Source organism: Muntiacus reevesi, chromosome 5, assembly GCF_963930625.1.
Source record: "Muntiacus reevesi chromosome 5, mMunRee1.1, whole genome shotgun sequence".
NCBI lineage: Eukaryota > Metazoa > Chordata > Mammalia > Artiodactyla > Cervidae > Muntiacus > Muntiacus reevesi.
This window is the reverse complement of record NC_089253.1, coordinates 15,863,564-16,007,742: the sequence shown is the minus strand read 5'-3', so window position 1 is coordinate 16,007,742 and position 144,179 is coordinate 15,863,564.

Here is a 144,179-nt window from a genome sequence, read left to right as displayed (position 1 = left end):
ATCAAGGCCTGGGAAGAAGATTGCTGCTATTTGCTCTTCAGCTATTACTATGGTTCCTCACTCTTAGCTTTTGTACATTTTAGATCCACGTTGGTGAACCTGACCAATGAGGTCATCAGGACAAGGACCGATTACACAGTTATCCTGTTTGCATAGATGATAAAGCTGAGAGTCAAGTGTATAAAGGATGAATTAAGAAGTGAAGAGGCTGGGGTCACACCCATAAATTCCTCTCTCTTGCCCAGGCTGCCCTGTTTGAAAGCAGGTGAAATGGCATTTGGACACAAGCACAGGATTGGCGATGCCCCAAACCCAGTCCTGAATCTTGACTTCAAATCTTCTCTGGCCAGGTGTGGATTTCCACTCTCCATGATTTTCTGCTCTACCAGGCTCTCTCCATCTGTGCTCTAGTCTGCTTTATACAAGCAAATACAACAGAATTCACAGAGGGGGAACTGCTTCTTGGGGTATAAATGCCTGGTCCCCGTTAGCCACTCTGAATATGCAGAAGGCAGCCCGAAACATGGACCTCAAGAGGAAGAAGTTTGAACCCTGCCTGGGAAAGGCATAATTATTTCCAGAGAATAACTCACCTGGTGGGATCTGAGCCTTCAAGGATGTGTCTGTGTGGCAAAAAGCATTTTCCAAGTGAGAACTTGGATGTTCTAAAAAACAAAAGGGAATGATTAGGGAGGCGCTGGACCATGGGAGTGTTTTCCTTGAGCAAGTCTTTTAACCTTGCAGGGAAGCTGACCCTCTCTTGGGCACTGACAGCCTTTTTGGAACACAGGGAACAAGCTAAGTTCTTTTTAATGTATATTAAATTGAGCCTGTCAACCCTGACAGAGTCCCTTTAAGTAGACGGTCACTAAGAGGACAGCCTGCCCAGAAGACACGCTCCAGGGCTGTGTAGATTTAGACTGAACAAAATCTCCCTCTTTCGTTTCTTTCCTTTCTTCTCTCTTAAAAGTGGCCACCAGTGAGTGATCACATGGTCCAAACCCCGTGCCAAGGACTTAACATGTATTCTCTGATGTAATCCCAATAACACTCCTATGAAACAGGGTCTATTTTATTCTAATTTTACAGAAGGAAGAAGCAAGATTCAAAGAGATGCGGTGTCATGGTCAATAGCTTCTAGTAGGTTAGTTTGACTTCTGTGCACAGGACCTCTGCATCTTTAGATGTTATTAGCCTAACAAATCAAAGTCTTTTCACTAGCTATGTGTTCTTCCAGGTTTCCAAGCCCATGGGTACACATAATCTTTATGTAATTGAAAGCTTCATTGTTGTACAGCTATGGTCTGGTGTTCTTTTAAGGTTAAGCTTCGTTTTTATCAAAGTACATCTTTTTAAAAGCCACATGGTGTAAAATAGATGCCTTAGAAACACCAATCCCTCAATCATACTTGGTTGCTCCTGACATTGTTCTCCATTGTTACTAAAGCATATGTTTATATGGCTCTGTTTTTAAACTAAACTTTTCATTTTGTACTGAAGGATAGCCAATTAACAATGTTGTGGCAGTTTCAGGTGGACAGCAAAGGGACTCAGGAATACACACACAGGGATCCATCCTCATCCAAACCCCCCTCCCGCCCCAGGTGCCATGTAACCCTGAACAGGGTCCCCTGCTATACTGTAGAAATACAGAGTTTCTATACAGTAGGTCCTTGTTGGTTGTTCATGTAAAATACAGCAGTGTGCACATGTCCATCCCAAACTCCTTCACTATTCCTTCCCCTCATCCTTCCTTCTGGCATTTCTTGATTGATCAGTTCAAGTTGTTGACTTCCTTGAGTGGTAGATGAGGACGTGCTATTTCCCCTTGCTTCCCTTCCACACCACCAGCATGGTCATATGAAACACTGATCCCTAAGTCACAAGGATTTCTCTTATGCATTTGTGGATACTGTGCAGAATCAACTTAAATGCATTATATTTTGGTTTTTAAAAGAAAATGAATTGCTTTTCTTTTTTATTTCCATTCTTTCTTCTACTCCAATCTTCCCTATATGTTTCCATATCTGGGTCACTTCTCAGGAATTTTTCTATAAACTCAAACGTATCAATTCTAGCTTTTGGTTTTTCTTTTCCCTAGAGATTATCCCTCTGGAGCCATCCATCCTCCTGTTCCAGTGTGACCTGGTTGCTTTCCAGGATGGATGCACAGCTGATGCATCAGGTCTTCTTCTGATCATCATCCTGGGAAGTTCTTTTGTGTCACTTTTGTGTTGATGTCTCATTTCCTGCAGCCCCCAACTTCCTATGTTGTGATTCACTTTCAATTTACTCTCCTAAGAAAGAGTATATGAGCTATAAAGCTTCTTGAGTCTTTGATTCTCTTATTACTCAGTTAAACTTATGTGATACTTTGGCCACCTGATTCGAAGAGCTGACTCATTGGAAAAGACCCTGATGCTGGGAAAGATTGAGGGCAGGAGAAGGGGGTGACAGGATGAGATGGTTGGATGGTATCATCAACTCAATGGACAAGAATTTGAGCAAGCTCCGGGAGATGGTGAAGGACAGGAAAGCTTGAAGTGGTACCTTTCATGGGGTCACAAAGAGTTGGATACAACTGAGTGATTGAACAACAAAAAACATTATTATTTAGCTAGGTATAAATTTCTAATTTCAAATTAATATTTTTCTTTCAGGATATAGAAAGCAATTCTCCATTGTCATCCAACTTCTGGTCTTAGTATTATGAAATCTGAGAACAATTTGATTTCAAGCTCTTTGTATATGACCTTTTATTCACTCTGAAAGCTTTGGAGTATTCTTTTTATTCTTAGCGTTCAGAAATTTCATGATAATGTGATTTGATGTAGGTCTTTTTGCATGCCTTGCCCTCAGAACTTGGTGGATCCTTTCAATTAGAGACACCTGTTCTTCAGTTCTTAGAAATTTTCTTGTTTTATGTTGATTTATGGAGGAAAGATTCCCTAAAATTTGACCTAATCTGTTTTACTCTACATAGATGAATGGAAGTCAGTTAATGTTTCTGATCACTTATTATGTGTCAGTCATTGAAACAAAGAGTTTACATGTGCTATTTATTGTATCTTTATAGAAAACCTTGAAAACAGCTGTTGGCATTGCTCACTTATAGGTGAGGATTCTGTGACTTAGAGCAGTGGAACAGTTTGTGAACAGGTACCCAGCTGTTGAACATCACAAAAAGAATTCAAACCAGGTGTGGACAACTCACTTCACTAAGTGAGCAATTCTCCAACTGTGCTCCTGGGAACACCGGTGTCTCATATGTTCCTGTAGTCTAATATGTTCAGGAAATTCTGGGAGAAATGTATGACTCAGTTACAGGACTCCTCAGAGTCCTAAATATCCTCATCTCCCCTGTGACCCTCTGAGGAGGAAACTGTAATGCACCATTTCCCAAAATAGATGGATGTGGTATTGAAGCTGTGCCTTGAAGCCTAGGTAGAAATTGAGCATGAGGCATTAGACCTGGTTGCTGGCTAGTTGGCCACATGGACAATGGACTCTGTGGGCCTGCCTGTAATATCCTGTTTTCCTCGATCCTGCTCTCCCTTGGCTCGTTTCCCCAGCCACCTTGCTCACGTGGCAACAATCACAGTGCTCTCTCTTTCAGGTTCTTGATTATTCAATAACCACGTTGGCTGTTTTTCAAATCTTTGGAAGTATCTTTATTCTGTGGGACTTTCTAATACACTATTCTCTGCCTTTTCGCCTTCCTCACCTCACTCATACCTCTTCATCTTTCAGAGCTCAGCTTAAAGGCAGCCTCCTGAAGGGGAATTCTCCTAAACATTCTGATCGGGTTATGTCTCCCTACATTATATTCTCAAGTATATTGTACTTCCACAGCATATCAACTATAACATCATTTGCATACAATAAATGTGTCAATCACAATCATACACCTATATGGTTTTATTGTTTGTTCATTCACTTCCTGTCTTCTATCTGTCAATGCTAAGATCCTTCTGAAGCAGGGACTGTGTCTGTCTTGCTCATTACCATATGCCTCAAATGAGAGTAGTGCCTAATGTATGCGAGGTGCTCAGTAAACATTTGTCAAGTGATTGCATGAATGATCAAATTCATGAATGAAAAAGGCCACTTCATTTGCCATTATCATTAGTGATGGTGCTAATTAAAGAATTTTGCTTAAAAAGGTGTTTCACGTTCGAGTTTCAAAAACCCAATTCTGTGTCACAATTGGTCTGCAATGAAACAAGGAAATAATGCAAGCATAACCTTGAATGTGATGAATATTCCATGAAACAAATTCCTAATTTAAAAAAAAATTCATTTCTGTGCTGTGCATGAATTATTCTGCCAACAGGTATCTCAGCACGAGACTACCTTCACCCCCAAATACCCAGCCTCAAAAGCATATTCAAGTAGTTCTTCATGAGTCCTGCAAATCAAGCTCTCATCAGAGTCAAGAGAGCAGATGAATATTCTCTTTTAAAGAGTGAAAAGGCAAATGCTTGGAATAAAAAGAAAGAGTTGGGTAGGATATTTTTAAGGGTTTGCTTTTCCAGCTTTGACTGGCTAAGCAGGTAACCCTGACCCAGAGGGCTGAACTCGTGCCTCCATCTCCTGAGAAATTTGCAATTCACTGAGATGAAATATCCCAAGAGCTGTGCCTTCCATTTCACCACAGCGGGCTTCTGGGAAGACTAAATAGCATAATATCCCCCAGGATCTAGCACAAGGCTAGTGCCCTTACTCTTTCTTCTTCTCATCTGCCCCCCCCTGCCCTTCATTGACTGGTGAATTAGCTCTTCCTGTGGGCACCTCCACCCTAGACAGTGGACACTCTGTTCAGTTCACTTCAGTCACTCAGTTGTGTCTGACTCTTTGCGACCCCATGAATTGCAGCACGCCAGGCCTCCCTGTCCATCACCAGCTCCCAGAGTTTACTCAAACTCATGCCCATCGAGTCAGTGATGCCATCCAGCCATCTCATCCTCTGTCGTCCCCTTCTTCTCCTGCCCCCAATCCCTCTCAGCATCAGGGTCTTTTCCAATGAGTCAACTCTTCGCATGAGGTGGCCAAAGTACTGGAGTTTCAGCTTCAGCAGCAGTCCTTCCACAGAAGACCCAGGACTTATCTCCTTTAGGATAGGCTGATTGGATCTCCTTGCAGTCCAAGGGACTCTCAAGAGTCTTCTCCAACACCACAGCTCAAAAGCATTAATTCTTCGGCGCTCAGCTTTCTTCACAGTCCAACTCTCACATCCATACATGACTACTGGAAAAACCATAGCCTTGACTAGACAGACCTTTGTTGGCAAAGTCATGTCTCTGCTTTTAAATATGCTATCCAGGTTGGTCATAACTTTCCTTCCAAGAAGTAAGCGTCTTTTAATTTCATGGCTGCAATCACCATCTGCAGTGATTTTGGAGCCCCCAAAAATAAAGTCTGACATTGCTTCCACTGTTTCCCCATCTATTTGCCATGAAGTGATGGGACCAGATGCCATGATCTTAGTTTTCTGAATGTTGAGCTTTAAGCCAACTTTTTCACTCCCTTCATTCACTTTCATCAAGAGGCTTTTTAGTTCCTCTTCACTTTCTGCCATAAGGGTGGTATCATTTGCATATCTGAGGTTATTGATATTTCTCCCAGCAATCTTGATTCCAGCTTGTGCTTCTTCCAGCCCAGCGTTTCTCATGATGTACTCTGCATATAAGTTAAATAAGCAGGGTGACAATATACAGTCTTGATGCACTCTTTTTCTTATTTGGAACCAGTCTGTTGTTCCATGTCCAAAGACAGTAATAATGCCTTCTTATTCATCTTTGCACCTGCAGTCTCCCTGAAATTTCTGGCACACATGGGACATTCAATGAGTACTTACTGATGAGGAGTAAATGAGACCATCAGCCACCCTGCAAAACAAATGTAGGACCTTGAATCATCTCTCATCACACAGTGGAGGAAGCTGAGCCTTGGATAGTCCATGCATCTTACTCGGCTGAGGATCCGACTGACAATCCCCAATCTGTGCACGCTCTTAATGAAGGATGACATTCACAGTCTTGCATGACCTACGTCTGCCTATCATTCCAGATTTTTCTCCTGCTGTTCTTCATATTATTATTCTCCCTCTAGTAAAGCAGAAGAGCACGCAAATCTACTCCTATATACTGACCGATTGAATAAATGTTGGAGGAATGATTTTTTCTGTGTGGCTGGCCTTTTGTCCATTTTGTTTTCTCCATCTTGCAGGTCCTCCTTTAATTTACCTTTCAGTCCTTTCTTGAGGCATCCCCTCCTCCAGGAAGCCTTCCAGGTGTAGCTCATCCCTGCTCTGAAGTAGTTCCCCTTGCTCTAACTACTTATCATCATGCCTGCAACACTGGATGATGATTGTTCTCTGGTCTGTCCCTGTCTGGACTGTGAGCTCTGGGGCTAACAGAAGACATGATGCAGAAAGGGGCTCAAATCTTTGTGTAGAACAACTGGAAACACACTGGGAGACCCAGTCTGCCCTCCTGGTCCAGCAATCTCTCTCCCAGACACCACAAGACTCCACACATTGCATAATGAGAGCATTGGGGGAGAAAAAAGAATAGATCAAATGGCAAGCCCAGACCCAAATTGGCAGCCCTCCTCAAGACGCGGAGAGGCCGCCCAGCTGCTCTGCTTGCGAGCTAAACTCACAGTTGTGCCCTCCATGCTGAGAGAGCTGGCAGCAGCTGACCCCCCTGCTGCAAGTGAAGAAAGGAACAATTTATTACAAAGGGCCGTCCCTAAATCAATCTTTGAATCTGCTCCTTGGGCTGGGAGCAGAAGTGGCATACTGGGTGTGTCCTGTTCCTGCTATCCATACCTCTGCATACTGTCCACATTTGGCTAGAGCCTCACCAGGGCTTGAAGGAGCTGTCACTATCCATCCCTGAGAGCCGTTTTAGGAAATCAGAGATTAGAACATCTGATTCCCTTTAAGGCAGAATGGTACAGGCTTGTCCCAGGGCTGTAGCTCGGATGGCTGACATCTGGGTGACATTCACAATGCTAGCCAATGGCTTCTGATCAGTGAGGTCTTTTAGGGAAATAGATTTTCATGCTTGGTGCCTCCATGTACCTAATGATGTATCTGGCAGCCCAATCTGGGGATTTCTCCTCTTCATGCTCACTTACAACATTCTCATCCTCAGTTGGGACTCGCGGGCTGGATTGTGATTTGGTACTCTGTAGGAAGTTGGTACTCAGATGAAGTCAGCCCTGATGGGACAACATGGATTTTCTAGAATTAAGCTTGCTCTGCTTAGATCTCAAGCTGAAGGTCATAGCTCTCTATATCCTTGAGTTAAACACACAACTCTGCCCTCTGGACAGTGCTGATTGAAATAATGAACAGTAGTCAATCTACCTTTGATGTGATCGGGTGCTAAAAGGTCAGGTGGGCCAATGTGACTTACTGTCTTACGAAAGAGAACTCAGGAATCCCCAGGGAATGAGACTGTCGGTGGTGGAGCTGAAGCTGAAAGGTCAGATGCAGAGAGAGAGACCGGAGGGGTATTGATGGGTGATATGCAAGCTGAAGTCACGTGGGAGCAAAACGATGAGTGGGCAGCAGACACGTGGGCAGGGCGAGCGTGAAGGGAAGGATGGGTCAGTCATGTGCAGAAGGGAAGCATCCTGATGACAGACCACAGACCCTGTGAGGATGCCTGTTCCGTGAACCACAAGAGCCCTATTTATGCGTTTTTGCATTACACAAGCCTAAACTAAATCCTAGCCTAATTGCACAGGGTACAGGTATGATGGGGGTAAGACCCATGATCTTAAGGTGCTCACAGTCCTGTGAGGGAGAGAAACGTGTAAAGTTACAATGGTGCAGGGGACAGTGAGTAGCAAAATGCATAAACATACAAGGTGACGTGGAGACAGAGGGAAAAGTATTTCAGTTCTGGCCAGGTTAGGGGAGGGTGGGTACATATGAGGCATTTGAAATGGATTGTGTAGAAGCCAAAGAGAGAGCACTGTGTGCCTCTATAAGAAGCAGGGAACTGCACTGCTGGGACATGACTTGAATATTCATTCAAAGAAGAAAATCTAAGAGGAGGTAGTTATGATGAGAAGGTAACCAATAGGAGTCATCAAATTAGTCTCCAGAAGAACACTGTGGAGGTTCCTTAAAAAGCTAAAAAGAGAACTAACATATGTTCCAGGAATCTCACCCCTGGGTATATATCTGGAGGAAACTCTAATTCAAAAAGATATATGCACCCTGATGTTTCATAGTAACCCTATTTTCAACAGCTAAGACACAGAAGCAATTTGCATGTCCATCGACAGAAGAATGCATAAAGAAGATGTGGTTCACATATACAATAGATTTTTATTCAGCCTTAAAAGGAATGAAATAATGCCATTTGCAGCAACATAAGAGGACCTAGAGATTTTCATGCTAAGTGAAGTAAGTCAGAGAAAAAGATCATATGAATGCATTTCTATGTGGAAAAAAGAAAAACAAGATAGAAATGAACTTACAAAACAGAAACAGACTCACAGACATAGAAAACGAATTTATGGTTACCAAAAGGCAAATGAGGCAGGGATAAATTAGGAGTTTGGGATTAACATATACACACTGGTATATATAAAACAGATAACAGAAAATACCCCCAAATTGATCTTCAGAAACAAAAATCACAAACTTACAGAGATGGAAGGAAACCTGGAGATCATGTAGACAAACTGTTATTTTACCAGTGATGAAACTGAGGCCCCAAGAAGGGAAGATGCCTGGATGCTCTGTGGAGCTTTCTGGGATTGCCCAAGAAGGTGGGGGGTTTGGGGGGACTGGGACAAGATGTGTTGCCTGAGCGCTGGTGCCAGCCTCTGCCTAAAGCCAGGCAGCTGGAGTGATGCAGTGGCTTTTCCATTTCAGCCGATGTTTTCTGCGGGGAGGAAAATCCAGTTGCCTCCTCCTCAACAGAGGCATGGAGAACCCAGTGCATCAACAGGGACACAGAATGCTTTGACTCCGTGAACAAAGGCAGAAATGTGTTTGGTTCCAATGTGCACTGACAACCCGGAAGGCCCTCTTTTGTCTTCTCCAAATCTTGTCCTTCCTTCAGGATCTGGTTCAACTCCCCGCTCCCTCCAAGAAGCCTTCTATGACCACCGACCGCCTTGACATGACCACCAATTGTTCAGAGGCTTCTCTCCTAAGGTTCCCTGGACTCTGCCATGCACAGGAACCCCACCTTTCCTGTCTGTTGCTGTGTGAGTTTCTGGCCCATCTGTGAGGTCATTTCTCCAACTAGAAGCTCCTGCCCAGTGGAGGGGCTACCTCTAATACTTGTTTCTATTCTACAACACAATTCAGTGCCTAGAACAAGGAAACTGATGGATTCTTTTAGACTTGACAATGGTCTTTTCTGCTTTCTCCCTTACCCTTCCAAAGCTACTCGAACTTACTATACTACCTCGGGCTTCCCACGTGGCTCAGGGGTTAAAGAATCCGCCTGCAATGCAGGAGACACAGGAGTTGCTGGTTCGATCCCTCGGTCAGGAAGATTCCCTGGAGGAGGAAATGGCAACCAACTCCAGTATTCTTGCCTGGGAAATCCCGTGGACAGAGGAGCCTGGTAGGCTACAGTCCATAACGTTGCAAGAAATCAGGCTGAAGCCACTGAGCATATGACCTGTTTACAGGTCTGCCAGGGATTTCCCATGTTTGCTTAGCATGGAGCGATGAGTTTACCATCATTTACATTCATCTAGAGCTTCAGAGTTGACAAATACCCTGCCATACAGGTGAAGACTGAAGGTCAGGAAAGTTAAGCCAGCCTTTACATTTGGGGAGGGATGCTGATCAAAGTGACAGATGAGTTCAGAGTCACACTTGGGCTGACTAAGGGCTAATAGGAGCTTAAGGAGAACTGGTGATTTATGAATAAACACCTTCAAGGAAGTGGGAGCTTTGGAAGAAGCACAGGGTGAAGAGACCAACTTCTTCTGAGTTTTCACACATGAAAAGATCCAAGTGGACAAGATTAGGAATCTCACACCTCTGACTGCCGTGATAGTGTCACAGTTGCTCTGTGGGGGTCATACTCATGGCCCAAATACTAGACCCATTTATGTGCCTGCGCTTGGGTGATTACTTTGTTGTGACAGATGAGATGTTTATTCCTATTCTCTGACCAACTCTAAAATACTGCTTTTGCTTCTCCCCACATCATCTTCCTCTTAATTTACTGCATGTTCAGCCTCTGGCTTAGTCACATCAATCACATGACCCGTGTACTTCAAAAGAGGTCACTATGCTAATGTATTTCATTTGACCTCCAGATCCAGTTTCCACTCCCCTTTACCCTGTCTGGTCCCTTAGAGCTGCCCCCGCTCCCAAAGTCTTCATCCATAGGCTTCCTGATTCTGGTGTCTGATTGGGTTTAGCCAATGGGAGGTACTGGTAGGAGGTCAAGGATGGGAGGAGAGTGGAGGTCAGGGCATCGAGTCCCTTGGCCCCCACATTGTTGGGGCATGTGGAGCCCCCCAGGAAAGACCACAGCTTTCTATACAGGCACACTTTCTGGTTCTGGTAACTGTCCCTTTGGGTCTGGGGTGGTGACAACTCCCTGATGTTACTAGTCACGTGGTTTATATCTTCCCTTGTAGTTTCCTTAAACCCCACCCAAATCTTTGCAAACACCCCCGTTCTTAAGTTCATCAATTTTCCAATATGACTGTGTCATCTGTTTCTTGCTGGGACCTTAACTGATAGTCATCGTGAAAAAAAAAAGATAAATAGTCAGATTCATATGGATAGGAAGTAGGATGGTGGTTACCAGGAGAATGGGAGTTATTACTTAATGGCTACAAAGTTTCAGTTTGGAAAAATGGCAATGTTTTGGAGACAGATAATGGTGATAGTTGTACACCAATGTGAAAGCACGTAATGCCACTGAACTGTACATTAAAAAGAGCTAAAATAGTAAATTTCATCTTAAGTATATATTGCCACAGTAAAAAATAAACAGGGGGAATAATTTTGCTAGAGTAAAAAAAATATCATTCCCCCCCCCATTTTCAGTATTCTAGAAGAGAGATCATGCTGGGTCAGTCCTTGCATTGACTGGGAATCTTTTATTCCTGCCAAACAGTTTATGAAGCTTAGGATATTGTTTAATTTATTTGGGCAAATAGATGTGTGCTGATTTTGGTCTGGAAATAAAGATGGTTCTTTATTTGATGTCCCTAATAGTGACAGCTGGCCTCCTCTGGTCTTAGTACAAAGCCCAGCTCATCTCCATGTATATCATGGAACTTTCTGAAATTGCCACAACATGCTCTGTTGCTCTCTTCCTGACTGTGAACTCCAACAGTACTGTGCCTGCTCTGTAGAAGTTGTTTAGTCGCTCAGTCATGTCCAACTCTTTGTGACCCCATGAACTGCAGCACACCAGGTCTCCCTGTCCATCACCAACTCCTGGAGTTTACCCAAACTCATGTCCATTGAGTCAGTGATGCCATCTAACCATCTTATCCTCTGTCATTCCCTTCTCCTCCTACCTTCAATCTTTCCCAACATCAAGGTCTTTTAAAATGAATCAACTCTTCGCATCAGGTGGCCAAAATATTGGAGTTTCAGCTTCAACATCAGTCCTTCCAACGAACACTCAGGACTGATTTCCTTTTGAATTGGTCATGCTTAAATTCATGAATTTGCTTAAATTCATGTCCATTGAGTTGGCCATGAGATGGTTAGTTGGTCATTCTAACCATCTCATCCTCTGCCATTCCCTTCTCCTCCTACCTTCCATCTTTCCCAGCATCAGGGTCTTTTCAGTGAGTTGACTCTTTGCATCAAGTGGTCAAAGTATTGGAGCTTCAGCTTCAGCCGGAGTCCTTTCAATGAATATTTCAGGTTGATTTCCTTTAGGATTGACTGGCTTGATCTCTTTGCTGTGCAAGGGACTCTCAAGAGTCTTTTCCAGCACCACAATTCAAAAGCATCAATTCAGTGCTCAGCCTTCTTTATGGTCCAACTCTCACATCCATACATGACTACTGGAAAAACCATAACCTTGACTACATGGATCTTTGTCAGCAAAGTAATGTCTCTGCTTTTTAATATGCTGTCTAGGTTTGTCATAGCTTTCTTTCCAAGGAGCAAGCATCTCTTAATTTCAAGGCTGCTGTAGAAGTTAGCCTTCTATTTCACTTCTGGTTCTATGTTCTGACAGCGGTCATGGAAAGACTCAGGGATCCTTGAGGACAAGCATTATTGTTCCCACACATCTAGATGGATGCTGAAGGGTACTCCACACATGCTTGGTAAACAAGTACAAGTTTTCACACACGGAATTACACAGTTTACATAATGAAAAGTACTGCAAACCAGAGTATGTTTCTCTCTGGCTCTCATTTCCACTTGCCAGAAAACTAATTTTCTTATACACAGACCAGACTCTTGGCAGCAGTCTGGAATCCAGAAAAAAATGATTGTCTTGGGTGCTTCCCACCGCTCTCTGCTTTCATCAGTTCCCCAAAGCTTCTGAGCCAGAACTTTTGTAGAAACAGACAAAATCTTCAAGGAACCGTGAACTCCACTCCAGGAACCTCAGAGGTGGGCAGCATCAACAGAGCTTCCGTTTCACCAAAGAGGGGCCATCTGTTCCGTGGAACTGTTCTCAGATTGCTGCTGCATTCTCTCAATTTCTCTTTTTCCTCTTTTTCAAGGAAAAAGAGTAAACTACATGATCTATTTATATCATGATTCTTGTGTTGTTTTCAGCATGGCTTTTTCAGTAGGAGGAATTTGGTTTTATTCACTGTGACAAATGCTAGTAATCTCCAGTCCCATTCATGTGACTCCGCTCACATCTCCTCTGAAAGCTAAGTTGTGTCTGATTCTCTGTGACCCCATGGACGGTTGCCCACCAGGCTCCTTCGTCCATGGGATTTTCCCGGCAAGAATACTGGAGTGGGTTGCCGTCTCCTTCTCCAGGTTATCTTCCTGACCCAGGGATTAAACCTGAGTCTCCTGCATTGGTAGGCAGATTCTTTACCACTGAGCCACCGCACCTGGGCATTTTTGAGACTTGATGAGGGACCCCAGCACCCCAAAGTTTACTTTGTTCTTGTTCTCTAACAAACTGGAAAGTCCTCAAACTGGGATGTGGAGATGAATCAGGCAAGTAGTGTGTGTAAGTTCTTAGCTCTTTTATTTATTATGACCTCTGCTTTTTCAAAAAAATTGGTTTGTACAGACTCCTTCTGTATTAAATATAATAACCTACCATATGTCAAATTTATCACATTTTAGATGAGTTTTTTATTGGTCTCTTGATTTTACTCGTGGCACAAATGGAAACTTCTCATTTTTATGTAGACCTTCTATGTTAATATTTGTTCTGGCTGGGTGTTTTGTTCCATTGAATTGCCTTTTTCTGTGTTGGTACCATGTTTAATGCTAGTGAGTTAAGTGGTCATTTTCACAATATATAATTGACCTAACTTTTCAGGAAAAGCAATTTGCCAATACATGTCAAGAGCCTGAAAGCTGTGTCTACTTTTTGACCCAATATTTCCCTACCTAGGGACCTATGCTAAGGAAATAGTAAGAAATGTAAAATGTTTATGCATTAAGATGTTCATATTCAGTTCAGTACAGTTCAGTCACTCAGTCATGTCCGACTCTTTGAGACCCCATGAATCGCAGCACGCCTGGCCTCCCTGTCCATCACCAACTCCCAGAGTTTACTCAAACTCATGTCCATCGAGTCGGTGATGCCATCCAGCCATCTCATCTTCTGTCGTCCCCTTCTCCTCCTGCCCCCAATCCCTCCCAGCATCAGGGTCTTTTCCAATGAGTCAACTCTTCACATGAGGTGGCCAAAGTACTGGAGTTTCAGCTTCAGCATCAGTCCTTCCAATGAACACCCAGCAAAAGAGTCTGAAATGCAGTACTTGAATGCAATCTCAAAAATGACAGAATGATCTCTGTTCATTTCCAAGGGAAACCATTCAATATCACGGTAATCCAAGCCTATGCCCCAACCAGTAATGCTGAAGGAGCTGAAGTTTAACGGTTCTATGGAGACCTACAAGACCTTTTAGAACTAACACCCCCAAAAGATGTCCTTTTCATTAAAGGGGACTAGAATGCAAAAGTAGGAAGTCAAGAAACACCTGGGGTCACAGGCAAATTTGGCCTTGGAGTATGGAATTAAGCAGGGCAAAGGCTAATAGAGTTCTGCCAAGAGAACGCACTCGTCATAGCGAACACCCTCTTCCAACAACACAAGAGAAGACTCTACACATGGACATCACCAAATGGTTAACACCGAAATCAGATTGATTCTATTCTTTGCAGCCAAAGATGGACAAGCTTTATACAGTCAGCAAAAACAAGACCGGGAGCTCAGATGATGAACTCCTTATTGCCAAATTCAGACTTAAATTGAAGAAAGCAGGGAAAACCACTAGAACATTCAGGTATGACCTAAATCAAATCCCTTATGACTATACAGTGGAAGTGAGAACTAGATTTAAGGGACTAGATCTGATAGACAGAGTGCCTGATGATCTATGGACGGAGGTTCATGACATTGTACAGGATACAGGGATAAAGACCATCCCCATGGAAAAGAAATGCAAAAAGGCAAAATGGTTGTCTGAGGAGGCCTTACAAATAGCTGTGAAAGAATAGAAGTGAAAAGCAAAGGAGAAAGGAAAAGATATTCCCATTTGAAAGCAGAGTTCCAAAGAATAGCAAGGAGAGATAAGAAAGCCTTCCTCAGCGATCAATGCAAAGAAATAGAGGAAAACAACAGAATGGGAATGACTAGCGATCTCTTCAAGAAAATTGGAGATACCAAGGGAACACTTCATGCAAAGATGGGTTTGATAAAGGACAGAAATGTTTATATAAGTGCATTAGTATTATTTATAATAGTGAAAAATTGGATCTAAAGCCTGGAAATTAGGGCTTTTAGTAGGTTACTAGGTAGCCATCAAAATTTTAATTACAAAGACAATTTTAAGACCCAAGAAATGCTTATGATATAACTGGTGATGTGCTAGTAAAGGCTTATCCATAGGCTATCATCTGAAAAAATAAAAACAAAACAGCTCTGCTTTGTAGTGTCTGCCAACTTCCATGGTGTAAATATTCCCACCGTGGCTGATTTCATGCTACCAACGTGATGTCACTGAATTCAGAGTTGGAAAGAGATGTACTTTGGCTCTTGTGAACAAGTGAGAGCCAGCTCCAGATATTATGTTACTCGACAAAAATAGAATGCAAAGGGTGTATATAGTATGATCTCAACCACATAAGTAATCTATTTAAAAAAGAGGCTGGAAGGAGAGGAATTACCTTTGGGAACAGAATTACGAGGAATCCTTTCTGCCCTGCATCTTATCATTTCTCTGCACTTCACAGAATGTTGATACAGAGCCTAAAGGGTTATTACAATCAGAAACAAACAGTTGGTGCCTGTCCAGCTTCCCTCCTCCCCCAGCCATTCCTCATTACAGAGCTTGGCTTCTTTGGCCATTCCACTAACTTCAGGGACAGTTCTACACTGGGGCCTTTGCAGGGGTCAGTCTTAAAGACTTGTTTGATTTTCCCCAAGCCTTTTCTTTGCTTCAGAATCTCCTGTCCCTATGTCTGATTCCTTTATCATCCTCCACCAAGGAGGTGCTTTGGTGGTGCAGCAGGCAGAGGGATGAGAAACACATGCATGGGTAACCCGCAAATACAGCCGATGTTTCTGCCACGTGGCAAAATGCGCCTCTTGTCACACAAAGTGCATGGGAAACCCTCACTCTGGATGAGGGACTCATTCCACCTCATTGTCAGATGGGGAGCATGAGGCCAAGAGACTGATTTAAGGCCCCACGAAGAGCTAGTGACTGGGAACCCAGGTCTTCTGACTTCAGACAGCTGCAGTGTTCAATGAAGCAGTGCTGAAGGCAATGATCAGTGTAAAACTTCCTAGGTTAGGAACTGCTCAGAGAAGGTGGTCTCTGCATATCCCCTCGCTCTGTATTTAGACTAAGCGCCCATCATTGCTGCTACTGGGCACTCTGCCTGTGTTTGCAGGGCAGTGAGACTGTGCTGTGAAAGTGGAAGTGTTAGTCATTCAGTCGTGCCTGACTCTTTGTGACCCCACCAGGTTCCTCTGCCCATGGGATTTTCCAGGCAAGAATACTGGAGTGGGTAGGCATTCCTTTCTCCAGGAGATCTTTCCAATCCAGAGATTGAACCCAGGTCTCCTGCACTGCAGGGAGTTTCTCTACTGTCTGAGCCAGCAGGGAAGCCCGAGGCTGTGCTGGGTAGACTGCAAATCTTTCTGTTCTCCAGCAAGCAACGCCCTCCTTGGCTTTCACAAATACCTTTTGGCTGTGGTCAGCTATGCTCAGAGAAGAGGACTTGGCAAGTGCTTGGGGGCATTTTAAGAACCTGGACTTCCAGAGCTTCATTCCAATAAGCAGCAACTCTTCAGGAAGTTTGTTAAAGGTACAAGTAGGCACAAGGATGTATTGTAGATATTCCTACCTCGGGTACATCCGAAGTGGAGGTTTAGCAGTCTTTCCCCGGGGGGCAATATCGGCATTATGAAGTGGGCCCTCCATGAAGTCTTTTCCGCTTTAGAATTCTGAAATACAGTGTCTTTGCTTAAATTTTCCACCCATTTTCTTAGGACACGGCACCCCTCCCTGGCTCCGTATCTCGGAGAAGCAGACACTAGTTAGAAACCTCATCCTTGCTAGTGCACTTGTCCTGACTTGCCCTGATGTTTCTTCCTGCTCAGCTGCATCATCCTCCAATTCATCATCAAACAGACCACTTCACTCTCAGCAGCTCTGGAGTCACTCTATCTGCATCTGTGTCCCTCGGCCCGAGCCCTCCTGCCATCACAGGTTGCCTGGATACCACAGGAGCCTCCATCCTCAGTCATCCTGCATCCATTCCGTCTCTCTTTCAGGCTATTCTACCCATGAAAACTAGCCAGGGCCGTCTTTTCACAGCTCCTTCGGGTTCATGTCACTCTGACTATTACCTGTTTCTCTTAGGACAAGACCCAACCCCTCTCCATGGCAACGTGCCCAGAGGCAGCTGCCCTCCACTCCATCCCACCCTCACTGTGGCTTTCTGGGCTCTGGCTGCTCTTTCGGTTCCTTGACTGTGCGCGCTCTCTTCTACAGGGCAAGTTTGGTACATGTTGCAGCTCTTAATGCTGGTACCCTCACACCAGATAAGGCCTGTCTCCCCTCTTCTCCAGCTCAAGCAACCCTTCATCAGGAAATCTTTGCTGCCCCCACTCTCTACCCTTACCCCTTCACTGCCCAGGTCCTTTGTCACACACTTTCAGAAAATCATGCATCTTTTCTCGAGAACACTTATCTTAATTTGCAGTTGCACATTCATTGATTAAATCCATGCCTTGTCTCAACTAGGGGGACCATGATAGCAGCAGCCACATCTTTCACTGTTCATGAGTGTATCTCCAGCATCTACTACAGTTCTTGCTCGGTGCTCATTAAATGCCCTTTAAATGAATGGCTGAGTGAATGAGGTATGACTTCCCCTATGAACCCCCTCCAGTTAGGCTACCCACTCCAGTACTGGGCTTCCCTGGTAGCTTAGACAGTAAAGAATCTGCCTGTAAGGCAGGAGACCTGGGTTTGATCCTGGGTCAGGAAGATCCCCTGAAGGAGGGCATGGCAATGCAGTCCAGTATTCTTGCCTGGAGAATCCCCATGGACAGAGGAGTCTGGTGGGCTATAGTCCACGGGATTGTAAAGAGTTGGACACAACTGAGTGACTAAGCATAGCACATGAACCCTTCCAGAGCATCCCTCCTGCTTCTCTGCTCACTGGGCATGTCTTTGTATCCATCTGTCAGTTTCCCCATCTGTAAAATGGGATTAATTATACATCACAAGGTTGAAAGGCAGGTGAGTTACGATGATGGGTCTAGACACACCACAACGGCTACCACAGTGTGGGTACTCAAAAAACCCTTCTTTTCTTGACGATCAAGCTTGTTTCATTCAATCACGAGCCCTTTAAAGGTACATGCTTCACATCATTTGTCTCAATAGTCCCCTCATGGGGAGGGGCTTGCACACAGCAAGGGGGTCCCCATGAATGCTTGGATATGTTTTAACAATAGGACCGAAATATTAGCTTACATAGTCCCTGGCTGCATTTCCATGACTAAACCCTTAATTACCTCATCTTCCCATGAAGCATCTTTTCTGATCACATAACTCATGGCAGTTTCTAGCTAATTCATTTTTGATCAACTGGATTGCTCTACACTTACATTCCCGTAATGTAGCCCCTGGAGTTCCCCTCAGCTCCGGAAGGCAGCCTGGTTCATTTGAACAAATTGCTTAACATGTTAAATTAGATTCAACCGTCCTTAGGAAGAAAAATTAAAAAAGAAAAAAAAAAAAAGATGAATATCAATTGTCCTCATATCCACAATCTTCCAGAACTGCCTTATTTCACCACTGACAGCTCCCAAGGCATCTTTGCTTGGTGTCTGTGCAGGAGATTCAAGTAATTTTCAGCATCACCAGCCAGCGCTCCTTGAGAATGTAATGACGGCTGGGTACCAACCTCACAGCATTGTAGAAACGTTGCGGACCCAAGGTACTGCATGCTGCACTTGGGCTAATTCATTCACTGACTGTTAACATCATTATTTCATCCAGTCACGCTTCTCTCTTTCTCCTGGCCCTATCCATTGCACACCTGTTGAAATCCTGTTTATCCTGTAAAGCCTGACCCACGTATCCCCTTCCTCCCAGAAGCTTCTCCATGCTTTCATAAAAAACGAATCTGTCCTTTAACTGGGCTAACTCATTGTCTTGAGCACACTTCCCACACTCAACACTGTGTTTCTTCATTAAATGTTTCTCTCCCTTTTTAAGTGTGAGATACTTAAAAGGAGGGAAAGAATTGTGTCCCCGGCACCTAATAGGGTGCTTCTCACTGAATGCTTCTGAACTGAACTGATAAATTCATTCAGCCAAGTATTTATCACACCTACTACGTACAGGGTGCTAACAAGAGCTCCCAGACCCTGCCCTCTAGGTGTTTGGGATTATTTTGGAAAATGACATATACACATATATAAAACATAGTGTCATCAATGGAATCACAGAGGTGGGTGTGAAATACCATGAGAGGCTGGGGGGTGGGGATGGCTACCACATACATAATGGATAGATGCATAACCATGAGGCAGATAGTGACTGCTTAGAAGTGAGCTGCTAAGAACGTAGAGGAGGGAAAAATGAGTGTGACTGGGATGATCAAAGCAAATTTGGGCCTAATTCTTCGATATTTGGGGTATGATTTGATTCATGTAAGCAGCAGTTTCTTTCATCAGGATCAGGTTAAGATATACAACATTTACCCGCAATAAAGAGGATGAATCCAGATCTAGAAGCATGTGAAGCCTGGGACAGCTGACGGCCAGCTGGTCTTGATCTATGACTAGGGTCCTATCAGAGCTCGCCTTCTGAAGCCTGTTTGGCTGAGTTTTAGAGCTTGGACACTAAGAAATATATTACAAGTAGAGAGTTCATTCTAGATGTGAGCTTTGAGTTGGAGCCTAGTTTGGCAAGTTCCCGCAGTGTGGGAAGTCACATACTCCACTGGGTACCAGGCCAGGTGAAGATCCCCTGCCCTCGGGCGTGGCTGCAGGGCCAGCAACAAGGGGAGCGGTTCAAGCCCTGGCCTCACGCTGGGGAGCTGGCTGTGTTGGCCTTGGGCAGCCGGTGGCAGCTGGTACGCGATCCATGGCCAGGCCGAGGACTCTGAGTAGGAATCCCGCCCTGAGATGGTTGGTGAGCTTGGGAAGTGGAGTCCAGTAGCCTCTGAGAGCTTTTGAGTGCCCTCTTTGTGCAGACCACCGTGCAGAGAGGACAAAAGCCCACAGGACGCCCCCCACCCCCATGCCTGGCAAACATACACATTCACAGAAGCGCCTCCATAAAATGATGGGGTTACAACAACCGGAAGCAGCGTCACATAAAAATCAAGGTGGGAAATCAGAAGGCGTGACTCCAAAGTCTGCCAATCTGACAACACGGCAGAACCACGTGTGAGTTTCAGATGCTCCTGGGGCATCTTCAGCTGCAGGTCTGGGCTAGAGGAAGGCACAGATGCCTGTTGCCAGACCCCTTTCCTCCAGTCCGGGTCATATCTGTATTCCTCCTGACCTTGATAACGCATCACCATTATGTAGAGGAAAGGGAGTGGGGAAGATGACCCGGTCCTGTTCCTGCAAGACCTAATTCAGAGCCACTTCATCCACCCTGCCTGTGTTTCCTTTCTCCTCTGCTCCAGTCTGGCTCTTGGTAGGGCAACCAGGTGCCCATTTTCCCTGCCAGCTGCCAAGGAAGGAACTCCAACAGTCAGGGAGCTGAGCCGCACAGGGAAGACAACTGAGCTTCAGTCCAGTCATTTTTATGATCCCTTTCCACCTTTCCTTTAATGTCCTACCTTGTCACAAGAAGCCTTGTTGTGTGTGCTTGCATGGGGTGCTTCAGGGCTCCTCCTCCATACATGGAAGAGACCTCGGCCTCCCCCAGTGCCTGGACTGTGCCCTCAATGGGCTGGGTGCTGGGGTACAGGACGGCATGGAAGGAGCACCGTGGGCTACAAGGGAGCATCAGCTGCCATCTCTTCCGTGAAGCATTTACTGCCTGTTACTTTTCTATCCTCACAGCATCCTCTGGAAGACAGTATTAGCATCATCTTACTGACATGGAAGTAGAAAGGTCAAGAAATAAAGAGCGTTGCTGCGGTTTCCTCTTTACTGGGACCAGCTTGTTTGCTGCAAGGAAGATATCAAAAATACATCTTTGTGAATAAACCCATGGGTGGAACTGAAATGGATCCACAAGTTGGTGGAAAGAAAGGTGGCTTCAGGGAGAAGGCATTCTGGCTTTTCATCTATTTCTTTTTCTTAGAGACACCCAAGTTCTCTGCCCACCTGCCCCTGTCTCCCCTCGAGCTGACTGGCCAGCCCTCTCCACTCTCCCTGTCTGTACCAGACGGGCCAGAGCGGTGGTTGAGCCCTTGTTCCCTTCTCCAACTGGGCAGAACTCGGCTGCTCAGATAGCTCATTGGCTTTGAAAACAGTGATTTTCATATTTGAAATTTCATTGTTGTAAAAGTATATTTTACACACAGTCTTAAGTAGATATACGTGTGCGTATGTATGTATGCATGTTATGAGGTAAATATGTGCACGCATGCTAGGTCACTTCAGTTGTGTCCGACTCTTTGTGACCCTATGGACTGCAGCCCACCAGGCTCCTCTGTCCGTGGGATTCTCCAGGCAAGGACACTGGAATGGGTTGTCCTCCTCCAGGAGATCTTCTGACCCAGGGATCAGACCCGCATCTTTTACGTCTTCTGCATTGGCAGACAGGTTCTTTACCCCTAGCGCCACTACATACAAAAGTACTCAGCTTATAAACACACAGACACACATATAAATATAAACGTTTGTTTTAGAAGCATTGAATATTTCATCAAACAATATTATATTCAAAGTACTCTGACATTTTCCACTCTTTTTTTACATCCTATTAGAAAAAGTACTGCTCATTATCCTCCAAAATTGATTTCATAATCCACTAATGAAGAGAAACACTCACTTTAAAAAGCATAGTCCCCAAAGCTGCAGGGCCTCCGGGCTCAGTCCTGGCCCCTCTTCTGTTCTCTTTCTCACACTCTCCTTTGGTGAACTCACCCAGCTTCACGATACTGATGATACCTGAGTTCACACCAAAACCTGGACTTCCTCCTGCTCCCTCAGCCTCACACAGGTCAATGGCACTGGGATGCTCAATGGCATCTCAAACCAAACTCCTGGTCCCCTCCCAGGCCCAGGCTTCTTGTAGCCCATCCCGTCTCATGAAATCACCACTCCATTCTATAGACGCACAGGCTCACACACTTAGAGTCATCCCTGATACTATTCCATTTCCAAGCCACTTGTAGACCCTTAGCCTCAAATATGTCTAGAAATGAGCAACTCCCACCACCTCCACCACCACCTCTCTGGTTTTACCGCCATCTCCTCTCTCCTGGATCACTTTAATATTCTCTTAACAGATCTCTTGCTTTCATTTCAACCAAGTCATTCTTTAAAAATATATATCATACAAAAATGTATCAGGTCACCTCTCTGCTCAAAACCCCCCAGCAAATCCCCACTTTATGCAGCGTGAAACCCAAAGCCTACCCCCAGCCTTCGGGGTTCTCCAGGCTGGACCTGGCATCTCTCTTGCTCTCCCCTTCCCCTTTTCCTGTTCTCACTATCTGCCTGCCACGCCACTCACACTCCTCACTCAAGGTCTTGGCTCTTGCTGTTCCCATTGCCTGCACCTTTTCTTTGCCTGTTATCCGTGTGGCTCACTATGATAGTCGGGATTCTGAAAACAAAACCAGTAGGATGTTTACAGGTAGAGAAAGAGATGTATTACAAGGAATTGGCTCCCATGTTTATGGAGGCTGATGAGTCCTAAGAACTTCAGACAGCAAGAGAGCTGATGGTGTAGGGGGCCTACAGGCTCAGGACCCAGGAAGAGCTGAGGTTTCAGTTCAAGTCTGAAGACAGAAGAAAAAAAGTATGTCCCAGCTTGAAGGTTTCCAGGCAGGAAGTTTTGTCTTTACTGGAGAAAGGATCAGCCTTTTGTTCTATTCAGACCTTCAACTGATTGGGTGAGGCCGACCCACATGAGGGGAGCAATCTGCTTTACTCAATCTACTTATTTCATTGTTAAACTCATCCAAAAACACTCTCAGAAAAACAACCAGGATAAAATGTGACCAACTATTTGGGCACCCATGCCCTAATCAAGTTGACATATAAAATTAACCACCTACTCCTTCCTTCACCTTTAGGTTTTTGTTCAAATATCGCTTTATAAAACTTTCTATAACCATTTATATATAATAATACTCTTGTCCTTTCTCATGGTCCTTCAAATCCCCTTACCCTGTTTTCTCTTTGTCCAAAGCACTTATTACTAACCTGACTTATGTATTTTTTTTGTATTATAATTGTAAATTGTATTATTTTCTAACCCGAATTATAAACTCCATGAGGGTAGGGACTTTGTTTTCTTTCCAGTGCCTAGAACAATGCCTGGCATTTAATCACTGCTCAACAACTTATTGGCAAGGGACATATTAATACATCTTTGTTACCCAAACCTTTTTGACCAGAGACATTTCGACATTCACTTACATACCAAATTGCTGGCCACAGGCATTGGTTCCTGCAAAAATCCTCTGGTCAATAGTGTTAAGTAACATTTTTTGAATTAATGAATGATTCTTTAGATAGCCAATGAAGAAGTCATTCTTGGGGTTGGTACTTGCCCTGAGCCAGCCAGTAGCTACCTCTTATAAAAAACACTGCCTTTGATTCCTGACTGGGGGCAGTGGAAGGACTGAGTCGGAAGGGGCCTCTGCACATGCCAAGCTCATACATGTTGAGTTGCATATACCATAAACCTCATATTTTTCTTTGTTGGTGTGGACTGTCAATCAGTGTTTTTGTCTTTATGAAGTCACATGAAAAATAAAATTACAGAACCATAAAAAATCTTGAAGATGTTCTGCACCTTCAGAGAAGAAAAGGACTGATTCCAGCTTGTGGAACAGAGAATCTTGGTAGAGAAAGGGTACCTTAACTGAGGCCTGATGGTAGGAACCAGGACTGGAGATGACGCTGGGAAGGAAGGGCAAGTCAGCTGAAGGAGCAAGCATACGCACAGATAAAGGGGTGGAAATTACATCTCTATGCACAAAAAGAGTTAGCAGTTTCACCTAGCATCTTATTCAATTCAGTTCAGTTGCCCAGTCGTGTCCGACTCTTTGCAACCCCATGAATCGCAGCACGCCAGGCCTCCCTGTCCATCACCAACTCGCGGAGTTTACTCAAACTCATGTCCATCGAGTTGGTGATGCCATCCAGCCATCTCATCCTCCATTGTCCCCTTCTCCTCCTGCCCCCAATCCCTCCCAGCATCAGGGTCTTTTCCAATGAGTCAACTCTTCACATGAGGTGCCCAAAGTATTGGAGTTTCAGTTTCAGCATCAGTCTTTCCAATGAACACCCAGGACTGATCTCCTTTAGGATGGACTGGGTGGATCTCCTTGCAGTCCAAGGGACTCTCAAGAGTCTTATTAGTACCAGCTAAAGCCAAACCATTTTCCTGGGTGTAAGATCACTGACAAATTCATGTGAGATACAATACAAGCCCTCAGGTTTCATTTTCCTATGCAGTAGTTAAATGGTCTGCATTACCCAGATCATTGCTTCTCCTCTCCCCTCTGGTGGGCTCTGCATTAGGGAAACAAAAGCTTAGACATCCCCTAGCTGATCCTGTTTAGGACATCTTTGATATTCAACAGGTCCAAGGTGAGACTGCAATGACTGCAAGAAATGATGGGAATTTGTACTTGCAAAATGCTTGTCTCCACTTTTGGAGTGTTTAATTAGTTGATTCTCACATATTCTACTATGCAAAGGCACCCAGGTAGGCCTCACGACAGTATTAACTTTTATTATGTTTTTTTATAGATCAGGAGCAGGAGGCAGGGTGGAGAGGGTAAATACCTGACTGAACAATGTGAAGCTTGTCAGAGCCATGATTTTCCTCTCCGTGTTCAATGATTTCAGAGCTGCTCCTGATTTATTCAGACTTGCCAAAGAACTGTATTCTTCTTTATACACTGCTTTTGAAAAATCACCAACTTTTAATCATTTTAAGGACCTCTTGGAAGAAAGAAGAAAGATGGAAAGTTGTTCTTAGCTCCTAAGACTCTGACTTTCTTTATTTTTTCATTCTGTCTCTGTTTCTGTGTCTGTCCGTTTGTCTGTCTCCTTGTTTCTGCCGTCTTTGTCCATTTAGTCTCTCTGAGAGGCAACAGAGTCTACCTCGCAGGAAAGAACAAGACAGGTTGGAATTTGTGCATCACCAGCAAGTTGCTTAACCTTTCTGAATCCTGGTTTTTTTAGACACAGAATGCGAAGTTGCTTCAGGCTGGAGGAGGCAGGGTGGTGTGACAAAAAGCTAGCATTTCTTGGTTCTTATGAGGGCCCTGTCATATACCAACTCAGTGGCTCTGAGCAGGTCCTTAACTCACCCCCTCTCCCCACCCCCCACCCCCCACTGCATATCAAGTTTCTCACTTGACAGAGTAAGGACCACATGAGGCTATGGGGAGAAAAAGAAGAGGCAATAACTTAGAGCGTGGCTTTGCGCTCAGGACGCCTGAGGTTTGACTCCCACTAGATATTAGCTGTGTGGTCTTGGCTAAGTAACTTACTAACAATAGTTAATAATCATGTGCGTGTATCATATGCCAGGTACTACTCTAAACTTTTACTTGGATTATCTCAATGAGTCTCTCTAATCTGATAAGGAGGGGGTGATACTATTTTCTCTATCTTGTTTACAAGAGAATGAAGGCTCTAAGAGGCTCAGGCAATTGCTTGATGTCAAGGGCTAGGACCTGGTGGAGCAGGGAAGCCAGTCCAGCTCTTGACCAGAGGGCTATCATGATTCCAAGGCTTCATTTGGCGATTGTAAGTCCACAAGTAGAATTGTTATATGATAAGGACTAAGCAGTATTTCACGAGGTTTTGACCAGGAGTAAATGAGATGCTACTTATCAAAGACTTATCACAGTGTCTCATGTAATATAAGCCTATAATAAACATCAACACATATGTATATATAACCCTACTTTTTTAATTTTGGACTGTGACGGGGTAAACCATATACATTTATGGTATATGAATAAGTAGCAGTGACCTTTTACACACTCTCCAAGTCCCTGTCATGACGAAAATCTCTGACATTCCTTCTAGCTCTGAGATCAGACCTTCTGTGATTCATTTTCCCCAGGCTTTCTCAGCTCCAGCAGAAGTTCCCAGGTCACTTGACGCAGTGATGACAAATGGTTCCAGAGCTCTCTGGCTTCTGTATTCATTAAATGTGAGAAAACAGAGTTCCGTGAAAACACACCGCTGTGGTTTCTTTTTAAATGCTGTACTTCCACCTCAGCTTGCAGCTGCGCCACTCACAACAGCCTGCAACAGAACAGGGTTCTATTCATTCTGCACGGTGAGTCACACATCCGTTATCAAGACTGCATCTCATGTTCCCAGAAGAAAAGATGCCCCTTGAGAAGCAAGGGAGGAGAAAGGCGAGTTAAAGGTGAGTCAGTGGTTCACAGGGAGCACACGCAATGCCAACCACTGCCCACTTAGTGTTTCACTCACTGATCACTTATTAAGGCCTCCTTCAGTACTAGGCACACACACACACACACACACAAAAACAAGTCCAGTAAGTATTTCTTGCTGTCCTGAGGAGAAGGGAAAGGATTTCCTATCCATTGCTTGCTTGCATTGGGCTGGGCACTGATCTAGGAGTCTTCACTTAATCCTTACAATAATCCCTTTGAGATAGGCATGTAATTCCCATTTGGAAGATAAGGGGATTGAGGTTGAAATCATTCAAGGGATTCATCCAGGGATCATACAGCTGGGGACTGGTAAGATTGGGACTGTGGTTCTGCCACCATTTTACCATGCCTCTGCTGAGAGAGGCTCATGTCCAATGGGGGAGATAAACCCAGATGATTATCTATGGAATAATAAGGCTGTGGAAGTTTGGTCTTGCAGGATGCGTGAATCTTGTAGTGAGAGTTCCTAGCAGGTATCATGGGATTCGCCACTCCCAGTCTTAGAGAGGGGCATGATGGATCGATCGGGTTCTCTGCTCACTGGGTGTTATCTCAGTTCCTCTGTGTCCATCTCTTCTGTTCAACTGCAAAGGAAACCATGGTGTTCAGGAGGGTGGAACCACATTGAAGGCTGCCACAACTGCTGGTAGAAAAAGGGGAGGAAGCTGTGCAGCTTTGGCATGGCTGGTATATTGTAGAAGAAACTTCCAGGCTTCCTAAAGTATGCAGCTCACCACTTCGTTTCTCTGCTTCAAACTCTGCAGTAACTCCCCAGGCATAGAAAAGGGACCAAGTCCTGAGCTGGGCTGTGAGACTCCTCTGTGAGGCTCCAGCCTAGCTCTGCCCCATTCTTTACCACTTCACCACTGGCTCCCGACAACTCCAGCCACGCCACACCCCTCTTCTTCCATTTAGGACTTTTTGCCTTTGCTCAACCTAGTTTTGTTTTTTTTTTTTTTTTTTTTTTTTTTTTACCACTTATGGCTTAACTCGAAAGTCTCCTCTGCCATGAGAACATCTCAGATATTTGCAGGTGCAATGAGTCACTCCCCTGCCTGCTCTGCTTTCTCCTAGCACTTTGCCCGTGCTTCTGAAACAGCACAAGGCGCAAACTGCCATGGATGATGCCTAGCTGTGAACGCATGTTCCTTATGGAGACTTGGTTGTCTTGGTTTCCCCTCCCTAGAACCTTCGATTGCGAAATCAACCAGGAAACTGTGACGTGAATGCGGCGGGTTTTAGTGTCTGTGCAGTTGCTTGCCTGTGTGACTTCAGAGTTGCTCCCCACCACCCCACTCTGCTCTGAATTAGGGGGCCCTGATTCTTGCAAACCATACCTTCCAGGTACCTTTGCAAATCACATTTCCCAGGGTCCTTTCTCAGGTTCTGAGATCATATCATACGGGCATCAGGAAACCTAGAGGTTAATTCTGGCTGTCACTAAGCAGTTTGGGGTTATTTACATAGTTTTTGGGGGGTTTTAGATAATGACTCGTTAATGAAATGATGATGGCAAATTGATACTCTGTAAGAACTTAAGCATCCTTGCATCATTTATCCATGCATTTATCTATGTATTTATCCATCCATCCATCCATCCATCCATTCACTTAGTCATGAAACACGTATAGACCTCCTCCCTCTTCCAGGCAATGGGGACACAGAGGCAGGTACAGCATGATTTCTACACTCAGGAAGCTCAAACTGGAGCAACAGAAATACTTTTAGAAAGACAGAGATGGGAGCAGATGTGATCTTTAGGAAAAATGTGGGTCAGTCTACTGTGGGGGCCAATGGGAGCCAATTTCCTGATGGCAGAATAAAAGCAGTGGGTAAAAATCAGAGGAAGTCTGATTGCATCTCCAGAAGACAGGGCGAATTTTCCAACAATTAGGGAGGCTCCACACTGACATTATAAAGCAGTGATATCCTGTCAACAAACAGATCCAAGAAGGAGCCCTAGCAGGCCTCAGGGGAATGACCTCCTGCTTTGGGAAGATGGCCTAGATAGTCCCTAAGATGGATTTTTAATTCCCAAGATACAATGATTCTGAAAGTCCAGACTTCTAGACTCCAAACTAGTGGCTTGAAACTCTTTTGAAGCAAGCAGCATGCTTACCTTTTAAAAAATCTCCATGGAACCCCAACTTGTCAAACTAAAAAAACTGAAATGACTCTGCAGGGCCCAACTCTCTTGGTCTTCCCCGAGATCCTAGGAGAACAGGTTGAAGACCGCAGCTCTAGAGGATTCGGGTCCTTCTCTGAGCAGATCTGAGCGGTAAGGCCCTGTTGGTCCAGCACCTCATGCTTCAGGCTCTGTACCCTCAACATCTGGGCCCTCTCCCTCCCCAAAGAGCCTCTCTGACCTTGGCATCTACTCAATGCCACACAACTTGCAACATATAGACCTGACTTTGGGCCTGGTTCTGACTTTGCTCTGGTATTGGGGCTTCAGTCAGCAACTGACTTTAGTTTCCACACTCTTGGCTCCTTGTCTCCACCTGGAAATCCTGTCAAGGGGGACTTCTGCCCTCCTCCTCATCTTCTCCCTCACCATTGGCCCTTTCATTCTTGGCCCTGGGCACCTCCATCTTGGGGCGGTAACTCACATTTCCTGAGCACACTCTCTGAGCCAGCAGCAATGCCTGTGCTTGATACTCACTTCAAAACTGTGAGTCAGGCTTTAGTATCTGTACCCACATTCCAAATGGGGACACTAAGCCCCCTAGTCAGCAAGTCACGTGCTCATGCTCTCTCAACTGGCAAGATGCTGAGCTGAGAGCATCACCTGGTCTGTCTGGTCCTGGAGCCCATGTCCAGTTCACGCCGCAGGGGAACCTGTCCCTCCTGGGTCTGGGTCCTGCCTTGCTCTTTTTGGTTATCCTTGCAAGTGCCAGAACCACCCACTGCTTGAACACAAATTTCCTACCTGGTTTCCGAGTCTTGGCAGCCTCTGAATTCTGCTTTGTCTTAATCTGTTTACAGACTCTCAGATTTATTAAGCCATCACTATGTACTTAGCATGGATTTCAACACTTTATATGCATCAACATATTTAATCCCTTCAACATACATTATGAGGTAGGCATACTTCTTATATCCAATTTACAGATGAGAAAATGGAGGCCCAGTAAGGTTGAATAACACAGTCACAAACTATTACATGGTAAAGCCAATACAAACCTGGGTATCTGGCTCCAGCTCCTGAATTCCTAATAAATAAGCCCTGTATGTAGTATTTTGACTGGCCAACTATATCCTTCTTACTAGCAGTAGAGACGGTTAGACTCACTGGAATAAGGATTTAATGAAGCTTAGTGACTACCCCTCCCTAGAGGTATCAGAATGGTAACTTTTCTGCATGGCTACTTTGTCATGAGACCAGGTTTTTATTTAAGCTAATAAATCAGTAATGAGAGGGGCGCATGTGTGTGTGCACATGTGTGCTGACATGGGGAACAAAGATATCTCTGCATACATTTCTTGGTGAGATACCTTTTCCATTTCCACCCAGCTACATCAGAATATCTCATTTTGCTTCAATGAATGGTTGAAGTTCTGGGCCGACAAACAGATTTCGTCTCATGTTCCAAATTTGGTCGACTTATTGTGGCTGCTTGGAACTGTGAATTGGGAAGGATTCTGCAGTCTCATTTGGTCTCAGTAGGAAAGAGAGTCGTGATCTATTAATAATGCCTGCCATGAGCAAGGCAAGGGACGTGAAAGCGATGCATATGAGTTGTTTACCTGATATTCATGGACTGATTTCCTAACCAGGCTCTTATCTCTTTTACCTCAATAAGTGAAATGGGCAGAACTACCCTCACACTAAGATGTGACCTGTGCTTTGCTAGGATCTCCGTCTATTTCATCTTTGAACAGCCTCAATACAGAACACGTAACAGTATATGGAGAGGGGATGATGGGGAGAGGGGCTTACGGCAAGTGTTGCTTGAGTATGTTTTGTCTTGGCATTCCTTCATAATTCAAATAGAGTACAGAAGCTTCATTCGTAGCTCGGGGAATCAGAAGAGAAGATCTGTGTTTCGGTTCAGTTCTGGAGCACCGGGCTCTGATATCTTTCCCAAAAGCAGTGTCCTACATCTTACCTTGCTGAAAGTCACGGCACCGAAAACAGCAGCTCCAGGGCTCTGAGCTCAGGTTCCTCCCTCACTGTTCTCGGAACGGGTTCTGGTAGACTGTGAGATCCACAGTGTTTTTCCTGAGTCTTTCCAGAGCTCATTTTGCCTCATCTTTCAGTGTTAAACTCAGATGACTCTAAGTTAAAAAGGGTCTCCGTCCATGCCCCTTCAGAAGTCTTCCTTAGCCGTTCTCTGTTGTACGCTTCGATTCTCTTCATGTCTTGCCTCACTGGCTTGACTTGTTTTTCTCATTGATTTGTTTACTTGTTAAGTGTCTGCCCCTTCCTGTTTGCCAGGTGAGCCCGATTGTTATTTTTTTTCTTGTTCATAACTGCATCACCTACACCTCTGAAAAGTAAAATAAAATCCGAGACTGAGGCCAGAAATTCCATGCGTGGTCCTCTCTGGTTGAGTGACAGGTGTCATTTCAGGGTTTGCCGGTGGTTTGGACCACCCGGCACAGGTGAGACAATTCTCCCTTGAAGCAGCCTGGCTCTCTGAGGTTTTTTCTAGTCCAGGTGCATCTCTACCCTTGACGCTCTTTTCCCACGGTACACACCCAAGGTGCCCTTCCAGCTGGCCTGCAGCCTGGGGTTTCCATTAGATCTGTCAGAAGCTAGGGAAATCAGATTTCTGGTAGTTTCCCATCGGAGAGTGCTTTGTAGGCTTTTTGCTCACCGCCCCCTCCCCCAAGCTTCTTAGACCAAACCCAAGAGTCTCATGCTGGCTGGAAGAGTCCAGGTGCCCACCTTCTTCCAGAGCGGCCTTGTTAATACACGTCTTTGGCCATATCCCTCCCACCTCCCCTCCACAATCTCCCATGGCTCCTCAATGCGCATAGACCAAAGTATCCAGATTAAGGCATTCAAGGCCTTTCAACTCTCTGTGTTTCTCGTTTCTTCTCTTCACTGAAGTCAAGAGTGGATGTTGCTCTGTTTCCTGCACGTGCCTTGGGCACGCTCTCTCCTGCTCTGGTCCTTGCCAGTATCACTCCTTGGGCCATCTTCCTGGTCTTATCACTGGAATGAATGATGCGCCTATGGACCCCCTAGCACTCTGCATTTTTCTGCATTGCTGCACGCGGATGCATGATTTTGGAATACATTTTTACACGTTATCCCAAATAATAAACCTATATAGTAAGATTTTTACCTGTTATCCTAAATAATAAACCTGAAGATAAGTATTACCTCTATATTTTTGTATCCTTAGTACACCGAGCGGAGTGTCTAACCCAGAGGACAAAAGAATGGAATAGAATCAATCTTCAATCTTATGAAAGAAGGGGAAAAGGCTCAGAGCATAAGTGTCTTGCCCAAATTCATGCCACTGTTGCCACAGGAATCAAGATTTGAACACCAAATCTCTTATATTTAAATCACAGGTCACACACACAAAAGTCCAAAGGGACCAGGCAAATCATATAAGCACTAAAGCATGTGGGTGAGATAAAACCAGAAGTGCGGGGACCTATGTATCCAGGAGGAAGGCACCAAACTGCTCAGCTGGAAATCGTCGGGGGGCATGCAGGTCCAGTCCGTGATATGCAGGTTCCACAGAAAGTTTAAATCTGATTTGCGCGTGACATCTCATGAAAGTTTGAATGTTGCCAACTAGTGCTAATTAAAAGTAAGCATGACTCAAACATAGCTCCTCTGTGAGTCAGATGAGCCCTCAGTCTGCCAGTTGGTGACCTGTGATTTTCATCTCCATGGTCACCCTGGAGATGGTACTGTGGATCAAGTGGCTTAGATTTGCAGAGCAAGATACAGGTTCCAATTGCCTTTGTGGCTGAGTTATCTAAAGCCACTGATGCTGGGCCGATTTTGGGACCTTTGAGGTGAGTGGAAAGATATCCTTGATTCACCTGGGTGCTTTGAAGTTGTGTCAATTCCAAATGATGACTTTCCTTGTCATTAAAACTGACCAAGAACTCCAGTGATGGTCTGCAAATGGACTTTGCTATGGACAAGGCAGATCAATACAAATTATGAGAGGGGTCCCTGGTTGGATGGGCTGGCTGTTAAGCAAGATAAAATACTGAAGACCCATTGCAAAAGGGGTCTCTGAATGCCTGGCTTGTTGGAAGTGGAAGGCAATTAACCAGGTTACATACATGGGGTGGCAGTAGTGTGGAGCCTTAGAGAAAGTGATCAGCTCTGTCTTCATAGAGGCACTGAGAGTCAGCAATGGGAGTTTTGGCTATTGACGTGAGCATTCATTTATTATGACAAAATGAGCCAGTATTGACCTTGAGACCCTAATGCAGGGTATCAGCCTGTTAATAATAGGCTGTTACATGCTCTTTGCAAATGCTGGTGATGAAAGGTTGCTGTCCTTTCAATTAGAAAGGAAACAGTGTCTTTTAGATTCATAGGTTATCATGCCTACACACAAGTTGGAAATTGGGGAACAGAGGTGGACAGCAAGAAGTCAGCACAGGCACACATCTCAGTTCCACTTCTCACTGACCTTGTAATTTTGGGTGTGTTGCTGAACCCATTTTTAGTCTCAGATTAATCATTGCTAAAATAGGGGTGATAACTCTTTACTCTCAGATTATTGGGAGACGATGATTTTGTAAACATACTTTGCAACAGTGCCTGGAACAAACTGGATGCCATATCCATGTTTATTTCATGTCTTTTCCCAGTTTCCACAGAATTTTACTTGAGTCACTCTGGGGACTTGCTTGACTTTCTATCTGAATTTTATAGTCTCTTCGTTCGTGCATTTTCCTCTATTCAGTGATGACTTCTTTTGGAGCTGAGTTTTCCACTGATTCACCTGTACATCTTTCACAGGGTTTGCCCGTAGTTAGGTCTTGAATCCATGTATGTGACTTGATGGATTAATGACACAGGAATTGCAGATGCTGGTCCTGTCAGCATCTTCCCTGTCAGCCACTACTCCATATGCCTCAGGATGAGAAGATAAATCGACTGGTCCCGGGGTACTGATGCTTTCCCAGATCATCACCTGCTCCAAGTACAGACCCATGACCACTCAGCATGGAAGGAAAAGCTATAACTTCTATGACTGAGGGTGTGAAGTAGAACCTAGGGGTCTTCCTTGAATATTTGACTTCTGCGAAGGACCATGGAAGAACAGAGAGATTTTTCTAGGCAGAAAATGAGCAAAGGCATTCTAGGCAAAAGCATCAACCTGGGCAAAGTTATGAAGGTGTAAAAATATAGGAGGCGTAGCTAGAAAAAGAAGACAACTGGACTTCATGAGCACCTACTATGTGTAGGAGCTTTATATCTGTTATCACATTTCATCCTTTTACTTGTCTTGCTAGGAAAGTATAGTCCTTTCTATTTTAAGGGGGAGGGAAGAAATGGTGATCACATTTAGTACCTTGCTTGGTGAGAAAGTGGCAGGTCTGTGTGATGCTGACATTCTCACACCAGGGTGCATGGTGAAGGGCAGGGTGGATTGAAATGGGCTAAGGAGTTGAAATTTGCTGGCAACTCCCTAGTACACTTGCCTCAGCTTCAGTCCCAAGAGTCAACAGAGTGTCTGCCTCTTTGAAACTGTAGTTTCTTTCAGCTTTGAAAATTTCTAATGAGTTTGAAAAGTGATCCTCGAATATCCAGAAAGAAGTGGGATTGGGCATGTGCAGAGAGAAATTTGTCTTCAGACGCAGGGTTTGTTTCATTTTGCAAGTTGTAGCCAAGTGACTTGAGCTCTTCTCACACTTGGATTTCAGACAACTTGCTGAGATCCATATTATCTGATCTGGGGTGTTTCTGTGCAAAGTGCTTTTATTTTATCAGGTGCATTTCACTCCAGCATGGCCCAGGCTAATCGTCCCGGTAATGCCTCAGGAAATTGGGTTGACAGTTTGCAGAGGCGCCGCAGAGAGGCACCTCCACAAGAGATGTTAGTCCAGGTGCATGGGGGCTCCTGATGGAGTGTCTCTGGGGATGAATCTGGGGCCCTCCTTCTATCTGATGTAATTGTCTTTTAGATTCTGGGGGCCTCTGGGTTCTGACGGGCTGGCAGGCTGAGCTGTCATCTGTTTCCTAAGTTGAGTGCCAAGCCTCAGTTTGACTTTACTCACTGGGCGTGGAGATTTCTTTCAAAAAGGGAGTGTAAATAGATGGGTATTCAGCACACCATGTAAAGATGAAAGAGGGGCCACGTGTGCAGGAGCTTAGACTTTGAGGGTCACACCATTTGGATTTAGAATCCTTCTCCTCCCGATACTAGTTGTGTGACCGTAACAGGGAAACACAAAACCGATCCCACGTTGGATTTGTTTCTTTTTTACCTTAACCTTTGTATTCTATTGCTCTTGCTACAAGTTAAGAATGATGCCTAGTGACTTCCTGGTGGCCAGTGGTTAAGAATCTGCCTTGCAATGCAGGGGATGTGGGTTCGATCCCTCGTGGGGGAACTGAGATTCCACATGCTGCAGTGCAACTAAGCCTGCACACCCTAGAGCCTGCGAATCACGACTACAGAACCTGCACGCCACAACTACTGAGCCACTCCATGGGCTCCACACAACAAAAGACCCCAGGAGGTGCAACTAGTCAAAATAAATAAATATTAAAAGAAAGAATGTTGCCTATAGACTGAAATATACAGAATAGCCCCTTCTCAAAGCTCTGACCTTTAAAGGTATAACACTTCTCACTTCATATAGAGATAAAAAGTTGCAGAACAGAGAATAATGTTTGTCCTGTTGGAAGTTTATAGGAAGATGGTGACCTGACTTATGTGGACAGCTATAAGAACAAAGGATTTGAACCAAGAGTTTGCAATGACCAAACACATCCCCTCCCCATGTATTATAACTCGGGGAAGATGGTCTTGTGGGACTCTAGTCCACCACCATCTTAGTCTGCTGGCTTTACAAATCAAGTCACTATTCCTTGCCTCTTGATTTGTTGGCCTGTAGTGGGGTGAGCAGTATGAGCTTGGACTTGGTAATATGACAACAGGTTAAGTACATTAACCATTGCACACCTTAGTCTCTTCAACTAGAATATGGCAATAATAGTAGGTTTTCTCCTAGGATTGTTGTGAAAATTATATAAAATTGCATTGTAAAGCTCCAAGTGTCCTTCCTGGCATATACCACCCCTACTGTATTGTCCCTGATTGGGAAAGAAGTTAAATAACTTAAGTGATAAGTAATCAAAGTGTTATTTTATACCAAAACAACGACATACTTTAGGTAGTAGATATCAAAATTTGCACGACATTTTAAGATTTATAAAAGAAACCTCAAAGAAATTTTAAACTTCTAGCAGTTGCCTTGAGCTAAGCTTACAGATCTCTAGAGGGAGCCTATTTAGCTATTGTAGAGATTTGGTGGTAAACTTCAAGTACAGATCAGGTCCAGTCTTCCAACCACTGAAGGAAGAGTCTAATCACCAGCCACAGATTCTGTTTACATATTTAAGTGTTCTTTTCCTAGATGGAATGTCAAAATTACCTCTGTGAATAGTTATACAATCACTTCCTTGAATCACAGAATTACAGAGAGCTCAAAGAGAGCTTCTTTATGCCTCAGACACCTCACTCTACCAGTCATTTGCCATGAGTCCAGGATAGTTCTGAAAATAGGTTTTCCTCTTGGTAGGAAACCCAAAGGCCGTCATTCCCATAGGTGGTAATAGTTCAGGTGCAAGGTGGCTCCTGGTAGAACCTCTTTAGGGGCTAAACATAGGGTTATAGACAATGGAATCTGCAACATTCTTGATGAACATGTTGGATTTTCCATAGGATTTAGAATGAGATTTTGAGATGTTACAGAGTAGGAAGGCATCAGAGGACCTCTTGGTCATAGAGTGTTTAATAGACTGGCTAACTGTGGAGACTCAGGAATCTATGTCTGAGTTCATATTTTGGAGCCAGAAGCCTTGGCCAGTCACTCAATCCTTCTGAACCTCAAGGTAGGTTCTGACCCTCAACCGACCTCCTCTGCAAGCTAGCCCTCATATTAGTAGCTACCTTGTCTGACTGTGGTGAGGATGAGACAAGAGAAGCACAGAAAGCTCTTAGCATCGAGCTTGGTTCAGGACAAGCTCTCAACAAAAGATAACTCACACCTCCCATCACTGCAGCTACTGCAGCCAAGCTATACAAACACACACATGACTGACTGGGACCTTCCGCATCTCTAACACACAGTCTATGTTTCTTTCATGATTTGTGTTGCTTTCTCCCTTGAATCAGCAGGATTTTTATCCCTGTCATATCTCTGCTAAGTCACCTTGAGCACAGCTGACCTCAGTTTACGGTTGTGTCCTTCCAGCATTCATCTCAGGATTATGTCTTGGTTCAGATCCTCAGATAAACCTCTTTTGCTACCTACCTCCCCGACCCTCCCCAAAAAAGAACACATTGCAGTGATGTTTTCTTTCTCTGGTCACTAGTTCTCTTAGTTGGAGCCTATAGACATAACATCTGATGCAACACATTATATTGTAGTCTTTTTAACTTTGGAAAAATGCATGTTGAAATGTGAGTGAAATTGACTTCAGCTCTAAGTTTTAAAGGGGCTTCCCAGATGGCGCTAGTGGTAAAGAACCCACCTGCCAATGAAGGATACATAGGTTGGGAAAATTCCCTGGAGAAGGCAATGGCAAACCACTCCAGTAATAGTGCCTGGAGAATCCCATGGACAGAGGAACCTGGCAGGCTACAGTCCATAGGGTCGCAAAGTTTTAATGGAGTTGGATTTACTTGTATGTGGAACATTTAATCTAAATGTCTGGACATTTTATGAAGATGAAAACCACACCTTGACCTCCCGTGAATAGACAGGGTGTTATCCTCACCTCTGGGGGCTGTTTGAGTTGCATGACATGCTCCAGATCTGATCTCTGGCTGTCGTATCAGTCATCTCTCAGAAGTGTTTTGGGGACCAGCACACTGCCAGAACATCTTTTTAACCCCTTTACTATTGCAAGAGTGAGCAGTACCTGTCTTGACAGGTGAAAAGGGAGATCCTTGACTTTCTTTTCTGGCCAGAGACTCTCCATTTTTTTTTCCCCTCTTAGAACCTGGGGAAGACAGGAGGGGTTTTAACCCTGTGTTCTGTATGTAAAGCCCTTCATTTAGAGGAAAAAAAGCCTGCATCTCGATCCTTTTCTGAAATTAGAAAGTCAGTCTCGGATGGGACACATGCAGGTTGGCATTTAGGACTCAGCGATGCCTTTGATGACCCGGTATTGTGGAAAGGGCATGAATTTTAGAACTAGGCAGGTCAAGATTCAGATGCCTGCTCTGCCACTGACTAGATTAGGCAAGTCACTTCTGTAAGCTTACATTTCCTCACTTGCAAAAGATACCATCCACCTTTTAGGATTGAGAGGATTTAATGAAATCACATATTAAAATCACCTAGCACTGCTTGCTTGACTCCCGCTGAGTGCTAAATAAGAAGAGTCTTTCTTGTTTCTCTTTTTCTTTTGGAAACAAAATACTGTACCGTGTGCCAGGGTAAAGGAATTCTGGTGTGGGCTCAGCTACAACTGATGCACCTGGAAATGTGATAGCCTACCTTTCGGGATGTCAGTGTTCTCATCTTTAAAAAAGATGTTAGGATATTTGCTAGCATCCTTGATTTGACATTGACCTTCTTTAAGGACATGACCCTTCCTTTCCCCTCTGTTACCCCAGCCATATTGCAAATGTCCAAGTCGGTTTCCCCTCTGTGGCATATCATTCACAAAACCAAACCAACTCTGCTGCTTAGTTATCTCCACAGTTGAAAAAGAATATTTTAAAATAACATTGTAAAGCAATAATATTCCAATAAAAATAAGGAAGTAAAATTAAAGAAAATAAAATTGTTTAAAAAGTAGGTACAGTCTACATGATCAATGGACAAAAATAAAACTAGAGGTCATTACAGAAAAAAATAAAATGAAAAAAACTGGATCTTCTGTCCTATGCAGAACAGACTTCTGATTATACCCAGTTTCTAGCACAGAGTCTTCTGTTATTACTCTCTAGTTTTCATGATCTCAGGATATAAAATCAGTCAATCCTAAAGCAAATCAATCCTGAATATTCACTGGAAGGACTGGCTCTGAAGTTGAAGCTCCAATGCTTTGGCCACCTGATGCGAAGAGCTGACTCATTGGAAAAGACTCTGATGCTGGGAAAGACTGAGGGCAGGAGGAGAAGGGGAAGACAGAGGATGAGATGATTGGATGGCATCACTGACTCAATGGACATGAGCTTGAGCAAGCTCTGAGGGTTGGTGATGGATAGGGAGGCCTGGTGTGCTGCAGTCCATGGGGTCACAGAGCCGGACACGACTGAGCTACTGATCAATAACAACAAACCATGATCTCATGCCCTCTAATCAGAGATATGCAGTGTCCTCTTGCTTTGCACAGTCTATGTGGATGGTGTGGATACCAAGATACAGAATGTTTTAACAAGAACCCAGGGTTTGTTTTCAAAGCTGATCCGAAGTGTTGACTTGCATGATTTGCCATCCCTAGGACAGTGGGCAAGTCACCACCTCCTGAAGCCTCTGTGTCCTCACCAAGAAGATAGGGACATAGGAAGATAATAGCTTTCAGACCCATCTGTTAAGGCTGCTCAGTAGATTGTAGTAACATGGTATACATAAATGGGGTTTTATGCAGTCTTTTTATACATTGTGAATTCTCTTTACTCTTCTGAATCTCAGTTTCCTCATCTGGAAAAGGGGTTGATGAGGTCACCCTCAGGGAAGGCGGTTAATGTACCAGCTGGCACAGAGCAGACACTCAGAATAGCAGCTTTTAATTAACTGTGTGCAATCTCATGATAGCCTCTCAAGACTGAAATCACATTATAATTCCATTTACACATAGGGAAGGAAAAGTGCTGTGTTAAAGGTTATTATAATAGTGCTTATCACTACAATGATTGTTTTTTAATGTTTGGGAGCTAACCAGAGCAGTTTATACACACTCTGTTCCTCATCTTTAATAACAGTAGCATGGGACTCAACGTAGGAAGTCTGCTTATTGGCAATTGACAGTTCATGGAAACCAGTGAGAAATCAACTGAGAATCCACTTCTAAGGGATGCTGCAGGCACCCACCAAGGAGGATTCCCTTTCCAGAGTACGTGCTGCCCGGAGGGACTCCTGGCTACTCTGGAGCCCAGTCCTCATCAGTGTGGTTTCTGCTGTTTCCTCCATAAAAAGTAGTATGTGACAAGCCTGCTGGGGCAGGAAATAGTTTTGCGCTAATGAGTTTGTGCTTCACTGACGCCTTCCCATTAAAATCATGTTAACTGTGCCCCCCTGTTAATCATCCCCAAATCAGTTTATTAATTAACTCATTTTGGGAAATCGCAATTTAGCCAGAGCTCTCCAGCTCATTAGCATGTTACCAGGATAGAGAAAATAGATGTCATTGAAATCCCTCCTTACATGTTTAGCTCATCAGGGCACAGAGCCTTTGACCCTGTTGGTTTGCTCATTCATTAATTCATTGGATAAAGAATTGTCCATGAAATGGTCCCATGTGCCTGGCTCTACACTTGAGTTAGGGGTAAAAGACAGAAGGGACAGCTTCTGACTCCAGACCATCGGGAAGTTGGGGGGTGAGACTCAGAAACCAGTGTCAGGGGCCTGTCTAGGGTCCTGCAAGCTTTAGATGACCCTTTAACCAGGCACTGTCTCAGGAGCAGCCATCGCCTCTCAAAGTCACTTCCAACTCAGTGGGAACTGGTTAATGCAATTGTGTAGGCAGCTCTGAGAATATCCAAGCCAGTATTCATCTTTATAATAATGAAAATATTAGTAACAATAATCATGCAAGCTCAGTCGCTCAGTTTTGTCCAATTCTTTGCAACCTCATGGGCTGTAGTCCACCAGGCTCCTCTATCCATGGGATTTCCCAGGCAAGAATACTGGAGTGGGTTGCCATTTCCTCCTCCAGGGGATCTTCCTGACCCAGGGATCAAACCCGTGTCTCTTTGCATCTTCTGCATTGACAGGTGGATTCTTTAACACTGAAGCACTTGGGAAGCCCTTAACAATAAGAGCTAAAATTAATTGAATGATTACTGTGTACTAGGCACTGTTTTAAACATTTTCTAGGCAATCACTCAATAATAATAATTTAATAACTCACTTAATCAATAATAATAATTGAGTTAGAAAGTCATTTTGTCTTCACTAGAATCCTATAAGCTAAGTACTAGTAGTCTCCTCATTTACAGATGAGGAAACTGAGGCAGGTTGCACATACTTGAACACAGGCAGTTTGGCTCCAGAATCAGATAAGGAAGTGAGAACCAAGGCAGGAAGTGACTTGCCCCAGGTCACCTAGTGAACAGTGAGAACAGAACTTGGGCCTTCCCTATGGCCAAATTGATATGTGCCCTGCTATTTGCTTCCAAAAATTTTACCTCTGATTCAGGCCACTTCTCCTGAAGGTTCCCTGTAAAATATAATACAGATTCTGTGTCTTGAAGCTATGGTCCAGATTTCAATTTGACTCTCTCCCGAGCATTTCACACAATAATATCGACACAATTGATATTTACAGATTGTTTACATGAATGCATAAATATTTAGGGTTTAGTCATTTGCTAACACGAAGATCTGATCCTAGAGAAGCTACAATTTTCAGCTGCATAAATGTGAATTCTTTCTAAACCTCAGTTTTCTCATCTGCAAAATAAATCTGAAAATAACTTCCCAGGAGCACCGTGAGGTTAAATGAAATGAAATTGAAAGTGTCTCGTGACTAGTCCCTCACTAGGCCACTGTCAGCAGAAGTCAGCCTCCTTATTAACTTGGCTATTTTTGAGTGTCAGGATGGTCCCCACTGAATGGCCCGGGGGCAGCTGGGAGCCAGATGACCTGAAAGCTGTTGGCCTTTCCTTCTGCTCAGGGGGCACCCACAGGGCAGCTCTGGCATTAGCAAGCTTGTCTGCAGATTCTGTGATTTCTCTGGATGCCTCTGCCCACAGGAGATCCAGCCCTCAGCTGGCTGCCCACGGCCATTAGAGCACATGGGACAGAGAGGAGACAGGACAAATCTCTATTGCTCCTGGGAAAATTCTTGCTTCAAATCTTTCTGCAGGAAGAGAAGGGATGATTTGGGGGCTGGGCAAGCCTTGGTCCTGGTGAGGAGTGGGGTCACTTATACAGCCCACAGCCACTGCCTCAGCTGCCCTGTGTGCCTATTAAACAGCCATCTGAATTTTCCTTCCATGCGCCTGTGGTTGACTGTTCTGCAATCATGAAAACTATCAGTAACTGTGAAAAAACAGCACCACCAGCAACCACAGGGGAAATTGACGGTATCTGAACAGCGCTGAGATTAGGAAGGGGGATTCTGGAAGTTGACTTCCTGGGCTCATATCTCAGTCGCTTGCAAGTTCAGTGACCTTAGGTAGGTTATGGAGCTTCTCTGTGAGTTAGTTTCCTCGTCTTAAAATCGGAGTTAAAAAAGGCCCACCTCTTAGAGATGCTGCAAAGACTAAATGAGTGAGTTTGTGTAAAGAACTTTAGAGCAATGCTTGGCACTAAGAAGGAACTCAAAATACACAGTGTGAGTGACTACTGTTATTATTCTAAGTTTCCTGCTCCCACCACGGTTGGTGAGGCTGCCCAAAAACTGCACCACTAAATAGCAACAAAAATTCATAGTCAAACAGCTCTAGGGTAGACTCTGACCTTTCTTACCCTGTGTGTCCAGCCTTTGGGGCTGGGCTCTGAGAAATGGAGTGTTTTCTGTCATATCAGTAAACAAGGATTTCACAGTCATTGGTGTTTCCAGCCCTCCAAATATGAAGTCCTGAGCCCTAAGAATACTCAGTGTTAGTCATTCAATCATGTCCTACTCTTTCTGAGACCCCATGGACTGTACCCCACCAAGCTCCTCTGTCCATGGAATTTCCCAGGCAAGAATACTGGAATGTGTAGCCATTCCGTTTTCCAGGGGATCTTCCTGATCCAGGGGCCGAGCCCAGGTCTCTTGCATTTCAGGTAGATTCTTTACTATCTGAGCTACCACAGAAGCACCACTCAGGAAGGAGAAGAATACCTGCAACCTGGCAGCCATTAGCTTGCTGCCACTCCCTGCAGTGAGCACCGAGGAAGGCAGAATGTGAAAAACACAGGTTACTGCCCCCAGAGAGCTCAGCTGCCTATGAAGGGAATGATTTCAGTGAGCCCAGCCTCTTAAATCTTCCCATACATAGAAAAGAGCTAAATTCCTTAACTTGGGATATCTGGTTTTCTTTAATTCACAAAATGCCGGCTCCCAGAGCTTGCTCAAACTCATGTCCATTTGAGTTGGTGATGCCATCCTACCATCTCATCCTTTCTCATCCCCTTCTCCTCCTGCTCCCAATCTTTCCCAGCATCAGGGCCTTTTCTTTGTTTCCATATCTTGGCTGTTGTAAATAATGCTGTGACAAACATGGGGGTATGAATATCTTTTCAAATTATGTCTTTCATTTCTTTGGATAAATACCCGGAAGAAGGATTGCTGGATCATATGGTAGCTCTATTTTTAATTTTTTGAAGAACCTTCTTACTCTTATCCATAGTGGCTTCACCAAATACATTCCCACCAACAGTTGAAAGGGGTTGTCTTTCCTCCATATCCTCACCAACATTTGTCACTTCTTGCATTTATGATAATAGCCATGAAATGATAATGGCATTGCAGATCTGATTTGCATTTCTGTGATGATTATTGCTGTTAAGCATTTTTTCATTTACCTGTGGGCCATCTATATGACTTCTTCCTGTTCATATCTTCTTAATTTGGAGATTAACTCATTTGCACCTTTTTCTTTCTTAATGTAAAAATTCATGGTATAAATTCATTTCAAGGTATCTCTTTAGTGGAATGACCCCAATACTGATATCTTAGTATTTTTGCCATCATCTAGTTCTAAACATTGTCCAGTTTCCATTATGTTTCCTTCTCTGACTCATAATTTATCTAACAGTGTGTCCTAAAATGTCCTAAAGTATAGGATTTTTTTAAGCTATCTCTTTCTTTTAATTTTTAAAATTTATCTATTTTTTTTATTGAAGGATAATTGCTTTACAAAATTTTGTTGCTTTCTGTTGTGTGTTGGCTCTTCACATTAGTTGACCAAATTATTGGTGCTTCAACTTCAGCATCAGTCCTTCCAATGAATACTCAGGACTGATTGCCTTTAGGATGGACTAATTTGATCTCCTTGCAGTCCAAGGGAGTCTCTTCGCTTTCTTCCATAAGGGTAGTGTCATCTGCATATCATCATGTGAAATGCTGGGCTGGATGAAGCAGAAACTGGAATCAAGATTGCTGGGAGAAATATCAATAACCTCAGATACACAGATGACACCACCCTTATGGCAGAAAGCAAAGAAGAACTAAAGAGCCTCTTGATGAAAGTGAAAGAGGAGAGTAAAAAAGTTGGCTTAAAGCTCAACACTCAGAAAACTAAGATCATGGCATCATCCCATCCCATCACGTCATGGCAAATAGATGGGGAAACAATGGAAACTGTGACAGACCACTTTTTTTGGGCTCCAAAATCACTGCAGATGGTGACTGCAGCCATGAAATTAAAAGACACTTGCTTCTTGGAAGAAAAGCTATGGCCAACCTAGACAGCATATTAAAAAGCAGAGAAATTACTTTACCAGCAAAGGTCCATCTAGTCAAAGCTCTGGTTTTTCCAGTAGTCATGTACGGATGTGAGTTGGATCATAAAAAAAGCTGAGCACCAAAGAACTGATACTTTTTAACTGTGGTGTTGGAGAAGACTCTTGGGAGTCCCTTGGACTGCAAGGAGATCAAACCAGTCCATCCTAAAGGAAATCAGCCAGAATATTCATTGGAAGCACTGATGCTGAAGTTGAAACTAATACGAATAAATGACTCATTTGAAAAGACCCAGATGCTGGGAAAGATTGAAAGCAGGAGGAGAAGGGGATGACAGAGGATGAGATGGACAACAGAGGACCAGATAGACATGAGTTTGAGCAGCTCCAGGAGTGGGTAATGGACAGGGAAGCCTGGCATGCTGCAGTCCATGGGGTCGCACAGGGTTGGACACAACTGAATGACTGACCTGAACTAATCTGCATATCTGAGATTATTGATGTTTCTCCCAGAAATCTTGATTCCAGCTTGTGCTTCATCCAGCCCAGCATTTTGCATGATATACTCTGCTTATAAGTCAAATCAGCAGGGTAACAGTATACAACCTTGACTATACTCCTTTCCCAATTTGGAACCAGTCTGTTGTTCCACATCTGGTCCTAACTGTTGCTTCTTGACCTGCATACAGATTTCTCAGGAGGCAAGCAAGGTGGACTGGTATTCCCATCTCTTTAAGAATTTTCCACAGTTTGTCGTGATCCACACAGTCAAAAGCTTTGGTGTAGTCAATGTAGCAGAAGTAGATTTTTCTGGAATTCTCTTGCTTTTTCTATGATCCAACAGATTTTGGCAATTTGATCTCTGGTTCCTCTACCTTTTCTAAATCCATGTTAAACATCTGGAAGTTCTTGGTTCACATACTTTTGAAGCCTAGCTTGGAGAATTTTCAGCATTACTTTGCTAGTGTGTGAGATGAGCGCAATTGTGCTGTAGTTTGAGCATTCTTTGGCATTGCCTTTCTTTGGGATTGGAATGAAGACTGACCTTTCCCCAGTTCATATGACTATGTTCTAGCCAATGGGATATGGGTCAATGTTGTATCTTTCAGGTATGATGTTAAAGCCCCTGTTTAAGCCTCCAATTAATTATTTACTTCCTCATAGTAAACATGGAGCTTGTATTTTCCAGATGGTTAGCTGCTTTACTCACATCAGACGTATTAGCACTTGCAAGTAATACAGAGGAAAGCTAAGACAAACCTAGACAGCATACTAAAAAGCAGAGACATCACTTTGCTTACGAAGGTCCATCTAATCAAAGCTGTGGTTTTTTTTCCAGTAGTCAAGTATGGATGTGAGAACTGGACCACAAAGAAGGCTGAGTGCTAAAGAATTAATGTTTTTGAATTGTGGTGCTGATGAAGACCTTTGAGAGTCCCTTGGACTGTGAGGAGATCAAATCAGTCAATTCTAAAGGAAATCAACCAGGAATATTCACTGGAAGGATTGATGCTGAAGCTGAAGCTCTAATACTTTAACCACTTGATGCAAAGAGCCAGCTCACTGGAAAAACCTGATGCTGGGAAAGACGGAAGGCAGAAGGAAAAAGGAGCAGTTGAGGATGAGATTGGTTAGGTAGCATCACTGGCTCAATGGACATGAGTCTGAGCAAACTCAGGGAGATAGTGAAGGACAGGGCAGCCTGGCATGTTGCAGTCCAAGGGGTCAGAAAGAGTCGGACATGACTTAGCCATTGAATAACAACAACAATGAGCCACTGAGATTTGGGGGATGCATTTTACTGCAGCAAGACCTGACTTATTCTGACTAGTGCAGACAGTGTCTGTTGTGATCCCATTTTACAGATTATGAAATCACGTCCTAATGAAGCAGAAGAGCTAGTGATGGGTAAAGCCAGTATTCAATTCCAGGTTGGTCTGAGATTATAATGTGTACTTTCTATCGTACTGTGACTGAGAGAGATGGAGAAGGTGGTGAGATGAAAAACAGCAAAAAAGTAGAAGACATGAAGCTAGCTGTGTAACTCTTGACAGGTTTCTTGTACCGTTTGCTGGTCTAGAAAAGAGAAGTCAAACATTCTCATCATCTTTGGATGTTGACCAAGACGCTGAGTGGTGATGAAGACAACAGCATGGCACTTGAGGCCCTAGGGTCTGAGTCCTCTTGCTGATTATTCAGTTGTGGGTCCTTGGACCTTGATGGGCCTCTTTCCCTCTATGGGGCTCTTCTTTATAATCTGTGTAACAGCAATAGCCTGGACCAGATAACCAATGAGGCATATTTTAGCTATGAAATGAGACTGATCTAACTAGTAGGGCTCCTGTGAGTGTCAAATATGAGGTTACACGTGCAAGAGTTAATAAATTGCAGGCATCGTACAGAGAAGAGGGAGCACCCTGGTGAGATCCCTTCAGGAGCTGTAGAACTTCCGATTGATGCCTCATTAATAGGAATAAACAATTCCTTCTGGACTGTGTCAGACACAGATGCAGAAGTTTTGAAGGCTGCTACTAAGAAGCTGGCAGGCAACACCAGGGGTGGGGTCATATGGATTTTCCCCACCATGGATGAACAGACGGCAGCCAGGCTTACTCTAACTCAAGAGGAGCAGTGATACCTTGGCTCCTTCCTTCTCTCCCTCCCTTCCTCCTTCCTCTGCTTAAACACTGTCTTTCAGTCTAGCCTTCCTGCCACACCATTTACTGTATCTTCCTCACCATCCTCCCTGCAACCCATTTTATTTTCTTCCTGGCACTCAGGGGCCTCTACCTGGTACTGTCTCTTCTCCTACTAAGGCGTGAGCTTCACAAGAGCAGACACTTGTCTGAGCTGTTCACAGCAGCAACCTCACTTCTAGGAAAGTGTGTGGCACCTAATAAATACTGTTGAATATGGTAAAGGAACCACTGATTCATCTTATGGATGGTAACTGTCCCATTCTTGTGAAATGCATCCAGAAAGAAAGAGTTCCCTGAAAAGCAGGACTTGAAGGCACTTGCAGGATCAGCACATCACTTGTCAGAGAGCAAGCAGGGGTCTTAGGGAGAGGGGGGACTTAGAGAAGAGGGGGGACCCCCAATAGCTGGTGGCCCTAGTGGTAAAGAACCTGTCTGCCAATGCAGGTTCGATTCCTGGGTGGGGAAGATCCCCAGGAGAAGGAAATGGCAACCCACTCCGGTATTCTTGCCTGGAGAAGCCCATGGACAGAGGAGCCTGGTGGGCTACCATCCAAGGGGTCGCAAAATGTCAGACACAACTGAAGCAGCTTAACACAGCACAGGCTTGGCATTTGGGGGCCCTTCTGAAGTTGGCAGCAGACTGCTGGGACTGCAGTCCCAAAGTCAGGTACACTCTGGGACATGGATTAAGATTGAATTGCTGGAGGAAATTGTGCAGCTTGGTCCTGTCTTCACTGAAGTTCAGGTGCATCAGAGACTTCGTCTCCATAGTCAGGGCCATGAATGATTCATATTCTGGGGCCCAGTGGCCAGCAAGGAACTACCCTCAATGACAGGCAGTACTGAAGGAGTATGTGGAGCTGAGAATTTCCCTTCATTGCTGGTGTCCCCTCTCTGGCTTCCAAGTTTTCACCCTCTGTTTTAATTCTCCTTCTCTACCACCTCCTCTTACCATATAATACAATCATCTTAAACCTCCCCCTTCTCTCCATTTCTTCCAGTCCTGCTAATAATCTGCAATTAATGCCCATTTCCTCCATAAAGCCCCTGACCCTACTTAAATTTTTTTTTTCTTTCTTTTTCTGGCATTTGATGTTTTGAGGGCAGGACTTTGGTCATTCATCACTTTATTCTCAATGGCTCACACATGACTTGGAAGCAAAGAATGATAATAACAATGATGATAATAATAATAATAATAGCATCTATCATTTATTGAGCACTCACTCAAGATACTGTGGAAAGCCTTTTACATGATTCATTTCATTTACAGTCTTGAGTTGGTGAATAACCTTTCCCATTTTACAGAGGGTAAAATGTTAATTAGTTAGTAGGACTCAGAACTCAGAAGTCGTAACAGTCATCCAACTAAATATTAACTGGACTAAATTGGAGGGGAGGGGGAAGGATGAAGCAGATTGAACTCTTCCTCTGCTGTCTCTGTGTGTATTTTCTTTCTTTTTTGCCCCTAGAACATCAAGAAAAGAGAATCCTATTTCCTACAGCCTACATGCAGACATGTGCATGAAAAGGAGCTAAGCCGAAGGAGGGCACCGGGATACTCACCAAGGCTTCGGGGGCTAATGAGGATTTTCTGTGAGGTTCCCATTTCCCTTCCTGGAGAAATTTGTGACTCAGTAGCATCCACTCCTCCCTCGGATGCAGGTGGCACGTGGACTCCGACCCCATTCCCTACAGCAGTTATGGAAACCCACTCGAGTTGTAAATTAATGTGCAATCATGATTTTGGCAAGTGCTCCAAGGACACCCAAAAGGGCTTGATTAAGTGACCCTTTCCCTTGTGCCCAACCCCAGACAAATGGGACCAGCCACCTTCGATGCGCTCTGGCCTCAGATGGCACAGGGGAGGGTGTGGTGGCCTCAGGAGACCAGGGGCACTGCCATCAGAGGTGCAGCGGTGAGAATTCAGCCTAACAGGTATTTGCTAAGCTTCAGGGGAAAGTCACACCATTCAGGAACTCACAAAGTAGAGGAGAAGATAGGAAAAAGCATGACAAAACAGCAACAAACTCTACTGTAACTCAATTCAAATGCCCGAAGTCTTCCCAAGCAGAATTCATTGGAACCCTGTCAAAGATTGGGGGTTCAGCTTATGATGGAGAATGTGGAGAAAGCTGGGCCCCACATTAGGGTCCCACAGGAACCCAAGGGAAAGGACAGGGTCAAGACCCAGGATTGAGATCAGAAAGGGGCAGCTTCAGGTTCCACCCAGATAATCAATATTATAATGAATCTCCTACCTCCTATTGTATACAACAATAACATCCAGATGCATTAAAGATTTATATGAAAAAAGGGAAGGAAGTTAGAGAAATATTTGTCTAAACTTAGGAGTTATGGGGAACTTTCTCAACAAGACAGGAAATATAGAAGCCTAAAAGGAAAAGATAAATACATAAGCATTGAAAATGTGTATATGTCAAGACACCATAAAACCCACACTCCTCAAAGAAAAACCCTGAAATTTGAGTTTGGTTATATGGATGTTCACTGTAAAACGCTCTATTTGTACATGTGATATCTTTCATAGTAAAATGATTTTTAAAATGAAAAAAAACAAAAAACAAAAAAAACCTCCGAGAATTTGGAAAAATATTTGCAATGCATATGAAATAAGGTTATAGGGTTCTAGGTTAATATATCTGTAGCCAAAGTGCCCTCACAAATTGATAGAGGAAAGTCAGGCAACCTGATTTTTAAAAATGGGTACAAAATTATATGCAGACAATTAATGGAAGAGAATATCTAAGGTTAATAAGCATGTAAAAGTTGCCCAAACTGACTAGTAGTCAGAGAGCTGGAAATTAAAGCCCCAGTGACTTGCCACTTTTTACCATCTAGACTGGCAAACACAGCAGATGGCAGAAATACCTGTTTACCCAGAGGATCAGGGCAGCAGGAGGTCTCATGCATGACTGGAAGGAGTATGATTTACTGATGGTTTTGGAAAGTTACCTGGCAATATTTTTAAAAATTAATATTGCACAAACCATTTGATCCTAGATTTAGAAATTCATCTGACATCTAAAAATACTGGCATGTAAGGAATTGTTTATAACTTTTTTTTTTGTTCAGCAAATAATACGAAACATCGACCAAAGAAACCTGGAAACAATTTGAATGCCCGCTAATATGAAAGTAGTGAATAAATAGTAGTACATTTATACTATGGAATATTATGCAGTTATTATGCTCTCTGAGTTCGTTTTGTATCTCTTTGTACATTTTGACCTGGGGCACTCTCCCAAGGTACTGCTAAATGAGAAAAGCAAGAGTAATGTATATAATATAATTCTGAGGGTAGAAACGAATAACAACAACACTGTCAACATATGTATATTTTTATGGGTATGAAGAGAGGTGTGGGAAAGGAGATGGAATAGGGGACAAATACTAGATTTTCACTTACTCATTTTTCGCTGGAATACACATAAGTTGCTTTCATAATTAAAAAAAAACTGAAATACTGGGAATACAATAAGAGAACAAATGAATAAATTACAATAGCTAGCAAACAGACCCAGGGAATAGGCTAGCCACTCAGGAAGATGGTTGGAAGAGGCTGGTGGAATGCAAGCTGGGAATCTCACCCTGGGTCGGGGATTTAGCTGAAGACACTGGAAGGCCCCTCTAGCTCGAAGAAACCTTGGTTAGGTTAAAGGCAAACCAGGACGGGCTGGGCACAGCCAAGCGATGGAAGGGAGGCTTGTGATGTGGCAGAGGCCATGTCAGCTTCGGGGGTGGCGAAACTGAAGCTCCAGGCTATATAACCTTTGATAAGCAGGTGGTCTCTGGTGACCTCTAAGGGAGCAGCTTCCCAAAGTCTGTGAGAGCCCTTTGCTGGCAGGCGTGGAGGAAGGAGGAGTGTAATTCACTGAGCCAGCAAGCTCTGGGCTGCAAGGGAGGCGAGAGAAGGTAGCCAGGTGGAGGGAAGGCTTAGGCTTGGACGCATCGGTGAGCACATCTATACCAATGTGATCAGGTCACCGGCTCAGTGAGGTCTGCTGAGTGTGCACAGTGAGAGAGTGTTTGGATCTGGCTTGAGGGCGGAGCCATTGATCTCTAAAACAAGCAGGAAAGAGGCAAAAGGAAGGACTTTGTGTTAGATGGTTATCATCTCTGGAGACCCGCAGATCCTAATTCACAATACAGGATACCAGCTCTTTGGTCCTACCTGCCTAAGCCTTAGTAACACTCACTGAATGAAGATACTTAATGCTAACTCCTCCAGCTTGTCGTGGATATTTGGAAAAAAATGCACAGAATGTCCAGCCCATAGCTGGCACCAAGTGCATGACAAGGGCTCCTCCCACCTAAGAGGCATCATAGCACAGAGGGCAGAGGTGCCACTGGGAGTCAGACAGGCTGGTGCTGAGATCCAGGCTGGGACACTCACTATCTGATGGTCCCACAGATGCTAAGGGAGGCTGGCCTCCTCAACTGTGACTGGGGCTCGGCATGTAGCGCTGTTGTGAGGTTCAGAGAGAATGTTTGGCAAATACCACGCCTGGAACAAAGAAGGTAGTTACCACTCAGAAGCTGTTACTGTTTATTTTTCTCATCATTCTTCTCATGGGAGGTGAGGTCATGGGATGACAGTCTTTGCAGCCCTTTAGGAACACTTTGAGAAATTAACCAACAGTTTTCCAAGGGGCAGAGAGACCCTGTTCAATGAACATGATGTGCTCTAGCTGGACTCAGCTTCCTGGCCTTGGGAGTGGACAAGCAGACAGAAGATGAGAAGTGAGAGGAAGCAGGTGAAGGGGGAAGCTCACAGCTCCCTTTTGATCATGCCCTTCTCTTCTTTGTAACTACCCTTCTTTGTTAGCATTTCTGATGTGTAAAGATTTCTTCACATCTGAATGATAGTATATGGGATGAGCAGGAGACAGGGGTCCAGGTGGACCTGCAACTTGATCAGTTTGATGACTTGCTTGCAGGATGATAATGAGCACAGGGTTTTAGGAGCTTCAGATTCCTATGTGTAAGATGCCTAATGTTTCCCATGTTGAGATTACATAAGCATGAGCTGATATCAAGCTGGACATAGAGTAGATGTTCAGTAAGTATCTTTTGTTTCTCCTGGCTGCTGATGAAGTCTATTTATCTCTGATGCTCCACAGCCCACCAGGAGTCCTGGCCTAAAGAAAGTATACACTTACACAACAATTCACAAGCCAATGACTCCATGAGAGAGCAAATGAACTACTGGAAGTGGTGCGGACAATGTCAAAATAGACGATCCATCCCTGCAGGCATTGGTCCACAGCGTGTAATAGAGCCATGTGGTCTGGTCTCGGGAACTATGGTACCTGAGAGACTTTGCTTCCTGCTATCAAAGGCGGTGATGAATGATAGATTATTTTACAGCCGGCAGTAATTAGACAAGAGGGTCGTTGGAGTTTCTCTTTCAGCTCTCTGGGAACATTTATGGGGCTCAGAGGGCAGCCGTTTCCTGCCGCCCCTGCATCTGTGATGATGCCTATATCTGCGGGCCTCACGGGCCCTGTGCTTGGGGAGACTGGCTGTCACTGCCCACCTCAGCAGATCCCAGGCCCGCTGGGATTTGAGCAGGGTCCTGGGGCCCCAGACAAATGAGTAGGATTAATTAGCTGTGTGCTAGAGCCATCCTCTATCTGATTCTGTCTTCGAGATAACCAGACGTTTATGTTAAATGACCTTTAAGGCTCTTTCCACTTTTGAAATTCCATGTCTCCACTGATCTTTTTGAAGTAAGGATTTAGCTTGACTTGGGGTCAGGAATAGTCACAAAGGACCATGCCTGTGTAGGTTTTCTGAAAGTCCCTTCTGAAGCCCTTGGATGCTTCAGGATTCTGCGCTTATTTTAATTAGCTCAGCTGGTGATTAGGGTTACCCAGAGCAGGGGACTTCCCTGGTGGTCCAGTGGTTAAGAATCTACATTCCAGTGCAGGGGAGGCAGGCTCCATCCCTGATCGGGGAATTAAGATCCCCATGCTGCAGAGCAACTAAGCCTGGGCTTGCAACTACTAAGCCTGTGTGCTCCTGAGCCTGCGGGACCCAACTAGACAAAAGCTTGCACGCCACAACAAAGAGCCTGTGCACGCAGCTGAGACGAGATGCATCCAAAGAAATAAATAAAGAATCTGCCTGCAGTGCAGGAGACCTGGGTTTGATCCCTGTGTTGGGAAGAGCTGCTGTGGAGGGGAGCAGCTACCCACTCCAGTATTCTGGCCTGGAGAATTCCATGGACTGTATAGTCCATGCGGTCACAAAAAGTCGGACATGACTGAGCGACTTTCACTCCATAGAGCATAACTAATTCTGAAAGGAACCACAGTGGTCTTCTAGCCTAGAGCTTATACTCTGATGCATTACTGACCAAATTTGGCCATGGGAGGGTTTCCTTTGGCTGTCCTTATTCTTAACGATTTTAAAACCCCTTATTATTTTAACATACATCCTGATTTACCAATTCTTACTGCCAATCTGCTCCTCAAGGTCTTTGAATCTGTGACTCTTGAAAGTCTTTTCATTTTACACACAAGTTACTGACTCAGAAGGAGGTAGGGTAACTCACCCAAGGGCCTTCAACAAGAAGTTCAACAAGGACTTCAGACTCTTAACCCCAGGCTTTTTCCTACTTAGTGATCTCAAATATGTGTTTGATGAGGATGGGCAGGCCTTTGACATAAGGTATCCTGGAGGGTGTCTGATCAATAGAGTTTTCCTTAAAGTAGATTTTAATGGGAAGAACAGAGACTTAGAAGAAGAGACATGTCTCAGATGATACTGGCCTCAGCGTCTTCATCTAGAAAAACTGGAATGCTTCTACACTGCTCTCTAACTCAAAGAGGTATAAGAGCTTTATGTGAAACAGTGCCCAGAAAGGAACCTCTGGGTATTCAGGATTTAGGGACATTTTTTCCAGGAACTGCCTGAATATGGCCAGTGGTTGACTGGATCTTATTCTCCTAACCTCCCAAATTGTAATGATCACAGGCATTCTTGGTTTCAGGACCTGGCAAATGTGGAGAAGGTAGGGGATTTACAGGAAGATGCACATGAACACTTTGAGCTCTCTACCAAGGGAGATTTGGAATGCCAAGGCACAACTCCTTAGGCAACCTCAATACCCACGCTTCCTCCTTGTGGCACCCATGGCTGAGACATCCTCTTGCTAGGATGGATCATGGGCTTGACTCAGTTTCTCTGAATTTGCATACTGCAAAAAAGCATTCACTTTCACAGTCCTACCCTCTCTAAGATGAGAAGCATTTTCCTGAAAAGAGCCTTTGCAGATACATCACCATTCTGACAACATATTCTCTCACCCAACAGATGGGAATGATCATTTAAAAGCTCTGAGTGAAGCCTCAAGCTTCTGATTGATCTGATCATATCATCTCATCCCCATTTTAAGCTACTTGTTCTTTAAATTGCGTATAGGAATACAGTCCATGCAATATTAATCCACTAATGAATAATACACTAACAATTTGAAGCGTGCCAAGCCACCCAAGGTTTTCCATCCCCTGCATGTTTCAGCAGAGACACTTGGTATACATAGGGAATAACTGTTAGGATGATGAAAATTATAATAACAATGAAAGAAATATAGGGGAATTTTACCTGGTGGGGAAAAACATGAAAGGTAATTCTCAATTAGAAGTGAGAAATGGATGCCTGTGATCCAGGGATGGGACTCTGCTTTTGATGTGTCACAGGTGGGGGCAGTTGCCGCTGTGTGGGAGAGTATGTGTGACACAGCCTCATCTGTTTAGCGCTGTCAGAGGAGGCGGTGCTGCACAAAAATGGAATCTCTTGACATCAGAAGTAAAATGGTGAGAAGGAGTGGACAAGGACTTTTTAGGGGCAGCTGGCCCTGGATTCGAGTACTAGGTCAGCTGTAATGACTGCCCTGTGAACTCTTTCAGTCTTCTCTTTCCCACCTAGAAAACAGGATGATGACTACCTCACAGGATTAGGATGAGGAGTAAATCATCATGTGTATGATGATGTCAAGGCCGGACACCTGCCAGGTGTTTGGCAAACTCTTTCCTTTCCAAAGTCTGGTGGATGGTACCTGCAGAGGCTCCAGAAACCTTCATTCCCTTTCATTTACACCTGAAGCTTGAACTGTGAGGCAGCTGGCTGAAAAATCCAGGTTCTTCTTTTTTTTTTTCTTCTTCTTATCTGTGAGTTTGAGAGTATGTCTCAGAATTCTGGGGTTTAGGGATCTCCGATCTCTAAGTAGAGTGAGAGTTATGGACAGAGGAGCTTGGTAGGCAACAGTCCATAGGGTCACAAAGAGTCGGACACGACTGAAGCAACTTAGCATGCACGCACGAGTACATCTAAATATGGAAACAGAAGCATGGAAAGTACGCCGAATACTCTACCAAGAAGTGACCCACGTGCATTATCAACCTTTTTTGGAACCAGGAAGTAGACTAAAAAAAAATTCATTATTTGGGGGACACCATTTTAAATGGGATTTATTTTGTGAGGAGTTGTGGATTTTTTTTCTCAAAATAAGTGCATTCTTTTTTTTTTTTTTATTGAGTGTTGACAGTGGACTAGTCACCATACTATAAACACTGCAGGTGTAAACACCTAATCCAAGGAGGATGACAGAGCCTAAACTGCTGACTAGTTAAATCTAATTTAAAATGTTAGAATAGAGGGCAAGATGCTTTTGGAATGACAGGTCAATTCTGAGACCTGTGGTGAAGGACTCCTTGAAGGAAGTGGTGTTTAAAGTAAGGAAGATTGGGAAGTGCATTTGGGCTTCTGGTATACCATTAGAAGTAGGAAACGCATAGGTTCTCTAAGGATTTGGGAGAAGAGTTAAGAGCTGCAGGGTGGTGTCAGGGTAGAGAGTGTGACGTGCTGTGTGTGTGTATCTGTGTGGGGGTACTGCTTGGATACTAGAGTTATCACTGGTCTTCTATTAACACTAGTCATTGGCTGTCCAGGGTGCTGCAATACACTTTACAAAGCACTCACTCTTGTTGTGTTGTTTGAGCATCGTAACAACCCCGCAGGCTATGCAAGGCTGTCCCCATTTTCCCTTTGAAAAAACAAATTCAGGAAGGTAATGACTAGGCAGTGCTGTACATGGAATTCCATTCCATCTTCCTGGTTCAAAGGCTGTGTTTGAACTCTACTGAATTCCGAGACTGCTTTAGAGAGGACTCAAGAGTATAAAACAAGATCTTGAACCCAAGAAACTAGCTGTGACAGTAAGACTTAGATGTGAACAAAAATTTTAAGACTTTAGTCAAGATGTGATCAGTTTCGACCTAGAGGCAAGTGAGCTGCCACTATATGGCTGGGGTGAAGTCCAAAAGAGAAGACGCTTTTGGAATTAGGTCTTGAAAGAGGGTTAGGGATTTAGCAAACTTGGAAATGGAAAGGGCATAGCAGTCAAGGGGAACAACAGTCTGGGAAGCGCATACCTAATTCTGGTTAGGAAACAAGACGAAGATGGTGTGAGCAGGGAACAGTAGTAGAAGAGAATGGAAATGTCTTTTACACGGAACTCCAGGACACCAGGAATTTTGCGCCACTTCCTTTTTTAATGAAACGGGACACCTTTGTTAGTCAAAGTTTTGACCTGCTTTATTTAATCTTTTTTCCCCCCTCAACTGTCAAGAATGGTCTTAAGAACTGTCAGGAGGTTTAGAGTGACACTGTGAAAAAGCAATCAGAGTCACTGATGGGAAGGCACTCCGTCAGTCTGGGTAAGTTATATTGTAATGAGGATTAGCAGCATGGCCCAGGGCAGTAGGTCACCAAAGCAGGGAGCAGGGAATGAGCCTGACTCTCAAATACCTCTCAGAGACACTTCTGCACCAGGCAGCAGATACATAACCTAACCTTGAAACTCAGCTAGCCACATCTGAAAATGACACTGTTTAAGCCGTTAGCAGTGGAGGGAGACTTGGGGGCTATTTGACATGAACGGATCACTTTTAGACCAAACCAATTAAAATGTGGATGTGCCATTACTTATGCGTCGTGGTGCAGGTAATCCCTGGGTAGGGAAGATCCCCTGGAGAAGGAAATGGCAACCCACTCCAGTACTCTTGCCTGGAAAATTCCATGAACTAAGGAGCCTGGTGGGCTGTAGTCCATGGGGTCACAAAGCGTCAGACACGACTGAGTGACTTCACAATGTTGTTTTGCCTCTCTGGATCATAGGTTGTTGTTGTCTAGTTGCTAAATCATGTCTGATTCTTTTGCAACCCAATGGATTGTAGCCCACCAGGTTCCTCTGTCCATGGGATTTCCCAGGTGAGAATATCGGAGTAGGTTGCCACTTCCCTCCTCCAGGGGATCTTCCTGACCCAGGGATGGAACCTGTGTTTCCTCCACTGGCAGGAGCTTCCAGGGAAACCTGGATCTCAGTTTTCGCATTCATAAAATGAGGGAGCAGGACATATTCCCTAAGGCTGTCTATAGATACAATGGTTTGTGACAATGGATAATGACAATTCATCGAGGGTCACCTATGTGTGGTGAAAATTCACCTGTGTGTTCCACAGATGCTAATATGTATCAAGCAAAAGTCAAAAAGAAAGAAAGCAAAGCAAAGGAAATATCAAGGAGGAGGGGTTCTGTGGTCACACTGGGTCAAACAAAATTAGAAAGGCCTCTTTACTAAAAGCCTTCCAAAACTTATTTGTTCACATAATCATTTTCTCCCAGAGTGAGTGTACAGCGGATCATACTTGATGAAGTAATACACCAGGCTTGACCTAATGAATTCAAACCCTTGGGAAGTCTTTCTGAGGCTCAGGACCAAGGGTTGAGGCAATGGAGAAGGCCCTGAACTGGGTGTCTGAACCCCAGCGGTACCCATGTTGAAGTCTAGTTCCGTCCTTCCTATTGTGTAACCCTGGGCAAGTTATTCCCTCTCCTTCACTGTAATTGAAATAAATGGGATGAAGTGATCTCTGAGACCTCTTCTAGTTCTAATATCTTATGAATGTGTAGTTTTTTTTTGTGGTTTACTCACTCATTCTTTCATCCACTCAGCAAACATGTATAGAAGACAAGATGCAAGATCACAACTGGAAACAAAGTTCAAAAAATACATCCACATGTGTCCTGGAGGAAGCCCCAGGCCAGTGAAAGAGAGACATATGCCCAGGCAGTAAGAGTCCAGAGTGATTAGAGCTTGTGTTCAAGCTTGGCTCAGAGATGGAATCTTATCAGCCCAGGGAGGGGAAGGTTAGAAAAGGCTTATCCTCATCACTTGAAGGATAAATAGGAATTAACCTGGTGGTAAAAGGAACTCTGGATGAGGGAATACTGTGGATAAAAGGATGGAGGGAAGAACTAAGGCAATGCATTTTGGGAACAACAGCAGCAACATCATAAACAACAACAGAAGCCACAAAAACAACAATAGCAAAAGCGGGTGTGATATTTTGAGCAAATACTGTTTCAGGCCAGAGCTAAATACTTTGCATTCAGTAACCTCCAATTCCTACAATCCTACAAGTAGATATTATCCTGAGTTTACACTTAAGACAATAACAGGCAATTCATTATGCTTTGTGGGCATTTTTTCCCCCCAGTATAGTCAACTTTCAGCAAATCCCAACCACTCCATCCACTTCACCTATTACTCATGTCATTTTCAGTTCAAGCTTGATCTTTCCCTTTCATTTAAGTTGCTTTTTGGCCTCTTCTTACCAACTCTGATGAGAACACATGTGCAAACTCCTTTCAACATGAGCTTAGACAAAACATTAACATGCACAGGGGTCATGACACAGTTTTCAAACAAAAAATTAACGATTTGCAGATTTTTCAAGCAACAACACTCCCTTCATTGGGGAGGATAATTGTGATGAGGGCTTAATTAATTCAGTCATCCTCCTTGAAAGAAAGGCTTGGGCATTTTTTATATTAATACATTTGTCCATCCATCATTTATTGAAAAGCTATCCCATGCCAGATACTAAATAAGGAACTTGGGGGATCACCTTCAGTCTCTCATGATTCAGTGCAGGTGGTACTTTTTTACAGGAAGTCATTCTGGCTCTACCTTCTCAACCCCTACCCCTGTAAAAAGCCGGGTCAAGAGATTCTGAGCTCCCAAACTGTCCTGGACCTTGCTTGACCATAATTCTGCTTAATTGTCATTTGCTTATTTGTGATTTTTGGTTTGGTGTCTAGATTATACAAAGACAAGCGTGGTGTGTGTTATAACAACTGTAGTATTTCCAAACCCGACATACTGTCTGGCTGCACGGTAAGTGTTCAGCAAGAAGCAGTTGATTGAATGGATGGCCTTTCAGCTCTATAAATGCTGAGACTACACCAACCATCTTGAAACTCCCAAGGGCTCACCAATGTGCCTGAACGTAGTAGGGGCTCCTTAGATATCTGTTGAAGGAAATGTATGAATACAAAGTGAGAACTATTCTCTCTATCCTGAGGAGCTTATCTACCAGCAAGAGAGAGTCGGTGTTGCTGACCAGCATCCATTCTCTCTGTGGAGCAAGGGGATTCCATCTTTCTCTATTCATGGGCCATGCTGTTTGGATGGGGCTCCAACCTGGCTACAGAGACAAAGAGCTCAGTCCGGAAACTGACTCAGGGGTGGGCATCTGAGTTCTTGTCAGGGAGAAAATATGAGCCCTACATCTTGGTGGGGAGAATGCTGGAGGGGACCCTGGCTTGCACTACTGCTGGAAGTAAGGATGTGAGACTTGGAGCTTCTACCTACTAGGAGGGAAGCAGGTGAGGGTGGAGCCAACCCAGAGGAAGGAGACCCAATAAACTGCCCTCAGCCCAACATGGTTCCCTTTACTTCTGACAGTGGGTGAGTTAGAGCTGCCAGTCATTTGTAACACGGAGCTTCAACTGACAGAGGCACGGGCCTGTGATATTATAAAGAAGGAGGATTCTAGAGAGATGCTGAGAGGACTCAGGGCACAGAGGGATTGCTTCAGCAAAGAGCTCAGGAGCAGGTGGACATGTTGAAATCATGCCATCAACGCAAGGGATCGCTTTGACTGAGCACTCAGGTCAGACTTAGTTAGAAATGTTTGAATTAGGCCTTGAGAGATAAATACCCTTTGTTCATCATGGAGTTGAGGCAATTCCAGAAGAGGACGCAGCAGGAGCAATGTTATAAGCCCGGAGCACAGGAATAATTAGGGATAAATCTGGGTGGAGTCTGAGCTCCGTCATAGGCAGTGGCAGGGAGAAGCAACGACAGGTGGACAGGGGCTGGCTCACAAAGACCTGGAATGCCAGGCAGGCACTGCAAATGAACTCTGCAGCAAACCTTTCTCTTCCTGGGGAGTCTGGCATGGAGTGGTACTATCCCATGCAATACCCATCGCTTGTCTGCCAGGACCCACAGAGAAGCCTCTGACTCTAGTCCAGACATTGGGGAGCAGAGGCAGAGCCTGATCTGCCTCTGTTTTATGACAGGCACCTGTCCCTGTCTCTTTCTTGATGTCAAGTATAGATTTCTGACTGTCTGTTTGGTAGGACTGGGGAGGAAGAAGAAAATAGCCAGGTACTCATGAAAAAGGGGCGTGTTCTCTTGTGGCTCAGGCAGTAAAGAATCCACCTGCAATGTGGGAGACCCAGGTTCATTCTCTGGGTTGGGAAGATCCCCTGGAGAAGGAAATGGCAACCCACTCAGTATTCTTGCCTGGAGAATTCCATGGACAGAAGAGCCTGGCAGGCTACAGTCCATGGGGTCACAAAGAGTCAGACACAATTGAGTGACTCAGCACTCATCCATGAAAAGGCCCTTTTGAACGCACTGATCTCAAGATGAAAAACTGTATCCTAAAGGTACACTGCCTGACAGTGGAATGAACCAAAGGAAAGGAGGTAAGGAACGAACCAGGGAAAGAGTGCTGTGAAGATCCTCTTCGCTTATCAGGGCCCAACAGGAGGGGCGGGGCCTTGGGAAGAGATGCTCCCAAACTGGCAATCCGGGACGTCTCTAGAATTCCAGACCTATCTGAGTCGGAGGACAGGTTTCCATCTCCTGCTACTCTGCTGGCAGGACCAGAGTGGATGTTTCAGGCTATGTCTTCTGAGCTCACATTCGGTAAGAACCGAGACGAAACAAACCCTCTGTGGGAAGCCAGCCTTGTGAGTGTGCATTTGTATTGGCCCAAGTTTATAAGGATCTCAAGCTTGGTTCAGCATTCTACCCGCACCCTCTTGAAATTCATAATTCTTCTTCAATGAGAGGCCCTACATTTTCACTTTACACTGGACCTTGCAGAGTGTGTAGCTTATCTTGCTTCCATGTCTTTGAGGACAGAGGGAAAAAAATCAAAGGTCACTTCAGTTACTGATTTGGCTCCTCTCTTTTGGCCATTCTGGGTGGCAGGAACTCACTTTACCTGAGGGCTCCTCACATACATCCAGCACAGACCCAGTCCTTCCTTTTTTCTTATTCCTCCTCCCTTAGAAAATGTAACTTCCACCTCCTGAGTCTAAATCCTCCCTACCTCTCAGGAGTAGGTAGAAATGATTCCAGTATCAGGTTTTCTCTGGTTTTTCTTTCTTTTTTAAAAAATCTTTTTATTTGTATTGGGGTACAGCCAATTAACAATGTTGTAATAGTTTCAGGTGCATAGCTGAGCGACTCAGTCATACATATTATTATATGTATCCATTCTTCCCCAAACTCCCCTCCCATCCAGGCTGGTACATAACAAGCAGCATTCCCTATGCTATACAGTAGGTCCGTGTTGGTTATCCATTTTAAATATAGCAGTGTGTACATGTCCATCCCAAACTGCCTAACTATCCTTTCTTCCCACCCTTCCCTCTGGCAACCATAGATTCATTCTCTAAGTCCATGAGTCTGTTCCTGTTTTACAAATATGCAGAAACTCTGAGTTTTCTTTTATTTATTTATTTATTTATTTATTTGAGTTTTCTTTTAAATGTCTTTCCTCTTTCTCCGTCACCTTACATTGAGCTTTTATCACTTCTATTGTATTATGGTTACTTTTGCCATGTGAGATGGAGTCAGCATAAGCTTTCAGAGCAAAAGACCTGGATGCAAAATGTCACCCAAGACATCAGAAACTCTTTGGGTCTCAGCATCTTCATTGGTGGCAGAACAGTGCCTTTGTTCAGGGTAACAATAAGTAAGTGACATACAAATAGGGGGTCACAGCTCTGGTTTGCCCAGGACAGTCCAAGTCTATGTCAATCCCACAGGTAATATTTAATAGTGTCCTCTTTAGCCTCAAAGTGTCCTTATTTGTATAAAAATTCAATGGCTCCCTGGTTTCACATTAAAAGTGACCAGTGAGGCATTCTGACACGTCATATAATAGGTACTCAAGACAAATCTGCCAAGTAAGAAGCTTAAAAAACTTCCCTTTGCTGTGTGTGTTAGCATTTTTGTATCTCTACCAAAATTTACAGATTTATAATTAATGACAAACTGTGCAGAAACCCCAAAGCAAACAAAACAACAACTCAAAACACCACATGAAGGAAAAGATGGCAACAGCAGCGCTCTCATCACCCCTTTGGTTATCCGAGTATGTGATGAAGGGGCTGCTCGTCTTTTGTATCATCTCTATCTCAGTGGCCCAGGTGTTTGGCCATCAGGAGCTCAGCGGCAGGGGACCATGACTACTTTCACTTTACATTTATGCTGAATAAGGGCTTCCTTGGTGTCTCAGCAGTAAAGAACCGGCTTGCAGTACAGGAGACGTGATAGGACATGGGGGTTCCACTCCTGGGCTGGGAGGATCCCCTGGAGAAGGAGATGGCAACCTACTCCAGTATTCTTACCTGGGAAATCCCATGGACAGAGGAGCCTGGTGGGCTATAGTCCGTGGGGTCACAAGAGTCGGACATGACTTAGTGACTAAACCACCATGCATATATAACACATTTTTTTTTTTTATCCATTGATCTGTTGATGGGCGCTTACATTGTTTCTAAGTCCTGTCTGTCATGAATCATGCTGCAGAGAATATGGGAGTGCAGATACCTCTTTGAGGGTATTCATTTTATTTCCTTTGTGTATATACACACTTATATATGTATGCATATGTATCTCCAGAAGGGGGATTACTAGATCATGTGTTAGTTCTATTTTTATTTTTTTGAGGAGCCTCCACACTGTTTGGCATAGTGGCTGAAACAATTCACACTCCCACCAACAGTGTAGAAGGGTTTCCTTTTCTCTACATCCATGGTGATACTTATTACCTTTTATCTTTTGGTAATAGCCATCCTACTAGGTGTGAAGTGATATCTTATTGTGATTTTGATTTGCACTTGCCAGATGATCAGTGATGTTGAACACCTTTTCATGTACCTGTTGGCCATAGGCCTATCTTCTTTGGAAAAATGTCTATTTAGGTCCTTTGTCCACTTTTAAAATTGAGTTGCTTGGGTTGTTTGGCTTTTCTTTATTGAGTTGTAATGAGCTTGAGTTGTTTGGCTTTTCTCTATTGAGTTGTAATGAGCTCCTTGGCATTACAGGAGAAGGTTGCCATCTCCTTCTCCAGGGGATCCTCCCAACCCAGGAGTGGAACCCACGTGCCCTATCACATCTCCTGCAATGCACGCAGGTTCTTTACTGCTGAGACACCAAGGAAGCCCTTATTCAGCATAAATATAAAGTGAAGGTAGACATGGTCCCCCTGCCGCTGAGCTCCTGACAGCCAAACACCTGGGCCACTGAGACAGAGATGATACAAAAGACGAGTGGGCCCCTTCTTCACATACTCAGATAAACAGAGGGGTGATGAGAGTGCTGCTGTTGCCATTTTTCCCTTGAGTTGTAATGAGCGCCTCACCCCTCATCAGATTCATGGTTGATGGACACTTTCTCCCAATCCACAGGTTGCCTTTTCATTTTGCTGAGTGTTTTCTCTGCTGAACAGAAGCTTTTTTCATTTGACATATTATCTCTTTCATTTTTGCTTTTGTTGCCTGAGCTTTTGGTGCCATATCCAAAAAATCAGTGCCAAGGTCACTGTCAAGGGGCTTCTCTGTGTTTTCTTCTGTAAGCTTTGTGGCTCTAAGTCTCACATTTAATCCATTTCGAATTGATTTCTATGTGTGGTGTAAGATAAGGGCCCAATTTCATTCTTTTGCATGTGGATAACTGGTTTTCCCAACACCATTTATTGAAGGGCTTCCCTGGTGGCTCAGATGGTAAAGAATCTGCCTGCAATGCAGTAGACCTGGGTTCGATCCCTGGGTTGGGAAGACCCCCTGGAGGAGGGCATGGCTACCCACTCCAGTATTCTTGCCTGGAGAATCCCAAGGACAGAGGAGCCTGGCGGGCTACAGTTCACGGGGTCACAGAGAGTCGGATGGGACTGAGCAACTAAGCACAGCACATAGCACATTTACTGAAGAGCCTATCCACTCCCCATTATGTATTCTTGTTATATGTAGTATGCAAACGGACTGGAATGACTGGATTAGAAATGCAGTGGGGCTGACCTAGACTTTAACATGATCCTGAAATATCTGACAGGTATTATACTATACTCATGAATTAACAAAACAATAAACAAATCAATTAGTTTCTTATCTAGTTCATAAAGAATATCACTGGGGAAAAGATCAACTTTAAACAAAACTGCTGCTGCTAAGTCGCTTCAGTCGTGTCCGACTCTGTGCGACCCCATAGACGGCAGCCCACCAGGCTCTCTGGTCCCTGGGATTCTCCAGGCAAGAACACTGGAGTGGGTTGCCATTGTCTTCTCCGAAACAAAACTGATGGCTGTCAAAACTCATTTCCCCACAGACTAGATTAGTTGTTTCTTCTTTACACTACCTTGAAACTTCATGCTCATTTCTACCTCACCAGTGGTCACACTACTCTCTAACATTTGAGGTTATGTGTCTCTCTTTCCAACAAGACTGGAAACTTACTGAGCAAAATTCTTATTTTCACACCTATGTCCAGTTCAGTAATCACTCAGAAATCTAGGACTTATCTCACCTAGGCAAGGTGAAGCAGATCATTCATCAGAACCTTCACCCCCATTTTAATTTTAATTTTTCAACTGAAGTACAAATGATTTACAACATTGTGTTGGTTTCTAGTATATAATAAAGTGATTCAATTTTATATATATGTATATATATTCAGATATATACATATATATATACACACACACACACACACACACACGATCTTCCATATTCTTTTCCATTATGGTTTATCACAGGGTACTGAATACAGTTCCCTGTTCTATACAGTAGGACCTTGTTGTTTATCTATTTTATATATAGTAGCTTGTATCTGCTAATTCCAAACTCCTAATCACCTCTGTTTTAGAATCTGGTTTGTATTAGAAGAAACAATACAGAGCCTTATAAGTCATTGCAAAGGTCTTCACTGCATTTTATTTCGAATGAGTTGGGAGCCCTTGAGGGGTCTGGAGCAGATGAGGGACATGAGCTGTGCTTTTAAAAAGACGGATCACTGTGGCTGCTGGGTTGAGAGTAGATTGTTGGGGTGGAAGTGCAGGAGACTGGTAGGGAGGCTGTCAGTCATTTAGGTGATGCATGATGGGGACTTGAACCATGGCAGGTGTGACGGCGTGGTGAGAAATACTCAGGAGTGCTCTGTATTTTGAACACCAAGCTGAAGTGGTTGGCTATTAGAGCAAATACGGGATGTGACTGAAAGAAAGAGGAGCCAAGGATGGCTCCCGCGTCTTTGACCTGAGTTACAGAAGGGAGGAGCTGGGGAATAATAGGGATGGGAGTAGCGTCGCCTCGAGGATGGGAGAGGATTGCCTTGCTGTCACTGGGCTTGTTTCCGGCTCCGCTTTGCTGCCTTTGGGAAACCTCAGCCCTGCTGTGGCTCCTAAGGCACCAGCTTCTGACCCCTGCCTCCTTCAGTGTCCTCTATGTGCTGCTCTTTCCCTGGAATGTCCCCATGTCTGTCAAACTCAGCGGGAAGGAAAATCAGGTTCTACCCAATTAGCTCGTCTTAAGTGGATTTCACTGTGCATTTAATTAAACCTGTTATAATCTTGAAGGGTATTTTGATACATGGTACTTGATACAGAGTAATTAGACTACTGTGGGCTTGCACATAAATACCTTTGGGCTGAGGTTTTTAAGCTGTGCTGCTATAGGTTCTGATGAACTATCTTGTCAGTAACATTAGAGTCCACAAGGTTTATACTCTGCAAAGTTTGCAGCCTTCTCAGGCCTTCTGGTTGGTGGGTCAACTGCATGGCTTTGGAGATGGATTATGGGTCCTACCACCGTCCCATCCAAATGACTGTACGGGTCCTCACTGAGAATGGAAGGAGGTCAAAACTCCTTGAATACATATTCTTTTCTGCACACAATTTAGCTATATACTATATGTCCAGTACAGACTGTCTATACAACTAGGCCATGGGATACCTATATTGCATCTGCCTCTAAGCCTTTGCTTCACTGGTGTCTTCAGCTTCGGGGTTCTTTTGTCTCATATTCCGAGTTTGTCAGCATAGGCTGGGCTATGCTGCAGTAACAACTGACCCTGAAACCCCAGTGGCTTATCATATCAAAGGATTCATTTTCCCTCACTTTCTCTCTCTGGTCATTGCAGGTCAGTAGAGCTCAGTTCCATTGCCAGCAATAAGGGCAGAAGGGAAGAGAGAACACAGTAAATCACATCCTGGATCTTAAAGCTTCTGCTCAGACCTAGAACATTAACATCCACTAACATTTCCTTCCAAGAAGGCAATGGCAACCCACTCCGGTACTCTTGCCTGGAAAATCCCATGGACAGAGGAGCCTGGTAGACTGCAGTTCATGGGGTTGTGAAGAATCGGACACGACTGAGCAGCTTCCCTTTCACTTTTCACTTTCATGCACTGGAGAAGGAAATGGCAACCCACTCCAGTGTTCTTGCCTGGAGAATCCCAGGGACGGGGGAGCCTGGTGGGCTGCCATCTATGGGGTTGCACAGAGTCAGACACGACTGAAGTGACTTAACAGCAGCAACATTTCCTTGGCCAGATAAGTCACATGACCAAGTCTGCCATCAGTGGGGTAGGGAGTATAATTCTTTCCCAGACAAAGACAGTGAATGTTTGGGAACAACAATGCACTCTAGAGCTGCTTTATGGATCTGTCTAAGGTGAGCCTTCATTTTTATTTCCAAAACAGTAATCAATCTACACGATGCTCAGAGTTGTTTTTCTTTTTTCCAAGTTTGCACTTTTCCCCTTTAAGAGTCAGAGTGTGGCTGGAGGGCAGGGTGATGTCATCCCTCTTACCTATGGTGCCTAGACACACAATCCCTGTTCTATGTATTAAATCTTGCATTTCAACAAGGCACCACCCAGGAGGCAGCACTATGAGCTTGAGAAGTCTGAGAAACCTAGACCTGCTATCCTTCAAAAGACCTATAAGTCTCTTCTGTGATCATTTTATCACATTCAATCCTGTGTCAGCCTTGGGATGTTGGCACTATTTTTACTCCCATTTATACTTATAAATTGGAGAAGGCAATGGCACCCCACTCCAGTACTCTTGCCTGGAAAATCCCATGGACAGAGGAGCCTGGTAGGCTGCAGTCCATGGGGTCACTATGAGTCGGGCATGACTGAGTGACTTCACTTTCACTTTTCACTTTCATGCATTGGAGAAGGAAATGGCAACCCACTCCAGTGTTCTTGCCTGGAGAATCCCCGGGACAGGGGAGCCTGGTGGGCTGCTGTCTATGGGGTCACACAGAGTCGGACACGACTGAACCGACTTAGCAGCAGGATACTTACAAATACCTGAAAGACCAGGGAGACACAGCCATGCTCACCATCACAGTGAATTAAATTATTGCCAGTTTAGCACTGCCTTTGAATTTAGAATTATGTCTACAAATGGTTACAGTCATGACCAAAGGGATAAACCCATAACAGGAGAATGCTTTTGCTAACATATATACCCTCTGAGCTCTAGGGAGTGGGGATGGGGAGTGTCAGCCAATAACCCTATAAGATTCAGACAGATTCACTTATTTGTTTGAGTTAGCTCTGTGAGCTATTTATTTTAAATTATATAATCTCTTATTTTGCAAATACCTTTACTAGCTTTTAAAAATTTATCTTTTACACCTTTTTTCTCACATTAAAAATTGTGGTTCTGGACAACATTAGTATTAACATTATTCTATAATACCTGAAATGTATAAGATACAATATTATTCTATAATATAATAACATAGTTTAAAAAGAATCAAACTAATAGTATTACTAACAATTGGACTACCAAATGAAATTTAAAGTTTCTCTCCAGCTTTATTTTTAATTAAAATTTTTGTGTGTGAATTCTTCATTAGATTGTTTTCTTAGGGAGAGTCAGAGAGTGCAAACAGATCCTATGGGGTGAGAGTGGAGAGAAGGAAGGAAAAAGGAAAGAAGAACGGAAGGAACCAGAATGTGAGTGGAGATGTGCTTAAGAAAGTACATTTCTAAAACAGTCAGTATGTGAATTTGTTATTGAGTACTATTAATTGTTAATACACATGTTACATATTGGAGATGCAAAGATGGTAAAGAATTAGCTCTTGCCCCTGAAGAAGGCTTCCGCCTGGAAGAGGAAACCCTCGGAGGCAGGGTAGAGTCACAGCCACCCTGGGGGAGGCACCCAGCGAACACATCCGGAGCTCAGGGGAAGGAGGAAGGGAAGGAGCGTGGAGCGAAAGCTGCTGATCCCAGCAGTGTTACACTAGTCCAGGCGGCTTATTAACCAGTCTGTCAATAACGTCATGGTAAACGTTTCTAATGTTTTTTTAAAAAGGCCCCACACATTTGATGGCATTTGACTTTTCATCTGATAAAGCTATCTGCCTACGCCAAGTGGTGTCAGCTCATCACTTAACATGAGTGACCCAGTCCATTCCAAGGCCCACGAGGAGGCAGGGGACTCCTTGGTGGGAAACAGTCTGCCTCCCCAGGATGTCTCAGGGCAATCTGAGCTGTGTCCTGGGTTGTGCAAGCCACTCCCACCCAGGCCGGTCTGAATTATGTCCTGGCTGCGTGCTGTGGGTCCTACTTCTGTGCATGATGCCACAAGCTGTTCCTACTGGGCGGCCAGGGATGTGGGCCCTTGAGCCTGACAGCATATCTGGGTCCATGTCCTGCCTCTACCACTGAGCCGACAGTCCATGGTGAGCACTGGTTTTCTCATCTTTAAAATAGGAATTGTGAAAAAAAAAAAAGGAATTATGACAACCTGCTTGCCAACTTCCTATGGCTACTGTGAATCTCTTAACATTTCTCTACTATTGGCCCAGTCACCAGAAATATCTGATGCTTACTGAAAGCTTAGTTAGTGTCAAGCTCCAGGCTGGGCTCTTTCTGTGTAAGATCCTAATAAATCCTCAAAATGCCTTCCTGTTAACTGTGTCTTTGTCCCCATTGTATAGATGAGGTAATTGTAGTTAGGGTCAGTTATCTCAAGTGACTTGCCCAATATCACATAGCTATTCAGCGGTCATCGCAGAACTTGAGCCTAGATTCGTCATGCTACCAAGATAAACCTTTATGACCACATTCTACTCACAAAGTAAAGAGAGGAGTGGTGCCTAAGTCAGGCTACATAAATTACTTGGGAAAATTTCCCCACCACACACACATACACAGGGTCTTCCTTAGTGGCTCAGCGGTAAAGAATCCACCTGCAATGCAGGAGATGCAGGTTTGATCCTTGAGTCAGGAAGATCCCCTGGAGAAGGAAACAGCAACACATTCTAGTATTCTTGCTTGGGAAAATTCCATGGACAGAGAAGCCTGGCAGACTATAGTCCACCGGGTCGCAAAATAGTTGGACATTACTCAGCAACTAAATAACAATAACACATATAAACATATGCATGTACATTCTCAGATTCCATCCCAGCAGATTTTGGTTCTGTGCATCTATGGTAGGCTCTGGCAAGATATTTTTTAAACGAATGGCCCAGGTTATTTAGACCCAGATGGCACTGAAAACAACTCTTGGAACCACCATTCGACTTGAAGGCTATCTTGTTCAACTCATCTCTGATAACTGAATACGCTCTATAGCCTCAGACTGCCTAATCTCACTAGAATCTCACCATCCACCCACTGCGCCTGTGCACCTCTGTGCCCCGCACTGGTGATACAGACAGGAGGAAGATGCGGATCCCAGTCGGGAGGCACTCGTGGCTAAAGTGGTTCCTGTGTTTATTGGAACTTTATCTCCTTTCCGCTTCTGTGTAGTAGTTCTAGTATGTGTTCTGGGGGCTGAGTGAATGAGTCTCTTGTTGGTCTCCAGCCTTTCTTGGGTCCTTTCTCTTTGGGTTTAATATCCCTGAAGGAGATGATGGAAGGGAGACTGGCTTGTAAATGTGGATTTTATCTCTCAAGGCTCACTCTCTCTCTTGGGCACACCTATGCATGGGCAGCAGGTCCCCAAAATAAGCATCAGCAGCCACAGGAGGACCGTCTCAGTCCCCACCATCCACAGCTCAGGAAGGGTTTTGTTAACCTGGAGGTGAGGTGGGGAGGATGTGTGAGCTAAGTCACTTCAGTTGTGTCTGCCTCTCTGTGACCCTGTGGACTGTACCCTGCCAGGCTCCTCTGTCCATGGGATTCTCCAGGCAAGAGTACTGGAGTGGGTTGCCATGCCCTCCTCCAGGGCATCTTCCCGACCCAGGGATGGAACCTGCATCTCTTATGTCTCCTGCACTGGCAGGTTCTTTACCACTAACACCGCCTGGGAGGGAGGCGGAGCCAAACGGAAGGTTCCCTTGGGGAGTCATGGCTGAGTTCTAGGGGGCCATGAACCCTTGAAAGAGTACATATATGCCTTATGTGCATTGCCTGTGTGTGTGGGGCGGGGCGAGGGGGGAGGCGGTGGTCCCTGACGGTATTGGGTTTGCAACATGTTTGTGATTCTCAAAAGCTTGAGAACAACTGCTATCTGTCCCCTCGAAGGGGGTGAAACCTATCTTCAGAGAAGGGCTTCCACAGGGCCTCACAGTTTCCCTCGGTTTTTTGTTTGTTTGTTTGTTTTTTGCAAAGAGTCTTATCTCACTTGATCTTTGTCACCGTCCTGTGGAGTAGGTATTAGCTCCACTGAATGATTTGAGAAACTGAGGTTTCTCAGTTTCAGAAGAATTTGGCCCATGACGCTCAGCTTCCAAGTGGGACAGGCAGGGCCCACACCTCAGTCCAACTGACTCCCAGCCTGGGGCTCGGGCTTGGCCACAGCCACGGTCTCGTGCTGGCCAAGGACTGAGACCCTATTCTATGGACAAAGTCATTCCTTGCACTAGAAGTAATGAAAAGTCATTTGATCACTCTCAGGAAAAATCAGAGAGGTAACCAGTTTAAACCAGTAATGAGAACTCAATATCTCGTTTTGAGTACCTACTCTATGCCAGACACTCACAGATACTATTTCACTTAAAGCACTAATGTATACGATTTCATTTGCTTTTCATAAGAACTTTGAAAGTCTAGTTATCTGCTCTACAGATGAGGAAGATGTGTCTCAAAGACCCTGGATAAAATGGTCCAAGGGTCCAACTTTGGCATGCCAGTACTTGAACCCATGTCTATGGTAGTCTTCACAGATCACAGCTGTGTCTGTTTCTATATCTTCCCTGGAAACTCCCCACTGTGACTTATGGGATCTGTGTAGGAAGCACTTGGGTGTTGGCAAAAGCAGAGAGTTGAGGGGAGAGAATGGACAGGGAAGGCTAATAGAGCTCTCTGAACCTCAGTTTTCCTCATCTGTAAAATGGGTATAAAGCACATACTGAATGGTAACTGTGAAGACTGAGGAAGAACATGCATTGGAGAGTCTGATATGTAGTAAGGCCTCGTTGCCTTGGGTTGTTCTCACCTGCTAGGCAGGAGAACCACAGGCTGTCAGCAGTTTGGTTGTCTTTTGGGTCTCTGCTGTTAGCAATGACTTCCTGACCTCCTGTGAGAAGGAACCAGCTTTATTAGAGAGTTTCTCTTTTTCATCCTGCCAGGAGATCTGAGGAGTTAAAAACCATTTTTCACAATATGTTTTGACATTTAATTATATATTTCCTCCTCTTTAGATATAACTTCCCCTGTCATGTCTGCCACAAGCCGAGGGTTTGATGTTTGGAAGCATCACTGTTGCTCCTCCGTGATCAGTTTCCTGCCTTGAACAATTAGCAGTCTGAACATGGAAGTCCAAACATCCAGGTAACTTAATTATTTCCCCTTCTCCTCTCCTTAACCAAGAAGAACCAGCAAATGACATATTGGTTTATCTAGGATTTTAAAAATGTGATGTTAGACTGCACAGGGGAACCAATGACCCTTTTCTCAGACCACATTCAATTAATATGCAAATAAGTTAGACCTTCTGGGTCAGCATTCAAGTTTAGAATCAAAGGAGTTGGTGCAGGGTAGGGAGGAATTAAGCCCTTAGAGGAGTAGTTGAGACAAAATACAGAGTTTGGAATCAGATCACCCAGGATTTGAACACTGGCTCTCCCTTTTTACTTGCCTTGTTACCATGGTTTTGAGATTTAGCCTTTCTAAGCCTCAGTTTCATCAACCTTAGATTAGAGATGATAATTTTCTGCCCCTGTCTGACCTCACAGGATGTGATGACATTTTTGCTGCCTGTCTAGGTTCTCCCCCTAGGACAGCAGGAACTAACATTTTTGTCCTTTGCTTTCAGGGGTCATCATTTGCCTCTGGTGCAGAGGTTGTGAACTCAAAGGGCTTCAGGTACCAGATGAGCAATACAAATGAGCCAAGAGGGCCAGGGTAGCATGAGGGACAATAGGGAGTGGTGGGGACTGTGGCAAACCAGACAGTGTGGGCCCCACAGAGACAAAAGATGGCAGGAACAGCCCAGCTCCCGTGCAGCAGACCTGGGGTGTCACAACTGCTGCCTTTTAAAATTATTTACTTGGCTGCACCAGGGCTTAGTTGTGGCACGTGAACTCTAAATTGCAGCACGCAGGACCCAGTTCCCTGACCAGGGTTCAAACCCAGGCCCCCTGCTTTTGGGAGCATGGGGTCTTAGCCACTGAACCACTACGGAAGCCACAGAGTCCTGCTTTTTATATGAGCCTGCAGTCTGGATCTTCTGTAACACCTTCCTGTGTGCACTGCGCCTGGAGACAACCACTGCAGACTCTGTGCAGCTGGTGGGTGAAGCGTGCAACTTCGTCTACTACATTTGGGGAGCAGATGTTTGGCTCACTTTTGCTTAGAGTCATTGTACCTGCAGCCAGCCTCCTTCTGCACCATCTCCAAATTCCCTCTCAGCTCCACAGACCCTCACTTCCTGTCTTCCGTAACCACTGGAGAAAAAAGCAAAAAATCCTATTACTCTGTCATGCACAGCAACTTCGTTCTCTCTGGCCACCTCAAAGCAAGCTCTGGGACCTCTGTGCGTCCACGTTAGAAGTTCTACTAGCAGGCTTTCCTGAACAAAAGGGCTATGTTCTGTGAGATGAAACTGCTGGCTGACCAGGGAGGAAGGGTAGAGACTTCTGGACACAGACTCAGGACTAGAATTCTACATCCAGCTCTATCGCTAGACAGCTGGGTGGAAATGACCGTGGAACTGGTCTCAGTAGTTCCAATGTCCATGATAGGAATAATAACACACACTTCCTTAATACTTTAGGAGAGTGAAAATTTTGAAATCCAACAATAATTCAGCAACCAACAATTTCCTGAGTGTCTGCTCTAGACCAGCCCCTTTGAAAGCAGATGGAGATGCCGAAATGAATGAAACCATCACTGTTTTCAACATGTACAGAGTCTAATGGAAAAAGACACTTGCTAACAACTGCTTACTATAGAGTAAGGTGACTGGACCATGGGAGGACTGTATCAGGACATTGAGAAAGGGAGGAAAGAGCCTACAGGTCTTGGAGTAAAGATATCAGGATGTGTTACATTAAAAAAAAAACAACAACAACATTTTTCTTGGTTGGGTTGAGAGAAAACAGTTAATGTATTCTGTCAAACAGCAGTGATGTTATGGAAAGATACTGGAATTTCATTTGGTTTGTTTACAGTTTATTAATTTATTCAACACAGTTACTGAGTTCCTAGGAGTGTAAATCTCATTGTCTCACTTTAATCATGTTGCTACATCTATCCACTCTGCTCAGTGAGCTGGTGTCTGTATTCTCAGCCCCTAGTAAACACCACTGAGTATTTATTGGAAGTGAGCAAAACATATGAACCATGTTTGATGCAGTCTAAAACCTTAGAACTGGCTTCTACAAGTCTTTGCAGAGATAAATTTTTTGTGATTCTACTATTTTGGGTCTATTGCTGTCAAATGCACTGTGTTTGGGAAGATGTCTTGCTTAGAACTCTTGAGTTCCTGAAGCTTTAAGAAGAATGCTTGTCCTATGTGACTGGTTTATCATCTAGTTAATACACTTCTGCCTGGAAAAGACTTGGGGACAAGGTGGTGTGGAGAAGTGGGAGCTGCTACCAGTAGCCTTTTCTCTCCAATTTCCTTTGTCCAGTCTTGCTTCTGTGGTGAGAGGGGTGTCACTGTTCATTTTGGCTCAGAGCATTGATTGTGTTTCGATAGACAAAGGGGTATGTCTCACTGCATTCTGGAGTCAGATGGAGCTCCCAGGAAAGTAGAACAGGACTGGTACAGCTCAGGGAAGTGTAGGTAGACACTGAGGTCTGAGGAAGAGGCTAGGGAAGGTGTGAAATACCAAGGATTCAGTATGAGCCTGTGGACAACTTGAAAAATTCTTTATGCAAATGACCATGGCCTGCTGGGCATAGCTGCATGGTTCTTGTTTTGATCGCAAAGTAAAGCCTTCATCTACCTACCTACTCACCTGCCCACCGACCCGTCCACTCATCCACACAACCAGTCACTACTGGCACTTTCACAGTCATGCAGCAGCCACAGTCACAAATGTGCCTTGGAAACAAGTCAACAAAAAAGACATTTTTGATGCCCAGCTTCGTGCCTGCAGTTACATGGGCAAAAGTGACCCAGGAGATATTCCCTTTGTGGCGTTGACTACCAAGGGAAGGTGGGGCTCAGAGTCAGAAGAGCTCACTTTTCATGCACAGCTAGGATGAAGCTCCTCCCTTCATCCATGTATGGAGAAATTCACACTGCATGGTACTTGGTGTAAGTGGAAGATGTATGGGCCATGGGGTTTGAGTTCTCTTTTGTCACTCACCATGATGAATGGAGTTGGGTGATGGTAGAAAATCTAATCTCATCGCCTTTGCTCTCCTATTTATAACATTGCAGGGTCTGAGGGACAAGGTCTCAGTGCTTAACTTGAAGTGCAGATGATGGCATTAAAAATATTTATGGAAAGCACCTGGCCTAGTACACCTAGTCCAGCATCAGCCTTGTTGATAATAAGGATTATCGATACTGTGGCTCAGACCTTGTGAGGAGTTGTGTTAGGTTGTTTGGGTTTTGTAGAAAGAATCTAGGGCCTAGAGACAGGAGGCTGGAGCTCTAACCCTGCCTCTGTCACTTGTGAGCTGTGTGATGTCATGTTAATTACTCAGCATCTCTGGGCCTTGACTCTTCGTCTGATAAAAACAGAGGTTGGAGGACTTCTGTGGTGGTCCAGTGGTGAAGAATCTGCCTTGCAAGGCAGAAGACGTGGGTCCTATCCCTGGCCAGGGAACTAAGATCCCACATGCCATGGAAAAACTAGGCCTTAGGGCTGCAACTCCTGAGTCCTCTCATTCCAGGGTCCCTGCTGAGAGTCTGAGCAGCACAATGAAAATTCCTGCACGATGTGAGAAAGATCCCAGCTGGGGAGACAGACCTGACGCAGCCAGATAAATACTAAATAACTATATTTTTAAAAGAAGAGGTTGGTTCAGGCATTTCTACTCTTTCCCAACTAAGTAAATTCCTCTCAATTTTTCACTGCTAATGAAATAACTTGCTTCCCAGGTGGCACTGCTGCTATTGACTAAACATTTTTGTCCCCTCTATTCAAATGTCTTTGGAAGGTCATCTGATCGTGAAGGCAGAGCCCTCATAAATGGGTTTATACCCTTATAAAAGAGACCCCGGGGAGCTCTCTTCCCCTCTCCTTCCACAACATGAGGACTCAGCAAGAAGACAGCCATCTATGAACCAAGAAGTGGACTTGAATCTGCTGATGCCTCGATCTTGGTTGGACTTCCCAGCCTCTAGAAGTGTGAGAAAGACATGTCTGTGATTTAGAAGCTACTTGCTCTATGACGCTGTTACAGCAGGCTGAATGGATGAAGACAACTGCCCAGTCTACACCGCTAGTTCACGCACAAAGCGGAAAACGGTGACTCCACCTGGCCAGATGAATTAGAAAGAGCTGACTTCCCTCTGGGGAGACCCAGCTGCATGTCTAAGCTGCCTACGACTGGACCAGAGACTGGATTTTGAGCCCCATCGCCCCCCAGGCAGGCACTCTAGCACCCTGTGCCACTGACCCTGACCTCACCTGTGGCCCTGACCTCACCTGTGGTCCTGACCTCACCTGTGGCCCTGACCTCACCTGTGGCCCTGACCTCATCTGTGACCCTGACCTCACCTGTGGCCCTGACCTCACCTGTGGCCCTGACCTCACCTGTGGCCCTGACCTCCGCAACAGACTCTCAGCCTTCAGACACGGCTATCCATTCCGGTCCTTCCTCCACATCCTTCCAGGAGATCACTCTCAAACTGAATCTGACAGTTACACGCCTTCCTGCTCAAACCCGGACCGGCGCCTTAGGGCTGTGGGGTAAAACCAGACTGTAGACCTGGACACACGCATTCTATTAGTGGCTTCCTGAACTCGCAGTGTTTTCCCTCACTGCGGGGCCCTCTGCACATGCAGGTTCCCCTTGCTCAGAAGGCCCTCTCCAAGGGCCTCGTCTCCGTACCTACGCCGAGCTAATGCCCAGATACCCACTGAGACTGCAGCATCATCTTTGGTAATCTTTCTGGGATGCCGCAACACTCCAGATAGACTGGGGTCCCCTCACTGGGCCTTTGCATAGCCGCCCCTCTGCCAGAATGAGAACGCCAGCAGCAGCGTGCCTTCCTGAGGACTCTCCGCGTGCCTGGCACTGACGGCCTCCTGGTGATGGAGATGCGCGCATGCCCAGCTTGCAGCCGAGGAGGCTAAGGCGATGAGTGGCAGCTCTCATCTAGTTCAGGGCTCCTCAGAGTGTGGTCCTCAGTTTGCAGCATCGGCATCAGTCAGAAACTTGGGAGAAATGCAGAAACTCCAGCTGACCCCCGACCTAACTGAATCAGAAAGTCTCATGGTGGATCCAGAAACGAGTTTATATGAGTTTTAAAAGCCCTGCAAATAATTCTGAATGTATGCTAAAATTTGATTTATTGAGCACCTACTCTATGCAAGGCAGTTTGTGAAGCAATGGCCTAACATCCAGCTGGTAGTGGGTGGTGCTAACTAAGATTTAGAACCATATAACTGACAGTTGAAAAACATTAATAAGCTTGTGGTTTTAACTTCTATGCTCTGAACACCCTTGTGCTTTGCTCAGAGGCTCCTCCTGGCCACCTGACTTAAAATCACAGCTCCCCGGCCCTCCTACCATCTACTGCCAGCATGATGACCTTCTGACCCTTACTCCACAGCATTTCCCACCAGCCGGCATACCAGACTCTTTAAGTATTTATTCATTATTCTTATCTTAGCTTGAGTTGCTGCAACAAAATACCCATGACCAGATGGCTTAAACAGCAGACATTAATTTTCTTGGAATTCTGGAGGCTGGAAGTCTGAGATTAGGATGGTAGCCTGACTGGGTTCTGGGGAGAGCTCTCGTCCTGGTTTGTAGATAGCTGCCTTCTTGATGTGTCCTTAGACTGGAGGGAGGGAGGGAGAGAGACAAGGAGAGAGATGGAGAGAGACAGAGACAGAGGGAGAGAGAAAGAGACAGAGAGAACACAAGCGAGCTCTGGTATCTGTTCTTATAACAGCACGAATCCCACCGCGAGGGCTCACCTCTGGACCTTATCTAACTCTGCCTCTTGAAGACACCATGTCGAAACACCATCTGGATTAGGGTTTCAGCGTGTACATTTATGTGTGTGCTACTCACTCAGCCATGTCTGGCTCTGTGATCCCATGGACTGTAGCCCCACCAGGCTCCTCTGTCCATGGGATTCTCCAAGCAAGAATACTGGAGGGGGTTGCCATTCCTGTCTTCAGGGGATCTTCCCAACCCTGGGACTGAATCCGGGTCTCTTGCATGGCTGGCAGATTCTTTACCATCTGAACCACCTGGGAAACCCATATACATCGAGGAAGGACTCAAATACTTAGTTTGTCCCAAGTTCCTACTACCTAATTGTAAGCCCCAGCTGGGGAGGCGTTTATCTGTGTATTTCGTCTGTTAACTAGTAAATCCTCAGTGCCTAGAACATGGTCTTGCACATAACAGGTGTTCAAGAACTATCTGTGAACTGAGAGGTCACACAGGTGGTTGGTGACGCAGAGGCGAGGCTCACTCTGCTCTATTTAGTCACATCCCAGTATATTTAATCACGTCCCAGTATATTTCCTATGCGCCCTGCTCCCTGCCTCCATTTACTGTTCTCTTGCTTAGCAGCTTCCTCCTCCCTAGAAAGGTCATTTTCCAGAAGCCTTCCTTTACCAATCGTCACTAGCAGGAAGAGTTTTCTCCCCACCAGTCCTGCAGAGCAGTTACCCGAGGTATGATTTATCTCATTTACCCGGTGCTTTGTCTTAATGGTTCACCAAGTGAAGATTCTTTCAGTAATGACAGTAAATGCATTTGAAATGTAGATATCGACCCAGGCAATGCTGCATATTCAGCTCATCAAATTTTCATGTTAGAATTAAATCCTCCTCCCCCTTTTTTCTTGGTGGGAAGAGAGAAAGCAAAGTGTTGATTCCAGTTCCATCACCGTGGCACAATTTTTTTTTTTTCCCAATGAAAGGAGAACTCTTTCATCCTCTACCCCTCCCTTGGCTGCTGCCACAGAGTAGGAGATAATCACGAGAGAGAGGCAAAGAAATCAGATTCATTTGGATGTATCACGTTCTACTCACGTGCTAAACTGTACATGGGAAATGGACATGGGATGCTTGGCCCTGCCACCCCTGGGCAAAAAAATGCCACCACCATTTCATTCTCCCTCTCAAATAAAATCTTTCCAGAGCTCCCCAGCTGCCTTAGTCATTATCAGAGGTGCCTCGGCCTCTGCCACATGATTAAAGCAATCCTGGCTGTATCTCGTGTGCTTTATCTCCTCTTCAGACTTGCTTTACCCCCCACCTTCTTCAAGTAGATAACCTTGTTCTTCTCTATTATCGTCCTAGGTACTTCCTCCCAGTGTTTATCATAATCCACAACTACTTTGTTCTTTTTTTTTAACTAATTCATTTTCCTTTGGTTTGTTTGCTTTTAGGAGAGCCAAGACATATAGAAACACAGCTAGCTTCTCTTTCCTGGGGTAATACCAGCTTATTTCATATTCATTCACCCTGCTACACACAGGGGGCCTGACTTACTGCTTGCAACAACATGCTGAGATAGGATGTAGCATGGCTACTTTGTAAATGAGGCTGCGGAGGCCAGAGCAGTCAAAGGGAATGTCTTATGCAACACAGATCGTAAGCGAGGGGACCTCAACTATGATCAGGTCTCCCCAACCCCAGGACAGAGACCAGAGGCAGAGCCTGCAGGCTCTGAAGCCAGCGACAAGGATCAAATTCTAGCTCTGGCACCTACCAGCTCTAGGGCCTTGAGTGAGTTATATAAGTGCTCTGTTTTAATTTTCCCACCTGCGGAATGGGAATAACAGTCACATCTACTTCATGGGGAGGTGAAGGCTGAAGGGTTAAAAACATAAAGGAGTTTGAATAATTTCTGGCACATGAGTATGCTTCAACAGATTTTAGCTTGTGTTTCAATTTCACTATGCTGGTTATTCACAATTTCTCACATTTGAATAGGCTGTTACAAAGTCTGAATTAAGATACAGTACTCCCCCATTTTCCAGATGAGGAGAGTAAGGGCCACCGATTTCCAGCCACTTGCTCAGATGACAGAGCTAAGAAGCTGGCAGACTTCGGGCTCAGTTCTGGGTCCCTGCGTCATTCTCCGGTAGCTCCCTTTTCAGGCCCAAATTTACATGGAATCTATGTTTCCAGGTTGCATGGGTAGCCTTAAGGTGTCAAAGAAGGACCTTAGAAGGACTGAAAGCACATAAAACGCAGCAAGTCATCTCTCTGCCAAAGCAATGCAGTCAAGGGGATATCCAAGTCCGGGATTTATAAGGAGGGTCTGGTGGGCCTGCCAGAATAGAGCTTGGGGACCCCTGTAAATTTCCGCCGATGAACAAATGAGGGTCCCTCTGGCCTTGCTGGCATCTCTCCATTGTGAGCCTCCCTTTACCCTGCATGGCAGGGCTTCAGCCATGCCGGCTGCCTGCATGGGGTGACTGGAAAAATTCCTCTTCTGTCTAACACATCCAAAATTATCTCCCTAGACAGACTGCCAATTCCATCAATCAAGATATTTCTTGAGGATATAGTGCTGCTTCTCCAGCATATCGCCCCCAGGGCAGGGGAAAGTTTTCCGACTCAGTTCTGAAATCTGGCTCTCTCTGGCTTTCCTCCAACCTACCTGTCAAACAATCCGAGCAAAAGGGAAGAAGCCTCATATTTTCCCTTGGGCAGCTTCTAAGTTCCATTGACAAGTAGCCTCTATGGCATATAGTATATCATTTAACCCTATATCAACACTGCAATATAGGTGGAAGCATTTTTTTTTTTTTTTTTTGATGCATAAGGAAACAAACTCAGAAAACTTAAAGAACTTGACAGAACTTTCCTAGCTCATAGGGATGGGTGTAGAATTCAAACGCAAGCATGTGCAGCTCTGAAGTCCCTGCTATTTCCGTGACGGCAACATTTCTGAGGTCATGAGCTCAGCAGCTTGATTTTGTGTGTGACGCATACATATCCACATGGCCTTTTCTGCCTCATTGGGCTATTTAAGACAGTACCATCGGAACCCTCCTTTTGAAAACCTGAGTCTCTTTTCTTGGTAGCTAAGGGTTATGCTGACATTCTGGAAATCTGTTTTTCCCCAAATCAAGAAAGTTTGAGGGCTCAAGCTAGGTCAAGCTGGAAATCTCAACCTAGTCTGACTCCAATATGGTGGTTTGCTGTGACCATAACTCATGTCCCAGGGCCTCACCACTGACATTTCAGTACCACTCAGCCCTGAGGAGGGCGCCCAGGAGCAGTTCTTCTTGTGGCTCCTCCCTTTGGAAGACAAAACAGTCAAGAAGAAGAAGGTGTGGGTGGTCCTCTCTGCATCCAGGAGACTCCTGGAGAGTCTCCTGTGGCTTGACCCTGTGCCACCGCTGGGCTCCATATGAGAGTTTCCTGTGGATGAACAGGGTGCCCAATTGGCGGCTCACTCCCAAGACAGTATCACTTTTGTGTCTTTCTTTTATCTACAACCCAAAAGCTTTACCTCATGTTTCTGCCACATGGTGTAGATGTCCAGCTTGATAACTCCAAAGTCTTCATCCCTCCCTTCATTAGAGTTCTTTCTCTCTTCCTTCTTCCCGAGAGAAGGAAATGGCAACCCACTCCAGGATGCCTGCCTGAGAACTCCATGTACAGAAGAGCCTGGCGGGCTACAGTCCATGGGGTCATAAAGAGTCGATATGACTGGGAGACTATCACTGACTCACTCACGTTCTTCTTCTTTTTAAAATAATATATCTCCTTCCATTGTTATATTAGTCATGCAACCAAGTCCACCAAAACCTTCAAGGGGGTATGTGAGCCCGTGGTGTACACTCCTGAGTTCTCTTTCTTTCCTTCCCCTGTTCCCAGTAACAAAGCATAGACATGTGAAATCATGTAGAAGGTATGGAACAGAACCTTGCCACTTGTCTTCTCTATGCTACCCCACATAAAGCCTCACACTGATGTAAATCCTGTAAACCCAATCTTTAAAGAAGGGAAATAAACATGCATGGAGCATCAGTCATGCATCACTTTCCTGTATATGATCTTATGTATGCCTCAGAGCAACCAAGAGAGGCAGGGATGTTCATGCTCATCATATAGATGAGAAAATCGAGGCTCACAAAAGTTACATGCTCTTGAGGGTCTTCTTTCAATCATTCTTTGTTTAGCTCTGAAGGTTAGGTCTTTCTAGTATGAAGTACTGGCTAGCTAGTGCTCAAGACCTTCAGACTCTGACACATTCTGCTTTCTGGAGGAACCAGGTATTACAATATGCTGCTCTTTGTCACTTGTGGCCAGGCGGAAAATTAGAGCAAGTCATGCCAACTTTATGCCTCAGTGGTCACTCTGTAAAGCAGCTTGAAACACACACGTATCTGCAAACAAAATCTACAACAAACCATTAACTTTTTAAAAATTGTTTTAGAACCTACAATCAAAAAGTCGTTTCTTAACTGTCCCATCTACATTCAGCAATTAGGTGGCCCTGTCATTTATCTGCTTGAACATCAAGCAGATCAGCAACTATTATTTTAATTAATTAATTCAGCCCTTTATCCCCAGGGCGGGCCCTGAGAGACACCGGGCTTATTTTCACAGCGGTCCCTGATGCTCGACTGTCAAGCTACATCACAACTGGCACTCTGAGCTTCATGCGAAGCCAAGCACTTAATCTCTTTAAAGGAGATCTGTCATCACATTCTTTCACTCCAGCGCAGCCCCAGTCTATGTTGAGACATACTGTCTCATGCACCTGTCTCTCTTTTCCCATCCTTATAGCCACCATCTGGGTTTAGATGCTTCTAAAATGCTCTCTGAATCATTGCTTCTGCAAGTTATTGAGTGCCTGCTCTGGGCCACGCATCACACTGTGTGTCTCATATTCCTCTTCTCCCATCCATAGGACAACCATGCAGCCTAGTATTGGGTTGGCCAGAAGGTCCGTTTGGGGCTTTCCAGATGATTGTATGGGAAAACCCAAATGGATTTTCTGGCCAACCCAGTATTACCACCCTCGTGCATGCTGGCTAAGTCCTTTCAGTCCTTCCTGACTCTTTGTGACTATGTGGACGGTAGCCCATCAGGCTCCTCTGTCTACGGGCTTCTCTAGGCAAGAATGCTGGAGTGGGTTGCCATTTCCTCCTCCAGGGGATCTTTCCCACCCAGGGTTCATACCCTGGTCTCTTCTGTCTCCTGCATTGACAGGTTCTTTGCCACTAGTGCTACCTGTGAAGCCTTAATCATTATTCTCAGAGTCCACCAAAGGAAATGGAGTCTTAGGAAAAGGAAGTCACTTGACCAAGGTCTTTTAATTAGGAAGTCACACAGCAGGTATATGAACTGAGTTCTGTATTTACTTCAAAAATGATGTTGCTTCCACTCTCTGTATTGCCTCTAGCCCTGCCTTTAATCTCTAAGATCTGGGAATGAAAACCAGGTGCTAGCTAGGTTATCAGTTCAGTTCAGTTCAGTCACTCAGTCGTGTCCAACTCTTTGCGACCCCGTGAATCGCAGCACGCCAGGCCTCCCGGTCCATCACCAACTCCCGGAGTTTACTCAAACTCATGTCCATCGAGTCGGTGATGCCATCCAGCCATCTCATCCTCTGTCATCCCCTTCTCCTCCTGCCCCCAATCCTTCCCAGCGTCAGGGTCTTTTCCAATAAGTCAACTTTTCGCATGAGGTGGCCAAAGTACTGGAGTTTCAGCTTCAGCATCAGTCCTTCCAATGAACACCCAGGACTGATCTCCTTTAGGATGGACTGGTTGGATCTTCTTGCAGTCCAAGGGACTCTGGCTGTATCCTACATCAAAAGGTATAATATGGCCCCCCAAAAAGACATGGCAGAGAGAGGACCTAGGGTAGATAAGAAATGTCAAAAAAAGTTTTGAACAGGCTTCTGTATAACTGCCAAGTAAATTTCATCCATTGTTTCGTTTGTGGATGCTTCAGTAAATTTCACTTTGATCCTGGTTTTTATGTACAGTATATTTATTTAGTGGTGGGGTGAAACAGGTGTTCAGGGCTACCAGGAGAAGGAAAAGATAGCAGACATTTGGGGAACACTTGGTTTTGTAATACTGGCTGATTTTCTTAAAATAAATAAATAAATAATAGATGAAACAGGCGTGCTGGTCCCCAACTCCTGAGTGAGGGAGAATGGCATTTCAGGTTAGGCAGTCATTGGTGCAGGTGACCAGAGCTGTGTCAGGGTCAGGCACATCTGTTCCTCGGGGGACAATGGCTTTCAGAGGGATTCTGTCTGCATAGAAGATGCTGAGCTTATCTATCTGCTTGCCTTTCTGGCCAGCCTTCATCTCAAGTCATCCAGAGTTTCAAAAGTTCCCACTTTTACAGTTTTTCCTTTGCTCTTAAGCATTTTTTTTTTTTTAAAGGGAAGAAGATGAAAAAATATCTAGCCATTTTATAACCATTGCTTCTTAGCTGCCCTGGGGGGACCCACCTCTTACCTGAAACCTCCCGTAATTGTCTGGGGCACACTGGGCCTCCCGATGACACCTTCATTTACTGCCATTACAGTCTGGCTCCAGGGTCTTAGAGCATGGTATCTGCCCTCTCTGCCTCTTGCTGCCAGAAGGAATTGCACTTAAAAGCTCTCGCTTATGCGACTAAATTGCCTCTTTCTATTTCATCTTGCGCCCAGGTACGATGGTGGGCCAGTTAAACCTCTCATTCCTCTGGTCATGGAAGTAGTCTGAAGCATGTCTGTTGAGCATCTCCCAAAGCACTTCCTATAGCACACTTGGCCCATGATCGGGTCTTCAGAAGTGAAGTTTAGCTATTGAATATTCTTGAGAAACACGGCCCAGTATATCTGAGTCTTGGAGACCCCTAATGCATATTGGCAGATGAAAGGCACAGGGAAGTTAAAGAATCCAGTATTTTGTAAAGTGATTTGGTTAGGGAGCCCTACTACTGTTTTCATTATCCCTACACCCTTTGAGAAGTGCTACGCGAGATAATCATAACCTCTTCCCAGTGCATGGTATTTAGACTCATACTCTGTTAGAGCAGGAAGTGAGGAAGGCAGTATGATTTGAATTTACAGGTGCTGACACTGAAGGGCAGACCTGTAAGTGACTGGGAGTAGAGAAAGCAGCTGCTAGGAGGCAGATGGAATCAGGGTTTCTGACCTGTAGGCTGGGGATCCTGCTGCCAGGCTGGATGGCTTTTTTCCTGGGGCCATACCCTTGCAATAGCCGTGCCCAGAAGAGACATGCCCATTCAGAGCAAAATAAGCTTTGTTTTTCCCTCTGGTGGAAAGGAAAGTTTGCTTTATTTTGGAGGCTGGCAACCGAAGGAAAAGGGGACTTGCGTCCAAAGGCCAATTGCCCCCTGCTGATAAGGGGGCATGAGCTTTTAAAAGGGAGTTTCAGGGGTGTGCAGGCGGACGGAGGGGCCTACATGCAGAAACAGCAGTAACCTCTGACAGTCATCTTCTAATTGGTCCTGCGATGGTCTGTCATCTTGATCATATTAAGTACCGTTCATCTTCATTTCCAGGGTTGGTTTGTTCGCTAATCCTTGAGGCCAGTTCTTGGGAACTGTGGCAGCTTCTGTCACGGCTACAGACTGGTCCTCACTTGGTTAACTTCTCCACCTCGTAGGGGTTTCAGTGTAGCTCTGGAGACTGGGAATTCCAAGACAGACGAAGGTGCTGGTAGATTTGGTAAGCTCTCTAGAGTTTACTTTCTCCTTCATAGATGGCATTCTTCTTGCTTTGTCCTCACGTGGTGCAAAGGGCAAAATGAGCTTTGTAAGCTGGTTATTACAACTTCCACAATGGGGTAGGTGGGGAAAACTAAGCAAAGAAATACTTCTTTAGTGAATAGAGGGTGCTGGGTACTTTGTGCCCATTACCCCATAAATCCTTGTGATAAGCCTGAGAGGCGAGCTATTATTATCCCCATTTTACAGAGGAGCATGCTGAGGCTCAGAGAGTTTAGGTAACTTTCCCGGGGCCAGCCAAGATTTATGTTCGGGCTTAACTGCCAAAAGCACCCCCTAGTCCTCTCACCCCACTACCAGATTTTCATCAATGGTACCAGCTCCATGACCCTAGAGCCCAACAAGGAGAGCAAGATGCTCTGAGGGTTTGACCCTCTTTGTGTCTCAGCAGCTTGTTTACACAAGACTGGCCTAATCTGGAGGTTCAGAAAGAATAAGACTATTGAGAATTAGTCATTCTGCACTCAAAGGACATAAATGGGAGCGGAGGCTTAAATGATTTGACAGTGATTTGTCCCCACCCTGGAAAGTGTGCTGGGATTTTATCCCCTGCGCCAAACAAACTGTTGCGGTCTTCTTAGGGAACGGGGTGAAAATGACCGAGGTATGATCTGGGGCTCCCTGAGGCTTGGAAGTTGCTTGTATGCAAACAGTGGAGGGTGGCGCAGGAAGAAGGCCGTGCTCTGATCTGGGCTCTGCACCCAGCGCGTGTGACAGTGACAAGTCTCTACACCCACCTGGCCTCAGTGTCTCGTATATAAAATAAAGGGGTGTATTGGACTTCCCCATGGGTTCAGGGCTTGCGACTCTGCACTTCCACTGCAGAGGCCATGGGTTTGGCCCCTGGGTGGGTAAGATCCCACATGTCACAAGGAACAGTCACACCAAAAAAAGTAAAATAATTTTATTTTTTATAAAGGATATGAGAAGATGCTCAGAGGTGATAATTACTAGTATCTGGAGGCCAGAGGTTACCACTTCTCTGATCTGGATTCCACCTTCCAGCCTAGTTCGTCCTGGAAAGAGAGGTCATTTTAGGCCTACAGGATGGGAGACGTGGTGTTCTCAGCCTTCTGAAATGGAAGTGAGGCAGCGTCCCCCACCTCCACCTTACAGGGTGGGCGCTGAGAACCACAGGCCTCGGGCCACTCGGACCCAAGGACTCTGGGTGCGTCCTTCACCCGTCACTTGGTTCCCTGAGTTTGGGTTCCAGGCGGGGACCCTGAAGAGGCTTGCATTTGCTCTGTTTGGGGATGGTTGGTATGGAGGAGCAGGGCGTCAGTGTTTGGAACCGCACCTCCTCTTCCAGGCTCAGGTGAGGAGGACCCTCAGGGTGGACAGGTCCGCGGAGAGGGACACGGAAGAGGCCCTGGGGCTTGTGAGAGGGAGAGGAAGGGGACCAGCTGCTGACCTAGGCCTGGGCCAGACGCTGAGCTGAGCGGTAGACGTTTCCAGAGGCTCCCGCAACAGAAGATTGGTGCAGGCGACTTCTCAGCTCCCTCCCAGCTCACACCTTAGGTGTGACTTCGTTTCCCTGTCTTTCTCTAGCAGCCCTGCCCCAAACCAGTGCCTCAGCTGAGCTCAGACTTGAGCGTGACTCATGGAAGAGCGTCGGGGCTGCCAGGCCTCAGACAACAGATTATAATCGACTCCTTCACGGGCCCCTGTGCACGTGGGGCCTCCTCCAGGGGAAGCGCTTTGTCCCCCGGCCTGGTTTCCAGGGGCAACCAGGGCGCACAGGTGTGGCTCAGGCCCCTCAGGGACCAGCTGGCAGATGGATGCCAGACGTCATCAGGGCCTCCCGTGGCCACCGCTGCTTCACCTGACAGGAACGAAGATCTTAAGAAACCTCCCCTCCTGTGTCCCTCAACAGATGCAAAGGAGGGGGCCCTGTTATTATTTGGGAAAGAGGCACAGAGGCAGCCACGCCTAGATTGCAGAGTGTGGGTGGACGGGTGCCATCCATACTTCAGTAATACCAGCGGCAGGACCCAGCCCCAGGCCGCAACTCCACCCCTCCTTGCAAGGGGCTCAGGGTTTTCCTACCAGAGAATGTTGGTAGGTTCTTCCAGGCTGGAGGCTGGAAATGCTGTCAGCAATGCCATCAAGGTGAAGCTAAAACAAGTCATGTCCTAGGGACAGCCAGTCTGTGGGTCATGCCTGAGGTCTGCAGGCTCTGTGAAGGGAGGGACGAGGTTCACTGAGTCTCCAACCCCAGCGAGCCCTTAACAAACAGCTGCTGAATGACAGAGAGGTGGAAAAGTGTGCATCCCCGAGGGGGTCTTAGAGTGTGACTAGGGAGCCTGGGACAGCAGGCGTCCCTGGGATTTGGGTTTGGATAGAGAAAAGGGAGAATTAGGGAGGAATCGTGAGCCTCCTCCTTGGCACAGACACTGCGGTTGGCACATCACGTGAGTTACTCCTTTTCAACCCTACCCAGGAGTTCTTACACCCTCTGTGTGAGTTGAAGTTTGTGAGTCTAAGTGAATTGCCCAGAGATAAATCATTTAAGTGGCAGGAGCAGGATTCAAACCCAGGTCTTCTGATTGACCTGCCTTCATATAGTTAGGCCTTGATGTCCCCCACTTTATACAGAAGAAGACTGAGGTCTGGAGAAGCCAGCGGATGGAAGGCAGAGCAGGAATCAGAACTCAGAGCTCCGGCCTCACTCTTTCTAAGCCCTTCATGATCTGCCTGATTTTCTCTGATGACACAGGTCTCCCTTATTCCAGGTGGCACTGCACGCATTCTGAGGCTCATCCTGTCCCCAAGGGGGCCGGGACTCCCCCCATCCCACAGTCTGCTTCTTCTGTCTCGTCAGCTCACCGAGAGCCTGGGAATCCTGGGCAGTCCCTTTGGGGTGGGCAGACATCTGGCTCACAGCTGGCCCAAGTATGGCTCATGCAAGTCTACGACAGAGAATGCTGGCTTTGTGTGTGTTTGTTTTTCTTTTTGCTGTTGATAATAAAATTGGATAATGAGCCTGATGAATGAGACGCCTCCAGAGACTGGTCAGGAGTCCTGATTCTACCACTTGCTAGAGGCGCTGAGCTGTGCCCCTGGAGTGCCCTCTCTGGGTCCCCATGTTCCATGTGAAACATTGGAAGTTGTGCCAAATAATAGCCAAGATCTTTTCCTAGTGCCGACTTTCTAGAAATCTATTTAAAACAGGTCAGCACGTATACACCAAAAGAGTCAAATACTCTTCCTTATGTAGCAAATTCTAAAATGAAACAAATGCAAAATATTTTGATATTTAAATTAAACTTTGGCATTTTATGTTCCCTTTATCTTTTTATCCTCGAGTGAGTTTTTAAAAACAGTCTTTGTTTTATGAAATAAGTATATTTTCCCTTCATAAATGCACAGAATTTCAAACTCTTATTCTCATGCATTCCCCCCCCCCCAAAAATGTAATTTAAAAAGCCACAAAAATTGAGATGGCTACAGTGGGGTAAATATAAAAACTTTGTGGGGTCCCTGTTTATCTATATCTTATGATGGTTAATTTTATGTGTAAACTTGGGTGACGTTAGAGCGCAAAGTTGTTGGTCAAACACGAGTTCAGATATTGCCCTGAATATAGTATTTAGGTTATGAATAGCAGTTGTAATCAGTTGACTGTAAGTAAAGCAGATTACCCCTCCCCATGTGTGAGTGGGCCTCATTCAATCAGTTGAAGGCTTTGAGAACCAGGACTAAAGTTTCCTATAGAAGAAGGAATCTTGCCTCAAGAGTCAATGTAGAGGACTTCCCTGGTGGTGCAGTAGCTAAGAATCTGCTCGTCAATGCAGGGGACATGGGTTCAGTCCCTGGTATGGGAAGATGTCACATGCCACGGAGCAACTAAGCCCTTGTGCCACAACTACTGAGCCTGTGAGCCAGAGTCCAAGAGCAGCAACTGAGAGTTAATCCTTAGTAGGTTGATAGGGAGTCCAGGGCCCTCAAGGAGGAGAAAGGGGTCCAGGGAGAAAGGGACAAACTTTTTTTTTTTCTATATTGCTTTGTCTTAGTCACATAAGAGGTTTTTTCTTAAGCTCTAAATTGTTATGGCAACAATCTATTTTGCCTATAACTTACTTTCTTTAAGCCCAGAGCTAATGATTATACCACAAAGCAACTCATCTTGCTCAAGGGTGAGTTTTCCCTTTTCTCTGTACTAATGATTATATAGCAACAATGTTTCTTGCTTGAGGACATGTTTCTCCTTAAGAACCTTCTGACTAATCCCGGTTTCTTATGTGAGAGTAGGTCTGGTAAGACCTCTCTATTGTTAGTTCTAATTCTGTTTTCTTAAAGATGTATGTTGTGGGAGTGGGTCTGCTAAGACCTTCCTATTGTTAGCAAATAACTGAAAAAGTATATAAGGCCTTGATAAGGCTAGCCACTGGGGCACTCTCTGCTCCCTTCAGATGTCTGTGTCAGATGCTTTCTCTGTCCCCTTTTCGCCGTAATAAAACTTCTGCCACACGAAGCTCCGAGTACCTGAAGCCTCGTCTCTGGTCCCGAAGCTAAATTCCCTTCTTCAGAGATCATGAATCCGACACCATTCAGTCTAAGCTATCACAACTACTGAGCCTACGTGCTTCTACTACTGAAGCTCACGTGCTCTAGGGCCTGTGAACCGAAACTATTGAGCCTGTGGACCACAACTACTGAAGCTCTTGCACCCTAGAGCTGGAGTGCTGCAGCTACTGATGACCACGTGCCTACAGCCTTTGCTCCACAACAAGAGAAACCCCCGCAATGAGAAGCCCGCACACCACAACCAAGAGTAGCCCCCACTTACTACAACTAGAGCAAGCCTGCACAAAGCAGTGAAGACCCAGCGCAGCCAAAAAGTAAATAAATAAATAAAAATTTAAAAAATACTAAATATGTTTATATATAAAAAAGACATAACATAGAAATTGGCCTACCAGTTCTGTTTCTCTGGAAAGTGCTGACTGACATATATGTGAGATTCAAAGATTTTTTTTTCCCCACCAGAAATGTAATAAAATTCATTATTGTTATACTTTTTTTGCCCCCAGGAATGCTGTCTTCACTCTCTGACTGTGTTTCATCACCAACATGAGTTTGGGACTCACGCAACCTGAGTGGGACTCCAGTGCTACTGCTTAATAGTGTGGGGTCTGTGTGGGCAGGGTTCCCACTGAACTTCAGTCTCCTTACCTATCAAGCGGGAGCTGGGGAGCAGGGTGTGTGATGATAATAAACCCTTTGCTCAGGGGTTCCTGGGAAGGTCAGATGTGATGATGTGTTAAACCATCTGAAACAGAGCATGAACTTGATAAAGAATAAACACAGCTAATATGATGAATAAGATTGCTGACAAAGGTCTGTATAGTAAAAGCTATGGTTTTTCCAGTAGTCATATACAGATATGAGAGTTGGACCGTAAAGAAGGTTGAGCACTGAAGAACTGAAGCTTTTGAACTGTGGTGTTGGAGAAGACTCTTGAGAGTCCCTTGGACTGAAAAGAAATCAAATCAGTCAATTCTAAAGGAAATCAACCCTGAATATTCATTGGAAGGAGTGAGGCTGAAGCTCTAATACTTTGATCACCTGATGCAAAGAGCTGACTCATTGGAAAAGACCCTGATATTGGAAAAGATTGAAGGCCGGAGGAGAAGAGGGCAACAGAGGATAAGATGGTTAGATGGCATCACCAACTCAATAGACAGGAGTTTAAGCAAACTCAGGGAGATAGTGAAGGACAGGGAAGCCTGGCGTGCTGCGGTCCATGGGGTCATGAATAGTCAGATACGACTTAGCAATTGAACAGCAATAACAAATATGATGAGCATGACTATTTGTCCTTCTATCAGCATTATTAACGGGACTCAATATTTTTGGTGCACCGGCTGGCTGCCAGGTTGTATGCTTTGGAGCTGGCAGTGGGAGATGGAAATCAACATTCTTCCCCTTCAGGAGCTCAGAGTTACCTGAGAGGGGAAAGCTCCACGTGTTCCATGATCTACAGGGCAAGAGGGTATAAATCATAGCTCTCCCAAGCTTACAAGGCCCAGCCCAAATCCTTTCTCCTTCATGAAACCTTCCCAGACCCCCCCTCTTATAAATTAATCTCCCAGGTACAATGTCCCCAGGACCTTTGGCTTGTGCCTTTCCTGCAGTCCTTACCACTATTTACCTTGTGTTAGAGTGATTTATGCACAGGTCAGCCTCTTCTCCTACAATGTGAGTTTCTGGGGACAGAAATATTTATGAAGGTATTTTCCATGACTTTGACTTTTGCGTGAAGGAGCAACATAACAGCATCAATAATCTGCCTCACACTTAAAAATGATTTTGTGGCAAAATATTGAAAATGGAATATAGTTTAAATTATTTTCACAATTTTAGTTCTCATAGCCATCTTCTGTTTCTTGGTGTCCATTTTAAAGATGCTGTGCAAGAGGCAGAGAGCTTGCCATGACTTATACAAGGTCACAGAGCCAGTCAACAGCCAGGCCAAGCCCAGAACTTGGCCTGCTTGGGCTAAGATTTAACTAAGAAGACTGTGTTCATATTCCTGGTCCTATTAAATAGGTTAAATTAATCACTCTTCCAAAAATTAAATCATTCTTCCCAAGTCCATATCCCGCCATGCACAAGCAGTTTGGCATCCTAGTCATGTGAGTTCCCTCCCTGTTTAGACATAAAATGAAGCCTTATGAAGCAAACTGCATGTTTTAACTGCCTCTGCAGTCTGGCTGTGACTCCTGCCTTGATGATTTTCAGGTTGGCAGAGGCCCTTCTCTAGCAATTTCTCAACAAAACCATGTGGATTCAGAGTGATGAGAAATGGGTGTGCTTGCCCACTGATCTTTCCACTCTTCCTCCCTCAGATTTCTCAAGGCCTTGGGACAACATTGAGATATAAGCTCAATTATCTGCTCTTGACAGATGAGAACCTTGAGACTTGAAAGGGCGGAGTGAGTTACGTGCCCAAGGCCACACACAGCCACAGTTCAAATCCATGTTTCTTTTGATGCTAAAGACTTTCCATGATGCCCACACTGGATTCCTTCTCTAATTAGGAGAGACTTGGAAAACAGAGACTGAGTCTCCTATCTCTAGCTGACCAGCTTCATAAGATGCTATTCAAAGCAGTGATTTTCTGGGAGAATTAGCAAAAGCATTTGATGATGATTGTGACGCAAAGAATCACTTTTGAGATCGGTACATACTGATAGAATGTTGAATGTGATTTTTTTTTTCACTCTTCTAGTTTGGAGTTTGAACACATTAATTGGCAAAATATTCCACTGTGACTTACTATTGCACCCTTCCTTCCTGCAGTTGTATCTGACCAATGAGAACACTGAGTAAAACCCTTCACCCCCTCACCCTCATGGCTTTACTTCTGTCGTGTTTCCCACTTGGAATGTCCTTTCTCCACACTTGTAACTAGGCTTCCTTCTCCTCTTCAAGATCCTACTTGATTGGGACTTGGACTGGCTGAATTAAATTAATGCAAATTTGTACCTTGGTCAGACCTGGCTTCATGCAATAAATAGTAGAGGAAGAGTCACAGTAAAGGACAACTAATAATTGAAGGCAGAGTAGGAGTTTGGCGAGGGCCATATTCGGTTAAGAAATTTGCTCTCCCTTTGTTGGGTGGTGGGGAGCCATGGAAGAGAGGGGTGGGCCATGTGATGGGACTTATGTTTTGGGAGTGTAAGCCTGGTAGGAGAAAATAAAAGTATTTTCACTTTTACTACTCCATGAGAGACTCAGAGTTATGGTTTTTCCAGTAGTCATGTATGGATGTGAGAGTTAGGCCACAAAGAAGGCTGAGTGCCGAAGAACTGATGCTTTTGAATTGTGGTGTTGGAGAAGACTCTTGAGAGTCCCTTGGACTGGAAGGGGATCCAACCAGTCCATCCTAAAGGAAATCAGTCCTGGACATTTATTGGAAGGACTGATGCTGAAGCTGAAGCTCCAATACCGTGGCCACCTGATGAGAAGAGTCGACTCCCTGGAAGAGACCCAGTTGCTGGGAAAGACTGAAGGCAAAAGCAGAAAGGGACAGTAGAGGATGAGATGGTTGGATGGCATCACCGGCTCGATGGACAAGAGCTTGAGCAAACTCCTGGAGATAGTGAAGGACAGGAAAACCTGGTGTCCTGCAGTCCGTGGGGTCTCAAAGGGTTGGACAGGACTTAGCCGCTAAACAACAGCGACAACAATAGACACATAGACTCGTCTATTTATATGGTGATGAGGGACGGAGCCAGGGCAGTAGCCATGGACTGGAGAGGAGGGAGGGACCCAGGGATTTTAGGAAGGACAAACCAGAGTTATTCCCCCAATGGAACCTTGAAAAAAGGTGTCACGACGCAGAAGGATGTGAAATCTAGAACGAAGGAGGCTCGATTTTGAACTTCATCTCAGCCACCTGCAGGCATGTGACCTTGGCAAGTCATATGAACTCACTGAGATTCAGTTTCTTCATTTGTCAAATAGTAATATTATTGACCACTCATAGGTTTTTGTGAGAATCAACAGAAACAACAAAAACCCAGAGTTAGCCAGTCACATGGTAGGTGATCAGTTAGTGATTATCCTCCCAGGGAACAGAGGGCATCCTGCTCAGCCCTGCTCAGCCCTGGCTGAGACCTGGGCTGGAAGCATTGGTCTTCTGATTCTTGCCAGCTGTCTGACCTTGGGCAAATGACTGAAGCCGGAAGAACTAGGCAAAGTGGAGATGGCGGCTGTCACAGATCTCTTGTGATAAACTAAATTCACTTGGAGAAATGTCTGTTAAGTGATGGGCCCAGAGGAAGCCCTCAGGTAGGAGGGAGTTATTATCAGCATATTAGTGCCCCATGGGGCTTCCCTGGTGGCTCAGATGGTAAAGAATCTGCCTGAAATGCAGGAGACCCAGTTCAATCCCTGGGTCAGGAAGATCTTCTGGAGAAGGAAACTGCAACCCACTCTAGTATTCTTGCCTGGAGAATTCCATGGACAGAGAAGCCTGGTGGGCTACAGTCCATGATGTCACAAAAGTCAGACATGACTGACTAACACTTCACACTTAACTAAGTGCTCCGTGAATACCGCTGGTTAGAAAACCAGCTTCCATTCCTTCCCTCTTTCCTCTCACACGATAGAATCTATCGATGAAAATACTCTTTTCTGCAGCTTCCTTTGCAGCTAAGAGTGACCATATGACAGAATTCTGGTAAATAAGACACGAGCACATGTCTTCTAAGGGTATCTTTTGAATGGGTTTATTTCCACAATAAAAGGAGGAGAGCCAATTGGTGTGGCTCAACACCCCACTGCCCCTGATTCCTGCTTTAAATTCAAGGATGATGTCTGAGGCTGGGACCACAAACTCAAAGCCATAGAGAAAAGGCCAAGAGAATGACAAAGATGCCAGCCCATCCAGCACTGGGGAGCTGCCAGTGTGCATGGGTGCCAATGGCCATCCATTTATCCAGAGTCCTTGTCGTGTGAGAAAAATAAACCATTATGTCCAAGTCACTGAATCTGGGTTTCCTGTGTACTTGTAGCTGAAATGTTGGCCTAACTGATGTAAGAGTCAAGGGAAGACAGAAGAGAAAGTCACTAGGTGGTTTTGACCAGCAGTGCTCCAGCTCAAGGAAACTGTTACAAATTCTCCACAAAGGCTCTGTGTTTTCCTCTTTCGGTGTTTTTTCTTACAGGAATCTCCCTAGCAGGAGATATCCTGGTCTGTTCTGCCTCCCCAGCACTCATCTCTGAGTGCCTAAATCTTCCCATTGGAAGGACTGATGTTGAAGCTGAAACTCCAATACTTTGTCCACCTGATTCGAAGAGCTGACTCATTGGAAAAGACCCTGAGGCTGGGAAAGATTGAGGGCAGGAGGAGAAGGGGACGACAGAGGATGAGATGGTTGGATGGCATCACTGACTCAATGGACATGAGTTGAGTAAACTCTGGGAGTTGGTGATGGACAGGGAGGCCTGGCATGCTACAGTCCATGGGGTCACAAAGAGTCAGACATGACTGAGTGACTGAACTGAACTGAACTGAAATCTTGCCAGGCTCAGCCTAGCATCGCCTCATCCATGAGCCATCTTCACCTCTCATGTACAATGGATCTGTCTTTACATTTCTGTTTTACACACTTTGAGTTCTTATTTTTTATTTATTTCTTAAATTTTCTTATTTTTTAAATTATATTTTCAAGTACTGTGTAGTTTGTTATTAGCATTCACATCTTACCTCTTCTCACAGAAAAAATGCTCTGTTACATACATTATTTCTAAATAAGATTTCGCATGAAAGGTGTTTGGCACATCTTACAAAAAATTAGATATTATTATTTTGTACTTCCAATGTTTGGTCTATTCAGTCAACATACAGGTACCAAGAATCTACTTAGTACAACATGTACTGACAATGTATGCATACCATCAGGATTAATAGCATCTGCTCTGAGGATAAACAGATTGGGCTCTATGGGACAACTTTCTCAGTTTCTTCATCTTTCAACTAAGGATAAGTAGTAATAGAGGTATTATGAGGAATAATTGATTTAATATGTCTAAAGCATACAGAACAGTGTATAGCACTCATCAAACATTCAGGGGATATTATTATTAACCACACTGTTGATTAGTTTCAAGGGATATACCTAGCATGCTTTTTACCATATAGTATGACCTCAATAAATATTGAATGGATAACTTTTGAGTAGCAGTACATATAAAAAATTCCAAGTAAGACTAATTTAAATTCATATATAGTTAAGTATATTAACATTCATGAATAATTCACAGTAACAAATATGTGTTTTTTAATTGATTTTCTTTAGAGATTACATTGAGCATTTCACAACAGCCCTTGAAGTAATTGGAGAAGCCCTGGAAAATACCACAAAACCAGAAAGAGGAATGATTTAGGTCAACTAGGAAATTCACTCACTTCTAGACTCCGCAATTGTCTCCATGCTCCATGTTTCAGCTCAGCACCTGGGGAGGCTTCTACCACCTTCTACCACTTTCTCCAAAGTGAAAGTCAACCCTCTCCTCTCACAGGCTCACAGGAACCCCACCCCCACCCCAGGCTGAGCCCAACACCCAAGATCAGCTTTGTTTTCAACCCCTGGCTGAGTCTGGGCTCTATGGTCAGAAAGCCTGGGTTTGTCCTCCTGACCTGTTGGTGGGAGTGTGAACTGGTGCAGCCGCCATGGAAAACAGTATGGAGGTTCCTCAAAACACTACAGATAGAGTTGCCATGGGATCACTGATGGTTCAGATGATAAAGAATCTGCCTGCAATGCAGGAGACCCTGGGTTCGATTCCTGGTCGGGAAGATCCTCTAGAGAAGGGAATGGCAACCCACTCCAGTATTCGTGCCTGGAGAATTCCATGGACAGAGGAGCCTGGCAGGCCCCAGCCCATGGGGTCACAAACACTTGGACACGACTGAGCAACTAACATTTTCACTTTCACTTTATGGAGTGGCAATCCCCCTCCTGGGCATATATCCAAACAAAACTATAACTCGAAAAGATACATGCACTTCCAATGTTCACTGCTGCACTAAGCCATAAAAAAGGATGAAATAATAGCATTTGCAGCAATATGGAGGGCCCTAGAAGTGATCATACTAAATGAAGTAAGTCAGAAAAAGAAAGACAAATATTGTATATCACTTATATGTGGAATCTAAAGTATGACAAAAATTAACTTACCTATGAAATAGAAATAGACTCACAGACAGAGAACAGGTTTGTGGTTGCCAGGGTGTTTGAAGTGGGAGAAATACATTGTTAGTTTTGGGTTAATAGGTGCAAACAACTATGTCTGGAATGGATAAACAACAAGGTCCTACTGTATAGCACAGGGAATAACACCCAATATCTTGTGATAATGAAAAAGAACCCGAAAACTACATATATATACATATATATGAATCACTTTGCCGTATGGTGGAAATTAAAACAACACTGTAAATTAAGGATACTTCCATAAAACAAAGGGCTTACATGGGATTCCCCAGTAGCTCAGCAGTAAAGAATCTGCCTGCTATGCAGAAGTTGCAGGAGCCGCAGTTTCAATCCCTGGGTCGGGAAGATTCCCCTGCAAGAGGGCATGGTAACCCACTCCAGTATTCTTGCTTGGAGAATCCCATGGGCAGAGCCTGGTGGGCTATAGTCCATGGGGTTTCAGAGTCGGGCATGACTCTTTGTGACTGAGTCGTATTCCATCGAGTGGAGGCCCTACATCTTCTTTGCCCATTTATCTGTCCGTGGACATTCATTTGTGTCCATGTCTTGGCTATTATAAATAGTGCAGCAGTGAACATCAGAAGTGCATGTATCTTTTCGAATGCCCAGGAGGGGGATTGCCATCTCATAAAGTGAAACATAAAGCGACTTACATGTAGCACCCCAAAATAAATTAAAAAGAAGAATGCCTGGGCTAAGATTCTTGTCCTGCTACTTGCTAACAATCCCCCTGGGCCTTAGTCCAGCACATACACAATGGAATAGTAAGAGTATCCCTCATATTGAGTGACTGGGGAGCTGAGTTAATCCAAGTAAAGCGCTGAGCGCCATTTGGAGCATAGGCTGTGTGCTCAGTAGGTGTGACTCGTCTCGTTCTCGTCCCCCAGCAGGGCAGCCTCTCTGAGCTGCTCCCGGAGCTCCTTCCACGCTTCACAACTTGGCACCTGTTCAATCCCATACCTGTCCCCTCCCCGATTCAGCATAGGTTGATTATTCCACCTCCATCTCAAGAGAACAAGACCCTCTCCCTAGGTGTTTGCTAGCACTCACTCAAATCAAATGGTGACTAAAGAGGCATGTGCAACATCCCAGACTAGTAGCATCTGTGGGTGCTCGGGAAAGGGGTCCTTTAAGGGACTCGCTTTTAAGATTGTGCTGTTGAGAGTGACACACCATTCTTTTTTGTTGTTGTTCTTCACTGTATAAACTGCTATTGATTCATCCAGACTCATTACAAATGGCACCCTCAGAGGGTGTATGACATGGCACAATCACACATTCCCAGAGTTAATCATCTTCAGGGGGAAGCCACAAACAAACACCTGCACTCTCAACAGCCGCAGGCAATCTTAAAAATGAATCACTTAAAAAAAAAAAAAGAATCACTTGAAGGACCCCTTTCCCAAGCACCCAGGATGTTTAATACGCCTTTTTATTCACCGCTTGCGGTAAGTGAGTGCTAAGTAAAACCTGGGAAAGAGAGCCGTGTTCTCCTGAAATTGACGTAGAATATCTGATCTGTGCTGAGTTGGGGGGGGGACTGGTATCCGTGGGGTGCCCACCATGTGTTGGCCGCACAGGAGTGCTTATGCCCTCATATTTAATCTTTACTACCATCCTATGACGTAGACGGTGTTCCTCATTTTAAACAGGAGGAAACCGAGGCACAGAGACGTCATAGTACTTGCCTGCATTTACTCAGCTATATACTGACTCTAGAATTTGCATTCGGATCTTTGTGCTGACAGAGTCCTGTCCCCCTGGGTTTTGTTGAAGAGGAGGTGGCGAGGTCCGGGATTAGGGGAGAATGAACAGAGTTCGGGCAGGCAGGAAAGCCAGCCTTTTCTCCCCTCGCCAATCCTATTAAGGGCTGATTCTGACTAAAATCCTGCCAGGTGTATGTCAATAAGAGAGGAAAACATTCTTGCGAAGGCTTCTTTTATTTGCCAAGTGGGAATTATCGGGCCATGATCACCAGAAGAAGTGTTTTGTTTGGAAACCAAGAACTCTGGCCATTGTCTTCTCCTGAATTCTTATCGAATTACTCGCAGTGAGCTGGAAGGCCTGCTTTAGAGGAAGCCATTCCTACCTGGGGATCTGGATTCTGACACATGAGTTGCCAGACTTCAGGCCAGTGATAGGAGCTGACGGAACCTCAGTTGTCTTGCCTAAACATGGGATTATCAGAGATATCATCTCAGAGGGTGATAATGAGAGACTATTAAATGACTATATGATTAGGGTGCATGCATAATTGATCGTTCAAACGGCGACACTGCCTGGGGAGAGTCCTGCTGAGAATTATGCTGGGACAACAGGGGTAAACTGAGGCTGTCCTGTGCAAACTGGTCACACCAGGGGTGAGCGGTAAGAAGTGTCCAGGAGAGGGGCTGCCACTGTGTAAGTCCCCGCACATGCCCTTCCCTGACAGTATTTTAAGCACAATTCCAAAGTCAAGCTACTGTAGTGCACCATTTATCAATATTCTGACAATATTAGACTCACAGGCAGAGTTGTGAGCTCAGTCTGGCTCCTATTAGTCATCATTCAGTCATATTTCTAAGTCTGACCGACTGTGAACATGTGTAGACTCATCAGAACAACACAGAGGCTTCTCAGCGTAGTTAGAACAAGACCGTAGGAGAGAGTTTGTTCATAGGCAAGATGAAGGAAGGTGTGTGCTGTAATCTATTTAAAAACGGACGGAAGACACAGCAGCTTCAGAGCAAAAGATGGGAGAGAGGATGTAAATGCACAACGGGGAACAAGTTAGAACACCCTATTTAGTCACCTACATCTGCCAAGGAGTGAAGATGCAGGGGCCAAAATATTCCAGCAAGGAGAAGCGTCTTTAGCAACTGCTGGACAGTAAAGTGAAGTCACTCAGGTGTGTCCAACTCTTTGTGACCCCATGGACTGTAACCTACCAGGCTCCTCTGTCCATGGGATTTTCCAGGCAAGAGTACTGCAGTGGGTTACCATTGCCTTCTCCAGGCAATAACTGGTGGAAATAACAGGGGAGGAAGGCAGAAATCCTAGCATTTCATTCTTCCAGACAAGCAGGGGATACTTAGTACCTATTTGTTTCTTTCCTCTCACTTCTTTTGTGGTAAGGATTTATAAAGTAATCTGAGAAGGTGATTTACAGTTTACACCCACAGCCTAGAAGCTGATGATCACGAATGCCTGCCTGGTCATCAATTTTTCTTCCTTTTCTCCCTGCTCCCTATCCCCTCCTTTCCTCTCACAACTCTTTATTGAGCCAGGCACTGAGGATGCGGGGGTGAAGAGACAGGTTCATATTTGTTCAGGAAAGAGAGAGACTGAGCAGATACTGAACCACAACTGTAGTAAGTGCCCTGAGATCGAGTCTGCCCCTCGGCCCAGACCCTTGACCTTTGCTCTGGTTGACATGTCCCTGTATCCTCAAAGCATCTCAGGTAACAAGTCCAACACTGAGCTCATGGTCTTACTCACACATTCTTCCTGCCCCTATTGTCAGAGATGATGGGATCACTATCTCTCAAGCCCTTGTCTTTTCACTACACTACAGTGCATGGTTCACTGGGGCAGAGTCTTGGGGAGAATGTGATTTGTGTGTTTAGAGACCTACAGAGAGCTGTGGTGTTAGAGAAGACTCTTGAGAATCCCTTGGACTGCTAGGAGATCCAACCAGTCAATCCTGAAGAAAATCAGTCCTGAATATTTATTAGAAGGGCTGATGCTAAAGCTGAAGCTCCAATACTTTGGCCACCTGGTGCGAAGAACTGCCTCATTGGAAAAGACCCTGATGCTGGGAAAGATTGAGGGCAGGAGGAGAAGGGGATGACAGAGGATAAGATGGTTGGATGGCATCACTGACTCAATGGACATGAGTTTGAGCAAACTCTGGGAGATGGTGATGGACAAGGAAGCCTGGCGTGCTGCAGTCCATGGGGTTGCAAAGAGTTGGACATGACTGAGCGACTGAATAACAACAGAGAGCTCATGATAGAGCAAGTGTTGGGGGGGGTGCACATTCTGACATTAACTCTGGGGTTGTTTTACAAATGAATGTGTGTGTGGAGGGGGCAGTAGGGGGATATGGTGGCGGGAAGCGGATCTGTGAGTCAAGATAACAATCCCGGCTCTGAAGAATTTAAGTCCCTCTCCCCTTCTGCTGTGGAATTACCTTCCCCTCTTGATTTGTCATTTTCATCATCAATAGCAACAAAAACCCAAAATGCAGAACTCAAGCCTCTGTTCAACCTGCATTATCAGAGTAAGAGAGGCTCATTTGCTAAATGCCTTCTGTGACAAGAAGACAGCAGCTCTGGTTGCAATCCCCACCCCGACACTCTCCACCCCATCCCTCCTTATCTATCATCTATTTACCCATTTGAGTAATGGGAGGAAAAACCAGCTCTGTAATCAATCTCGTTTTCCCTGAGTGCTCAGAGTTAAAAATCATTTGCATTTCGACAATGGTCCAGCAGTTCCTTACCCCATCCATCAAGGTGAATGATAAATTGGCTGCCCAGTTTCCATCTGATCTTTAATTGAATAACTGCATGCTATCAACACAAATTTGCAGTTTGGCCTAGAGCTTGTTTTGGGGTGGTGGGGTGGGCTTTGCTTCTTTACTAAAGTGTTTCCAATTTTAAATTTATATTATGTCCCCATAATAGTGTGTATGTGTTTGGAGAGAAAAATGGGGGTGGTAGACAAAGAGAGGGCAGAGTGATGGGACTGGGGAAGAGGGTACATGAAGGGCTGAAGCCATGCAAACCACTAATTAAAATGGGAAAATAAAATCTTTCACTTGGGGCCACAGGCAGTGAACGTTCCTTGCAAGGAAAAAAAAAAAAGTGTAGCCCCTAATACTTAGAGATTTGCAACTGGGTAATAACTTTGTAAAATGTGATGGACAGTTACCAGATTATCTCCTTAATCACACCTTTATTTCTATTAAGCAGGGCTTATGCTCCCAGCAGGTTTCAAACATGTGTTAACACTGAACATCCCATGAAGGAATCAAAGGGCTGTAGTGACTGCAGCTTTGTAGAGGAACTCTACAAATAGAAACATCCAGAGAGGGGGGCAGAAAAACCAGTGCAGGGCAAATACAGCTTCAGTCTGCTCTGGCTTAAATAAATCTCTCTTCCCCCTACAACCACTGCAGAATGTCAGGAACTTTGGAGGGAGATGATAGAAACACAGGGGAAGGCATACAGATCAGCAATACTGCAGAAATTCTTCTTCTTTTTCTTTTTTTCCTCCATGAAATCTTAGGATTCTAAGAGTTGGTTGTTTTAAAGGACTAATTCCCATAAGACATAATTAGCATTTATATGACATTTTATTATGAGTATTCTTTTTCTTTCAATCCAAATGTGTAACAGCTCTGAATAGTTAACCTGCCAATAAACCCTCAGCAAGAGATGAAAATGATCAGAGTCCCAGTTTGTGGTTTAAAATTGAGCCCCTCATAAGGTACAAAGTGCTCTAGTAGTTACTGGAATCTCTTCCCAGGAGTTTGCACAGGAGGGAAAAAAGGGGAATAGATGCTAATGAAGGATGCAGACTAAGTACTGAATATCTATTAACTTGGCCAATCCTACCTTCTTCACTGCAGGTATTGGTATCCCATATTGGAAATGAGGAAACTGAGCTAAGGGAGATCCATTAACTTACTCATACCTACAAAATCATAGGATTTAAACTCAGATCCTCCCCCTCATTTTTCAGCTTAAGTGAAAGAAACAAAGCGCTCAGCCTCTATTTGGAGGTCTTCTCTCTGGATCCTGTTTTTAAGGATCCCTGCTTCCCCTCTGTTTTGTTTTTAAAATTCCCGTCCAATATCCAGATGTGCTCATGGTTTCCACTGACTCTTCCATATTCACTCTTTTCTACCCTGATCTGTGCCTCAGAGAACAGCCACCCTTGCTCTCTGGCACTGTGTCCAGCCCAGTGAGGACCTGGAAGCAGACTGGAAGGAGGGGCAAGATGACATTGGGGTTTGTATCCCCCAGGCTCCCTCCCTGCAAAGCTGCAGCGGTGGCCGCCCAGGTCCCGCGAGGTGGCCATCTTCACAACAACTGTCTCCAAACTGCAATCATCCAACGGTTCCCTGAGTGCCGAAGAATTTCGAATTCAAACTGTGGTGCTGGAGAAGACTCTTGAGAGTCCCTTGGACTGCAAGCAGATCCAACCAGTCCATCTTCAAGGAAATCAGCCCTGAATATTCATTGGAAGGATTAATGTTGAAACTTTAATACTTTGGCCACCTGATGTGAAGAATCGACTTATCAGAAAAGACCCTGATGCTGGAAAAGATTGAAGGCAGGAGGAGAAGGGGATGACAGAGTTTCGACATGAGTTTGAACAAATTCAAGGAGATAGTGAAGGACAGGGAAGCCTGGTGTGCTGCAGTCTACGCGGTTGCAAAGAGTCGGACACAACTTGGTGACTGAACAGCACCAATAACAGTTTCCAAATGTTTTGATCTCAGAATCCTTTTAGAAATTGTGGAAGACACCCCTCCCCAAGAGCTTTTGTTTTTCTCAAAACGTTTACTATGCTAGAAATTAAAGCTGAGAAATTCTCAAACACAAGACCTGCAAACATACATTCCAGGAGCCATCAGAGTCGCATAGATAGAAAACTCCCTTGAGTGCTCTTGATGGAACAAGAACAGAGGAGGCAAATAACTATCTCAGGATCCCTTGTGAGATGGTTTTTGATGCTGTGGATCTCTGACAGAGTCTCAGGGATCCCACAGGCTTCCAGCCTAAGAACTGCTGCACACACCGCCCCTTTAGACTCACTCCAGGATGCTTCCCCAGCCCTTGCTAGGTTTCTTGCTCTGCCTGGATGTTCATAATTCAGCTTTACGCTTCTCTCCTCCACCATTCCGTTTTGAATACAATCTCTGTTTTCTACCAGAATGCTGACTCATCACAGATTAGGGGATGATTGGAAATTTACCTTGGAAATAGGGTTGGGGCCAGAAGAGGCTCAGAAATGCCAGCAGCAAAGGAAAAAATATTCCTTCTGCCTGTGCTGACCTTTGTCCTGTGAATGTTGATTCATCTTTTAAGTGGTATTTATTAGTTCCTCACTGATGAAAGGGTGCATGTGGAATCAGACAGATGAAGACTTCTTTTTCCGGGACTCAGGCCAGAATGTAGAGATCTACTTGCTGCCAGAGATGTAGACAAGACAAACCCTCTTCAGAGGAGACTCTGGAAACTAGTTCATGAGGAAGAAATGAAGGAAAGTTTCCTCTGAAAGAAAGGAATTTCTTCCCGTCTTCTGGGCTCCCCCTGAATTTGGATCAGAACTCAGCTGTCCCATATCATTTTATCTTGTCATTTATATGACATATTTCTCTCCCCTCTTCTAGACTGCAAGCTCCTCAAGACACTTTCAGTCACCAAGGCAGATTTATCTTCAGTGTGTGATACATGTTTGTTGAAGGATGAAGTAGAGAGAGAACTCTTTTTCATAACCACCATTTTGTTGCCCATAATCAACAGGAGACAGTTCATGCTTAGCTGCAAAGACCTGTTTTTTTTTTTAAACAGTTTTCTAGAGGTATAATTGATCTGCAACAAAACTACATATATTGAAGATGTATAATTTGATGATATTAGACCTATGCCCATGATACCATTAGCACAATCAAGGAAAAAGCAAATACCACCTAAACTTTTCTTATGCTTGTGTCTCTTTATTGTTTTCTGTGGTAAGAATATGCAACATGAGATTTACCCTCCTATACGTAACAAATTTTTAAGTACAAATACTGTGTTAACTGTGGGTACCATGTTGTACAACAGGTCTCTAGAATTTGCTCATCCAGCTTAAGTGAAACTTTATACATTGTTGAACAATGACTTTCCATATCCCCTACACATAGCCCCTGACAACCACCATTCTATGCTCTGCTAGAGTTTGACTATTTTAGAAACCTCATGTAAGTGGAATAATGCAGTGTTATTTTTATAAATCACATGGGGAGTCATTCAATATGCCTGGAGAAGCAGAAAGGGAAGCCCCTGAAATGTTTATGCAGGTGTTGTGATACCTTCGGGATAAATGATTCGAAATAAAAAGCCCCAAGTTTCCATCTCAGCCCCACCACTGACTAGTGGGACTGCCTTTCACAAGTCACTTCCTTTCTCTGAGCTCCATGTCCTCAGAATAAATGGTTTGGACTAGAGGAGTGAATGCCAACCTATGCTTCCACATTTCAGGGTGCCTCTGCAAGGGATCTGGAATCCACAAGGGTACCAAACATTGCTGTATGCCTTAAAAATTAGTATCTCTGACACATATCTGAATTATGTTTTCACATATGTGCAGATGTGCTTATAATTGATGAAGTATGAGACTCTTAAGTCATTCTTGAAATTGGTATGTGTATTTTGATTTTTTTCCAATCAAAAGATAATAAAATTATTTGGTGTGTCATAACCTGACTCTAGAGAAAAGCTCTTCTTCTTGGAAAAATTGGAAATTGCTGAGCCTCAAGCCTTGGTTTTGTCTCTGAAGGCTCTAGATCTGAGGCATGAAGCAAGAATGGACAGTTTTTCTCACCTGCAGATCAGAAGGGCTTTGCTCACCATTGTTATATACACTGATGTAGGAAATGTCTGCCTAAAGCCAATGAACATGCCTTCTAGTTTTCTAGTTCATTTCCTTCTCCACAGACAGCACCCATGACATAAACACAAGCCCCATATTATGAGAAGAGCCTAAAAGTGTTTAAAGTCTGTGGTGGAAAAACATTTTTTTGAACCAGACAAAGCAATTTTTGCTCTCACCTTCACCCACTGTAATCTATAATCATCACTCAAAAGTATTTTAGAAACTTCCTTTCTCCAATGGATGAGACAGATTTGAAGGAGAACTGAAGCTACAGGACATGTTTGGGAAGCCACTAAGCAGATGAAAAGAAATTTGTTAACTTTCAGGGATATTTGTCAATACCTAAGTCAAGAAATTCATTGACAACTGAATGGGAATTGTCGACTCTTAGAACCAATGAACTAAACAATTATGCTTTAAACATTTTCAATAATATTTTTTCCTATATTTCTGCTATCAAAATAATACATATCTACTGTAAAATTTGGAAAAGATAGAAAGCCTCAAAAGAATGTCTAAACCACCATCAATCTACATGCAGCATTTTACATACTTGTATGTATCTTTATACTTAGAAATTTTTAATTGGTTCATATTATTTGTATGTTTGATAACTTGCCTTTTCTTAAAAGCTTTTATTATATATTATTAGACACATATGAAGAACTGTACGTAAGTTACATTATAAAACATGATAATAAAATGAATTATGCTTACAGATTCAAATATCACCATTATTGTTTAACCTGTCTTTATTCTTCTCCCAGTTCTCCCAACTTGGAATGCAGGTGTAAGGCTGGGAGCTAGAGCAGCCATATGGTGAGTATGAGGGAAAGGTTAAGAAAATTAATGAAAAATCTGATCTAGACAATCCTTGCACCCATCTATCTACAAATTTATGTTTATGCCATTTTAAAATCTGGTTATATGACTTGCTTAAATACTGCATGTTTGATTTTCTGTGAACGAGACTGAATGTAGTACTGATTGGGGTGGCATCTCTCATCCACTTATTCCCAAACCAGATTCTTATATCCAGCAGTATCCAAAAAGTTAGTGAAGAAGTTCCACAAATAATCTTTTAAAACATCTTACACTTGTAAAAAATTTATGTATTTATATATTTGGCCATGTCACTTGGGGGATCTTTGCTCCCTGACTAGGGGTCAAACACATGACCTCTGCATTGGAAGCATGAAGAGTCTTTAACCACTAGACCACCAGGGAAGTCCCCTCTATAAGTAGGAAGTCCCCTCTATAAGTAGGTTTATTAAATCAGGGTTCATATTTCTTAGTGAAGTTCACATGATCTGGCCACTCCCTATTTTCTTATCTTCATGAGTTAATCACACTGTCTCTCATGCATTTGGTCACCGACCTGACCCTTTACAATTTCCAAGGAAATACTAAATTCTTTGCAATTTCATGGCTTTCAAGCATTCTGTTTCATTTGCCTGGATCCCTTCTCCCCTAAGTTACTGTCCCATTCTAAATGAGCCTCACCTCTTTGTAAGCAAATCACTTTAGTCTTGGAGTCCTACTAGAGGAAACTCCTTATCAATCAAGCATAGACTAGCACAGTGCCGATTATAATCGCTCAAAAATATTTTGTTAGATGAGCAGATGAATACATTGTGTGCTAAGCGAGTGTCAAACAAAGCCTATCCTCAGTTCCTCTTTAATTTCCCAAGCCAGGTTCTTCATCTTTGAGATGGCTAAATGATCCTTCTGTTTCAGCACGGTTTGAGAAATAAATGTGATCATTGTGTTTAGGGGCTTAAATAGGTGCTTGAAATATGGCGTATTTGCCTCTGATAGGGGAGTCTTTATTCCCCAATTAACAAATTTTCCTTCCAGCTTCACACTTCAAAACTAACACTTGGTAGAATTATTATTAGTGATAATTATAATCCATTCCCATACGTGCTAAGCACTTGTTCGTACACCAGTATGTTATATATATGACCTTATTTTTATGTCATAGGCCTCTGTTATTATCCATTTGTTGCAGATGAAGAAACTGAGGGTGAGGCTAAGGACAAGCTTCTTGGGGTGCCCGGTCACTGCCTACAGACAGACGCCTACAGTCAGGCTTCATCAGAAACTAGCCAGCAGAGAGCCTGATATTTACAGGATGTGTTCCCTGCCCTTGCTTCATTTTGTTCTTTTCCTGAGAAAAAGGCAAAGCAGAATAAAATGAGCTGATACCTTTTTTTTTTTTTTTTTTAAAAGAAAAGCAAGTTCCAAAGACTGCTCTGAGGTCAATATGGATTTTCATTCCAATCTTCTCTCCTCCTAGATCCACAGACTCTGAAATGAAAATTGACACTCAAGCTGGTGACCCCAAGGCAGGATCCTCAACCAGAAAACAATGCTTGAGTCACACCTGCAGCAGCATACCTTCCAGGTCCGGAAAGCAGACTGATACGCATTAGAGATTTACCTACAAGAATTGAAAGCAAAAGGCTTTTTTTTTTTGGATATAAGGTTTACTTTATTTTTTTGTTGTTGCTGTCTTTTTTTAAAAATTATTTATCTATTTTACTTTACAACATTGTATTTGTTTTGCCATACATTGACTTGAATCTGTTTTAACCTGAGCTCCTTATGTACTGGTTGGCCAAAACGTCTGTTCAGGATTTTCCAAAGCAATTTATGGCCAACCTGATCTTTCTGGCCAACTCAACAGAAACTTACAGGTAGGAGGTGCTTAATAAATGCTGGCTGAAATGCATTTCATGGGTCTCATGATATAGTGAGATTTTATGATTTTAATATAGTTTATTCTTCATGTCACACAATTTAATATGGCAACCCATACTCTTCAAAACTTGCCCCAACCTTGCCTTCCAGCTTCTTCTCTTAATAATCCAGCCCTGGCACATAGTTCTAACCACATCTGTGTACTGTTTCCCAGATACACCCTGGTGTTTAGTTGCTGTGGTTAGCTGCTCTGCGCCTTTGTACCTGCTCTGTAGCTGCTTCCAAGAATTCCTGTACCCCAGTCTCACCTCTTTTCATAGATTTGGCCAACTCATCCAGTAGGTCTCTGTTACACAGGCTTTCCCCCATGAAGCCCATCCCAGGTAAGACAGATCCACACCTGTGAGCTTTCAAACCTTCCAGACATAATTATAGCAACATTTTCCATTTTGTGGCACAGTGTGGCTGGCAGATATTTATTAAAATGTGGACTTTAGAGTAGAAAAGATGGGGCCAGAAATTCCTACTCTACCACATTAAAGTCATGCATCCTGGTGATTTACCTAAGTGTGAGCTTCCATTTCCTCTTTGGAAATGAGGGTGCTCTGACTTGACGGTTAGGGCTGTTGTGGGAATGGGAGGATCTGGTTCACGGTCAGCAGGTGCCTCATTCTGGTTACTCAGGCTCTCAGCTCAAAGTTCTCACTTGAGAATGGCCCCTCATCTAATATCCCACTCCTCCATCCTACCCTCTTCTTTAAGTTTTGGGCTCAGGTTGTCCAATTTCAAATTCCAGCTCTACTACTTCTGAGTGTGGGTAAGTAACTTAATTCTGTTCTCTCACTTTCCTCACATGTAAACTGGGGCTAGTAATAATAATAATGGGCTCATAAGCATGTCACAGGGACCACTGAAAGCTCAGATGAGTACCTGATGATGAATACTCTAATCATTACTGTACTGTTCACTCCTATGTCCCTGGGGACACACACTAGCACCTGACTCAGGGAGGAACTCATCTTGTATTTGTTGAATGAATAAATGCACATGCTCTGGTTCTTTTCTCCTTCTATTGCCTCCTATCCTTGGTTCTTGGACTAGAATGTGGGCTCCCCTGGGGCAGGAAGAAGGTACCATTGCTATTAGGTGGTCAACCGCCAGCTCAGGGTCTGGCACCAGCAGTTAGTCAGTTTCATGGAATAGGAGGGACATTGTCTGCAGCGTATTCCCACTGCGTTCCCCTGGAAGTGAGTTCAATAGCATCAGCTGGCAGAGCAGTCAGCACTCCGCCCACCACTCAGCAACCTCTTGCCACCACTTACTCAAGCTCACTTAACAGAGGGTGACCCAGGGGTGCTAAGCTGCTTCCTCTCTGGCATGACAAGGACCCGGGCCATTGTCTCTCTTGACTGAGTACAAGACTTACGTATTCTGCTGGCAGATGCATTTAGACGATGCCCTGTTTGGCTGGCAGCAAGAGGACTCTTTTCTTTCTTTGTGGGTCTAATCCCTTGAATCAATATTTGTTCCCACCTCCCTCTGTTTACAGATGGAGACGGCTGGGCTGAAATGACATCTCCAAAGTAAGAGGACCAAAGTGGGCCACGAGGAGAGAGTCTGAGAAAGAGAAGGAAGGCTGCAACCTGAGGGCCCTTCAACAGCTCAGGGGCTCTGCTTTCCAGTAAAACTAGTCACTTCTTTGGCGAATTCCCTTAAGCTCTTTGCAAGCTTCCCAAAAGAGGTGATGCAGGAGGAGCAGAGGGGCAGCCAAGTGCAGTTCAGTCTGACCAACAAAGAGAAGTAGGCCATGGCTGACTAACAGAGAGGCATTGACGGAGACAGGCCCTGGCACCAGGAGGCCACCCGGCCTGAATATTCTTTTCTTCCCAAACAAGAGGGCCTCCCAAAGCCTGGAGTCACACTGTCCACGTCCGGGTTTGTAAAGTGCGAATTTGTCTCGCACAGAGCCCGCGGCACCATCTCTTTGGCTCACTCTCCCATCCCCTCCCTTCCTCATGACGGGACACAGCCTATTTTTGTCCATTCTCAACACCGTCATCCCTGAGTTTGCCTCCTACTGCCAGATGTAGTATCTCCACACAGCTGCCGGCAGAGTCTGACTCTGCTACCAGACAGATGCTATTCCATCACACGTGCACTCTGGATGCCAACTCTAGAGCGTTCTCCTAGTCCTCTGCTGGCTGCTCGCTTTTCAGGTCAGGTGGGAGGGGAGAGAGGGAGGGTGGGGAGAGGAGTGAAGAGAGAGGGGGCAGACTGACCGATGGAGGAAGCCAAGGCAGTATGAGACTGGAGAGCTCTGATTTTTATTTATGTAAGATTTCTTTTTTCTTGATTTGGACCATTTAAAAAGTCTTTATTGACTTTCTTACAGTATTGCTTCTTTTTTTATGTTTTGATTTTTTTTTTTTTTTTTTTTTTGCCAAGATGAATGTGGAATCTTAGCTTCCTGACGAGGGTTCAAACCCACATCTCCCGCATTGGAAGGTGAAGTCTTAACCACTGGACCATGGTGAAGGCCCCTAAATCTCTGACTTTTAAACCAGATGTGATGGAAGGTGCTTAGGAGAGGGACGTACTCTACTTTCACTTGCGTGTCCTTGAAAGTCGATATGAAACCTGAAGCAGGAGAATGTCGATCAAAAAATTCGAAGAATAAAGAACATTCTCCTAAAAGCTAAAAGTCATTAAACACTCACTCACTTCTATTACTTTTTAGACATAACAGGTGAGATATGTGTGTGTGCTCAGTCATGCCTGACTCTTTGTGACCCCATGGGCTGTAGCCCTCCAGGCTCCTATGTCCGTGGGATTTCCCAGGTAAGAATACTTCAGTGGGTTGCCATTTCCTTCTCCAGGGGATCTTCCCGACCCAGGGATGGAAGCCTTGTCTCCTGTGCCTCCTGAGTTGGCAGAAGGATGCTTTATCCCTGTGCCACCTGGAAGCCCAACTTATCTTGCCTTTGAAATATTGAGATATTGGCCATTCATTTCACATGTAACAGTTTATTTGGCTTTTTTCTTGCACAACTGAACACAAGTTGGTGTGCTTCAGCCTCAAATGGGTCCAGCTGAGGCCAGAGTTTACTTTTTGAACAGGCTTAACATATATCCCAGGGACGGGGGAGCCTGGTGGGCTGACGTCTATGGGGTTGCACAGAGTCAGACACGACTGAAGCGACTTAGCAGCAGCAGCAACAACATATATCTGCTGTCCCCAACTCAGCTGTATTAAGGTAACAAGGCCAGAGTTACTTCCTGTAACGGTCACTTAGCTATCATAGCTGTCTTCACTGTTATCTTGTCATAGACGAGGGTGGGGACGTTGCTGTGGTCTGGGGGTCAGCATCTCCACGTTCACAGTGTTTATTTCATCTAGCGAAAGACAGCAGCGCATGAAGCAGAAATGTCCTGCTTGCTAAAAAGTCAAAAGTCAAACAGTCCAGGGCCATCTGCGGTGGGTCAAAAATTGGGCTCTGTGAACAAAGGAGGGCTTGAATCCTGTTTGCTGGTTCTGAAGCTCTTTCCATAGTGTCTGGGGTCCAGAAGACCAGGATACGCTTAAAGGTCAATGCCATAAATAGCACCATCATCAAGAGCTAAAGCCTGATCATGGGAGGAATAAGGAATCAGAATAAGAATGAGCCCTATTGTCAGCTAGTAGTGAAATTTATGGGCCTTGGAGGGGCCTGGCCAGTTTTAACACTTGGCAACTCTTTTGTCTGTCTGCTCACCAAAGCCACCCAGGCTGGGCTTCCGTCCTTTTGAGTAGAGCACAGTGAAGGTCATAGATTTCAGAGTCCCAGAGCCCTGGCCCGGGAATGGGCTTCCCGTCTTCTGCATGGACTTGGGTACACTCATTACAACCTCTGATATTTGATTTCACTTATCAAATGAGAATAGTACCGTTTACTTTATACTAACTCTTAAGAGGGTCACAGGGTTCAGATGGATACACATATAAACTTATTAGCACAATCTGACACATGATGAATCCTTCAACTGGTAGTTCTCAATGGAGGATGGCTTTGCTGCCCAGCAGACATCTTGCGACATCTGAGGAGTTTTCCCAATTATAGGACTGGGGGGAGTAGATGATACAGGCATCTAGTGGGTAAGTCAGGAACGTTGCTAAGTATCCTACAGTCCACAGCCCCATAGAGTAAGGAATCATCTGTCTCAAGGTGTCAACAGTGCCAAGGCTGAGAAACTCTGGTGAGATAAATAACAACCATTATGCGCCAGGCATGGTCCTGTATGAATGGAATCTCTTTAAATTGTACAGGATCCAAAATGCAGATGCTGACTTAAAAGGCTGATAACAAGGGCAACACCCACTCATTTACAAAGAGCTTTCACATACATATGACATTATTTCATTTGACTTTCAAAAGGACTTGTTTCTAAGTATTACTAATGTCAACTTGTCCTCCAGGGGATCTTCCTGACCCAGGGATAGAACCCACATCTCTCGCATTGGCAGGCAGGTTCTTTACTACTAGCGCTACCTGGGAAGCCTTATTTTATAGGTTGTCACACTTGGGCTGAGACGTTGGATCACTCAGCTGGTAAACAGCATCCCAAGTTTAGGATACAGTTCTCCTGTTTCCTCATGTATCATCACAGGCATCTGGCATATTTAGATACCATGGCTGCTCAGCTTTGAAGAGTTTGGGTAACGCATTCAGCTGTGAAATGGGACATATCAGACTGATCATTGGGGAGCAATCTTTGCAAGGAGCACATGAAATGATGTGCACAGCAGGCTCTCAAAAATCAGAGCTCGATCGGTGTCCCTGAGTCCTCTTGATGACTGGGCAGTGTGTAGTTCTCAGCCCCGTTTGTAAGCCAAGAGGTCCCCAAGGCCAAGTCAGGCCTCATGTGCTGAGTCAGTTCCCCCAGCAAAAGCCTGTGCAGAAGCCTCAGGCTTCACCAGGACCCGCTTCCACAGTCACTTTGTTCACCAAGTGATGCTGCCTGGTAGGTTCCGCCCTGTGATGGTTAGCGAGTCCTTCTAGCACCTGGTACCCCAGGACTGATGCCCCGACAACCACACTACCACATTCTCATTACCTATTGGGAGGGTCACCTTTCTGACAGACAGCTTTGAAAATAATTCATTAATATTTTTTTTAGTAGCAAAGATAGATTATAGTTCTGACATGCTCTGCTGATTATGACCTGAAATAGTGTTCTAGTTTCTCTTTCTTGGAGAGGCATAACTGCTGACTTTGGTTCACGTGGCGCGTCACTATGGTATAGTGGTTATTTGCTCAGATCTTCCATAACCTTTACATATGCCTTCATTCATTCATTTATTCACTCGGCTCTGCATATGAATATCTATGGTGAACTTAGCACTCTGCTGTGCATTTGTTGGATTGAAAAAACACGTTTCTATTCAGTCCTTGGCCTTGAGGACTTCTCAGTCTAGTGGGCAAGGCAAGGGTGTAATGAGGATACATTTTTAAAGTGGTCAGTGAAACAAAAGAGGTATATATTATACTTGGCAGGATGGAATTCAGAATGAGTTGCGGATCTGTAGAGTGGGTTGCCCGGTTCACTCTAGATGGTGAAAGATGGTGTAACAGCAGAGGCTGAGGATTTTGTTGGAATATGCCATAATCTGTGCAAGAGATGGAAGAGAACTGTGCATCTACAACTGACAAAAGTTGATGATACTTTGATCTGGAAGAAGGCCTGGATGCCCATGTTTTGGCCCTAAGTGACTCTTAACGATCTTGATGTGCTCTTGGTCAATGACATTTCAAAGGCACCACTGAATATCTGAACGTATTAGCAAAAAGCTGTAGAAAAGGAGCTGCTAACACTGCGTGGGGTAGGGGTGGAAGCAGTGCCCCAGAAGACGTGTCATTTCAACAGGGCAGAAAGTACTTAGAAAGGCTCCCTGGTGGGGAAGGGAAGCGGGGGATTTCTGGGCAGAGCAAGAGTGAAACCGACACTATCAAAAGATGACAGTGTGTTGGATCAAAGCATGGGGGAGGGGAGGGGGGTAGAGATGAAGCTTGAGGGCCCCTTGGGGCCATTCGATTGCTGGGCTGCGGGGGAGGTCCTACCTCTGCAGTGGGACCTGCTGGGTTGTAGCTGATTCATGTGGCATCGTGATCTGTAAGATCTATACTGTGAACGCATCTCTCCAGGAGCGGTACAGGGCTGTGGGAGGCTGGACTGCGAGCTCAGATCAGGGGGCAAAGGGACAGGTCGGGCGGCTGCCGCAAGCACCAGAAAGAGACTCTGAGCCCTCCTCAGGCTTCACCCAGCAGAACAGTCTGCACCTCTGCCCAAGCTGCTTACCTATGCCTCCCACCAGATGCCCCAGCACACATTCAGAGGGGGAAAAACAGGCCAAGAAGAAATGAAACAAAACTAAGATGTGTTCCAATCCCAACCCTGAATATTCACTGGAAGGGTTGATGCTGAAGCTGAAGCTCCAATACTTGAGCCACCCGATGCGAAGAGCTGACTCATGGGAAAAGACCCTGATGCTCAGAAGGATTGCAGGCTAATGGAGAAGGGGACAGCAAAGGATGAGATGGTTATGTAGCACCACCAACTCAATGGACATGAATCTGAGAAAACACCAGAAGATAGTGAAGGACAGGAGAGCCTGGTGTGCTGCAGTGTGGGGTCACAAAGAGTCAGACATAACTTAGTGACTGAACAACAACAAAGATGTGTTAAATACTCTAGTATCTAGTAGAATTTGTAGTCCCTATACTTGATGGTATACCTGCTTGTTTAACTTATACCTGCTTGTTTATATGGTATACCTACTTATTTATACCATATACATGCTTATTTAACTTATATGCAAAGAATGTCACGTGAAATGCTGGGCTGGATGAAGCACAAGCTGAAATCAAGATTGCTAGAAGAAATATCAATAGCCTCAGATATGCAGATGACACCACCCTTATGACAGAAAGTGAAGAACTAAAGAGACTCTTGATGAAGGTGAAAGAGAAGAGTGAAAAAGCTGGTTTAAAACTCAGTATTCAAAAAACTAAAATCATAGCATCTGTCCCATGGTAAATAGATGGGAAAACAATGGAAACAGTGAGAGACTTTATTTTCTTGGGTTCCAAAATCACTGTGATGGTGACTGCAGCCATGACCAACCTAGACAGCATATTGAAAAACAGAGACATTACTTTGCCTACAAAGGTCTGTCTAGGCAAAGCTATGGTTTTTCCAGTGGTCATGTATGGATATGAGAGTTGCATTATAAAGAAAGCTAAGTACCAAAGAACTGATGCTTTTGAACTGTGGTGTTGGAGAAGACTCTTCAGAGTCACTTGGACTGCAAGGAGATCCAACCAGTCCATCCTAAAGGAAATCAATCCTAAGTATTCATTGAAAGGACTGATGCTGAAGCTGAAGCTCCAATGCTTTGGCCACCTAATGTGAAGAGCTGACTCACTGGAAAAGACTCTGATGCTGGGAAAGATTGAAGGCGGTAGGAGAAGGGGATGACAGAGGACGAGATGGTTGGATGGCATCACTGACTCAATGGACATGAGCTTGAGTAAGCTCCAGGAGTTGGTGATGGACAGGGCAGCCTGGCGTGCTGCCATCCACGGGGTCGCAGAGAGTCAGACATGACTGAACTGAACTGATACTTGATGGAATAAATGCACAAAGACATGAAAAACAAGAAAGTGGAGAGTGAGGGTGAGTGTCTACTCAAAGGGGCTCTGAAAATATTTTTATCTTTCTGTGGTTCTAATATCAGCCTCAGTCCCTGACGGGTGTGAAGCTGGGGTTAGTGATTGGACTTATCCTCTGGGTAAGAACCACCGCTCTCATTTGTGGAGTGGCTGTTATGGTTCATCAGGCATGATGCTCAGGGTACCACATACATCATCTTAGTTCATCCTTGTAACAACTACAAAGCAGACTTTATTGGCCCTGAGGTTCAGATAGTTTAGGGATGCGCCCAAGGTCGCAGCCTAGTAAGTGTGAAATTGGGATTTGAACTCTAGTCCATCTGGCTCTAAAACCTTCTGCATTAGTGAATACAGCTAGTGAGGACACCAGCTTCACCATTGTAGGATGAGAAATACATGCAAATTATTAATATCACCTCTCTTTCTGTACCATTAAGACCCTAATTCAGAGTCTTTAAATACAGATGCGGACAGAAAAATCTGATTTGGGGTAAGGAAGAAAATGGTAGGAAAGAGAAAAAGGAGAATAAAATATCTACCTCCAATTTTTCTTGTGGGCTTGTGTAAGCTCATTACTCCTTTTGGGTCTGGGATTTTTCTTCAATAAAATGAAATAAATCAATTAAATCGCATGCAAGCTATATTCTCTCTCAGTTGTCTTGGGATTCTATGCCCCAAGCTGAACTCCTTATCATGCAGTAGAAAGTAGCATCATGAAGTGTGATGGTGCTGAGTTTTTTAAACTCATCTGAAGATAAAATAGGAAACCACTGTGTTCAGTTTCAGAAGAGAATGGAAATGTAGTTTCCAGATTTAGCAAATAAACACTGAGGGTGTTCATTTAAATTAGAATTTCAGACAGGCAACACATATTTTCTTAGTATGACTAGGTCCCATGCAATATTTGGGATGTAATTATACTAAAAGTTTTTCATTATGTCCCCAAACTTAAAACTTAACTGGGTGTCCTGGATTTTACCTGGCAAGCCTAAAATCTTGATGAAATAAAAATAGTGGCACAGTTGATTAAAGTCGGAAGGAAAGGCTGAGGAAAGTATGGAGGAGCAAGTTTTCTCTCTCACAAAGCAGCGAACCAGTTATCTCTAGTGAGGGTTAAATAAACAGAGGTTTAAGTTTGGCATCTGTAGTTAGAAAGATAACCAGTAGAAAAACTGATCAGGAAAGTACAGTAATAATAATAAAACCTCCAGGAGGCTGGGAGGACAGGAAGGAAGTAATACAAGGGTACCGAATTCTTCTTTTAAAGATAGGAGCCCAGGATAGAGTCTGCAGTGGATGAATCAGGAAGTGAAAACATAAAGACATTATTTAGCAATATGGTGGAATTGCCAAAGATATGAAAATGAAACAATTACAGATGGCCTTCTCTGGGCAGTAGGGTTTGGAAAGTGGGTACAGAGAGAATTATTTTTCATTTCATTCTACCCTCATTAGATTTCTAAATTTTATGTCATGGGTAAAATTAAATTAAAAATAAAATAGTTACATTAATCACTATTACTGCCACCCATCATTCATCAGATTCTTTCTCAAGGATGCCTTCATGTTCTCAGGTCAAAGCTTATTTTATTTGCCTCTACCATCTTCATTTGGTATAAAACTATTAAAAATCAGATTTATGAAAAAAAAAATCAGATTTATGAACCCAAAAGATGCACAAATATCTACCATTGCTTTGCCACGTGTGGCAAATATATTTCCAAGTTTTCTAGTATAAAATATAGGAAACTTCTGATGAATAAGCATGGCTCACTTAATTTAAGACAAATATTTAGGGAGAGGCACTCCACTAACATGCCTCTAATTATGAGTTGCCATACATTTCCCTTAAAACATACTTGCAAATGAATCAAGCTTTCATAAGCAGAAATTGGAGTAACAACTGGAGCAAAGTTTAGTTGAATTGCCATGGGCTTGATTGGTCTACCTTAAAAGTACATGGATTTTCACTGGACACTCTCATTCATTCAGAAAGAAGGCACACAAATTCAGTTGAGGCTATTAGAAAAAGTCAAGTATTAAGAAGTCATTTGAAGTCAAGGCCTGATTTCATGTGTGTGTGTGTGTGTGTGTGTGTGTGTGTGTGCATGCACACGCGTGTGTGACACACAGCTTGTCTAAGAGGCAGATGGTTTGGACTATAAAAAAGTTGCTGATTCCAAAGTGAAGTTGCATTAGGAGAATTCTTGTTAAGCACTATAAAGATATACAGCTGTAGCTTGTGACTCATGGTGCTTCTACCCAAAACATTACTGATGCACCCTGCAGCCCACAAACCCCAAGTCACCTTACTTCCGACCAGTCTTCATCATCCTTAAATCTCCTGCCATCACCAGCTGATTGGAGGTCCCTTAAATGAATTTTACCATGTACTCAAGTAGACCATATTTTAAAGGGCATTAAAGATCCTTGCCAAGTTTGCTGATTTCCCAGGACAAAGTCCAGCATATAAACCGCATTCCTGGGCAGTACCCTCAGAAGCTCTGAAGGGACACCCACGGCAACCACTCTTGGCCTGATCTTCTCACATTGCCCTGATATGGAACGAACCTTCCTTTACAGCCTGGCCCAAAGGCCACTTCTTCCAGAAGGGCCTTCTGTCTCCCTCAACATCAAGAGCTAATATTTTCTTCTCAACTCCTCCAGAGTTATTTTGAAGAGTAAATAAGATGATGGTGGAAGCTTATCAAGGAGTGGGCAATTTATAACATGCAGAAGGAAAAAGCTGAGGCCAATCTGGTTTCAGGGTAAAAGACAAGAACTTTAAAAATAACAACAAAACAGCCACAGCTCCTACTCCCACAATTTTCATCTTTACTGAGTATCTATTATGAGAATATTAAGGGTTTTACAATTTTCTTCTCAATTTAATTCTCACCATGGGACGGGACATTGTTATCACTCACTTCAAAATGAAGAAAATAAGGTCCAGAGGAGTTCATATTCAAAATAAATAGTGAACTTGTATAACTCAATGGTAGAACCCCCAAACAATCCAATTTAAAGAATGGGCAGAGGAACTGAACAGACATTTTTTCCAAAGAAGACATGCAGATGGCCAACAGGCACATGAAAAGATGCTCAACATCATTAATCATCAGGGAAATGCAAATCAAAACCACAATGAGTTTCACCTCACACCTGTTAGAATGGTTATCATCAAAAGGATAAGCAGTAACAAGTGTTGGCAAAGATGTAGAGAAAAGAAACCTCTTTTGGTCTGTTGAGTAGGAATGTAAACTGATGCAGCCTCTATGGAAAACAGTATGGAGGTTTTTCAAAAATTTAAACATAGGATTGCCATATAATCCAGCAATTTTACCCTGGGTATTCATCTGAAGGAAATGAAACACTATCTGAAAAATCTGTACCCCCCTATTCACTGCAGCACTATTATTAATAGCCAAGACAGGGAAACAAGCCAAGTGTCCATTGATAACTGATTGGATAAAGAAAATGTGAGAAATATATACGTATATGTACATGTATGTATACACACATATATGTATTTGTATACATACAATACACACAGAATGGAATATTATTCAACCATAACATAGAATGAAATCTTGCCATTTGCAACAACATGGATAAACCTTGAGGATATTATGCTGAATGTAATAAGTCATATAGAGAAAGACAAATATCATATGATCATATTTATATGTGGAACTTATTTTAAAAGGCATCAACGTTATAGAGGACAACATATTTGTGGCTCAGCAGTAAAGCATCTGCCTGAAAGTGCAGGAGACATAGGAGATGAGGTTTTGATCCTTGGGTCAGGAAGATACCCTGGAGGAGGAAATAGCAACCCATCCCAGTATTCCTGCTTGGAGAATCCCACGGACAGAGAAGCCTGGCAAGCTACAGTCCATGGACTAGCAAAGAGTTAGACATGACAGAGCACACACACATGTCAATTATATCTCAATAAAACATTTAAAGAAAGAAGAAGGCACAGTCAGCTTAAGTAAGTAGACCAGCATCACAGAACAAGAAGCTACAAAGCCATAATTCAAGTCCATCTTTCAATAGGAAGATGATGATATAGACCAGCCCATGGAATTGCCCCTCTGAGATCTAGTAAAAAGGCTACAGGAGAAACTGATGCAAGAGAGCAGAAGTGGTTTACAAACCATTGGTTAGTTCAGTCGCTCAGTTGTGTCTGACTCTTTGAGACCCCATGGACTGCAGCACGTCAGGCCTCCCTGTCCATCACCATCTCCTGGAACTTGCTCAAACTCATGCCCATTGAGTCGGTGATGCCATCCAACCATCTCATCCTCTGTCGCCCCTTCTCCTCCTGCCTTCAATCTCTCCTAGCATCAGGGTCTTTTCCAATGAGTCAGTTCTTCGCATCAGGTGGCCAAAGTATTGGAGTTTCAAAGAAGTACTGACAATTTTGAGTGTAGTTGACATTAGCTACTTTAAATCCCGTGCCTAGAAGACCCTTTTAGGAGGCCATGCCTCCTCCCAGAATGTTGAAGCGTACATGAACAGGCACTGAGGGAGGAGTGCCCGCAGAGCAGGATGGCCTGTCACTGCACCACTGCGGTGCAAAGAAAAGGAGAAAGTGGGCGGCTGTCGGCCAACACAGAGGCTGGGGTTCCACAGCCCTGAGCAGCCGCTGAGCAGCCATGAACCTTGAGATGCAACCCAGCCTTTTGTCTGGACCACACAAGCCAGGCAGTAAATGAAGCTGATCAGATACAGTTTACGGTGTCTGCTACCATGGGGCCCTAGGGAGACCATGGTCTCCTGAAATGGCTTCTGATTGCAAGGAGGGGCTTTAAGAGCAGGCAACAATTTCTGAAGCTCTTGACAGGCATGAGATGCTCTGTGTGTGTGCTTAATCACTCAGCTGTGGCCAACTCTTTGTGACCCCATGGACTGCAGCCTGCCAGGCTCCTCTGTCCATGCAGTTCTCCAGGCAAGAATACTGGAGTGGGTTGCCATTCCCTTCTCCGGGGGATCTTCCCAACCCAGGGATCAAACCCAGGTCTCCTGCACTGCAAGCGGATTCTCTACTGTCTGAGCCACTTGAGAAGCCCAGAGAGGCCTGTCTGTGGGCTAGTCTACTAGGGCCCAGCACAGCTTCATACCGAAACTGAACTGGGTTTAAATGATACCTTACAGCTTGCCTCCCCTGTGATTCTGGGCTTGTTACTTAACCTTTCTGTGCCCTATTTATCTCACTTTGAAGTGAGGAATAATCATGCCCATCTTGTGATGACTATTAAATGAGAAAAAAATTGTAAACCCCGTGATATACCCATGATAAGAAATAAATGGTGGAAATGATGGTAGTAGTTGCGGCTGCTCTACTGTTACTGGGATAATGCTTACGTCTTTTGCAATGAAACCAGACCGGCCTTGGCTTTTTTCTTTTCTGAATTCAAATCGGACTTGCCAAGTCACAGCGCTGGCCTAGCAACAGTGAGCAAGTTGCTTCCTGGCTGGACCTGAGGCTGCCTCGAGATTCAGGTTTGTCCGCTGTGAGTGTGGCTCCCTCGCTTCTTCCCTCTGGCCCAGTTCTCCTCCTCCCCCTCCCACTTCTGTTTTTAATCTTGTCTTTTATTTTCCCTTTTTGGTTCTTCTGGAATTCCTGGTTCCTGTTGCCATGGCCTTTGTTTAATTGATTTTCTTGCCTGTAGTGAGAGGTCTTATCCTTGCCTCCTTTCTTCCTATCTTCCTTAACACAGCAAATTCTCTACTGCACCAAATACCGTAAATATAGAAGAGGAAGGACTATTTCCCAGGGGCCTGATGACACCACCAGGAAAAAATGATGTTTGAATCTATAATATGGGATAGAGTCTATTAAATATCATTCTTAATGTGTTTGTTCACTCAGGAAACAGTGTTTTCATCTCTTCTAATTACGAAGCACTGTGCCTGGCACAGATACAGTTCTATGGGAATTTAAGAAGGGCCTAATTGATTCTGCCCAGCCAGTGGCTGCCAAGAGGGCAATGCTAGCAAAAATAGAACCCTTACCAAAGATGAATGTTAGGCTGTTACAAGAAAGTCTTACTCCTTTACATTTCGTTTTATATTGGCCAATAAAACAGGAATTTCTGCTGATACTTCTGCTCTTGTAGAAAAGCATCTTCTCTCCAGTCTGTTATGGTAGCTAAGTCCACAGGTACCATCTTATCACTCACACGCTGAGACACACGCTTGTATATCATTTCTCATCTCTCTTCCCTGCATTCCTCCAGTTCCCTGTGACTGATTCTTTTCTTTCCCTTCTCTCTTTTCTCCTTTCTCAGCTGTGAGTTTCAGCTTTATCCGGAGACTTTCCTGAGGGTTATAACACAGGAGACAGCCTCTCAGAAAACTCTGAAGAATCTCTCCTTTCCTTCTTCCTCTTCTCCTCTGTTTAAGTCCCTTTATTCACTCTGCCAGCTTTAGTTTTTCATGAGTGGCGCTCAACTCAATATGCTCGCCACCTTCAAAGTGCTCGGTGGTGACATTGAGATATATTCAATAACAACATATTAAATATTGGATGTGTGGTTCTATGAATTAGTGTTGGTCACTCATTTCATGGAACATCATGGAGGCTCAGTTTAGTCAGACCTTTGCTTACCTGCGTCTCCTCAGACAGACCCTCCCTCAAACAGCACGCTACCCTCCTACCCTACCTCGGCCTCCCTTACTGCCTTTAAACTTGTTAAGTGATTCAACTCGTGTGTGTCTCCTTCAGGACCCAGCAGGCTCCCTGAGGCCCACAGCTTTGTCATCTCTGCTAGACATCTGGCAGATAGTCAATAAACATTTCTTGACTGATTGGATAAGTTTAGGCATTATATATAATATTTAATAACATGGAATTTCTGCTTATATTAAATGAAATGGTAGAAAATTGTGCTGCATCATCATGTCAGTTGAATGAAATACACAGCAGAGAAAAACTATGGAAAGGAAGAATTCATGGTGCTTATCTCTGGGTGTTCATATTTTCCTTAGATAGAGATATGCATGTGTGTGTGTGTGCATACATAAATCTGAATTCCCATGATATCTTCCAATGAGCACATATTTTAAAAAAATTTATTGGAGGATAATTGCTTTACAGTTTGGTGTTGGTTTAAGCTACACAACAACATGAATCAGCTATAAGCATACATATATCCCCGCCCTCCTGAGTCTACCCACCACCCCATCCCCCCATGGAGGTCATCACAGAGCATCAAGCTGAGCTCCTTGGGCTGTATTAGCAGCTTCCCACCAGCTGCCTACTGTACATGTTGTTGTGTATAAAAGTCAATGCTAGATTCTCAGATCGTCCCACCCTCTCCTTTTTTTTTTTTTTTTAAATTTTTAAATAGTTTCCTTTAAATAATAGTGAATGAAAAGATTTTGTGGCTGGGACAGATTGAGCACTGTGAAAGCGACCGAGGGATCAGTGCATGGCTGGGAAGACCGTACGGATCTAGGTGACTCATTGCCCTGACCCACAGCGGACGATTCCTTTGATTGCCAGCGATACGTTTAAAGTGAATGTTTTCATGACATAAGTGAAAGTGAAGAAGTAGAATCAACAGACTCAAGATGGTTTGAGGGGTGTTAGGGCTGAAACATGAAAGAAAGTGAGGGTTTGGCAGAGCCCTTGTTTCGGTGGTGCCAAACCCGAGATGATCCCAAACTGCTTCCAGATGTGGATGAAACCTCAAACAGAGGTTGTGCACAGGCCACTCATGCAGTCCTAATGCTTCCCAGCCCCAGGACAGGCCGATATGGAAGATAACTCCGCTGGCAGAGCTGAGAGAGGGAGGCTTTCCAGAGGAGGGCTTAATTTCTCCTTGAGCTTTTTCTTTGCTGCCATTTAGCACTATCCCCTACACACAGACTCTGCTTTCTTCTTCTCTGAGCACACCTTGCTTCAGAAGAGCAAGTCCAAACTCAGCCAGTAGAAGTGCAAACAAGTCTTGCTCTCTGAATTTTCATCCATTCATTTAGCCAGTGTTTATGGAGTGTCTACTGTGTTTCAAGCACTGGGCTGGATTCTGGGAGATACAGGCATGAATAAACCAGACAACAGTCCTTGCCCTGATGAAGCAGACATTATAGTATTGGGCCGGCCGTGTCATCCTGAGTGCCTGCCAAGACCCAGTATTCTCTTATTGCTTTTGGAAAAAATTTCTGGATGAGCTTTTCATTTTTACAGTGGGACGGTTGCCTCAGTTTCCGAATTAGCGCTAGTTCCTGGAAGGAGCTGGAAACAGTCTTGGAAAAAACTTTGGCCATGACCTTGACCTTGCCCCATGGGATTATCTCCTGAAGAATCCGGTGACGCGCTGCCCCTTGAACCTTAAGAGCCATGGAGAGTCTGGCCTTGAACCAAATGCTAACCAGAACAACCACTCCGTTAGCTGTTCATCCTAATAAATAATAATAGCTATCATTTATTGATCACTCACTCACCATGTACCAGAAATGTGCCAAGATTTTCCTTTCATCATCTCAGTTCACAGTCACAATGCTTCGAGGTTTCTGCTTTCAGTATAGCCAAGTAAACTCCTACCAGATCCCACCCTTCTACAGATAACATCTATAAACTGTGAGCTAAAAACAAAGACGGAAATCAAAACAACGATGTGCAGGCACTAGAAAGTGCAAAAATAGCAGGCAGATTCTGGAGGAAATAAAGCGTGTAGCCTTGGAAGAAGCGTGTAGCCTGTGGTTGCTGAGTGGGTAAACTATAATACAAAACCCCTAGTCTTTCCAGCGAAGAGCAAAGTAACAGAGTTCAAGGTGACCACAGTCCCTGAAAAGTGAGAGAGGAATCTTGGAAGAGAGACAGAGCCAAAGTGTGTTCATAAACCCTGTACGAATCCCCCTCTTATTCCTACATGTTTGGGGCCAGTTGAAAGTAGCTTGTACTTGAGTTTTAAAGAATGCACATCTACTAAAGCGTGCAACTTTGCAGTGTGAGCCTAACCAAGTGTGATGGCTGGTCTAATGCCTCAGCTAGGCAGTCTGCAGTCACAGACTGCAGTTTGCAGTTACTGTGTCATTGTTATTCAGTCGCAAAGTCGTGTCTGACTCTGTGCCACCCCATGAACTGCAGCACACCAGGCTCCCCTGTCCTTCACTATCTCCTGGAATATGCTCAGATCATGCCCATTGAGTCAGTGATGCCATCTAACCATCTCATCCATCTACCTTCTCCTTTTGCCTTCAATCTTTCCCGGCATCAGGGTCTTTTCCAAGGAGTCAGCTCTTCGCATCAGGTGGCCAAAGTATTGGAGTTTCAGCTTCAACATCAGTCCTTCCAATGCTATTCAGGGTTGATTTCCTTTAGGATGGACTGGTTTGATCTCCTTGCGGTCCAGTTACTCAATCTAATACTAATCTAGGTATTGCAGTGAAGGTTTGCTGACATGGTTAATATCTACAATAGGTGAGCATTAGCTAAAGGGGATTACCCTTGACGGTGCAGGTGGGCCTCATCCAGTGCGCTGAAGGCCTTCAGAGCAAAAACCAGGGTTTCCTGGAGACGAATTCTGTCTCAAGACTGCCCATTAAATCCCACCTGAGTTTCTAGCCTGTGGCTGACAGATTCCAGGTTTGCCAGCTCCATAATTTTGTGACCTAATTCCCTGAAATACACCTTTTTTTATCATAATCATACATATTGGTTCTGTTTCTTGGGAGAATCCTGACTCAGGCACCACATTAATTGCTATAACAAAAAGATCAACACTCTTCAGACCTGTAACTGAATCTAGAGGTTCCACAACACGATCACAATGATCAGGATAAAATCCAAAATAACTTAATGTACCAAGAATCATAAAATTGTAACCCTGTTGCAAGAAGAAAGACAACATGCTAAGATTGACTCTAAGACGACCCAAGGGTTGAAATTAGCAGACAAGGGTTTTAAAGAAGCCGTTTTAGCTACGGTTAGTGAAGTGAAGGCAGATATGTTTGTGGTGCGTGAAAAAACACACAATCTCAACAAAGAAGGAAATAAACCTAATAATCAAATGGAAATGATCAAACTGTATAATAGAATATGTGAAATAAAAATTCTCTGGGTGGACATAATAGGATGGAAATGATGAGGGAAAGAGTCCAGATATTATCTGAACTGAGAGTAGTAAGAAAAAAAATTAATAAAAATGAAAGGAAACTCAAAGAAACTAGGGCAGTAACAAAAGGTTTCCTTCTGAATACCCAGAAGGAGGAGAAAGAAAGAATGGGGCAGAAAAATTACTTCAAGATACAGCGCTTGTTGGGATGGTTAATACTATGTGTCAACTAGACTGAGTCAACAGATCACTGTAAAACAGGGGTCCCCAAACTCCAAGATCTAATACTTGATGATCTGAGATGGAACTGATATAAAAATATTAGAAATAAAGTGTACAATAAATAAAATGTGCTTGAATCATCCCCAAACCATCCCTCCCATCTTCCAGTCCATGGAAAAATTGTTTTCCTTGAACCCAGCACCTGGTGTCAAAATATTATATCTGTATGTGTCTGTATATGGATGTGAGAGCTGGACTATAAAGAAAGCTGAGTACCGAAGAATTGATGCTTTTGAACTGTGGTGTTGGAGAAGACTCTGGAGAGTCCCTTGGACTGCAAGGAGATCCAACCAGTCCATCCTAAAGGAGATCAGTCCTGGGTGTTCATTGGAAGGACTGATGCTGAAGCTGAAGCTCCAATATTTTGGCCACCTGATGCGAAGAGCTGACTCATTTGAAAAGATCCTGATGCTGGGAGGGATTGAGGGCAGGAGGAGAAGGGGACAACAGAGGATGAGATGGTTGGATGGTGTCACCAACTCAATGGGTATGAGTTTGAGCAAACTCTGGGATTTGGTGATGGACAGGGAGGCCTGGCGTGCTACAGTTCATAGGGTCACAAAGAGACATGACTGAACAACTGAACTGAACTGAACTGATGTGTCTGTGATTAGAAGTAATTAGCATCTGAATGAGTGATCACAGAAAGAAGATCACCCTCCACAATGTGGGTGGGTATCATTCAATCCGATGAGAACTTGAATCAAAATGAACAGTGGAGGAAGGGTGAATGTGCATGATTCCCTCAGCTGAGACATCCCTCTTTTCTTGCCCTTAGCCATCCTGATACATGAGAATCAAGTACCACCATTCAGGATTGGATCCTCATGTACTGAATTATACCACCGGACTTCCTGGTTCTCCTGCTTACAGATGACATATCATGGGACTTCTCAGTCTCTGTAAGGATATGAGCCAATTCCTATAATAAATCTTTTTTTAATACCTCTTTTTTATGTATTCTATTGGTTCTGCTATTCTGGAGAACTCTAAGACAGCTGAAAATTTCCAAACTTTGGGAAAGACATAAATGTACACATTCAAGAATTCAGAGAACTCTAAGGATGATAGACATAAAGAAAACCACAGCCAGGAAAATCAAAGTCAAATTGCTGAAAACCAAAGATGAAGAGAAGCCTTTAAAGCACCCTAAGGAAAATGACACATTAAATAAAGGGCAATAAGCATTCAGAATCTTGCTGACTTTTCATCAGTAACCATGGAGTCCAGAAACAGGTGAAAGTATCTTTGAAGTGCTAAAAGAAAAACAACCCAGAATAAGAATGTCCATTAATATTTTCCTTCAAGAATAAAGCTGAAATAAAGATTTCTTTTAAATAAAAGTAAATGGGAAAAAAAAGAGACAGTATCAAAAAAAAAAAAAAAAACCTAAGAGGACTTATTGTCTGAAGATCTGTGCTACATGAAATAATAAAAGGAGGTGCTTCAGGCAGAAGAGAAGTTATACCAGATGGAGACTTGAATCTTCGGGAGGGATGAAAATGTACTGGAAATTGCAAATAACTGGGTAAATGTAATAGACTAGTTTTTTTTTTTTTCTTCTGTGAAAGCTCTTGTTTAAAATATACAGGACTTGTTCATCAAGACAGTATGGTACTGGCACAAAGACAGAAATATAGATCAATGGAACAGAATAGAAAGTCCAGAGATAAATCCACGAACCTATGGACACCTTATCTTTGACAAAGGAGGCAAGGATATACAATGGAAAAAAGACAATCTTTTTAACAAGTGGTGCTGGGAAAACTGGTCAACCACTTGTAAAAGAATGAAACTAGAACACTTTCTAACACCATACACAAAAATAAACTCAAAATGGCTTAAAGATCTAAATGTAAGACCAGAAACTATAAAACTCCTAGAGAAAAACATAGGCAAAACACTCTCCGACATAAATCACAGCAAGATCCTCTATGACCCACCTCCCAGAATATTGGAAATAAAAGCAAAACTAAACAAATGGGATCTAATGAAACTTAAAAGTTTTTGCACTACAAAGGAAACTATAAGTAAGGTGAAAAGACAGCCCTCAGGTTGGGAGAAAATAATAGCAAATAAGGAAACAGACAAAGGATTAATCTCAAAAATATACAAGCAACTCCTGAAGCTCAATTCCAGAAAAATAAATGACCCAATCAAAAAATGGGCCAAAGAACTAAACAGACATTTCTCCAAAGAAGACATACAGATGGCTAACAAACACATGAAAAGATGCTCAACATCACTCATTATCAGAGAAATGCAAATCAAAACCACAATGAGGTACCATTACACGCCAGTCAGGATGGCTGCTATCCAAAAGTTTACAAGCAATAAATGCTGGAGAGGGTGTGGAGAAAAGGGAACCCTCTTACACTGTTGGTGGGAGTGCAAACTAGTACAGCCACTATGGAGAACAGTGTGGAGATTTCTTAAAAAACTGGAAATAGAACTGCCATATGACCCAGCAATCCCACTTCTGGGCATACACACCGAGGAAACCAGATCTGAAAGAGACACGTGCACCCCAATGTTCATCGCAGCACTGTTTATAATAGCCAGGACATGGAAGCAACCTAGATGCCCATCAGCAGACGAATGGATAAGGAAGCTGTGGTACATATACACCATGGAATATTACTCAGCCATTAAAAAGAGTTCATTTGAATCAGTTCTAATGAGATGGATGAAACTGGAGCCCATTATACAGAGTGAAGTAAGCCAGAAAGATAAAGAACATTACAGCATACTAACACATATATATGGAATTTAGAAAGATGGTAACGATAAACCTATATGCAAAACAGAAAAAGAGACACTGAAGTACAGAACAGACTTTTGAACTCTGTGGGAGAAGGTGAGGGTGGGATGTTTCGAAAGAACAGCATGTATATTATCTATGGTAAAACAGATCACCAGCCCAGGTGGGATGCATGAGTCAAGTGCTTGGGCCTGGTGGGCTGGGAAGACCCAGAGGAATCGGGTGGAGAGGGAGGTGGGAGGGGGATCGGGATGGGGAATACGTGTAACTCTATGGCTGATTCATGTCAATGTATGACAAAACCCACTGAAATGTTGTGAAGTAATTAGCTTCCAACTAATAAAAAAAATAAATAAAATAAAATAAAATATACAAGACTTGTTAAAGCAAAAGATAATGTATGTTGTTGTAATAATAGGGCAATTATAACCCAAAGGAAGATGAGAAGAGATAAACAGACCTACAGGGTTGTAAGAGTTCTACATTTTATGACAAGTGTTGCAAGATTAACTGTAAGTAGAGAGAAAATATAAGAATGTATATTGTAATCAATAGAGTGGTCACTTTTAAAATGCAAAGAGATATACTAAAAAGTCAAGAGAGAAAGTAAAAATTGAACCCTAAAAACATTTAAAAGCATGTTGTAAAGAAGAAAGAAGAAAAACAGAGGACACAAACTTAAATAAAAATTAATAAACTAGTAGAACTAAAACCAACCGTATCAATAGTTACAGTACAACACATGTGTATGAAGTAAACACTCCAATTAAAAATCAGAAACTTGAAAGAATTAAAAAAAGAGAAGCATCGCCTACAGATGCTACCTAAAAGAAATGTATTTTAAATACAAAAATACAGTTTGGTCACAATTAAGTGTACAGAAGAAGATAAATCATGCAAACCGTAAGTATAAAGTGACTTGACTTGCTTGATCTCATAGAAAACAAATTGCACCTTTTGCCAGTAAATAATTTTTTTTTTCTTATCGCCAATCCATCCTCCTTGGCCTGCTTTGCGATGTTAGAGGTGGACCCTGCAAACATTTCACCTTTGCTGGCTCTCTTACGTTTTGCCAGTAGAGGGCGCTGTAGGGTCACTGCAGGAGGTAAAGGCTTCTCTCCCAGATAGCTGTGTTCTCACCTTCTCCCCGGGGCCCGTGGTGGGTCCACAGTGGGTGCAGGACCTCCATGGTGCTCACTTCGCAAGGACTCACAGTGGCATCCCTGTGGGTGGCTTCTCAGCAAGTTGACACCAGCATCCAAGCTGGCAATCCAAAGTCCCCTGCAGGTGCCTCATAGGTACCTTCGCAGTGAGTTTCAGAAGCACCCTAGCTGGTATCTACCTGGACAGTTTATTTGGTGCCTCAGAAGGTAGCTTTCAGCGAGTCTCAGTGACGCCTCATTAGGTAGCCTCCTAGTGCATTTCATCAACTTGCTGGTATGTTCTTTCCTGTATGAGAGCTCTGGTCTCTGGCACCTCGCTGACCTCTGTCACCAATGTGCCAAATCACACATTTTCCAACAAGATCTGAGTCCCATGTGTAGGTTTCTCTTACTTGTGTACTATTCCTCTGCCCCAGAGGTAGTGGCTTCTCCCTGTATCAGCTATTATTGGGCTCTGTAGAGGTCTCTTTGTCCCTTAGTAGTTAATCCTCGATTATTAGTTAAAAATTCTTTACATTAAACTTGCTGCTCAAATGTTGTGTGATCTCTAGACCCTGCCTGATACAGACTTCAAGACAAAGAGCTTTGGCAAGGACAGAGTGACATTTTGTAATGATAAAAGGACACTGGACAGAATTAAAGAGATACGTAGTGATCATAGTCATAGATGGAGACTTTAATACCCTTCCCTCAGGAACTAGGGAAAAAAAAAAAGATAAATTTTCTGAACAGCACTGTCAACCATCTTAACCTAATTGATATCTATAGAACATTATGCAATGACATAATGCTATTTTTTTGAGTGCACCTGACCATTAAGAAAGGCCATAATTGAAAAGGACTGAAATCACCTAGAACATGTTCTCTGACCTCACTGTAACTAAACTGAGGTCTGTAACAATACAATATCTAGGACTATCTAAAAGATTTGATAATCAATATACTTCTAAATAAAATGTGGACCAAAGAAGAAATTGGGAGGGAAATCAGAAAATATTTTGATCTGAATGCTAACAAAGATACATAAAAAAATTTAGGATGGGACTAAAGCAGTGTTTAGAGGGAACTGGTGATTTAAATGCTTGTGTTTTTTAAAAAAAGAAAGCTTAAAAAAACAATGACCTCTTATTTCACCTTGAAAAGTGAAAGTGAGTCATTCAATCTTGTCCAACTCTTGTGACCCCATGGGGTGCAGCCCACCAGGCTCCTCTGTCCATGGGATTCTCCAGGCAAGAATACTGGAGTGGGTTGCCATTTCCTTCTCCAGGGGATATTCCCAACCCAGGAATCAAACCCAGGTCTCCCACATTGCAGGCAGACTCTTTACTGACTGAGACACCAGGGAAATCGCACTGTGAGAAACCTTATTTCACCTTAAGAAACCACAAATAGAATAGCAAAATAAATGCAAAATAGACAAAAAATACAAAAGGAGTGTAGCAATCAAGGAAATACAAAATTGGTAAGCAATAAACAAAGTTAACAAAATCAAAAGTCCATTCCTTGAAAGTCTGAGAAACTTAGTAACTCCAGCTAGATGGATCAAGAATAAAGGAGAAAACAGAAATTACCAATATTAGATATAAACAAGGGATAGTTATTACAGATGCTACAGACATTTAAAGGACATTTGAAGGATATTATGAATAACTTACCACAAATTGAGTAATTTAAGAATTCAATATATTTCTTGAAAAATACAACTTTGTAAAACTGACTTGAGAAGAAACAGGTCATTTGAATAGTCTCATATCCAATAAATTTGAATCATCAAACACACCCACAGAAAAAAAATTCTAGACTTTGAAGTTTTGATTGGTGAATCCTATCAAACACCAAAGGAAGAAATAATATCCTATCAGAAATTAAAGAAAGAAGTTAAACCAATCTTACATAAATTCAGAAAATAGAGAGGAAAAACTTTCCACTTGTTTTATGAAGCCAGCATAACCACAATACCAAACCTTGACAAAATATTTCTAAAAATTAGACTAACCATGCTTGCACATAGATGCAAAAATACTTAAAGGGAGATTAGCAAATTGAATCATGGAAGGCTGCTTTACCATTTAAAAATCAATTAATATTGTTTGCCACATTAACACAGTACAGGAGATAAAACACAATCACTTTAATAGGTGTAGAAAAAGAAATTTACCAATTTCAAGACTCATTCATTATAAAGAAAAACTCTTAAAAAACTAGGAATAGTTGAGAATTTCTGTAACCTGATGAAGCACTCCTTCCTATAGAAATCCTATAGCAAACTTCACACCTAACAGAATAATAGAGAAATATTGGTAAGGAACAAGTCAAAAAAAAAAAAAAAAAAAAAACAAAGGAAGGAAGGAAAGAAGGAAGTCTGATTGCAGTAGAGTACAACTGATTATATAGCTGATTCTATTTTCATGCAATACAATCATTACATAGAAAATTCAAAGGAAACTCTACTACATATATCAGCCCTAATAAATGTATTTAATAAGATAGTAGGGTGCAATATTAATATGCCTAAATTACTTGTAATTATATATTCTCATATTTAATATGTAAAATATTTCATTTAAAAGTGTTTATAAAGCATAAACTATTTTGGACTACATTTAATAAAACATGTAGAAAATCTCTTTGCTGAAAATGATAAAACAGTGCTGAGAGAAATTAAGGTAGATCTAAATAAATGGAGGAATGTGCCCTATTTAGTTATGCAAGATGTAAACTCATCCTAAACTGATCTATAGACTCAGCACAATCCCAGTCATAGTCCCAAAGAGGATTTATTCATTTATTTATTTTGGGGGGGGGAAGATGGTCACAAGCTGATTCTAAAATTTATATGGAAATGCTAAGATATGCAAGGCAGTTTTGAAGGAAGAAAATTGGAGAGCTAGCATTACCTCATTTTAAAACTTACTATAAAGCTACAGTATTCAGGATAATACAGTCTTGATATAAAGATCAAGAAATAGATCAATAGAACAGCATAGAGAGATGGAAATAGGCTCCTATTTATACTGCCATTTTATTTTTTCAACAAAGACATCAACTCAGTCTGATAGGGAGAAGACTTTTCCCCAAGTTTTAAAAATCTGTGGTAAAATACATAAAACATTTACTATCTGAAGCATTTTAAAGTGACAGTTCAGTGGCATTAAGGACATTCATGTTGTTCTGCAACCATCACTGCTGTTCATTTCCAGAACTCTTTTCATCTTGCAAAATTTAAACTCAGTACTCATTAAACGCTAACTTTTCTCTTCCTCCCAGCACTCGGCAACCACCATTCTACTTTCTGTTTCTCTGAATTTGACCACTCTAAGTACCTCATTGGAAGGACTGATGTTGAAGCTGAAACTCCAATACTTTGGCCACCTGATGCCAAGAATTGACTCATTTGAAAAGACCCTGATGCTGGGAAAGAATGAAGGTGGGAGGAGAAGGGGCAACAGAAGATGAGATGGTTGGATGGCATCACCCACTCAATGGACATGAGTTTCAATAAACTCTGGGAGTTGGTGATGAACAGGGAGGCCTGGCATGCTGCAGTCCATGGGGTCACAAAGAGTCGGACACGATTGAGTGACTGAACTGAACTGAAGTACCTCATATAAATGGAATCATAGTATATTTTTTATGCATGTGCCTTATTATATCACTTAGCATAATGCCCTCAAGATTCATCCATGTTGTAGCATATGTCACAACGCCCTTTCTTTTGGAGGCTGAATAATGTTCCACTGCATATATATATACCATATTTTGCTTATCCATTCATCTGTCAATGAAAACTTGGGCTACTTCCACATTTTGGACATTGTGAATAATGCTGCTATGAACACAGGTATACAAATATCCCTTTAAGATGCTACTCTCAATTCTCTTGAGTATATATTAAGAGGTAAAATTGCTGGATTATATGGTAAACCGATTTTTAACTTTTTGAAGAATAACCATACCATTTCCCACAGCGCACGAATTTACATTCCTACCAACAGTGCACAAGGGTTCTCATCTCTCCACATCCTCACCAGTTAGTCATCAGAAAGATACATGCTTATTTTTATTTTCTGGTTGTACCCATGGCTAAGAGGTAATAGTGACATAGTAAAGGATACGCAGCTAGATTGTAAGGGAAAAGGCAGGCGGGGTCTGGAGGAAGCCACGTGTGTTTCCCCGTGTTCTCTCCCTTCCATAAGGGACAGACAGAGCACACCTCCCCCAGCACTGAAAATGCAGAAGCTTACGTGCAACATTTTTGCCTACAAAAGCCCATTAGAGACGCGGCACCCAAGTTTTTTTTTGGGGGGCGGGGGGAACTGGTCACATAGGTACCAGCAGTGAAACATTTTTAACAAATGTGCTAGAAAAACTAGAGGCCTGTAACAAAACAAAAAACCCACTGTGACCCTCCATCCCTACCTCTCATAATATACAAAGTGGTGTCAAATGAATCGTTTAACTCTCTTGAGTAGCCACATGCTTCCCCGGGAGGAAAGCAGGGGATCAGAGCAATGAAATCAACTAAGACAACAAAAGTAAATGAGAGTCAGGCTTTGAAGGCAGAGCTCTCTGTCTTCCACACCTGTGCAGTTCATTGATCTTTAAGCTCCATCCTAGAGTTCTGCCTAATCATCTTTTTCTTCATGGAGCCCCCAGGGCCCAGGGGCACCTGGTTGCCAGTAGACACCTTGTAAATATTTGTTGAAGAGGTGACTGACTGATCTCTAGAACACCCTGCAGCCCACGCCGAGTAGCCAAGATCTTCCCTGGCTACCTCCTCTGGAAGGAGCTTGGTTTCCAAGCTTCACGTTTACTGACTGCAGCCAAATTGTGAGAGAGCAATCACTAAAGGTCTATACGCCAGAACAAAAGTAGTTTTTACACAGAGAGTGACATGTGAATGTAAAGTAAAATATATTAAAAAGATTTGAGCTCAAAAATCAACATCATTTTCCCTCTGATTCCATTTAGAGACAGTTTCAAATACTCAGGAGTCCCTGGTGCTGGGAAAGATAGAGAGCAGGAGGAGAAGGGGAAGGCAGAGGATGAAATGGTTGGATGGCATCACTGACTCAACGGGCATGAGTTTGAGCAAAATCTGGGAGATGGTGATGGACAGGGAAGCCTGGTGTGCTGCAGTCCGTGGGGTTGCAAAGAGTCGGACACAACTGAGCCAGTGAACAACAAAAACTAGGAGAGAGAAGTCACTCCATGGTGTCCGCCTCTTTGCGACCCCATGGACTGCAGCCTACCAGGCTCCTCCGTCCATGGGATTTTCCAGACAAGAATACTGGAGTAGGTTGCCATTTCCTTCTCCAAAAAACTAAGAGGGGACCATCAAATTCTATCTAGGATGTATTTGAATTAATGGAGAGAGAAGGCTTTTAGGAGGATGACTGATACTGGAAGACAAAATAGAGAAAACGTGGAAGGGTGAGTAGGGGGAGGGGTCAGTGAGGGGATGCTCTGCTCATTAAGCAAAGGAGGGAATCGGGCTCAGTTTTAAAGCATCCAAATGGCCAGGACTATGCCCTGCTGAGTTTTGCCTGCCCTGTGGGTCCTGATCCCCGATGTTCTCAGGGGTGACCCTGGGTTCCCACAAGTATATTCTGCTTTTGAAATCTAGCCTCAGGGTAGAGAAAAGCCTGTGTGTACTTGTGTAGTGGAGCACAGGACAAATCAGAAATTAACATGACCAACCCTCCTGGAAAACTCGAAGCAAAAGAAGATAGAAAATATAGGCACCAGAGCCACTGTGATGTCCACAACACACCATCCCTGCCACTGCAGGAGCGAAGTCCAGGGACTCGGGCCTGGCTTCCTGCCTTCTCTGCTCCAGGCCTGCCTCTCCTGGGACCACCTCTTCACCTCTTGCCCCTCTGGGCTGTCTGCAAGAGTCTGCTGTGTCACTCTCCCAAGCAAGACCTCCAAACTCCTTTCATTCCTTCCCTTGAATAACTTTTACCCCAGTTTCCTTTTGCTGTCATCAAGAAAACGATGCTTCTGGAGTCCCCAGCCACCGTGCTGATGGCATATGGACTTTCCAGGCTCTTGCTGAGAAGCCGCATTTTATGGTTTGACTGGGGCTCCCGTGTAACTGAGCTGGACCCCATGGGGCCTTCTCTGGGCAGGCCTTCCCCCATATCCTCTGCTGTAGCTGCGCTTTGAAGCACCTAGATGATAGTATTTGATGCATATTTCCTGAGTTGTTTTGCAGATGTAAAAAACCTCACCCTCTCCAACAAAAGGAAGATGTTAGTTACTTGATGACCGAGGGCACAGAAGGCCTTCCCAGGTGTCTCAGTGGCGGAGTCCACCTGCCCATGCAGGAGGAGCAGGAGATGCGAGTGTGACCCCGCGGTCAGGAAGACCCCCTGGAGAAGGCAATGACAACCCACTCTAGTATTCTTGCCTGGGAAATCCTATATAGATCCTGGTGGCTCTAGTCCATGAGGTCACTCGCAAAAGAGTTGGACACGACTTAGTGACTAAGCAACAACTGTCTCGCTGTCTGTGAGCACGTGGCCACAGGCCTCCTGGAGCCCAGGGACTGATGCTGCTGGTCCCCGTGACGCCACCCCGCTGCCTCACCATCAGCCAATCAGAGAACTGTGCACAGACTAATCACAGACTCTGCAACCTGCTCCCTCCCCTCAACCTGGCTTTATAAAAAAGTTATTTATTTTTAATTGATCAATAATTATGTTGCAATATTGTGTTGGTTTCTGCTTTATATCACCATGAATCAGCCGTAGGTATACCTATGTGCCATCCCTTTTGAAACTCCCCACACTGGCTTTTAAAAGTGCTTTGCTGAAACCCTTTGAGGAGTGTGGGGGCTTTGCAGGGCATGAACCACCAGCCTCCACGCATGGACCTGCAATGAACATTTCCCTGCTCCAAACTCCAGTGTTTCAGTTTGTTTGGTCTCGTTGTGTGTCAAGCATACAAACTTGTGTTAACACTTCGCCATTCATACAATTTATCAGTCAAATCTGGACACTTCTTTAAACACAACAGAGCCCTGTTAATAATTACATGGGGACAAGAGCCACATTTGTGTGGTTTGGGGCTGGGTGTATGGGCATCCTACCCAATCCGTCCTATTACAGTTTATAACAAATCCTCACCCAAACAATAGCGAGTTGGTTTTCTTCCAGAGAGAAAGATAAACAGAGGGAGAGAGTTATGCACCTAAAACTATACAGGAGGGTGAGCGGAAAAGAGAGGAGGAGAAAGATCAGAAGAGAGACAATGTGGTTAATATCCTCTGTAGATACTGCAGTGGATGCTCACAGCTTAGGTCTTTTTCCGTGTTTTTATAGGAGATACTTGTCCTTTGAAATGTTAAATGCTGTTTCTTTCACACGAAGAGGAAATTCTTATCATATCTTAAGATGTCTTTTCATTTCTTAAAGATTTTGAAATCTGAATGTGTATTACAAGGAATGCCAGAAAGAACTTTCTCCCTGCTCCCATGGAGAGAAATAATTTGTGAGAGTTTTTATTGCCTGTATACGTATGGACTTGGCCATGTGTAGAAGACAGATCTATTCAGACTGACATCTCTGGTGAGATATTTGCAGTGGTAGCCCCCCTCCCCCCACATTTTGAATTTTACATTGAATTTTGATATATATAAATTGCTCCAAATGTCCCCAGAAAGCTTGTACTAGGATGTCATACTACAGCAAGAAGTTACAGCTTCTGGAGAATGACCTGTACTTTCCAGGCAGTGCAATGAAAGGCAGTGGAAATCACCTGATCTCTTCGAGGGATTCATGTAATTTTCAAGTCTAATAGAGGTAGATGTTGACAAGTCATGTTTCAAGAAGACCTAACACTTAGATGCCTGTGGTCTATCTGTCAAAGGCTAAGGTTGACTTTTAAGAGAAATCTCTAGAGATAATTTGCTTAAGCAAAAAGGTGGGGGGAAGCTATGAATTTAACCATACAGCTGATGTAGATCAAACAGTGATCTCCCTCCATGTGTCATTAAATTACACTTAAAAAATTAATTTACTTATTTTAATTGGAGGCTAATTACTTAACCATATTGTAGTGGTTTTTGCCATATATTGACATGAATCAGCCATGGGTGTACATGTGTTCCCCATCCCGATCACCCCTTCCACCTCCCTCCCCACCCCATCCCTCAGGGTCATCCCAGTGCACCAGCCCTGAGCACCCTGTCTCATGCATCGAGCCTGGAGTGGAGATCTATTTCACATATGATAATATACATGTTTCAATGCTAAATTACACTGTCTTTTGCAGAGGTGTCAAAAAGGATGAAGACTAAGCTTACCCCATAATGCAACGCAGGACTGCAGGAAGCCAAAAGATCCCAAGTGCTAAGCAGGTTCAGACTCAAATTTTCACGACACTTAAAATAAGTGGTGTGTATGTGGGTTGATATATTGGTGCTGATGATTATGTTTTCTAAAGTTAATTTGCACATAAATAAGTGTGCATTCCATGTATATCAATAACTACCCCCAAACACTATACCTGAATTAATGGTCCATTTCCTAGTTGACTCTGCCTCTCAAAGTCAAAAAAAAAAAGTAAAATATGATACTTGCCACCTCCACACCTCCCTTAATCCTGGTCTCCGGAGAATCCAATATCAAATGACTAAACCCAAGTTGCCTACTCTGGCAGGAACCATTGAAGATGCAAGACTAATAATTAGAACTCTATGTATTCCAGAGCTGAGAGAAATATATCTCTGAAGTTAAAAATTTGTATTCCTGATACTGGTATATATTTTAGACATAGATGCCCAAACTAAGAAAAATACAATAAGTATGTGATAGCAACACCACTGCAGAATATTATAGGATAATTTAATTTTGATAGCATTCATGTCACATCAGTACATAAAATAGTAGCCCTATTGAGTGGCTACTGGAACATTCAGCATTAAAGGTAAATGCCAGTTATGAAAAGAATTATTGCTCCTTAATCCCAAACTAGTAAACTTTAGCCTTAAAATGAAACAAGATATTCACTGATGGTGCTTCTTAGATTATTTCTTTCAGATTTTGAGTGTTGTGTGCAGAGTTAGGATCTAGCAGAGCACTGAGAAGCCTGAGGAAAAAGGCCTAAAATTATCATCAAAAAGGGTAATCATTCTTGTTGTACTAACACTATTATCTATCTGTTGTTTCACAGAATATTTACAGAAATATTTTTGTTGAGCTTCTGGTAAGTCATTCTATCCAATTTGCCCTAGAAGTAGAAACTGAATCCAAATGAGGTTAATGTACTATTTCCCTGTTACATAAATAATTACACTAAGACATGTGATGTTCTGTCCCATATTAATGTTAGCAACTGAACTGGATTAAACAGCATTGTAGAGATGAAAATAATTCCCTCTACGTGTGCTGAGGGACATACCAGAAAAGTTCCTTGCAATTTACTTCCAGGGGCATTTTGGGATTTGAAGATGCACACGATATATTTTTCAAATGTAACTGAAATTTGGATTTTGTTTTCTTATGACGTTAAAAAATGAAAAAAAATTTCAAGTCCATCAATGTTTTCCACAATGTGCCAGCCATCCACGGGTGATTGCGTTGTACTGGATGGGAAAATAGAAATGAAATTGGCTTAGAACCAAAAGTAAAAATACAAAGGCATTTGTGATGTGTGGTGATGGGAATGGAGGAAGGAATGGAGAAATATGTGATCAGGTTGGTAGAAGGAATATAATCACTCCACTTTTTGAGCCCAAAATTAAAATGCAAGATCTAAGACTCCAAATATATCAGTGGGATAAAGGAGAGAAAATTACTGCTGCCTCAGAAAAATTCAAATATCGTTGCTTTAGTAGTGCACGAAGAGGGAGTGAAACACTGACAAAGTGTTAATACGAGGAAAGAAAACTACAAAAAGAAACCAATTATTGTAAAGTGAATTAGATTCTTCAAATATGCTTCTGTTTTCCCCAAATTATTGCTAGTAGCACAGGCGAAATGTGTGGGTACGAAAAAAATGTGTTATGTTAACTGTGTCCTCTGAGTACACTTATTATTCCCAATTTACGCATCAAGGAATATTTTGCGCTGAAAGCAGGAAACAGCTTAGTCTCCAGAATGAACTGTTTTCTTTATAGAAACAAGACAAGCTTCTTATCACACACCTCTAGGTGCCTCCCAGTAAACAAAACTCCAAATCAGACTCCCTCAAAAAAACAAAACAAAACACTAGAACAATATCCCAGTCCATCACTCAAAAACTAAAAAACACACTCTGAAGAAGAGACCAAAACAGACAACATGTCTGGAAATACATTCCGCTCTTCCATGGGAATACAGTTAATGTGAAGGTCAGAACTCTTTTCAAGACGTTTTGGCCAAAACCACTACAATATTGTAAAGTAATTAGCCTCCAACTAATGAAATAAATGAAAAAAAAAAAGAAAAAAAAAAAGAAAGATCTCATTTTCATATCTCCCCTTTGATTTTTCTCAATCTGGGGCAAACGCTGTGTCTTGTCATCAATATTTCAACAACATCTCAAAATCAAAGTAGTTATGACAGCAACGTTTCATTGGTGAACAGAAGGTACACTTCCAGAGTGAACTGGTGTTCACTTGTTGAAGGAGGAAAAAAAAGGAGTGACGATTAATTTTTCAGCTATATTTGTCATATTTTAACAGGACTCCTTTACACATAAATTTCTCTAGAGGATGTGAATTTTATATTTGCTTCACAAATATTTGGTTTATACACAACTCTTCAGCAATGCACTGGTGACCTATAGAAAGCTGACCACTGAAGGTATACTGAATACCTATATGCCTAGCAGAATATCCAAGCTACGGGCCCAGGAGGTTCGAGACTCATGAATACAATAGGACTCAAGAATAAAAAGCACCATTCAAATCAAGCCCTGACCACAACTCTGCTCACGACCAAAGGTGACAAACGAGAAGTAACCAACCAAATAACTCACCAGTATCACCGTTCTCTGGGTAGAAGGTCCCCGTGACAAATCCAAGCTCAATCAACGGCTGTTCTGTAAAGAGAATGAGGAAGAGTGTTATCACTTCTGTAGAAGTGAAGGCATCTGTGAGCAAGGAATTCAGCTGATCACATTTTGATGGAACCATACTGCAAGGCAGACAGGTACGTGGTGGGAAGGAAAGACCGAGTATTAGAATAAATGCCTTGTTTCTACTTCTTTAGCACAAACCCCATGTGTCTACTGCACAGATAGAAGCCAGTTCCAGCCCTCAGCAAGAAGTAACTAGCCGGGTTTTGATGAATACCTTTTAATATACCATTAATTGCCTTTCACTGGGCTTTCAAAGATGCAGATACCATCAAGGTGCTTCTCTGCTTAAAAGAGCTTCCTACTTTGAAGGTCAAGACAAACTCCTTACCAGGATTGATGGGGTCTTGCAGGACCTGATTTTAGCCTCCTTGCCTTTCCAACTTCCTATCTCCTTCACAGCCTTACTAACTCATATGTATCTTTAGAAAACCAAGCAATCACCCTCATCCATCCATGAGTATGAGGACCCTTCTGCCTTGAAGAACATCCCTCCCTAGTACTCATAAGCCCTCTTCCAGCCTGATCTCATTCATGCTGAGAACTTACTCAGTTATCATCTCAGAAAGCCTCTCCTGACCACCCAAGGCTGATTCAAGGGCATGCATACCACGTTCCTACAGCATCTTACTTATAATTCTGCCTTAGTGTTTAACAGCCTATATTGTGATAATTTATCAAAGGATCTGGTCTTTATATATTATTTTGTTATGTATCTTATTTATTGTCAAATGGTCAGTACCTAGTCAAGTTCGGCATACAATAAATGCTTAATGAATGTCTGATGCATAATTTACATAGACAGTGAATAAGCATGTGACAGAATAAGCAAATCATTTAGTTACTATTTATTAAGCACTTATATACTGGGGTACTGTACTAAAGTCATTACATGTATTCACTCTCTGTTCTTGCCTAGATTCTGTCATCAAATGGTATAAATGATTTGTCTTGATTCTCTAAACCTATTCTATTCTCAAGACTATTCATTATTCAGTTTTCTAGCTGGGGTTCCTGGCTTAATTTCCACATCTGGAGTTTGTCTGAGGAGACCTATCTTAGTGAACTTTCTTGAACTTGACCCGATTTGTGTGACCACAGGAGTCTGCCAGAACTGTTCTCAGTTTTTTTTTTAATTAATTAATTTATTTTAATTGGAGGCTAATTACTTTACAATATTATAGTAGTTTTTGCCATACATTGACATGAATGCTCTTAGTTTTAAATGAAGCTTTTGGTTTTTTTTCTTATGATAAGAGCTTTGAAGCCATTAAAGGCCAATAGGCTATTTGGTTTAGTTAGGCCATTTGGTTTAACTTAAGAGGTTGACAAACTCTAGCCCATGGGGTAAATCCAGCTCACTGCCTCTTTCAATAAATAAGGTTTTATTGGCTCATAGCCATACCCATCTGTTTACAGACTGTCCATGGTGGCATTTCCACTACAGCAGCAGAGTTGGGTAACTGTAGAAGAGACTCTTTAACTTGGAAAGTCTAAAATATTTACTATCTGGCCGTTGACATGAAAAGTCTGTCAACTCCTGGTCTAGATCATCTTCTCTTCTAAAGATGGCACCTTCCTCAGCCTTTTCACTGAAGAGAAGCTTTTAATTTGCTAATTTATTGGAAGATCTAACACAGAAAGACCACTTTGATGTTAAACTGAATCTATATACTACAAAAGAAAAGAACAAGAAGGAAAATCCAAAATGTTAACTTTCTTTGGTCACTTGTATATTTGAATTATAGATTAAAAAAGAAAAACTTTACTTCTTTAGATTTTTTTAATGGTTTTCTTTAGTGAATCAACACTGCTTCTATAAGTGGAAAAAAAAGAGAAACATATAAACTCTTCTACCCATTTGTCCTAGATGTATCTACTTATTTGAGCTCATTATGGTGGCAATAGACTCATTAATTTCTCTGTAAAGGTGGATGATAAACACAATACGAGGGTGAAAAGAAACTGTGGTAATAACAAATAAAATTATGGGGGAAGCAGATAGCTTCTGGTTTGTGTTAGTGGGTTTAGTAGGTCTAGAATAAGAAGGCAATGGTATAGATGATCTCATTTGCAAAGCAGAAAAAGAGACACAGATATAGAGAATAAACTTATGGATAACAAGGGGGAAAGGAGGGGTGGGAAGAACTGAGAGATTGGGATCGACATATAGACACCACTGACACTACCTATAAACTAGGCGACTAATGAGAACCTAGCATATGGCACAGGGACCTCTACTTAATGCACTGTGGTGACCTGGATGGGGGAAGGCCCAAAGAGAGGGGACGCATGTATATGTATGGCTGATTCATTTTGCTGCAAAGTGGAAACTAGCTCAACATTGTAGAGCAACCGTGCTCTTATAAAAAATAATTTTTAAAAAGGCCATTGAGAGTTACCCTATGGAAAAAGAGTCATGTGAGTTCTTCCCCTTGGACTTCCTGCCTTCGATCTGCTTTCCCAAGAGTTCTTGAGACCACCAAGCCTCACAGGTCCAAGCTGAAATTTCCTTTGTCCCTCCTTGATCTCCCCTGTCCAGTCCTTTAGATTTGTCTCCATCTCCATCTCTGCAGACTCTTAACCACTCATCTCTAATGATGGGGCACTTGCTTTCACCAGAGGCAACACATTCTGCTCT